General features: G+C 32.0%; 4 protein-coding genes, 1 long non-coding RNA gene and 1 pseudogene across 10 annotated transcripts; 5 read left to right on the top strand and 1 right to left on the bottom strand.

Moving 5' to 3' along the window:
• The first annotated feature begins 21,559 nt into the window (after window positions 1-21,559).
• On the top strand, window positions 21,560-27,456 carry LOC139500417 (uncharacterized; annotated as a pseudogene).
• A 6,782-nt stretch (window positions 27,457-34,238) lies between these two features.
• Window positions 34,239-50,881, top strand: LOC139502278 (protein delta homolog 2-like). The gene is made up of 8 exons (XM_071291709.1): window positions 34,239-34,366; window positions 36,299-36,397; window positions 44,713-44,784; window positions 45,465-45,557; window positions 47,009-47,032; window positions 49,084-49,185; window positions 50,356-50,376; window positions 50,751-50,881. The coding sequence occupies exons 2-8, from the start codon at window positions 36,313-36,315 to the stop codon at window positions 50,807-50,809; spliced, it is 456 nt and encodes a 151-aa protein (XP_071147810.1). The 5' UTR covers window positions 34,239-34,366; window positions 36,299-36,312; the 3' UTR covers window positions 50,810-50,881.
• A 531-nt stretch (window positions 50,882-51,412) lies between these two features.
• On the top strand, window positions 51,413-57,549 carry LOC139502277 (uncharacterized). The gene is made up of 5 exons (XR_011658772.1): window positions 51,413-51,424; window positions 52,559-52,660; window positions 54,252-54,302; window positions 56,695-56,709; window positions 57,447-57,549. It is a non-coding gene; the product is annotated as an uncharacterized lncRNA (long non-coding RNA).
• Window positions 57,550-58,792: 1,243 nt separating this feature from the next.
• LOC139500416 (protein jagged-1a-like) lies at window positions 58,793-67,724 on the top strand. The gene is made up of 8 exons (XM_071289155.1): window positions 58,793-58,823; window positions 59,175-59,183; window positions 60,103-60,207; window positions 60,860-60,871; window positions 61,605-61,682; window positions 64,123-64,295; window positions 65,126-65,242; window positions 67,592-67,724. The coding sequence occupies exons 1-8, from the start codon at window positions 58,793-58,795 to the stop codon at window positions 67,679-67,681; spliced, it is 615 nt and encodes a 204-aa protein (XP_071145256.1). The 3' UTR covers window positions 67,682-67,724.
• A 1,690-nt stretch (window positions 67,725-69,414) lies between these two features.
• On the bottom strand, window positions 69,415-136,566 carry LOC139501495 (polyamine-transporting ATPase 13A3-like). Of its 6 annotated transcripts, none has more exons than XM_071290593.1 (34): window positions 136,453-136,566; window positions 131,359-131,450; window positions 129,970-130,137; window positions 128,594-128,652; window positions 125,326-125,428; window positions 124,362-124,439; window positions 114,448-114,530; window positions 114,006-114,083; window positions 107,647-107,716; window positions 107,097-107,231; window positions 106,078-106,147; window positions 103,823-103,954; window positions 102,769-102,930; window positions 101,555-101,712; window positions 99,789-99,977; window positions 99,023-99,084; window positions 98,292-98,436; window positions 97,555-97,656; window positions 93,186-93,339; window positions 87,487-87,607; window positions 86,832-86,956; window positions 85,754-85,926; window positions 85,321-85,341; window positions 84,570-84,677; window positions 83,906-83,985; window positions 83,007-83,049; window positions 82,586-82,695; window positions 82,292-82,388; window positions 81,526-81,598; window positions 79,850-80,000; window positions 79,015-79,169; window positions 77,407-77,495; window positions 76,764-76,853; window positions 69,415-73,973 (listed from the first exon to the last, which is right to left on the bottom strand). In XM_071290593.1, the coding sequence occupies exons 1-34, from the start codon at window positions 136,457-136,459 to the stop codon at window positions 73,767-73,769; spliced, it is 3,690 nt and encodes a 1,229-aa protein (XP_071146694.1). In that variant the 5' UTR covers window positions 136,460-136,566; the 3' UTR covers window positions 69,415-73,766. The 6 variants fall into 6 exon arrangements, with proteins under 6 accessions (XP_071146694.1, XP_071146696.1, XP_071146695.1 ...); XM_071290595.1 differs by lacking the exon at window positions 124,362-124,439 and adding an exon at window positions 116,888-116,917; XM_071290594.1 differs by lacking the exon at window positions 85,321-85,341.
• On the top strand, window positions 89,029-92,136 carry LOC139501496 (transcription intermediary factor 1-beta-like). The gene is made up of 2 exons (XM_071290600.1): window positions 89,029-89,126; window positions 91,190-92,136. The coding sequence occupies exon 2, from the start codon at window positions 91,197-91,199 to the stop codon at window positions 92,070-92,072; it is 876 nt and encodes a 291-aa protein (XP_071146701.1). The 5' UTR covers window positions 89,029-89,126; window positions 91,190-91,196; the 3' UTR covers window positions 92,073-92,136.
• Window positions 136,567-144,179: the final 7,613 nt, after the last annotated feature.

Genomic DNA, 144,179 nt, shown 5'->3' with positions numbered 1-144,179 from the left:
TGATTCAGCTGAAAATTTTCGAGCAGATAGAAATTTACCTGATGAACAATTTTATTTCCCGTCAGATTTGCTCTAAATGCTTTGGTTTCAGAGATATAAGCCAAAATCTACATTTTACCCTATGTTCTATTTTTAGCAATGGCGGCCATCTTGATTGGTGTGCCGAGTCATCGGACTCATTTTTTAAATTAGATACCCCAATGATGATTGTGGCCAAGTTTGGTGAAATTTGGCCCAGTAGTTTCAGAGGAGAAGATTTTTGTAAAAGTAAACCACGACGACGGACGACGGACGCCAAGTGATGAGAAAAGCTTACTTGGCCCTTCGGGCCAGGTGAGCTAAAAAGGGCCAGAAAACCTGACAGAACGTAGGGAACAAGTTGAAATCGACGGTCATATTCATGACATTTCCAAAGGAACTATTGGCTTAACCTGGTTGTATAGCTAGCTAAAAATCCCACTAGTAACTTATAGCATTATAATGTCATTTTCGTCCTGATAGCATTTAAAAGTTTAAATGTTGCTGTAATCTTGTTCGTTATGAGTTTCATAAAATCAAATTATAATGTCTAAATCTGACAATGGAGGAGGGAAATTGTTGCAAGGTAGATAATTTATAACCGATTACAAAGATAATTTTTTTTTAATCTTTTTCCTTTGATTCTTGTATTCGAATATTACTCCACCCAAAGAAGTATTTTTTGCATTAAAGAAACTAAACACATATACCTGAACGGCTGGAGGGATCCAAAATATAAAGTTATTTTAAAATTTTCTAATAGGGCAAAATGTTAGTCGTCCAAAGCAATTTAACGACGTCATGTTTTACATAGTCTCTTTCAAGTAGACTTACTTTTATATCATTGGACACCACATGTAAACATAAATTCTATTTCGTGATGTTCCCCGAGACTGAGAGTGACTGCGTATGTACGCATCCAAAACAGCCACACGGAATTTTTTCAGCTGAACGAAAGAAGTCGTCAGCAATTACATGCAATGGTGGTTTGATTTTCTTGATAAGGATAGATCCAAATGATCGACTGAAGTTTCTTTGGTTTAACTTCAATGAAACTTATTATTAACGAGACTATGTATTTATGTATCCCTCCCAGCCACACGCTCAATGCGTACATACGCAGTCACTCTCATTTCGCTTTCTCGATTTTGACTATTGATTAGCGGTATACAACTTGTGTCTTTATTTGTAGTCTTTGAATACATCGCACATGTTCCTCGTTAGCGCCACTAATGATCATTCTCAGTGCCTCGAAACATAAATGTGCAATGGGGGGACGGACCCTTAGCGTGATCCGACAGATCATTTTTGAAAATATATATGTTGCAAGATTGGATAATTTATCATAACGCGATCAGTGTCAGATATATAATTGAAAGTTTATAACCGAACAACATATTTAAATTTAATAACAGCCTTAAATGCTTATAAGTGAAAAAGCGCAATTTCTATTGTATTTCAACTTTTTTTCACTAAACAACTAATTTCCCTTTCATGATGTATAGTATGTCAGTAAACACGAATATGACAGATTTAAAGTAAAGAATCTAATTATAGTTCTCTGGGTGTTAACTGAGGGAAATAAATTATTCTGGCATTAGATATTATCATTAAGGTCGGAATGTTACATTGGACACCGCATAACATATGGCTTTCTTATTTGACCATTTGTGGCCGTCAAATATAATTTAGATTCTGACACTGTAGATAAATGGGAGTATGTAATTTTCTACATTAATATCATATTGCAGGGGTGTAGCTTTAAATCTACACACCTGAGACTTAACTTTATGGGTACCCTTTCACCTTTAAGTTTTTGGATATTTTTATAGAAAACAAAATGTTGCGCATACAACTCCAACGACTACGGTACTAAACGAATAAAGAGTAAAATAACAAAAATATCGAACTCCGAAGAAAACTCAAAGGAATGGATAACAACAAATCATATTAACACACTGCAATGTCAACTAATTGAACATTAACTTGATTCGACAATGTAACATGCTTAACAAGATATTTAGTTAGCATATTCGACTTAACAAGCAGACTTGTGACGTTTGGCTTCCAAACAGTGTGGTCTTGAAAATCTTGCCCTGTTTCAATGCTTAATTTTATTGATAAAAACAATTTACTTTAATAAACATAAACCATGTGCACTTTAAATTAGTATCATATTATTAACACATTCGTCTGAACTCGGCCGATTCCTTACCCTCATCTAATCGAAGGAGAGTAGCGGATTCTACCGAGGATTGCCGAATGATTATTAATACTCTAATTACTATTTATAGTATACTGAGTCTGTGAAGTCTGCTGTGTTGTTAAGTGAAGTAGTTGAACGTGATATGTGAAAGTAGATCGGCAAGGAATAGATACTATCTAAATGAATACTGTAGGTTAGTAGTACAACAATGCAAGGGAATAACTACAATGTCTCTGCAGCTGCGAATAATTTGAACTGAAAAGCATATTCACTTAATAGTTTTTCCTTAAAGATGTAAGAATATACTACATATAACCTTAAATCTTAATACCAATTAAAAGTTTAACTGAATTATATTCTCAAATCAACCTGGTGGGTTTCACATGATCCCGTTTCACATGCTCTTTGAAGATTTAAAGAAAGACGCAAAATAAGACGTCTTTGTAAAGTAGAAGATGTTAATATTACAATTAATTGCCCATAAAACCATTATTGGTATTAATCCATGCAGTACCGATAGACTTTATATAAAATCATAATTATTTAACTATGAATTTAAAGTTCCTAGTATTATGTATGACATTGCTGTAATGCACACTCACATATAGAAGTTTTTAACCATATGGACATAAATCATGTGCAATTTAAGCCTTGTATATCATGTAACCTTTTTAAATCTATTTAGATTTTTAAAGTTTATTTAAACACATTATATTTAACCAAAGCAAAATGGATAAGACACAAATATACACATAGCAAACTTGGGTAGTCTTCATCCTCTATAGTACAATAGTTTTATCAATGTAGCATTAAAGTGAGTATGAAATATATTGATCAATTATTGATTGCTTAACGTCAGGTGGCAAATATTTCTTGCATGTTCAGTACGAAAACAAGTTAGCAATCCGGGGTGAGGATTTGTGATATTTTGCCAGCCACTGTAAATTGAGGGTATATGGAATAGGGGCAGAAATTTGACCATGCAACAGGCCACCTACGGACCTATGAACGAGTTGTAATAGGTAGAGATCGTGACACTCTCACTGGCTTAGCTCCAAAATATATGTCCAGTCTTATTGTATCAGCTTCTTCAAACCAAAAATATAATACGAGATTTTCATCCTCAGATAATTTTATTATTCCAAAACCAAATACAGAGTTGTATAAGTGTAGTTTCTCGTACAATGGACCAAAAGTGTGGAATGCTCTTCCTAATTCAATAAAAAAAATCAAAAACAGTATCCGAATTTAAACATAAATTCAAATCTATGTACTTTTAACATTACCATCATATTTTTACTGTAATGCCATATCATAATTGTTTTATTGTATTTTAAATTGAAAATAATCTTTGTTTACCATTATTATATTGATGCATTGTTTATTTGTAATGTAATTATTATTGTATTAAGAGAGCCTTATTGAAAATTGGTGTAATCCAAATGAGTTACTCTCTCTAAATAAAGATATTATTCACATGAAGCATACTAGGATTTAACGTCACCATTCTCTCCGGACGTGGCTGTGTACTTGTACATCCCGCACAGACAAACAATCGTTTTACTCCTAGTCGAAAAACGAACCGTAGTGACCATATTTCTAACTCATATTCATCCTTTGGGCATATGTGATAAAAGTAAACACTCGGGAAATTTCAAAAGTTCGGAACGCTTTTATTAATATATTCTTAATCAGTATCCCTCGAAAGCAAGGTCTGCATTCAATACTAGTACGCTGGAATGTTGGAAGCTATTTGATAAATAAAGCTAGAGGCTCTAAAGAGCCTGTGTCGCTCACCTTGGTGTTTGTCCATATTAAACAAAGGACACAGATGGATTCACGACAAAATTGTGTGTTGGTGTTAGATGGTGATGTGTTTGAAGTTCTTACTTTACCGAACGTTCTTGCTACTTACAATTATCTCTATCTACAATGAACTTGGCCCATTAGTAACAGAGGAAAATATTTTGTAAATTGACTATATAGGGCAATAACTCCTTAAGGAGTCAACTGACAATTTTGGTCATGTTGACCTATTTGTAGATCTGACTCTGCTGAACTTTATTGATGTTTACAGTTTATCTCTATCTATAAAAATATTCAAGATAATAACCAAAAACGGTAAAATTTCTTAAAAAATTACCAATTGAGGGGCAGCAATCCAACAACCAGTTGCCTGATTCGTCTGAATATTTCAGGGCAGATAGATCTTGACTTGATTAACAATTTAACCCAGTCAGATTTGCTCTAAATGGTTTCAGAATTATAAGCCAAAATCTGCATTTTACCCCTATGTTCTATTTTTAGTCATAGCCACCATCTTGGTTGGTTGACCCGGTCACCCCACACATTTTTTAAACTAAATACTCCAATGGTAATTGTGGCCAAGTTTGGTTAAACTTGGTCCAGTAGTTTCAGAGGAGAAGATTTTTGTAAAAGATTACAAAATACTATGCAAAAGATGTAAAAAATGACAATAAAGGGCAATATCTCCTTAAGGGGTCAACTGACCATTTTGGTCATGTTGACTTCTTTGTAAATCTTACTTTGCTGAACATTATCGCTGTTTACAGTTTATCTCTATCCATAATAATATTCAAGATAATAAGCAAAAACTGCAAAATTTCCTTAAAATTACCAATTCAGGGGCAGCAACCAAACAACGGGTTGTCCGATTTGTCTGAAAATTTCAGGGCAGATAGATCTTGACCTAATAGATTATTTTACCCATCCTCAGATTTGCTCTCAAAGCTTTGGTTCTAGAGTAATAAGCCAAATCTACATTTTACCCCTCTGTTCTATTTTAAGCCATGGCGGCCATCTTGGTTGGTTGGCAGGGTTACGCTACACATTTTTTAAACTAGATACCCCAATGATGATTGTGGCCAAGTTTGGATTAATTTGGCCCAGTAGTTTCAGAGGAGAAGATTTTTGTAAAAGATTACTAAGATTTACGAAAAATGGTTAAAAATTGACTATAAAATGGCAAAAACTCCTAAAGGGGTCAACTGACCATTTTGGTCATGTTGACTTATTTGTAAATCTTTCTTTGCTGAACATTATTGCTGTTTACAGTTTATCTCTATCTGTAATAATATTCAAGATAATAACCAAATATAGTAAAATTTCCTTAAAATTACCAATTTAGGTGCAGCAACCCAACAACGGGTTGTCCGATTCATCTGAAAATTTCAGGGCAGATAGATCTTTACCTGATTAACAATTTTACTACTGTCAGATTTGCTTTAAATGCTTTGGTTATGGAGTTATAAGCCAAAATTGCATTTTACCCTCTATGTTCTATTTTTAGCCATGGCGGCCATCTTGGTTGGTTGGCCGGGTCACCGGACATATTTTTTAAACTAGATACCCCAATGATGATTGTGGCCAAGTTTGGTTTAATTTGACCCAGTAGTTTCCGAGGAGAAGATTTTTGTAAAAGTTAACGACGACGGACGCAAATTGATGGGAAAAGCTCACTTGGCCCTTTGGGCCAGGTGAGCTAAAAAAAAGAACCCAAACAGATTAGCCAAATTCAGTTTAGGTCACATTTGCATTAGGGAGTTGGAAACTTTGTTTCTTGGTGATTTCTTAATTTCCGAATTAATGAATTTGAATTTCAGCAAAGATTTCTTTTAAATCATGTCAGTACCGAAGCACTGACTACTGAGTTGGTGAGACCCTCGGGTACAAACTGTACACTAGCACAGTGCTAGATAATGACACATATACTTGATAAATTTTATATATAACAGAACCTTATACTACAACACTGAACTGTATACAAGAAAAGTGATAAAGAAAGAACAATGACGATGATGGTGTCTTTTAAAAAAATACTTTAGGACCAATGATGTTTCCCTCCCAGAGCACCTGAGATCACTCCCAGTTTTTGGTAGGGTTCATGTTGATTAGTCTTTAGTTTTTCTATGTTATGTTGTGTACTATTTTTAGTCTTTTTTTTTCTTTTTTAACCATGGCGTTGTCAGTTTTTTTTCGATCTAGGACCTCTGGTATCTTTCGCCCCTCTTTCGTATGTTCCTGTCTGAAGTAACTTTTGTCATCACCTTGTTCCATCGTCTATTAACATTCATATTTGCATGTACTTCTTTGAAACTACAAGTCAACGCTTTGGCAAAGGAAGTAATTAATCTTGGGACACAGTACGGCCTTCAACAATGAGCAATGTACTTTTTCCGACTGATCACTCTTCTCTTATATTTTAAAGCTAAATCTTTTAAACACAATAGTGATGTCGAAAGACAACTTATGATAAAAAAAAAGGCAAAAGATACCAAAGTGACATTGGTATGCTGATATGGTGACATATATGTACATGGAGATTGAAGAAAGAGAATAACGCACAATGGACAGCTTAAGCGACATAAAACCAAACAAATAAGCCATTCTAAACCTACACGTACTTAGCTCAAATTTGACCGTGTGTGTGGTCATTTGATAACGAAAATTCGTTTCGGATAAACATTAATGTCATATCAATATTTCGGAAGCAAAATTTCACGTCGAATAAGTAAGGAGTGTTGTTTACACATCAATAATCTATCCTATTAACTTTATCTTTCGCGCTCCCTAAAAACCTAAGTGCAAGCCTCGAAAATGTATAAACCTGATTTTACATTCGTCTGTAACAGGTATATTAAGGTTATAAAATTCAGAGACATATTATACACCCGTAAGTGTGTAGTGAACTTGAAACGTTTAAATCCACAACAATTAAAATGTTCATTATACTAGGAATATTTGACATATATGATGTATTTTCATATAAAACATTTCACTACCTCGGGGTACAATAAATTTTCCACGCCATTGCAATGATAACATCTGGTGTTATAATGTAAAAATTTGTGACCGACATGTTATTTAATCAATATCGCTGTATTTCATATTCAAATCACGTTCGAAATATAAAAAAAAAATGAAATTTTATACGTTAAATGTTTGCATATATTTTTAATACCAACATGTCCTGGAATGCGGTCAAATAAACCAAACAAAAGGATTTAAAAAAAATGTCTAATTCATCAGCCAAGTTACAGGATAAAAATTCGCAGTAATCAATGTAAAAAGAAAATCATTCGAAATCCGCTGCAGGTTTCACTGTTGGGCTAAATTTCAGACGCGGTATCAACACATGTATATATCTATATGGTTTTATTCTATATATAACAGTATTATCTTTTAGCCAAATGTTTCAAGTCCACATTGCTGCTACAAGACTGTCAAGATGTGTTATATCAAAATTGTTTATATAAATTTTTATTCAGATATTTAAAAGAAAATAAACTTAGTTACAATTTTTAGATGGAAATTACTTCAGCATGTTCTACCTACAAAGAAACTTTTATGCAGGTGGAAAATTGTAAACAACAGTTCTTGTAATTTTTGAACACAAGAAGAAGATTATGATCACTTCTTTATACTGTGTCCGTATTTAAAACTTTTTTGGAATAAAATAAATGAAGTTTTAAAGAACAGTAAAATAACTTTTAAGATAAAACTAAGACACTAAGTATTTGGATATAAAACTTCTGAAGAATATTTTGACTCTTGATTTTTCGATTTACATAGCCTACTACATATCTGATCAAAAGACAAAAAATGTCAATGTTTTCTCATTTTTTTCACAATAACTTCAATAGAAGAGTATGTTTGAAAATTAAAAGTAATGTTTTAGCTACTATTAGAAAACATATGAATAGTCATATTAAGTGATTAAGTGATATTATTTAATATATGTTTGATGTACAAAATGTAATATGTATTTTACAACTAATCACTACCCTGAGTGATTAGTGGATTGTAACAGGGAACATCAGGAGGAGCTTGGACTCCTGAAGGATATTGTAACAAGCCAATATTTGAAATAAATATTTATTTATTAAAATTATATTTTTCATGCGCACTGCAGTCAGATTTATACATTAATATTACAGACACATTTTTTATAAATTTTATGTCATTATACCCGATTACTTGTTCTAAAGACGATTTTTAAAGAAATAAAATCTTTTGCAGATTAGATCAGATGTCATCAAAACGACTAAATAAAGTAAACGTATAATGCAACACTTTTACGATATGAACAGTTTGACTATTAAATGTGATAAGAATAGGATGATAATTCGTTATGTTGATTGTCGTGTTTCCTATGGTATGAACTTAATAAATTACTATCTTTTCTGTAGTCTATATAATGTTTTAATTTTATATGGAATCTAAATTGGTATGCTTTTACTGCTGGAACATTTAGATGAAAATAAAAATGGTAGTCTTAGTCGCCTTATACGTTATAGTAAGTGTAACGATGTCAAAAACAAGAAAATAAAGGTTCAAATCCCGATGAGGGGAGAATACAAAATTGCTACCGAAATTAGAAGATCTACATGAAAAAATAAAAAAAAATAAAAATGTACGATTTACTGTCAAATAGTTATTACTGGATCAGATAGAAAGCCCTGATACAACTCGCAGACCATTATATGCTTTAATATTTCACAAAAGAAGCAGATGACACGTATACCAAAGGGACAATCAGAAATTTTAAATAAATGAAAACAAACAATTTCATTACGTAATAAATAAAGCCGTAAAACAATGAACGAACTTCAAAGCTCTACATAGAAACGAATAGAGAAAGCACTACACAGAAAAGTAAACACAAAACACTTGGTCTACATAGAAGCGTATAATTGACATAACACTACACAGCTGACACGTACAGACAAAACACTAGTCTACATAGAAGCGTATAATTGACATAACACTACACAGCTGACACGTACAGACAAAACACTAGTCTACATAGAAGCGTATAATTGACGTAACACTACACAGCTGACACGTACAGACAAAACACAGCACAGAAATGTATAGACAAAACATTACAATGAACGTATAATAGATAAAGCACTACACAGCTGAAACGTATAGTCAAAATATTGTACAGAACATCAACTCCATCATCATCGGGTGATCACTGCGACCTATAAAAGGATAACTATGCTTATAGTAAATTTGACCCACGTGTTTAGCAAAGCCGACCCTTATTGACAATGCCCGCCCGAACAGTTCAATATACATACTAGTAAGGTCACTATAGACTAAAATGTATATTTGTAACCTATTGTATATACTGTAGTATACATGTGTATTCTTTTCATCACCTTATGTTTAGGGATGTCAGAACACCCGAGGTAGTTTAACTGTATAATAATAGGTATTATATCAAGAGAAACTATCAATTTCTTTTGTAAAATGTCATTCACCTGCTGATCAAGAGTATAACAAACCCGAAGCTATAACAATCTGAAATATTTCTTCACCAGGGCGTCTCTATTTCAACAAATGTCAGAAGCGAATCGGTGTTTATATATCATTATTAGAATGATTGGAAAATGAGCCGGAGACATGGACGTTTGTATGCAAGGTCAGGGTCCACTTAATCAATTTCGTGCCATGAGCAAAAGTTATTCATTTTATCAATGTCAGATAACCTTGTAGTTTATTTTCGTACCGTCCATGTCCATTGTAGACCTTGAATAGATTTGTTAGATTGAATATATGGTTGTTGACCATCAAACAATGATTGAAAATTCTGGTTATGGGAAAAACCTTCAATTTAAAAATAAAATATGAAAATAACACTTTATACTTGTTTGCATACGAAGCGTTTTTGTAGATTTACCTTCATCAGGAATGCTAAAATGATTTTTTTTATTTATCGAGGATGTTTGAGAAACCGAACAAGTATGCGACACAAAAGTAAAAGGTTAATTTACTTTCAGTGTTGGGCGTGTTTTACATTTGGGTATTCGCAGCCTCTCCACTAAGCACGACAAGCAAATACTAGTCGGCAAGGAGTCAGCACATGGGTCCGGGTAAGGTGACATGTCTTTTAGCAGACTGTTACCCTGTAAACGAGTACTTCAAACATCAGGATCAGGGTGTCTGTCTAGTACAAAGCAGTGTTATAGTCATATAATATTAGCATGTTCTTGTCCTGAATATACATATACATTTATCGCTGGACGTAAAGCAGCTATTCATCATTTTCACATGGATATTAAAGAGAGACGAAAGATACCAACGGATATTAGAAATCGATCTGGTTAACTGTAAAATCATATAAATATTTAGTTCTTCATTATCATTATTATCATAACAAATAAAGAGGCAAACAGCAAGTTACCCTTCCGAAACACCTGATATCACCGACTATTGATTTGGTATCATTCGCCTCTCTTTCATGAGAGTTTGTGAATAAGTTTATAACGTTGGGATTGCAAATTGATTCCTTAATAAGATCATAAATCATCAGTTCCTATTTTTATTACTATCTGTGTATGTAATATTCAACATACGTGTATCTACGAAGTAAGATAAGTAATTATCAAAATCTACTGATATGCTGCAAGATAATAAAATTGAGAATGGAAATGGGGAATGTGGCAAAGAGACAACAACCCGACCATAGAAAAAAAAACAACAGCAGAAGGTCACCAACAGGTCTTTGATGTAGCGAGAAATTCCCGCACCCGGAGGCGTCCTTCAGCTGGCCCCTAAACAAATATATACTAGTTCAGTGATAATAAACGCCATACTAATATCCAAATTGTACAAACGCTACTGAAATAAATTCTATAAAAAGAACAAAGGGTAATGACTATAAATATATACAACACACGCAAGGACCTAAATGAAAATAACCATATATAAATTTATTGCGGCCGATGTGCTTACTAGATGTTCTTTCCTAAGTAGGAACTATTAAATAGCCTTTTTTCAATTGGTCGATTGCTGGTGTGAATAAATTTGTTATTTGTGCTTTTAATCTGAACAGATAAAGACTAACTACGCACAGCAAAATAGGTAAATAAAAAAAAATGCTTCTATGAAAGGAAGTAGACTACCACTTCTTCATTTAGAATCTAGCAATCTAATTAGTACCTTGAGCCACATCTCTTTATTCTTATTTTTTTCTCTCGAAAATTTAGTTGTTTAACATTGGACAACTTTGAGAAATGTATTTATAATGCTTAAGACTACTAGTAAAACAGTGATACTCGATGCACGTCAAGTAATTTTAAGATTCTCTTGTGTATTATCCCTTCATCAAAGACAGTTTCATTCATGCAGGTCTGTTTTATGGAAATTTTTCTTTTTTTTTTTAAATCTGTGATACGAAGTTTATCTGCATCTTTTTCTTGTTATATATTGAAAGTAAGGAAATCAATTTAGCATGTAAATTTTCAAGATAATCAGATTAGCAGATAACTTCATACATGCTATATTCATGGTTTCAAAATAACTTTCTATTAGACGTGTGGTAACCAACGTAAACCAACTTTAAGTGTTAACCACAATTACAAGACGGTATAGCTACCACAATCAAATTGTTCTTTTATTTCGATTTTTTTTTTAGCAAGAACGATAACATGGTCAAAAGTCAAGAGATATGGTTCTACCATGATAACTGTTGTAATGTAGCATAAAGGAAATCTAAGAGCAGATGATAAAATAAAGGAAATCTAAGAGCAGATGATAATTTGAGTTTATCGGAAATAAAAGTTCTTTAGAAGGACGGGTGGTACTGTGATAATTTGGGGTTGATTTGTGATTATGAATTGAAATAACCCTTCAAGTAAAACTATTAATCGCCTTACAACTTTGATTTAATGGTAATTATTGATAAAATTGATTGATCATGAATTGGTTCATGCTTGTGCTTTACGTCCAGTGGCAAATATACATGTTCGGGACAAGAACAAATTAACAATAAATGCAATAGGTAAGTACTGCATTTGAGGCCGTCAAGGAAAACGTAAACTGCCTCTGGAAAATGACAATATATTGGATCGACAGAAATTTCCTCTTGTCACAGGACCCCTTAATGAGTTCTTGCAATGGTTTTTCAACATGCAGACAGCATGGGTTTCTCTCTACAGCAGGGATAGGAATTAACGTTTCCATACTGACCGGACGTGGCTGCGTACTTATACATCCGGAATTGTCTAACGGACGCTTCACTTTGACACGGATTTATTTTACGGAGCATGAGTGAGTCAATTTTGTCTACCTCTTAAAAGCTAATGTGTAAGCTTTGCAACAGGTCAAATAATGACCTCTAAAAATGTCGTCGTGGTGGTTAATTAACTTGCAAAGAGATTTAATCAACCATTTTCTACATTTGAAAAGAATGAAAAGAGATATGGGAGATAGATCAAATTTTTAAAAGTTCAAAGAAGGGCGATCTTAATCGTGACAAAAAAGGAAAGACAATGTTGTTTGCTTGTTCAATGGAACTCAGTTATATATATCTGTGCAGATCAACCATTCATGACATTTTTACCTTTCATGTTTGTTTGTTTTGTTCACGCATCTTTGACAATATAATGGAATTTGTTGCGACTGTCATACCAGTGAGAGGTTTAGCTAGCTATAAAACAAGTTCAATCCACCATTTTCTACATAAGAAAATGCCTATACCAAGTCAGGAAAGTTGTTATCCATTCCTTTGATGTGTTTGAGCTTTCGATTTTGCCATTTGATTAGGGACTGTCCGTTTGAATTTTCCTCGGAGTTCGTTTTTTTGTTGTTGTGATTTTACTTTTTGTTTCACACTCAGACATATTTTTGGTTAACAGAACCCTAGTACATATCAAAATCTCAAACATACACATATACCTTGGGCATAAAAAGATTTTAAAAAATCTGTTTGTATTCTAAAATGAAAAGAAAATAAATCCCGATCCTCATAGTTTTCCGTCTTTTTCCTGTTCGTTTTTTTTTCTTTCTTGTCAAGTAAAATAAACGTGAATCTAGTACAAATTTGCATATTATAGTACATATATGCATTTTAAAGATGTGGGACATGCTAACCTGAAACCCTGTTAACCCTGTAAAAATACAGATTGTATAGAGCATATGTATATAAACATATAATTAATCTGCATTCCACGAATTGTTTGGTCGACATCAGAAGCCTCAATGTGACCACCAACTTTTCTTCATATCATGACATGTATATATATAAATGATACATGTTTATGTTTGTACTGGGTGTCTTTAAATTTATTTTTAACCTCAATTTCAAGACTGTTTAGCGTTCAATTGTTCTCGACTCATTGTAATTAGGCCCAAACAATGAAAAATATGTAAGACAATGTTAGCTACCGCAATAAAAAAATTCTTTTATTTCGAAAAATAGCAAGAACGATTACATGGTCAAAAGTCAAGAGATATGGTTCTACCATGATAACTGTTGTAATGTAGCTTAATGATAATCTGAAAGCAGATAGGAATAAAACTTTCTTTACAGGGACTGCTGGTACTGCGATAATTTGGGGTTTATTTATGATCATGAAGTGAAATAAAACTTTTAAGTAATACTATTATTCGCCTTACAACTTTGATTGTATGGTAATTTATTGATTAGGTTGATTAGTTTATGCTTGCTTTACGTCCAGTGGCAAATATGTCAGGCATGTTCAGGACTAGACCAAATTAACAATAAATACAATAGGTAAGTACTGCATTAGAGGCGGTCAAGGAAAACGTATACTACCTCTGGAAAATGACGGCATGTTGGATCGACAGAAATTTTCTATTGGCTAAGGACCCCTCATTGAGTTGATCCAATGGTTTTCAAACATGCAGACAGCGTGGCTTTCTCTCTTCAGAAGGGATGAGAAATACGTTCCCATTCTTACAAAATGTGGCTGCGTACTTGTACATCCGACATTGTCTAACGGACGCTTCACTTCGACAAGGATTTCCTACCAGTCGGAAACAGACCGAAGTTGCCATATTTCTATACCTCTTTGAACTTTGGGGTTATTGGTTTGATGATTGATTGATGAGTTGATGTTGTTGAAAGTTTAATGTTAAACATGTTATGCATGTGCAATATGGATACTCATAAAACTCTATATGTCAAATACTACACGTACTACAGTGTGAGTCGAATTGTCTGCCACTTGAAAAAGATTGTGCAAGCGTTGCAACAGGTCAAAAATCGACCACTCAAAACGTCGTTGCGATGGTTATTTTACTTGCTGAGAGACTGATACTCCCTGGTCACAAGATATAAATTTTAAAAAGTTCACAGAAGGGCTATCTAAATTGTGACTAAAAAGTCAAGACAATGTTGTTTGCTTGTTCAATGGCATTCAGTTATACACGAAAGACCGAACTTATTCTGTGCAGATCAACCATTCATAACATTTTTACCTTACATGTTTGTTTGGTTTGTTCAAGCATAGTTGTCAATATAATGGAACTTATTCGACTGTCATATAAGTTAGAGGTTTAGCTAGCTATAAAACCAGACTCAATCCACCAATTTCTACACAAGAACATGCCTGTAGCAAGTTAGGACAGTTGTTATCCATTCATTTGATGTGTTTGAGCTTTCGATTTTGTCATTTGATGAGAGAGTTTCCGTTTTGAATTTTCCTCGGAGTTTTTTTGTGATTTTACTTTTTGTTTCACTCAGACACATCTTTGGTTAACAGAACCCTAGTACATATCAACATCTTAAACATTCACATATACCTTGGGCATAAAATAATTTTAAAAAAATCTGTTTGTATTCAAAAATGAAAAGCGAATAAATCCTTCCATTTCCTGTTCGTTTTTTTTTTCAAGTAAAGGGTTAATAAACGTGAATCTAATACAAATTTGCATATATATAATACATATATATGCATTTTAAAACATGTGGGACATGTTTACCTGAAGAAAAAAAATACAGATTGTATAGAGCATATGTATATACACATATAATTAATCTGCATTCCACGAATTGTTTGGTCGACATCAGAAGCCTCAATGTGACCACCAACTTTTCTTCATATCATGACATGTATATATATAAATGATACATGTTTATGTTTGTACTGGGTGTCTTTAAATGTACTCCTTATAAGTCGCATTACATATATTATTTAGTTGTTTATATATATTTAATAGTCGTATTTCAGATCTCCAAAATGTTAGTAGATTATTTATTATTAAGGTATTGGTTTGTTTGTTTACATTGTACAACTAACCGATTTAAAATGTTATAAGTACAAACCTTCAAACAGGAATTATTAAAAATTAGTTAAGAACATTATGAAGTTTTACTTGCAGCTGTAATATATACTAAATGGGTGGTTTTTTTTATATAACAAAACTATGGCATTATATCATACCTTTAAAGGGCGACTGGGAATTTGATTATGGTCCCGGCCTTTGGTCTTCTTCTGACCGGCAATAATACCCTCCCTATGAACGACGTCTGTTCGACTGTGCGGTATGTAGAAATACGCAGCCACGTCATGTCAGAATAACGACGTTGGACCCGATGTCTGGTGTTAATAGAGTGTCATACTCTCTGCACGACAAGAATCATTGCAATAACTCTTTGAGAAGGCCTGATGTAAGTACAAATGTATGTCCCTTATTTAATACACCCTAATTTTCCGATAGCATCTTAACTTTCCCCAAACGTTTATCTGGACCGCCTGAATTACCGGACATACCCATTGTATGTAATGCAAGTTCTTGTCCTGAACATGCGGTAACTATCTGCCACTGGCTTTAAATATCATTTATTTTTCGCCGAACATACAGCTAACGATCAATCATACAGACATTTTTATATCAGCGAGACAACTAGAGTTACTTCCCTTCAGATAAGCGTGTTAACTTTATCTATCAAAATGAAAATACCTTTGTTGGTTTCAAACTCTATACAGAAGTCAGTGCTAGAAAATATGTTATGCTCTTAAAAACATAATATATATGTAAATCGTCATAACTATTATTCTTTTTTTGCATTCGTGCTATTTTATTTTTACTGAATGTATTTTCAAGAACAATCAGAACTCTTGTAAATATTTTGTTGTTTCGATACCAAACTTTCAATCTTTGGTCTTGTGTCAGGGTATAGTAGAATTATTCATGTGGCTATGGTTCATAAATATGGTAACGTAAACTCATCATAGATACTTGGATTAAAATTGTGTATGACAGACACGCGTTTTGTCTACAACAGAATCAATAATGACGCTCGAATTAAAAGGGCCAAATTAAGTCCGAAGTAGAAAAGCAATTGAAACCCAACATTCCATAGGTTTTAAAAAATAAAACTGACGTCACAAATAAACATTATGTACCTATCCATGATGCTTTATCACAAACTATTTACAGGACGGTTGTCACTAGGGGAAAGGTAATTTTGATCCTCCTGACCACATTAGGTAACCCCATTTTCATTTTCAGTCCATGTTGAAAATTCTTCCCACTTCCAAATTGATTTTGTCCACTTCCAGGGTGAAATTTTTCACTTCCCTGTTGAGACAAACGTTTGACATGCCTCGTTCTAGTATGATAAGCACAGTTCTAATTTGACATAGTTTGTAAGTCAGTAATGTCATGTTGAAACTTGTAGGCAAGAAACTGAAGCTGAGAAATGTTCATTGTATCTTTGTTTATCAATGTGGAAATGAGAAAGTTAACTTAATACATAGCACACACTTTGTGAAGGATGTATACTGATTGGCACTGCCGTTCATTAGTACAAATAAACATATATTACTCCTCATTCGTTTTAACATTGCAAATTAATAAAGGCAACAGCTAGTAGTATACTGCTGTTTAATAGTTATGAATCTATTGAGAGAAAACAAATCTTGGTTACAAACTAAAACCGAGGGAAACACATTAACCCTCAACGGGAAAACAACGGAACAACGAAAACAAACGCCAACATACATAGACACGGACGAACATCCGCCATATTCCTGACTTGGACATTTTAGTAAAATAATGAGTCGAACCAGTTTTTATGGATAGCCTTATTTTTTTACATAAATAAGGCCGTTAGTTTTCTCGTTTGAATTGTTTTACGTTGTCTTATCGGGGCCTATTATAGCTGACTATGCGGTATGGGCTTTTCTCATTGTTGAAGGCCGTACGGTGACCTATAGTTGTTAATGTCTGTGTCATTTTGGTCTTTTGTGGATAGTTGTCTCATTGGCAATCATACCACATCTTCTTTTTTATATTAACCAGGAAATTAATGCTGACATTCCCTTACAGCCCCGGTTTTTCGGTGGGTTTCGTCTTTTGTTTTCTGTGTAATATTTTTTTTATGATTATTATTGGCCATGATGCTGTCTGTCTGGTTAAGTTTTTTTTATCCTTATACAGAAACGTTCCCAACAGAGTTATGGAGAAAATGACACATTACGTAAATTGACACGATATAACAAATAATTGCACCAATACGGAAATGTCTTGTCAAAAACTCACTAACGACTACCGTAAGAAAACAGAATAGTATTCAAAAATTTAGGATTCAGTTTTGTTAGTTACGTTTATTTGTATTTTCTTTATTGATTTAGGAGATTTGAACATCGCGTTCGTGAATTCTAAAGTCGCACTCGATCTTACTCCCTATATAGCGCATTCGTGAATTCTAAAGTCGCACTCGATCTTACTCCCTATATAGCGCATGCGGTTCTCTCGATAATAAAGTCGCACTCGATCCTACTCCCTTTATAGCGCATGCGGTTCTCTCGGTTTTAATATTTACTTGATGTTTTAGATTTTAACGAGAGAAATTTATGTATTACTGAAAAATTATTACACCAGTGTTTTCGATATCACAAACTAGTCAAAACATTTACTAAATTTTATCATCGGTATAAGGACATCATTCGTAAATATAGCTCAACATGCAGACTTCTTATACGTTCAGGTATTTCACATCCAATTTTTTATGGAAATATTCTTTATAAAGCACAAAGGTGTCAGTATGCACCTAAAAAACTAACAAAACCTTTGAATAGACTTATTAAGAAGGGATATAATTACGATACTATTGTCAGGTCATTAAAGATTGCATATTTTGGCGTTAAAATTGATTCACTTATAGGGTCTTTGCATGGGAACTAAACACATTTATTCAAAAAACAGTTGTTGGCATGACACGGGTTATGATTTTCTCATATATTTTATGATGGTATGATACTAAACCCCTAACGGGAAGGATTGTGCCTGGTGTTCATATGATGAAATCATAATCTTTCAGTCAGTTTATTTGAAGTCTGGAGCTGGCATGTCAGTTAACTGCTAGTAGTCTGTTGTTATTTATGCATTATTGTCATTTTGTTTATTTTCTTTGGTTACATCTTCTGACATCAGACTCGGACTTCTCTTGAAGTGAATTTTAATGTGCGTATTGTTTTGCGTTTACTTTTCTACGTTGGCTAGAGGTATAGGGGGAGGGTTGAGATCTCACAAACATGTTAAACCCCGCCGCATTTTTGCGCCTGTCCCAAGTCAGGAGCCTATGGCCTTTGTTAGTCTTGTATTATTTTTAATTTTAGTTTCTTGTGTACCATTTGGAAATTAGTATGGCGTTCATTATCACTGAACTAGCATATATTTGTTTAGGGGCCAGCTGAAGGACGCCTCCGGGTGCGGGAATTTCTCGCTACATTGAAGACCTGTTGGTGACCTTATGCTGTTGTTTTTTCTATGGTCAGGTTGTTGTCTCTTTGGCATATTCTCCATTTCCATTCTCAATTTTATTGATGTGTATCATCCTAAGTGTATGTGAACATCGGTAAACTAATGTTACCTCTTGTGTGAAGACTCACTTTGTATCTTCGATTTGAACCGCCATCTGCTTTATAACGAGTTTGAAATAATCGAATCCAATGTTTTAAACTGTATTTATAGTAATAATCAACGTTTTAGTTTGATTTAAATGTTCAAATCCCCAACCATAAACATATATATTTAGCTACCTCTAGGTTTTAACATTTTTAATTAAGTCGCATGTATCCTTTGGCATATTTTGGCACTCCTTAAATAAAAGACCTTAAATCAAATACCTAAAATTGACTAACAAAATATAAAAACTTTGTAAATAAATGCTCGCCATTATACTTCAAAGAAAGAAAAGGTTAGAGAACTGGATCATCTCATCATACGCAAAAAAAGCAATTTAAACAATCAATTTTAAATTTGATCATATATGTATGTGATGTTCGTATGTAAGACTGAAGTTAACAACCGATGTCCATAAGGAGAGTAACATTTTCCTTTACCTAGCATTGTTAAACGTTTCAACAACTTTATAAGTGTCAAAATCAGAACGAACGTGCAGCAGTGCAGGTGAAAAAAATATTTCTTGTATCATGGTCGATCTCACATACGTTTTTTACGCGTTTCAGAGCGCTAACGAGCGTTCAGCAGTAGCGGTTGAGGGTGGCATGGTGAGAAGTATTTGCAGATTACAGAATATATTTGGGTTAGGTTTTTCGGAGTCATCTCCAATGTTGCATGGAGTTTATCTGGTTTATTAAATGAATTAATATTCCATCGCGCAACCCACCTTTTTATTTCGAGAAGAAACTGATCTTGTGATTGAAAGTCGGACTCGTAGGCGCGAAAATATGCGAATTTGATGGTCCCGATTCAAACTTTTCAGATTGTTTTGTAGAAGCATCTGGGCAAGAAAACATTCTTCCGAATTGACAAGACGATCTCTTAGGTCTTTTAGAAGATGGTCTAAAAAATTGTATATACAGTGCGACGTGCCTATAATCCAGAATACCGACAACATCGGATTTCGGCCGATTAATTGACGACCGGTATTTCTTGGTTTCGAAGGAACGATTTCTAAATGTTCGGCTAACTCAACGGCTACGTCTTACAGACAATTGAATGTCGTTTCTCTCGTTTTCATGGACAAACATGTACAATGGACACAATGGCAAGGTTCAACATGTGTGTTTTACAGTGCATATAATTTGCCGTCGACCGTCAGTCATTCCCAAAAAATGGGTACAATTGCAAAATTACAGTGTCACCGGCGTATACCCAGAAATTGCAAGCTTAATATATGTCACTGATATATTTTTCGTGTTCTTAGTGATTAAAATGTATACTGAAATAAAATCATATCCTTTTTTGATGTAAATCGTAAATATATTTGTGTGATTTTAACATTCATAAGACGGAAATCACACCAAATACGCATGTCGCCAAGAAAAATTCCAAATATCGGTGTGAATTGAAAATACTTCATGAATCATCAGAACATATTTATACGATTGCCCAATATGACTTTTAGCAATGTTGATACGTCAAATTTTAAAATGCTGCCTTTAACCTTTGATGCAATGAAATGAAAATTGAAAAAAATCTTCTTTTTCTCTTTTTTTTCGATTGTCGCATATAAGAATCTAAACTACGTAACGCGTATTCTGGAACGTTCTAACCAAGGACAACTCAAATGATGATTATTTTAATGAAAGGACCCATAAAGCTTCTCATTAATCAGTTTTCATAAAGCAACTCAACAGTTTTGTTACAAGTTTCCAAAATAATGTAAATAAAACTAACCTCCGTGACGCAGTTGTTTCAGTTTTAGTGTCGGACGTTTTTATCAGTATCAGCGGCTACTGACACCGCCGGAAGTAATTTTTGTAGCAGACAGCTTTTATTATAAATGATACAGACGAACAACATACAGACATTGAGAATATTTTTATTGTTTTTAGAAAGGTAGGTTAACTTATTTTTTCCCTACTATGTGAGCAACATTAAAACGTATAATAAACGTTATATCAGCCATTTTCTGGGATATAAAATAGTGTACAACACAACTTGTGCAAATACGACGACAATCACAACTTTAACAGCGGTGCATAGGAAAAATTATCAAGAATATTTATAACTTATCAATGTAACGGAGGTTATGCAAATAAACAAAATATTCAAACATGCAAACACGAACATTACAATTAAAGTTCTTGTACATTGTGATAGATACCAAGTCAGTCCATCCATTACCACTAACAAATATAAAAAAGAGGCGTTATTCATAGACGACATCATTGATTTACGTTACGGAGGATAGAAATTTTAGAGAAAAAAAAGTTTTGTTCTTTTATAGGACTTTACTGTTCTTCGATAAGGATTTACTAAGGAAAATATTTAATTCTGTTGTCTTGATAGTCATTTAATTCCAATATTTACATTCATTTATATGTTTGATGTTAGTACGAACTGGAGTTGTCCGTTATGGAGGTTTTAAATGTCGTTACGGAGGATAGAAATTTTCGAAATGAAATCTAGTTGACTCAAAAACTTCATGGTCGAGTATATAGTATGTATGTGAGTGTTTGATGGATTGTGTGCGTGTTCTCTTGCTTGCTTGCTTGCGCATGCGTTTTTATCAATACAATGTTTTTCCATTCTTTTTTTAACATTACAATTATTATCAATACATTATTTCCTTTCTTCTAGAAAATGCCACTGAGTAATACAGAAAGACAGAGACGATATAGAGAGAAACAAAAAGCCAAAAAACCAGTTGCATATCTCAAGAAAGAAGCTCAAAGAAAAAGAGATGCATATATTCCATCGCATTTACTTTCCCCTGATGCTTTAAAGAAAAGGAGAGAAGAACTGTGTAAAAAGTCATAACGTCGTTACAAGAAAGTCAAACGAGTACAAAATGAAACAATCGAAGTTGCAGGACCTTCCACCTCGTCCACACTGATAGTCAAGTTGCCAATCACCAACGTGAAAAAGGGAAAGCAAGTGAGAAAAACATACCGAAGATCGTTAAGAACAGCCTATAGAAAGAATAGTGAACTGTCTGATAAGAATATAGAACTAGAAAGAAAGAATAAAAGGTTACAGAAGAGAATAGAGCGTTTGAATAAAAAGAAACCTTCAATGATGTTAATAACATTAACGGTACCAATTTTTCTGCACCAGATGCGCATTTCGACAATACATGTCTCTTCAGTGATGCTAATCGGAATTATAAACATCTACAGATGTCCAGTATGGATAGTGAGGCGGGCATTTCTGTCAATGAAATGACCCCTAGATCCAAAACTAGAACAGAAGTCAATTCATTGAAACTAGATAGGAAAAGAGTAGCACAAGTAAGAAAAAAACTACTACTTTCCAACACAGTGCTCCATAGCATACAGTCATCAGTTAAACAGAAAAAAAGAAAGGCATTAAATCAATCTGGTCAGGCATAATTTCCAAGTACCGGTGTTCATCAGCCTTGAGTAGATCTCTCGGTATTAACAGAAAGAAGGTTAGTGCTTTGTCAAAAGCAAGGAAAGGCAAAGCTATGTCCGAACAGGTCAAACATATAGTAATAGAGTTCATAGAAAGAGAAGATAACCGTACTACATTGCCCGGCAAGAAAGATACCAAAACAACAAACAAAGAAACCAAACAGAAACATGTTTTTCCGATTATGTAATGAACTTGTACGAAAAGTTCAAACTGGAAAACCCGACAATCCATATATCAAGAACAGTATTTTACAAGTTAAGACCTCCTCATATAATTCTCGCTGACTTTGCAAACCGAAAAACATGTCTGTGTTCGAAACATCAGAATTTGGCTTTGAAAATAAAGGGTCTAAAAAATGGAGGCTTGAGGTGCTCTAAAGATCCTGATATACTCATCAAGGAGTTTCCTACAAATGAAGAGATACTAGAACAGATAAACATGCTTGAATCAACAACAATCAAGTTTACACAGTGGAAAAGAGTTCCCGATGGAACAAAAATGAGGTTTAAAGAAATAGAAGAAACGTTACCGAAAGCAGACTTCTGCGTCAAATTCGATAAAGATCTTGCAGAATTTAGAGATCATGTTGATAGGGTCCATACCCAATACAGTGAACTGAAAAGACTTCGTGAAAATCTTCCAGAAAATGAGGTATTAATATGGATGGATTTTGCAGAAAACTTTGGTTGTGTCTCAGTTGAAGAAGTTCAGTCAGCATATTGGAATGCTGCCATGGTCTCATTACATACTATGGTAGTTTATTATCCCGCGAGTAAAGACAACAGAATACAAAGTTATGTTGCTGCTTCGGATGTATTGTCCCACAATGCTGTAGCTGTCTATACGATCCTTAATCAAATGATAGGAATCCTAACAGAAGAAAATCCAAATTTGAAAAGAATGCATTATCGTAGCGATTCCCCGACGAGTCAGTACAGGAACAAAACTATTTTCCAGTTTATCGCAATGCATGAGGAAGAGTTTGGAATGCCTGCTCGATGGAACTATCTTGAAAGCGGTCATGGCAAGGGGCCATGCGATGGACTCGGTGCAAGTGTCAAGAGAGCAGCCGACAATGCCGTCAATCAAGGTAAGACATCTATTCAGTCTGCCGACGATTTTATGGAATGGGCACGTAGAGCCAGGGAATATGGGAGTAAAGTAAAATACATATTTTACAACCAGGAGGATTATGATATCTCCGAAAAGTTTTTGTCCGAAAGAATAACACCCATTGCAGTCAAAGGAACATTCAAAATACACTATGTCATTGGAAATGGAATAAATGAAGTTTACTCAAGAGTTACATCATGTTATTGCAACAAATGTATGGTTGATATTTCCACTTGCGAAGGATACACACTTCATCGACTTGTAAAGGACATGGGTACCAGTGGTGTTGTAGAAGCTCTAGAAAATTCAGAACACGAGGGAGAGACGGTAGAGGATAGAAATCTAGAAGAAGAAGTAGAAATGAACAGACAAGAGACGGTGACACTAGATAAACTTTCGAAAGATACTTGGCCTATTAGGTTAGATAGAAATAGACATGGTGGAGGTGTGACCATTTATGTGAAAAATAGTCTACATTTTATTATACAGAATGACATATCTGTAAGCAATCTTGAGTTGCTTTGGGTTGAAGTGAGGAATTATAGTAATGAAAAAATTTTAGTTGGTGTTTTATACCGGCCTCCTAACTCTAATTCTAATATATGGGACTTATTTAATGAGTCAGTAGATAAAGCAATTGATTGTGATTTGCCAATTTTCCTTTGTGGTGATTTCAATTGTGATATGATGTCAAACACAAGTAACTCTTTTAAAAAAGTTACTTAACCGTTTAAACTTAGAAAATGTTGTTTGGGAGCCTACCAACTTTACAACCCAAACTGGAACTTGTATTGATTTATGTGTGACTAATCGCAAGAACTTAATTAAATCAGTAACTGTTCTTACACCGATATGCAGTTCTCATTAAGCGTGCAGATTACGAAGGTCTTAAAAACCAGTTGAATGATACTGACTGGGATGATGTTGTTTTTAATTCAAATAATATAAATGATGTTTATATGAACTTTGTCAGAACATTCGAAAGTACTGTAAATAGATATATACCTACTAAAACTATTACAGTAAGACCAAATGATAAACCTTGATATGAACAACTTAATAAGAAACAAGATAAGACATCGTAATAGAATTCACCACAAAGCGAAAACTTCAAATAATCCAGATCACTGGAAAAAATTTAGAGAAATTCGTAATGAAATTATCAGCTTAGTTAGAAAGGCAAAAAAAGATTATAAGTGCAAACTGACATCTCAACTTATTGACAAAAATATTCCTCCTGGTAAATGGTGGCGCATTGCCAAGTCTGTATCAAATTTTACTAAAAATAGAGAGTCCCCCCCCTTTTTTGGAACATGATGGCCAAGTTTTTATTCATCCATTGGACAAATCAGAGATCCTGAACAATCATTTTGCTAATATAGCTAATATTGATACAGAACCAGAAATTCCGGATAATAACGAGCCTCCTCCATGTCATTTAAAAAAAATTGTCATCACTGAGAAAGAAATTTTAGATCAATTAAAAATCTTGAATGTTAACAAACCAGCTGGACCTGACGGTATCATTCCTAGAATTTTAAAAGAGGTTGCTACCTTTATTTCTAAACCATTAACTAAGTTATTTAATATGTCTCTATCAGTTAAACAGGTTCCACTGTTATGGAAAATTGCACATGTTAATCCTATTTTTAAAGGAAAAGGTAGTCCACATTCAGCTCTAAACTATCGTCCAATATCTGTTACTAGTATTGTTTGTAAGATTATGGAAAAAGTTCTATTTAAACATTTATATAACATGTATAATTATATGAGAAGTAACAACCTTTTGTCAAAGTTTCAATCTGGATTTCAGCCAGGTGACTCTACTGTTAATCAGTTAATTGAAATATATCATAAAATTATTAGTAATATGGATAGTGGGAGGGATGTAAGGTTTGTATTTTGTGATGTATCTAGAGCTTTCGATAAAGTTTGGCATACAGGACTTTTATTTAAACTTAAACAATCTGGCATAAATGATCAGCTCTTATCTTGGATAGAAAGCTATCTTTCAGATCGTCAACAAAAGGTCGTTTCAGAAGGTTTTTCGTCAACTCTAAGAAGTATACATGCAGGTGTCCCCCAGGGATCAGTTTTAGGACCCTTTCTGTTTCTTATTTATATAAATGATATAGTTAATGACATTTCTAATGATATTAGACTTTTTGCAGATGACACCTCTTTATTTGTTATAGTAGATGATGATCCTGCTGTAGCAGCTGCTTCTTTGACTGATGACTTGGATGTTATTTCATATTGGGCAAAATCATGGGCTGTTCAATTTAACTCTAAGAAAACTAAAAATATTGTATTTACAAGAAGGGAAAGGGAACACCCACCTGTATTTTTGGGGATAAATGGGGAAGAGGTAGAGAAAATAAATATTCACTGTCATCTTGGGATAACATTTCAGTCATCAGCTTCATGGAACTCACATATTGATATTATTTATAAAAAAGCATGCTCTCGTCTATCTGTGCTTCGTCAAGTTAAGCATTTATTAGATAGGAGTTCACTTATACGTATTTATTATGCTTTTATTAGACCTATATTAGAGTATGGTGATGTTGTATGGGGCAATTGCTCCCAGCACGAGTCTGAACTTCTTGAAAATATTCAGATAGAAGCCGCTAGAATAATTACAGGTTTACGACGTAATTTCTCCAGACAAAAACTTTATATTGAATTAGGTTTAGAAACTCTGGAGAATAGACGTAATAAACATAAGCTTGTACTATTCTATAAAATATTAAATGGGAAGACACCTGCATACTTATATGAGTTAGTCCAGCCATATCTTCCCAGACAAACCCCTTATACTTTGAGGAATGAAAATAACACTTTTCATCCGCTTCTTGCTAGAACTAGCTCTTATTTCAATAGTTTCATTCCTTCCACTATAAGACTTTGGAATAGTCTTCCTTTTAGTTTACTAAAATCCCCAAGTTTGGGTATATTTAGAAGTGGACTGGAAAAGTTTTATAGGACTGATGATACATTTAAACCCTTCAACTATGGGATAAGGAAACTTAATATAAGTCATTGTCAACTCAGAAATAATGCTAGCAACCTAAAATCTCATCTGTTTAATCAATTCTTATCCGAGAACACTTTTTGTGCAAACTGTAATCACCCTGTTGAGGATAACAAACATTTCTTTTTCATTTGCCCTAAGTACAATGATGTAAGACAGATCCTTCTTGATTCCATTAACTCCATTGCTTATAATGTTGATATAAATATTGAATTATTACTTTTTGGAAACAGATTATTTTCATATGATATGAATATTGCTATTTTTAAATCTGTTCATAAATATATCAGTGACACTCAACGTTTTGTTTGAAACTAACTTATTTTTTTTTTCATTTAGTTTTATTTTTTATTTTTTTCCTCCACTTAAACATTAATTCATTTAATCCACTAAGCAAGCTTAGTGTCTCTTTCAAGCCATATATATATATTTCTAATGACTTATAAAGGATATTTGCATGTTTCAAGGTTCTTGAATACATGATGAGTAATTGCCTATATACTTAAATATACTTTGCATTTAGTAACACTGTAAACATATATTTGCTCGTGTGTGCTCATAAGTAGCATGCATGTTCCACTACATGTATATTGCATTATTTTAATACAGTTGTTATAATTGAATTATACCTTGAACATGTAATATGGAGAGAGCTTTTATAGGCTGTGCCTGTTGCTCAATCCTTTTCATATCTTAATGAATAAAATATGTTTAAAATCAAATTAAAGATACTTGGGTTGCAGCAATGTACGAACGAAAATGGTACATTGGACAAGTTGTAGATATTGACGAAAATGACAAAGAAGTTCAAGTAAAATTAATGACAGAGACTGGTCGATATGGCGAGAGCTTCCAATGGCCTAAGGAAGATGATATAATCTGGATCAAACTGGACAACATTTTATGCATTATCTTGTCTCCTCCCAATCCATCAGGAAAGAGGATAAAAATATGGTAAATGATTTTTACTTTTCGGTTACTAGAAATATAAAATTAAGGTGAACATTATTCGGTTTAGGTAAAAAAATATTACTTAGTGATAGTCGTTGAATCGTTACGGAGATTTTGACATGAACAAGTCCATTTGACTAAAAGAAACATATAATTTTATAGAAAACATTTTTTTTAGTTTGTATTGTCAATAATTTGTTTTGAAAAGCTAGCATTAAAGAGTTGAGTGTTACTTTGTATCAGCATTTGAATACCGGTTTGATATTAACCTCCGTAACAAAGATAGGGTGTGGATTTACAAGCATAAAACATTCATACCAGTTATTCAAAACATATATAATGGGGTTTTTCCTGTAAAGGTGTATTATGAAACTAGAATAGTATACAACATAACAATTCATTAGTTTAAATTCATTACTAATTAAGTTGTGAAAACTACTAATTTGAATTAATTTGTAAACACTATTTTAATTTAGACCTTTAAATTGGTATTTGCTTTCAATATATACAGAAGAATGCACATAAATCATTTTGTTATGGTGGTAAATGTAAGCCATTTCACATGAGCCTTGGTTTACATTTTGTGTTTCTCTCTGATGCAATGTTTCCGGTGACTTTATACAACACTAACCTCCGATACGTTCATACCTACCTTGTCTTTGAAAAAATGCTAAAACTTGAAAACCACTTAAATGGTGTAAGTAAAAATTTAAAAATATAGACACAGAAGATAACAGCACTCTCTCGCTGCTCAGTTGAGATTTTTTTTACTGTGTCTACATTCGAATTGTACCCATTTTTGGGGAATGACTGCGGTACGATTTCTTAAATCCTAGCTTGGACGCCTTTGTGTATGCCGGATATATTGGCTGCGCCGTCATACCCTTGTGTCATCATATTTCCAATTTGTACGCCATATTAATCGAGTGTGGAAATAAACAAATCAGCTAGAACCTCGCCTGTTGTTGCTGATGTCCTAACAACCCTAAAAAATCCTCTCTACAAACCTTACTCAAACAGACAACTGTTCTTGAGTGGACACATCGGTTGCTTCATCCCCAATAAAAGCAAAGACATTTGCTTTAATATTACTATCGCGAACGTTACGATTTTGTACGATCTCGGCACACATGGTCAGTATCTTATTTTGTATGTCCGGAGAACTATACCAACACAAAATTGACATATATAAAATGACTTTTTTCTGGAGTATGCCCCTGATGGCAATATTATGACGACCACAAATAATTAATACGTCGATGATCTGGCTAAGTATTTGTCTGTTACGTTCAATGTCATTCTTGCCTTTCGTCTAAAGCAATGAAGTGATTGGTTCTGTCTTAGATTCCTTGATACCGACGAAATGGAGGGAGCATTGATCATTATGAGAATGGGATTTGTTCTTGTTGCTTAATGTAGTTATGGATGTTGAACAGATTGGGCGTGGTAACGAAGGATTTATCACGTATTCTCAATCCCATTCAAAACACAGCGTGCGCAATATAGGGCATCTCTTGAAACAGAACACCTCAATCTGGTACGTTTCTTCAACTAGACACTTGAAAGTTTTCTTTTTATACTGTCAATGTCCCTGAAAGCAACCAATGGCTCATCAATATTCAGCGAAATATGAAAAAGAGGGACGAAAGATACCAGAGGGATAGTCAAACTCATAAATCGAAAATAAACTGAAAACGCCATGGCTAAAAATGAAAAAGACAAACAGACAAACAATAGTATACATGCCACAACATAGAAATTTAAAGAATAAGCAACACGAACCCCTCCAAAAACTAGGGGTATATCAGGTGCTCCGGAAGGAATAGCAGATCATGCTCCACATGTGGCACCCGTCGTGTTGCTCATGTTATAACAAATCCGGTAAATAGTCTAATTCGGTCGGTCACATTCATGAAAGGGATGGGGATTGTAGTTACGACGCAGGGAACATATCCGATATCATTTGTGAAACGGTTATTCCATAACAGTCAAACAACTCGTGATGGCGTCCGTAAAACTTACGGAGGGATTATTTCAACTTCACCATTTGGAACTCTTGGCCTAATAGCTTCCTTGCGAGCAGCAACCCTCTATCAAGAAGATCATGACAGGAAATGCAAGCACGGGAATATCGTATCAATTGGGAGATATATACCCGGTATGCAGGTGCTACTGGAATGTTGCCACTTAGAAATGGAAATTTCACAATTGGAAAGCTGAAATCATCTCTTTTGTCGTAAAGTTTTGTTTTCAACCGACCCTCATTGTTAATTTCCAGATGTTAGTCAAGATCTGAGGCTTCACTGTATCTGTTGTATCCTTTATCTCTAGTTTGATGGGATAGATGCGTTCAACATAGTCACCAAATTTTGAATTATTTAGTGAAAGAACATCATATATACAGCGGAAAGTAGAGTTGAAGGATATTGCTTACTTCTTATCTTTCTTCCTAAGAAGTTCCTGTATGCAGTCAGCCTCATAATAATAAATAAACAAGTTTCGAACTATTATAGACCTATTTACTAAGATAATTCATAAGAAGTCTTTCCATATTGAAACAGAAGATAAAACCCGGGAAAAGTGAGTTTGCAAGCGCTAATTAAAGCCCGATGCCTGTAATTGAGTTTTTCTCAGAACAATATAACGTCAGTGGTTGATTGTCTCTATTCCTAAGATCATTATTTCCTGTCCCTTCGTTTTTGCCATGTGATTATGGACTTTCCGAATTGATTTTCCTGAAGTTGAAGTTCAGTATTTTTGTGATTTTACTTCTTCCTGAGTTTCGTTTTGATATCTTTTCTTTTTTCAACTTTTGTATTTGTGTTTTTCCTTGAAATAATTTGGTGTTTAGTGTGGATCATTTGTAGTTTCTGTTCAGTGTGATACGAAATTATCCAAAACATTATCGGAGGCTTATAATTTGTTACGTCAGACGCACATTTACGTATACATAAATCCGTGAGTCGGGCTCAAATCAAAACAGTTGGAAGGCAAAAACAAAGTCAAAGTTGAAAAGCATTACATTACTCGGATTTCCTTATGATGTAATATATCAACGAGAAACTAAAGCATTAACATTACTTTTTTTTTAATATTAAGCAGTTGGTTTTGACTGGAATGAAATATTTAGAATCTAAGACCTACAATTCGAAGTTTGCTTTGCCAATTGATAGTCAGTATTAAAATCCATACAGCAATTCCGCTCCACGTGACCTGTTTCGTAATGATCCTCTGCTGTACATGCATCATTCGATATTTAAATCCGTAATCCGTCAAACTATCAGTATATCGAATAGGAAAAACTCATTTAATTCATTTCACAAGTTGATTACTCTTGAATCTTTTTGACCTTGTTGATAAATATTCCGTATCAACTTCAAAAATAATACACGATGGTCTTGCAGTGTAGATTCTGGGTACTGACGTTGTTTATCATCTTAATAACGTGTAATACTAGTATTCTTTTACATCCCGTCATTGTGTTATTGTTCTATGATAATTTTCGTTCTTATTCTTCTTTTTTTTTGCTAATGTGCTTTGTCTATGTGCCTTTTGGTGTTTCTTTGATACATTTGAAATGTCGCTGTACTCATACATCCCGGTATTGTGCTATTGTAAAACATTTTTTGTATTATTGTCTTTCATTTTTGCTAATGTGCTTTGTCTTTATGCCTTTTTTTTTAAATATCTTTGATACATATAACATATTATGACGTGGCTCTGTACTTATGAATCTCGTTATTGTACTATGATAACTTTGTATATTCCTGTCTTTAATGTTTGCTAATATGCTTGTTTTTTATGCAATTTTAAATTAAAGTTATTAAGATTATAACACACTGTTGTTTGCTGTATCCCTATCTTGAACTTTTTTAACCTTTTATGTCTGTTTGTTTTGTTCAGACATTGTTGTCATTATAATTAAATTTGATGCTACTGTCATACAAGTGAGAGGTTTAGCTAGATTTAAAACCAGGTTTAAACCACTAATTTCTACATAAGAAATCTCTGTACCAAGTCAGGAATATAACAGATGTTATCCATTCGTTTGGTGTGTTTGAGATTTTGATTTTGCCATGCGATTAGGGACTTTCCTTTGGGAATTTTCCTCGGAGTTCAGTATTTTTGTGAATTTACTTTTTTTGAGATCAAAGAACACGAAAACATTTCTCTCTTGAATTTAGAAATAAACATATCGATCAATTGATTCTTATTGCTGACCAACACATATGGGTAGTTTTGATTTCAGCTCTCTTTCCTGGTTCAGATTAGTCATTACGACAAAATGACTACACGATAGATGTATCCAGTTTCAAATTTGACTGGCAGTGCTCATCCAACGAGTGATCCAACGCAACCAAAATTCATTGATCTGATCCCAAATACCCATACTGTCAGACTATCGAAAAAAAAATTGCTGTTCCCCTTCTTGGTGTTCTTTCTTTCCTGCCAAATTTAAAAACAAGTAATCAAAAAACAGTTTATTAATTAAAACTTCAAATATTGTTTACAATGACTTAAACTTAAAGATTCGCACCGTACGTGTAGTGAAGCAATTTCCTATATTGTACATCCAAAAATATATCTAAAATAAATTTACATTCGTAGTTGATCATCTGAATTTTATCTTACAGTAGCTCCATTTTTGTGTATTCCTAATATGTGTCAAATTTAACTATGCTTAATATAGTACATGCAAATGATTTGTTTTCAGTATTTAGACCTGAACTTAATGTCATTCTTGATAACAGTGTTCTGTAAAAGTTCGACTTAGTCCATCTTGATAAACTTTAACCTGTTTTCTTCTTGTTGTCATTTAACGCTTTTGGAACCAAAGGCAGGAAAACATTGAACTCGAAAAATTCAGAAGGTACAATAGCACCTACATGTATATTTCATGTATTATATGACATGAAAAATTACCATAAATATTGTAACAAATACACATTGACACGGCTTCCTTTGGCTTATTTTTAGACATATACCTCGAATTTGACACAAACGGTCATCTCAGTACCAGAATCAATGACAAACGAGGCGATTTCAATTTTTAAATTATCAATTTCCCCACCTTAGTAGCAATATACCAACTTCACCTGCATATGGTATACCCATTCCCCAACTCATTCGGTATTCAAGAGCTTGAATCTGCTATTGTAAACCATCATCAGTGTCTAAGCAGAAAGTCGATGAACCAGGTGTATGTCAAAGAATATCTCGTCCTTTTTTTCTAAAAAAAAAAGATCATCGTAAGATTTCTATACCTTGTTGATAAATATTCCCGTATCAATATCACAAATAATACACGATTGTCTTGAACCATAGATTCTAGGTACTGACGTTCTTTATCATCTTAATAACGTGTCTTTTTCTTTGTCTTTGTAAATTATTGCTTATTGCTTAACCCTTTAAGTCTATTTTTGGCAATATCCATTTGAAATTATTGGGCTATGGTAGTTTTTTGGTATTCTTGTTTGTCTTTATGCCTGTTTGTTTGTCTTTGATGGCATATTTGCTTGTTTTGATAGTGATTATGATAATAACACAATGCTGACTGCTGTACCCTTTATTGACAATTTTGCCTATTATGTCTGTTTTGATTTGTTCACACATCGTTGTAAATATGATATAATTTGTTGCGACTGTCATACAAGTGAGAGGTTTAGCTAGTTTTAATACTAGGTTCAATTTACTATTCGCTACTTAAAAAAATGACTGCACCAAGTCGGAATATGACAGTTGTTATCTATTCGCTTTGTGTGTTTGAACTTTTGATTTTACCATTTGCTTAGGGACTTTATGTTTAGGACTTTCCTCGTAGTTTGTAGCAATTTGAAAAATCCTTTGGGTTGGCTACTCTGCTTTTTTTTAAATTTTAAGTGTTTACGATTTTAAATATTTCTTGATTCGTGTTCGAGTTCTCCATACCAGTGTCTTAAAATGCGGGAACGTATACATTTCTAACAAAGGTTTGGTGGTGTAATGGTAACCAAAGATGTTTTCGTTACGGCTTTGTGTTTTTCATGCACTCTTTTGGGGGTTATATCATTTGATATCAAACATTCAATTTCTACTGAATATTCTTATCTAGGCTTTTACATACCATGATAAAGTGTTCGTTATCTAAACAGTAAAGGCATATTATAGGGTACTATGCGGTATGCTTGTTGCTCACATTGAAGGCCGTACGGTGACCTATAGTGTTAAATTTTATAAATATACAAATTTCTATATCAGTTGGTCTCTTGTGGAGAGTTGGCTAATTGGTTATCATGACAAATCTTATTTTTATATAGACATATTATTAAAGACATTTTGGCAGTCAGATCCGTCGAGTAGAAATATTTTCAATAAAAATTGAATATGATAAATAAGATTAAGTGATTATGCACTGTGTGTTAGGTGAAATTAAAATAATGCAGAATATGACAGTTGTTTCAAACTTGTTCCGTATGTTGATAGCATTTAATTTTCTTAGTTACTATTGACTTTCTGATTTTGAATTTAACATGGTATTCGGTATCTGTGCTTAAATTTTACAGTAAAAACTTTTTTTCATTTGAACTACTGTTAATTCATTTATTTTCGTGGGTTAAGGAAAACTTGCATTTTCGTTGATTTTGATTTCGTCGTCTTGCTTATCGCAGCCTACACACCCTATAGAAAATCTGTAATTCGTTGAACATTTGAACTTGTGGTTCACCTTTGGCAACGAAAATTGATATCATACGAATTATAATGAATCCACAGTATTTCAACTTTATCAATGATATTCTTTCAAATGAAATACGACTTCTCACGTGAAGTATTAAACTACCTTGGCCTGTTATGGACGCCTTCAGATATCAATAATCACGAACCTAATGTTAACACTGATAAGGCTTTATTAAAGTGCCTCACTGGAATAGGGCGGAATTGTAAGTCTTTACATGTATATTGTAATTCTTTCCATGTATATTGTAAGCCATTGCGCGGTTAATAAATATGGAAGTTATATTTCACTCGTTCCGTTCCGTTGCTTGATGATGTTTGATTTATTTAAGTTTTTAGTGAACTTCAAACTTTTTAATTTACTTTTAGTGTTGGTATTTTTTTTTATTTTTTTTCCCTTAAAAATCAGATTATTTCAATTTGTAAACATTTCAATTTAGCGGCCAATACATTCGCTATAATATAGTTTTTAGGAAAAATGAACTTCCTTGGTGAAGGCCATACGTTTACTTCTACGCCATTTGGTCTCTGATGAAGAGATGTACCAATGGCAATCATACCACATCCTCCTATTCTTATACGGGCAATACCCCTGATATTTATTTCAAATGCACTGTATATCCTGCCTAAGGAAGTTTAAATTATACACTTTTTCATTTTTAAATTACTACATTTTCACAGAGCATACCAAACAAAAGAGATATGATACGTTTCGTACAACTATTGTCAAGGGTTACTATGTTTTCAAGGGTTATGGTTTCAAGTCAGATATAACTCTAAAATTTTCAATTCTTTTTCTTTTAATAATCTTATGCAATTTAAATTTAAGTATCTAGGTCAAATATGTTATCAGTCAATCCAGAATTAGTCTTACCGAATACATTTTGTATAGAACATTGTTTTAAGTTCATACCTTGTAAAATCCTTGAAAATTCTATGCTTTGTGGTTTTCGAATATTATTGAAAATATTGGTTGACCAAACGTCATTTGATTAGCGTATTTTGAGGACACTAAAATGCCACCATAACAAGCTTAACAGAACAGATTATTAGCAGAACCCATGAGATCGTCCCTGTATTTGGTGGCGTTCGTGTAACTCGGTCTGTAGTTTTCTATGGAGTGTTTTGTGAACTTTATCATTTCGTCGTAATCCGCTCTTTTTACCTACCTTTTTTAGTTTGACTTCTATTCCGAGTATTGAATGTTCTCTTGATATCTTTGCTCTTTATGCAAAACTTTATAATACAAAAGAGTGTCAAGATTATATCCATGGTCGATGCCAATGCTGATGGAGTTTTAATTCCCCGCGGGTATCACCACCCAGTAGTCAGCACTTCTGTGCTGACGTGAATTATCATTGATATGGTCATATTTATAAATTAACTGTTTACAAAACATTTGAATTTTTGAAATACTAAGGCTTTTCTACCTCAGGAATAGATTACCTTCGATGTATATGGCAAAATGTTTAGGAATTTTGGTCCTCAATGCTCTTCAACTTTGTAGTTTATTTGGCCTTTTTAACTTTTTTGGATTCGAGCGTCACTGATGAATCTTTTGTAGACGAAACACGCGTCTGGCGTAAATACAAAATTCAATCCTGGTATCTATGATGAGTTTATTTATAGTTTTACCCTTAATGGCTTGCATCACTCCTTCCTTATTCTTGTTTGTACTTCAAGGTTAAGGATTTTTTCGTGCAGTTTTGGACCAGTACACACAGACAAATCTCAATTTCATACCTTTTCCTGTATTCCGTTCAAGAATTACATTTGTTCTTTGTCGTTGGAAACATTCAAATTGAGGGTTTAGTTTCCGGTTTGTAAATACATTTTTACTCATCTTTACTTATAGACAAAAATTTTAATTCAGATTAATTCTGGTAATCCATAAATACTCTTATTTGAACCATGTACAATCTCTCATTATAAATGCAGTACACGTTTTATACTTTACATTAAGTAAACATGTATTAATTTTTTGTTGCTTTTTGTTGATTGTAGACTTATGTCGATTTAACATTAAAATGTAGCATTAAATGCAATGTCGTGTCCGTGATTTTTTTCTTATTGTTCATTATTTGTAATTTTATGTGTATCATTTGCTCTTTACTTAATTACCCATTTTTTTATTACAGAAACTTGAATCAGTATGATAAAGTGTGGTATCGCTCTCTTCGTCATCTTTTGTTCAGTCTTGAACACAGAGTGCGCTAGGACTGCAAGGCACGGGGAAGGTAGCCATTTAAATGTTATGATCATCAGATAGCTAATATGAGGACGAAGTCCCCTATAACAGTAGAAAATTCAATAATAATAAAAAAAAAAATCGGGAAAATTTTCCGAATTTTTCATTGTACTAATGAACTCAAAATCGTTCAATTTTTGTTTTGTCGCGTTTTTTAATTTCCGGATCTGCGCAGAACACATAACTCTACTTCCTTCTTCCGGTCTTTTTGTCGTGAGACTTTGATTAGTCTAGTAAAATATAGGAACTCAAGGAACACAATACCAATATTTCATTTTAAATCACCTTTGTCTTTGGTATAAATAAACGTTACCTGATGCATTGCGTTTCTTTTTTTACATTGAACATCACGTCATAACTTAAATATCGTCACAAGTAAAATCCCTAAGGCATCAACCATTGATTTTTTTTTTTGGGGGGGGGGGGCTATGGGTTTTTTTTTCTGGACAATTTTTTTCGTGACAAGTCGAAAACAATTTTTTTGGCATAATAGTGGCAGCTGAGGGTGAAACAAACAATTTTTTTTTCTCCTCAGAATCGAAAACAAGTTATTTTTTCTCCAAAAAATGGAAACAAACTTTTTTTCCCAAAAAAAAACCATACCCCCCCCCCCCCCCCCCCAGAAAATCAAATGGTTGCTGCCTAACAACAGAACCAAAATCGGAAACGTTACGGTATTTCCGTTTCTTTTTTTAACAAATATTTTACAAAAAAAATAATTTAAACAAACTTCGTCCCCATTCACACGTAATACCTGCCTCATATTAATAAATAAGAGACCAAAATGACACAGAAATTAACAACTATAGGTCACCGTACGACCTTGTACAATGAACAAAGACCATACCGCATAGACCCCAAAATGACGATGTAAAACAATTCAGGTTTACTAGTATATCTATGAATAAGTCGACATTTATTTTAATTAAAAAGTCAGTAGATTCTGAGTGACAACCACTAATCATATGTCGAAGAAAAAGTATAACAAAAATACTGAACTACCAAGTCAAAACAGACAATACCGCAGACAAACAAAATGAGATGAAAACATTGAAAATTATGTATGTTTCCGTTATTATGAATTTTTTTTAATTGTGTTAAAGCAAATTTCGGGAACACTTTGAGTAACTAATAACCCATCATTTTAGTAATACTAAAAACTCCTTCTTGGATGAGTTATGTGCCCTTGATGTGCCAAGTCCAGGTTTTCAGAGCTCTGAGTAAAAAATTGAATTTCCATTAATTTACTCATCTTGTGGCAGATATTTGTGGATTATAATAGTGGTAATGACTTTGTCTCTAGAATCCATAGATTTATTTGCTGGAACCTTATAACTTGAGAAGATATATTGTGTTTTTGTGAGTAACCCGTGAGTTGTTTACATGTTTTCATAATGGCGGTAGACGCTCATAAAGCTCAAATCAAACGACACTTATCTATTCACTTCGGTATTAGTTTCACCAAGGGTATTACACATACTGATGTATTAAATGAACTAAAAACTCTGGTAGACCAAAACGAAATACAAACCATACAAATTACGGAGAAAGAATGTATAGTTACAGTACACGATCAGAACACAAAACATACATTACTCACTCGAGGGATAAACTTGAAAAACCGTTACATCAGAATGGTAGACGTAGAACAGCAAGTTACTAATGTGACTATAAAAGATGCCCCGTGTGAAATGAGTGACGTAACAATATGTGGCCATCTTTCAAAATTTGGTGATGTTGTGCAGGGGTCCCTCCGCAGAGGTCTAATTAAAGATACAAATATCGAGACCGGCACACGCTATGTGCAATTAACAAACTGTATCCCAATTATTCCAACCGCAACCAAATTCGGGAGATTTAGTGTCAGGATGTTCGCAGACAATAACAGGACAGAGTGTCCGTACTGTACGAGAACAGATCATCCTTCTTATCGATGTACAAACAAACCCTCCCGTCAAAATCAAGCGGCACGCAAATGCTATAGATGTAATAGTACCACACACACAATAAAAGATTGTCCCCACTCCGAAAAACTATGTTATCGGTGCGGGAAGGAAGGTCATATACAAAGGGATTGTCAGACTGATGACCAAGAAATGTATGGCGACTATGTACATGACATTCAGGAAGGCAGAGACGCCAATAAAAACGACTCGTTTACCGAGGATAACAACTCAGAAGAATTAATTGTTGAATTAAACAAAACAACTGAAACTGTGTTTGAACAAACAAACGCTACCCTCCCAACCTCTGAAACAGTAATATTTGGTGCATCAAATTGCAGTCGCATTAGAATTGAGGACCCAAGTATTAATAATATAGCGGTATCAGGCACCACCCTTGATCAAATCGATAAACTTGTTTGTCAATCTGACAATATAGTAAATTCTGACTATGTTGCTAATGTGATTTTATCATTAGGGACAAATGACATCAGTAAGCACAGAAGTGACACCGAGCAAATAACAGCAAACCTTACGACATGCATAGATACATTAAAAACCAAATACCCAAATGCACGCATTGGTATCTGTAGCATTCTACCCAGACGAGGTAAGGGCAGCTCTATACAAGCATTAAATACAGCAGCGAAGTCTGTCAATAGCTTTACACAAAAACTTTGTGTAAAAAGTCAAGTGCTAAAATATATTGATCTATGGGACGAATTTGCTCCAAACAAAACACCGTTCCGTGCACTGTTTGACTTGAATGACCCAAGTGGGGTTCATATCAGCAAATCCGGTATAGAATTGATGGAAAATATTTTTGAGGACTTTATAAATTCAAAGTGTGAAGGTGAATATGAAACCCCGAGTAAAAAACGTAATCGAAGTTCAAGTTCCACTCCAGGCTCAAGCGAGAAGCAAGTTACCAAGATGCCAAAATCATGTTAACTAACTATTCATAATATATATAGTACATGATTTTTTTTTTATTGTAGCCAAAATCTAAATTGCTATAATGCATCTGTATAAATCACGTTTGTCATCAATTTTCAAATCAATGCTATTTTTAAACAGTTTGTAAAATTCCTATGTTTATCTTTATTTACATGGACACACGTGGGCTATGTCATGTACTACGACCCTATAATGTAAAATTGATTAATATTTCAATGAATTATTGTAACTTGTGTATGTTCACTAACGTTACTTACACGATGAAACTGCAAATGTGTTGTCAAAAACATGAAAAAGTAGAGTATACAACATGTTTACTTTCAGTTTTGATCGAAGAAAACAAAAATTCCATGATTATTTTTAGTAACCCATGTGGGTTTCGGCCTAGTTCACAAGTTGGAAAAATGAATAAAGTGGTTTACTTAATTATAGTTAAAATAACGGTTACGGGTGTATGCTCACCCCAGTCAACTGTGACGGTGTCATATCTAAGAAAAGAATATTACGATTGTAAATTTGTTGAGACTTTCTATTCATATATTTGTGTATAAATATTTTTTTATATATATATTATATAGAACGTAAAATGAATGAACAAAAGAAAGCATTATTTCACTATATAACTTTGTATTATGTCTATATCTATTGTTAGTTTAAATGTCAATGGTATGGTAGACAATAAAAAACGAAATGCCGTTTTTTATTGGTGTAAAAAGAAAAACATTGATGTAATATGCTTACAAGAAACACATAGCTCTAGCGATGTCGCAACGAAATGGAAAAATGAATGGAAGGGGGAGAGTTTTTGGAATCATGGATCAAGTAATTCAAAAGGGGTAGCTATTCTTTTTTCTGAAAAATTTAAATTTGAAATTACTGAAACCGGCCGGGATAGTATTGGTAGAACAATTTCGGTGCATGTTAAAACCCCAGGTAATAACGGGATTTTTATTTACAATATTTATGCTCCTAATCTGGCGGGTGACAGAAAATCATTTTTTGAAAAAGACATACTTATTGATAACAATAATAGAAATGTCGTTCTTGGAGATTTTAATTGTGCTCTTATTAAAAATTTAGATCGAAAACCAGTGCCTTTACGAGACGACATAGGATCACATGAATTAAAAACTTTTGTTGAACATAATGAGTTAATAGACGTGTGGAGAAAGCAATACCCTAAAGAAAAACAATATACTTTTTGCCGGGGTAATTCAAGGTCACGAATTGATTATATATTTATAAGTAGTGAGCTTCAATATAAATCACAACAGGTAAAATTAGTTTATTTTCCGTTCAGTGACCATGACGGTGTGTTCATGAAATTAAAAACGAATGAACCAGAACGCGGTCCCGGAACGTGGAAAATGAACTCATCAGTTATTCAATCGGATTTATTTAGAAATACGTTCGAAAGCTTTTGGGGGAACTGGAAATTAAAAAAAAATCATTTCGAAAATAATCTAGAATGGTGGGAGGAAACTAAGATAAAGATAAAAAGTATAACTATAGAAGTTGCAAAGCAATTAAACATAACAGAAAAACAAATAAGGGAGTGGGAAAAAAGGTTAGATAATATTACGGGAACCCATCCTACCAATAATGAAAACGAATTAAATAATTTGAAAGTAAAAATTAAAGATTATTATGCCCAAAAAGCCGAGGCAGTCAGAATTAGGTCTAAGGTTAACTGGTACGAGAAAGGCGAAAAATCAACAGGGTACTTCTTTAAACTCGAAAAAAAGAGGGGTGCTGAAAAATTATGGACTAGAATAAAAGGTTCAGACGGAAGGTATAAGGACGATATAGAATCTATTTTAGAAGAACAAGTGTCTTTTTACAAACAATTATTTACATCCGAGGGTTGGGATAGGGATGCTGCAGAAAACCTATTACAAAATATAGATCATAAACTAAGTGAGGAAAATAAAAAAATATGTGAAATGGAAATATCTTTAGATGAAATAAGTAAGGCCGTTAAAATTTTGAAACTTGATAAATCTCCTGGGGAAGACGGAATTGTGAATGAATTTTACAAAACGTATTGGTATTTGATAAGTGACGACTTCGGGGCGGTTATTAAGGAAATTTTTGACAACAATTTGCTCTGTGAATCTCAATACAGAGGTATGATAACGCTTATGTTTAAGTCTGGGGAGAGAGAAGACATAACAAATTGGCGTCCTATAACGCTCTTGAACACGGACTATAAAATTATTTCCAAAGTACTCGCGGAAAGGTTAAAAAATGTATTACCGCAAATAATTGATTTCGATCAAAAAGGGTTTGTCAAAGGGCGCAACATTTTTCAAGGCAATAGATTATTACAAGATGTTATAGATTTTTGTGAATTAGAAGATGAGGAGGGTGCGATATTATTTTTAGATCAACAAAAAGCATTTGATAGGGCGGAATGGGAATGGATCGATTTTTGCTTATTAAAATTTGGGTTTGGGGAAAAATTCAGGAGTTGGGTAAAAATGCTTTTCATTAACGCTAAGACGTGCATTCATACGAATGGGTTTACTTCTAGATTCGTAGGCATAACCCGTTCAATTCGTCAAGGCTGCCCAATAGCCCCGATGTTATATATCCTGCAAGCAGAACCACTTGCAGCATCAATTAGAAACAATCCTAATATAAAAGGAATAAAACTTCCTACTAGAACTGGGGACTTTATTGAAACAAAGCTAAATATGTTTGCTGACGATACTCAACTCTTTAATAAAAGCGAGGAGTCTATCGAAGAAACATTTAAAACTTTAAAACTGTACGAAAATGCTTCGGGGGCTAAAATGAATATGGATAAGACTGTTGGCATGTATTTAGGCAAGTGGCGAAATAAAAAACCAAAATTTAACAAAATTAAATGGTCTAAGCGTCCTGTGAAAGCATTAGGGGTACTACATGGATACGGGGTGGACTTAGATCAAATTTGGTTAGAAAAAATAAATAAAATAAAAAGCTGTATGGAAGTTTGGAAATCAAGAGATCTTACATTTACGGGAAAAGTCTTAATTATTAAATCCTTTGTACTGTCCGTCATTGGATACGAAATTGAAATGAGAGGTATCCCGGATATATACGAAAAACAAATAAATAATATTATATGGTCTTTTATATGGGATGGGAAAACAAACCAAGTCGCTAGAACAGTGTGCTGTTTACCGAAAGAAAAAGGGGGGATAGGAATGATAAACTTAAGGGACTTTATTAAATCAAAACAAGTGAAAAGTATGTACAGTATTGTCAACTCAAAAACACAAAAATGGAATGCAATAGGAAAATACTGGTTAACGTCACTAGACGAAAAATATGATACAGACTTTTTTATATGTTCTTGTTCGGACACTACATGTTTTAAGCAAATACAAATGTCCAAATATTATAAAGAACTTTTAATTTCCTGGACTGACTTACAGAAAATCCAAAAATCGGTCACGAAAGAGGACCTTTTAGAGGAAAATATTTTCGGCAATTGTAAATTGAAGTTCAAGGGACATGCATTATATTATGCAAATTTTGCCTCCAGTGGAATAAAAAAAATTAAAGATATATGGGACTTAAACAATAAATCCTTTAAAACATCCCTTGATATTTTTAACAGTCTTAAAGATAAAAGGAATTGGATTGCACAATATAGCCGCATTAAATCTTCGTTAACACCTCAACAAATTGACGTTTTAAAAACAGACTCTAGTATACATAGTAATTCTGATGGACCTATAAAAATAATAAATTCTTGTCAATTTATAAAAAATGGAGTTGTCGTTGATGCCAAAAAATTATGCCTTAAAGATATTAGATACTTTTATGAGAATAAAACAGCTCCAAATAGTCAGTTGAAGTGGAATTTACATTTTGGGAATGAACTACCATGGGATTACATTTGGGAAACTTTGAATAAGAATTTAGCTAACAGGAAAATTAAACAATTTCAATGGAAGTTACTACATAATATAATTTACACTGAAGAAAGGTTACAAAAAATGAATCGCTCAAACGGGAAGTGTCACTTTTGCAATGAAAAAGAATCACTATTTCATCTTTTTATTTATTGTAAACTGGTGGAAGACGTTTGGCGGGAAATTTTTGAGAAAATAAGGGAATTTTGTTCAAAATTAAATATCCAAAAATTACAAAAATCGGAAACAAGTATAATTTTTGGGGTCATTAATGCAGATGCATCTTATACCCAAATTTTAGATACGGTGCTTTTAATCACGAAATGGGTTATCTGGAAAACTAGAAATATCGCAAAATATCAAAAGAAAGGGATAAGTAAATTGGTGATTTTAAATATGATAAAACATGAAATGCAATTTCTGCTCAAATATTTTAAACCGAATACGAAAATCGAAGCCTTTTCTACTATGTGTGACATTTTTTGTATATAAATATATATTTTGCATGGTCAGGTCAGATCAATGACCTCTTTGATACTGATTGAATAATAATATGTACACTGCTCGCAACTCCCTACATGTAATTTCTGTTGTGTATATATTCATGTATATCATCTAATTGTAACAAGACATGTTGTATCAACAGGTTCATATTATAAACAAATATTTACTCACCATATCTTTGATATTAATCCTTATTGGGAATCAAAATCATTAATCCATTTTTTTTTATGAATGAACTACACATCCCTTTAACAAATCGCACGTGGTAAATGATTACTCGACCAGAAATTTAATGTAATCGAAATTAACATAACAAAAGACTTGATGTACGATAAAATTGAAACTGCTTAATAAATACAGGTAGCCTTTGTGAGAAATAAATGAAGATAAAAAACAAACTTTATTCAAATAATTATATATGGTGAGATGTATAGATATATAGATCGATATTGATTGCAGGTACATGTACATTTGTACAAGGATAGATAATATTTATAAAGGTTGATGTTAATAATTTATAGTGGGAGTTTTTTTTTTCTCATTTGCTTTTCCCCGACAAATGAGACTGTAAAAATTGGGGCCCCCTTAGTTGCTTCCCTGGGCAACTGAGGGTTGATGTAACAGGTGATTGTTAATAAAATATGTTTAATATTAAAAAAAAAAAAAAAAACTCCTTCTTTTAAGGAAATCCTTTTATTGATGTATTTTTATTCATTTTGCAAAAGCTACACACGTCATAGCATGCAGGTTAAATGGTCAACGACTACTTCATATATTTTTTTAATTGAATTTGTAATATTCTATTTGCTGTCAATTGTGTCATAATAGATGCGAAATAGGTTTGTTCATATATAATACAATAGCCACAATGTCATTGATCAAGTTTTTATCAACCATACAAAACGCTATTTCCAAGAGATAGACATGTGATAATCATGTCCATGCGCTGTAAATCTATGTCAGTCTTTTAATGACTCAATGTCGCTTTGTTTTAGCATGTACACATGGAACAAAAAATGTTCATGGCGACTGTGTCTGTGAACCAGATTGGACAGAACCACATTGTGGTAAGTCTCTTAATGTTTTTCGCTACTCTGGTACAAAATAAAAGACTGTTATAGAGTGATAGTATATAAATGAAAAAAATGAAGGGTTAGTGTGCTTTTTTTTTAGTTTAAGACATGGACAATTTGGCGGGAAATTATTCTGGCTAGATTTTTAATATATTTAACATTAACACCTTTTATCTCCCAAAAACAATGGGGAAAAAAACACAGCAATTTTGTCTGCCTCTTTTTCTGTGTGTCCGTCTCTCTGTGTGTATTCATGTTATATTTATGAAAGTTGTATGGCTCTGTGGCATTCAATCATATCAATCAGTCATATTACATAACATAGACTTAAATATATGTGTTAATGTAGAAAAAAAGTCTCATGTGAATTCGTATTTTACTAAAAACAATGAAACACAAAAAGATTGAAATACAAAACCAAAAAAAACTATTATTTAAGAATGAAAAAATGATGAAAATGTATTACTAGTTCAAATAACTCGTCATATATACCAGGACTTAAATTTGTATTATAGTCCACACGCGCGTTTCGTATACAAAAGACTCATCAGTGACGCTCGAATACCAAAAAGCTACGAAGGCCAAATAAAGTATGAAGTTGAAGAGCATTGGAGACAGTTTACAGTGTTTCTAGATATTCATTTATTGATAATAAAGAATTGGTTTTTTTACAGAGAATCCGAAATGCTATCATGGAGGCGAGTTAGATCACCGTCATCATCATTGTAAATGTAGAACAGGTTATATAGGAACACATTGTCAAATATGTAAGCTTTATAAACTCTTTTTATGGAATCGTATATATTTATAAACGTACAAGGCAATTTTCTGGAATGCAGTTAATAAAGAAACTTTGATGCCAAATATCTTTTTAGTTAAATAAATAACACGTATGTGTTTCGATCAGTGGCATTGTTAATAGTCTCAAAACCAAGAAAGAGGGACGAAAGATACCAGACGGACATTTAAACACATAAGATCCAAAATAAACTGACAACGTCATAGCTAAAAGAAAAAAAGAAAAAAGGACAAATAATAGTACACAAGACACATCATAGAAAACCCAAAAAAACTAAGCAACACGAATCACGGCATATATTTGGGGTGATCTCAGGTGCTCCGGAAGGGTAAACAGATTCTGCTCCAGATGTGGCACCCGTCGTGTTGGTAATGATTATAAAAACCTGGTAAATAGTCTCACTTGGAAGGTCACATTTGCGAAAGGAGCACGGGGTTGTAGTTACGACTTAATGAACATATCCGATATCATCTGTGAAACGGTTATTCCATAACGGTCAACCAACTCGTGATGCTGTCTGTAAAATTTACTGAGAGATGAATTCAATTTAACCCTTTGGAACTCTTGGTTAAATAGCTTTCTTGTGAGCAGCAATCCTCAATCAAGGAAATAATGGTAGGAAATAAGCCCGGGAATATCGTACAGATTACCGTAGAGCATATCTCCCTCTATTGCATAGAAGTCTTTACTCTATTTAATGGTTACATTTGATCGCAATAGATTAATATAATCTACACAATTTTATTATGAGATTTAATCTGAAGGTAGATAATCCAGTCATTCCTAACAGCATGATGGTTGTCATTCATATGGAATATTCGATGTGGTATGATTGCCGATGCGATATGACATAGACTAATGACGATGGAGTAAACAAATAAGCGCATTATAGATACAAATATAAACATCTTGTACGCCAGACGCGCGTTTCGTCTGCATAAGATGTATTTATCATGCCCAAATTAAAAAAGTGTTGAAGGCACAACAAAGTACAAAGTTAAAGTCCATGGGAATAAGACTACCAAATATCTACGACCAAGTAAAGTAAAAACCAAACGTATAGCTGCCTTAACGTTCTGAATGATAATAAATTTTAAACTTTTCAATTGAGAAAACTTACGGCTTGATTTAAGCTGGATACAGTATTTAACTACATAACTAACCTTAGTTAAACTTTTTTATAGGAAATTTTGTTATGTGTTAATCCACTGGTTAAGGATGCGCATCTATAACTATTCACATCTTTGTCCTTTGGTAGAAAGTTGTTTGTATGTCCTTACCAAACTATTTTATCTATTTCGATCAAAAGGACAAATTTTGCGAAGGCATTTCACCAATGTGTGACAGTGGCTTATACTTGGATGTTGAAATAATTTCGATTACATTTTATATTTATCATTACTAATTATTTCATTGTAGCTGAATCACAAATAGAAACAAATCGTGAGTAAACAACATACTATATGTCGCTAAAGTCTTACTGTTAGCAATTTAAAAATAAGTTATGAAAAGACAACATAATCGCACCTAAAATTTAATGCTGCTCAATTAGATTACTATTTACACTTTACGATACGGTACAAAGAAATAATTCCATATGTCATCCCGGTTGGTTTTTTTTTTTAATGTTCATTGACTTTTTTTTTAATTTATATTTTTAAAGAACAGTTTTAAACTGTGTTTGGGATGCCTGTGAGACCCTTTTTATAAGAATTTGATTCACACACAAACATATTTGTATGGCCTTTTTTATGGATTCCGCTCAATGGGGTGCTTTTGTCTAAAATAAAGTGTGAGTTGCATAATATTTTACAAAATTGTCAACTTCAATTTGGTCACTATCGTGTATATTCAATCGTCTTTAGCTCAACATACAGAATTTTAAAAGAATCATTGAAAAAACTTTCATTAACACGTCAGTGTTCTATATCCATGGGCTTTCAAAATTTTCTGTATGTCATTTATGACTTAAACTACGTTTTGACACAAATAGTTTTGGCGAACAGAAATCTTTGATATTCCAAAATAGCATACAGCAAGACTTATCGAAAAATAAATTTTAAATATGAAAAAATGGCTAATCTCTATTGTATGTTAAGTTTGCTTCCACAATGTTGTATGTAAACATGAAAATTGTATACGTAGTATCATGGGTTTTTGGGGTCAAATTCATTAACTTTTTTTTTTAATTCTCTGTTAACATATTAAGTTTAAATTTTGTGTAATGTAGAAATGTGAAAGTTTTTATTCCACGGCAATTTACTAAATGTTCCAGTTACCAAACGACATTTTGGAAGCATCAATTTCAGCCTTATGTTTAAAACAGATTTTTGAGATTTTTTGTTCTTGAAAACTTAGTTATTTACTACTTTTTGGAAGCCCAGCGACGATATCAAAATAAGTACAACATTTTAAATTCTATTTCCGACCTTAAAAGTGTGCATTAAAAAATTTACTGTTATTTGTAAAGATATTATGTTCACATTAACGATGATGAAATAAGTGTTACATTTAGAAAGTTTGTCGTAACGTAAAACATACAGCAAAAATAAAGATATGCAAACTTTAATATGTTTTAACACGATACAGACGTTTGCCCATCGAGTTTGCAACGTTGCTATCTTTACTGACGTCATATTTAGAAATTAAAACCAACATAGCAAATATATTGTTTTAACAAAGAAGTCACTGAGTCAATAACATATGTAGATATCAATGTGTATCTCCAGCAGAGACATTTGGTCTATAATTTATTAAAACATTGTTGGTGTATATCTCGACGGGAGATATTGGATACAAGCTGCGTTGTGCATTATGTGTTCTGTGTATTTCAATAGGAACATTGGGTTGACATTGTCAATGTTTAACTCAAATAACCTCACCATAGTTACCAGGACTAAAAAATTATATTTACGACAGACGCGCGTTTCGTCTACAAAAGACTCATCAGTGACGCTCGAATCGAAAAAATGTTTAAAGGCCCAATAAAGTACGAAGTTGAAGAGCATTGAGGACCAAGAGATATGTGGTCTATAATATATCTAGACCTGTTAAGTGTGTAAATCCGAAAGCCTTACAGTCTCAATAACTTGTGTAGACATTGTCAGTGTGACTCTAAACAGGACAAACTAGGTCCAAAACTCATGAAGACGTGTACAGGGCGCCGCAATACGTACTTTGAAAGCCGAAATCAGTGTGGTCAACAATAGACATTGGAAGTATAACATTTGTTGACTTTTGATTGATCCTTTAAAAAAATACTACTGATATATAACTTGGCAGCTGTACATTCGACAGTTTTATGAATATATCTTCTCACAATAATACCATCAATATTATTTATATTGATACTATTGTAAAAACGTTTTATTTTTATTTATTTTATTACGATTATTGTTACTATTTATTATCAATACTACTTTTATCAGTATTGTTATAGAAAAAACAGTGAATACAACTAAATGAATTAATTGGATAATATTTTATATTTACAGCATGTAACTCACATTCCTGTCTTAACGGTGGCCATTGTTACCACGATGGCAGGCAGTTATATTGTGCTTGTCGTATTGGATATACCGGAGTGATATGCGAAAGTAATTTAATTTTTCTATCATTTACCTTTGTTCTATATTTATTTCAAATTATATTTCTTACGGATGGCTATGTGAAATTTTACAAATATAGATATCAGAATAAGAAGATATGGTATTGTTGCCAATGAGACAATCATCCACCTTAAACCAAATGATAGGTATTCGTATTTCTTCAGTATAGTAGCAACAGTAAAACTTTGTTTCATAAAGAAATTCAAAGACATTTATGAATCAATGGTTCTTTTTATAAACCGTGATATTTAATAATCAATATGTGTGTGTGGTTTTTTTTTAAGTCTAAGCTCAAATGATATTTACAGGTTCGTAAACATATATGGTATTCGGGATTATCACTGGTGTTATGGGCTCATATTCCCTGTCAGTGTGTTTAACCATATAAGCTGTTTGGCGAAAGGAATATAGGGCACTAACAGGGAATACGTGCCCATAGCCTCTATGAGGCCCGAATATGAATTATATATTATTGGAGTGTCTTAGTTACAACTTTAATTAAAATTCTTGAGTCGACTAAGATTAATCGTAAGTACACTGAATTGTCATAACTTACGATCTATCTTAGTCGTTAGTTCTTTTGTGAAACCGACTTCAGACCTTTGATTTGTTGACAGAATGTATCACATACATTGTCAAGGTATCTAATCACATTTCAGTGTTAACCCGGATAATTTACTCTAATGTAATTTTGGATGCAACCAACATTTTGAGGGACTATCCATAAGTGACCTTTAGTGTGTGGTGGTATTTTTTAATAAAGATACTTTCAATAAACTAGTTATCACTGGAATCAGAATTGTCTGTTACAGTAGTTTATAATGAAATAAAAATAAAGTGAACTTTTAATATAATAAAAAAAGTTCTATTCCGAAAAATGGGAAACAAAATGCGTAATCTGAACATAAAAAAACCGGATTCAGGCCATGCTTATTTCAATGAAGACATCATACAGACATATTTCGCTATACACCAATATGTCTTTTCTCTAATGATTTATGTATAAGTCTGGATGTTGTATCGCGATGAGGTTTACACACTTACCATCAAAGAAGTATAAGCGGCAATACAAAAAAGATACAAAATGAAAATAGGAAATAATATTTGACATCTGAAATAATCATAACATTTCATACATTTTTTCTTTTCTTTTTTTAGAGCGTCAAGTCGCAACAACAGGTACATATTATTTTTTTTATTGTGAGATGGATCGAATAGTTAATTGAGAGTTGAACATATTATATGAATTGGATTTCTTCATAATTTAGAATATACTTTAGCATGTTAGGGGGAAAGACTATATAGTAATCCTCAAATTTTGTGCAATGTATATGGCAAAATTACGCTTTTCTTGGTCCGTTATTTTCATTTTGATACATTTGCAAGAAACTTTTAAAGGCAATTTCAAAATTGTATTAAAACATTCTTGATAAACTTAAATGCAATTAATATTGATTTAAGGACATATTGTGTGTGCTTTTTGAATTGTAGAATATAATTTTTTTAATTAACTGCTTGTCTAATTGTTATGTGGTTTTTTTTTCATTTTTCAGCTGCAACAGTTGTGATAACAGGTATTTTGTATATGATTCTCACACTAAATCAAACTTAACGTGCAAGTATTTAATTAGGTGTAAACCTATTTGGACGTTTAGATTGCTTTTGATTTACAAACAAAAACTAAGTTGCCCGACGAACCAAAGTTATATTCATTTAAGTTCTGAAGATATGAAGAGCAGTATAATCAATACTTCGAAACAAACATGCGCCAAATCTAGCTACATCCGTATATTACTGTTGGGAAAAAACTTTGTACTTTGAATGATTTTTATTTTTACCAAAACAGTGAGGTTACAGAGAGTTACTTAACAATGATATCTTATTTTAGTTCGGAAAGGGTGTCTTCTGAGCAAGTGACACCCTTGTGCGCGTAACGTTCATAACCCTTATTTAAATATTGGCACTCATACCACATCTTCCTATATATAATTACTGTACATTTAGGTATTTCTATTAAATGAGGTAAGAGGCCTGGGTGATACTGGATTTAAATGTTTTCTCAAAATCTGCATACAAAATTATAAAATCGCATAGAAAACTTGAACGCAAAAGCCATGAAACTTATAGAACTAGTATCGTATAAGTGATGATAATTTTAAAAAAAGTCTAAGAATTGTTGCAGTAATATAAAAATTATATTGGAAATCTTATTTTCCAGAAAAAGACTGTAAGTATAACTTATATTTTTCTGCTGCGTTAAACATTAAGGAGTAAGACACCTATGTTTTACAATGTAGTTTGATTAGTGACGCGTTTTTTACTATTCTAATGCAAAACTAGAAAAGAAATTAATATAAATATTCTTTTGCAATATGCTATATACAATAACCACTTTTGATTGAATGATTGGTTGCTTGTCACGATTTTTACTCTTGAAGTTCAGAGTAATTCGGTACAACGTTATTGCAATCTACGTTTCCACAATATTAAAAAACAAAAAACAAAATTTTACAACGATCTAACTTTAATCGAAAGAATAGTCCTGAAACAATTGAAAACCATTTTTCAGAGAACAATTGACAAGTTTTTCTACTTTAAAAGATCTATGTGATCTAAAAATATTAAAATCTTTTAAAATGTCATTTTCAGTGTCAATTGATAGCTGATTTTCAACCAAATGTGTGTGTTACGACATGTTGCAACTAACAATTTAGTATGTCGATATCTTATACAGTTTTTGAAAAGAAGTGAACATAAGCCAAATCTAAGTAAAGAATATGATCTTGACCTCTGACCATGACCTGATTTTCTTTCCTTTTTTTGGACCAAGGACATCAAATTAAAATATTCTAGGTCTCTATCACTTGTGGTATACCAGTTATAAATGCATATCATTTCTATCAAATGCATAAGTGGGAATAACCCTCGGATAGCTTCGGTCAAAATAAAACATAACATCCTGAGGATATAATAAGCATAGTGGAAAACTATATTTGTCGCTTTCTTTGGCGATTGCGAAGGAGATCTCATAACAAGAAAAACAATTTTCGGGGAGAAAAATTTTACACAAAAAGTATTCGGTTAAACAGCGTCAGTATCAAAAGCGTAAAGACAGTGTGATATTAATACAAAAAACTAACCGATATCTCTTGAAACAAAACTACAGCACTAGAAAAACATTTGGCGGGCTAAAAAAACATTATTCACAATAAAAACAAACGGTCTTTCCACTGAAAAATTGAAATACCTGATTATCTCATTTTGACGTTATGGTTCACCCAATCATGAATTTTGTTTCATATTGAATTACACAAGTTATCTCAGATGAATACAATAGTCTTATCATATTTTTTTTAAAAAGGGTGTGGAAGATCGCCATGCCAACATGGAGGACATTGTTTCTATGACCACAGTGGATATTTCTGTAAATGTCAATCCCAGTATACTGGCTCTCGTTGTGAAGGTATGTGTGTATAAACATAACCTTAATAGTGTTTTACTTTACTACATTGGTTAGAGGTATAGGGGGAGGGTTGAGATCTCACAAACATGTTTAACCCCGCCGCATTTTTGCGCCTGTCCCAAGTCAGGAGCCTCTGGTCTTTGTTAGTCTTGTATTATTTTAATTTTAGTTTCTTGTGTACAATTTGGAAATTAGTATGGCGTTCATTATCACTGGACTAGTATATATTTGTTTAGGGGCCAGCTGAAGGACGCCTCCGGGTGCGGGAATTTCTCGCTACATTGAAGACCTGTTGGTGACCCTCTGCTGTTGTTTTTTATTTGGTCGGGTTGTTGTCTCTTTGACACATTCCCCATTTCCATTCTCAATTTTATTGTTTAGCATCTGTGTGTTTGATACTCTATTATTGACTGTATTTTGCAATACTTTTAGGAATTTTTGGTCTTCAATGCTTTTCAACTTTGTATTTAGGCTTTGCAACTTTTTTTATTCGAACGTTATCACGAAACGCGCGTCTGGCGCAAATACAAAATTTCAATCCTGGTATCTATGACGAGTTTATTCATAGAGTTATGAACAAGGTATATATAATAAACAAACATCATTTGATATCGTTTGACAAATGACCTATTCTGATTTTTGTTTTACATTACATTGGGTTGAAGACAGAACGGACACCTGTCGTTGTGCCCATCGTTGTTCTACTGTCTTTATATTGTTTAAAACATTTACAATTATAACACAACTTCTTAAGAGTTTGAGACTAAATAAAACTCTCACAGAACAATTTATGGACTCACGATTGTGGTTTAGCGTAAATAGATGCAGGAGACACAAGCTATGAAGTATTCCACGCAAAACTAGTTCATATACAATATTTGTTACAGCTGGAGCAAATGTATTGCTATTATGAGTAATACGCTGGAGACTTGTCAAAGTGATACAATCCTATTTTAAAAATAACCTAAAAGATATATACAGTAAATCCAATATCAAAGATCGTTAGCATACATAAACAAAAGAAATGTTTATATAAAACATGTTAAATATAGTGTATGTAGTTTTGTCTGCATATAAAAGATATTCGTAATTATTAAATAACAGATATTGAAATAAGTTTATTCTGAAGGATTATTAGATAAAATGTCATGAAGTTTCAGATAATGCCGGAGATTTTTCAATATATACACTTATTACATTGGTTGCAATGAATTACATTGTACGTTAAATAAAAACCGTGAAATAAACGTGGTTATTTCATTCTCTGACGTCATACAACAATAGGCGTTGTCAAGACGTTGATAACGGCGGATCAAAACAAATTGTGCATAAAAAAAAATATATAGTTCCTTACATGTTTTACATTAATTTTGTTTTAAAAAGCCATTTTCCAATGTAATAAAAAGAATAACTAATTGAAGAATTCAAATATCGAAAAATATTTAACTCGTGACCGAACAGAGTTCGCGCATTAGTGAATTAATGTGTTGTTCGGTCACTCGTTGAATATTTTTCTCTATTTGAATTCTTCGATTAGTTATTCTATAAATCTTACATTCATCGTTTTTATATTATGAAACATTTTTTGCAGTCTTGATTGTACCTACCACAACTACTGCCACCACTACAGTTAAGACTACCAGTGAGTATTCTACATTTTATACCGGCTATATTTACCCTTAATCTCTGGGACTTGTAATTTCAATTGGAATAGCTCATGTTTAATTTACAGAAATGTTGTAAAGGTCTCAAAACTTACTGCCAGGTCCTTATCTTTGACTAGACTAAACTTTGTTGTTATTTTGGTGTGCAAATATTGAAGTGAACAATAACAAATGTCAGTAACTATGAACACAATACGTGTAGGTCGTACAAAGGTTAAATTGATAACCTTTCAGAATAGATTGATCAAGGTTTATGTATACTCAGGACTAGTTCCTTAAAAACATTGAATCAAATGTCATGTTGTAATTTTTCATAGATACCTTTATCGTATGTTAGTTATTCTATCTAAAAGAGGGGCAAAATATACCAGAGGGACAGTCAAACTCATAGATCAAAATAAATTGACAAGGTCATGGCTAAAAATGAAAAAGACAAACAGATAAATAATAGTACACAAGAAGCAACATAGACAACTAAAGACTAAGCAACACGAACCCCACCAAAAGGTTGCGGTGATCTCACCAATTCGAAATTTCTAATGTATAATAATTTTATGTACATTAAAAAATCTAAAGAACTTATTGATAATTTTAAATCTCGGTCTGTTTCTGAAATTAGTTCTAGCATAACTTTTGATTTTTTAACCCTGTATACCACCATTCCCCATGCGAAATTATATGGGTTTTTTTAAATATTTTGAGCGACAAAATTATTTCATATTTCCTCCTGTGACGTTTACATTTTCCGACATCAAACACGCGAAGCAATGAATGAGGTCTTTAAATTTGATAGATGCTTTTTGTGATTTTTTGTTAAATATTTGTTTGTTTTGAAATTGTGACACAGTGATGACTGCTGTACCCATATTTTGACTATTTTACCTATTATGTTTGTTTTGTTCACGCATCGTTATTAATATATTATATTATTTGATGTGACTTTCAAACACGTGAGAGGTTTAGCGCAATAAAGATAATTCAACATTTTCTACATTTTTGAAAATGCCTGTAACAAGTCAGAAATATGACAGTAGTTGTCTATTCGTTTGATGTGTGTATCATTTGATTTTGCCATTGATGAGGGAATTTCCGTTTGGAATTAATCACGGTGTTCAGTATTTTTGTGATTTTACTATTTTCAGAAGATGGATATATATTTCAAATGAGTTATGCTTATTCATTCAATAATATTGTAAAAACGTAATAGGATTGAAATCAATCAAAATTATCAAAACTGGTGTACATAAAAAAAAATTAAGATAAACAAAAACCACATATTAAGAAACTAACTCCGAATAAAGCGACATAAAATTAGGTATAAAATTGAGAATGGAAATGGGGGATGTGCCAAAGAGACAACAACCCGACCATAGAAAAAAAACAACAGCAGAAGGTCACCAACAGGTCTTCAATGTAGCGAGAAATTCCCGCACCCGGAGGCGTCCTTCAACTGGGCATTCTAAATACTAGCTTATTCAATTACACAAGTTTCTAATAGTTCGTAAAAATATTAAATTTGGCTAAGACATAACGCACCGATTATAATAGCTCCTTTCACCAGACCGACCAAATCGAACACACTTTTAATTTGCAAGCTAGATGGAATAGTGTTTAAACATTTTCTTTGCTGAACGTATATAATTGTATGGAATGTATCTCAATAAATATATATGCAACTAGTCAATCGACATATCAATGTTAAGCTAATGTTGTATATCAAGAAAAAAACTGAATTCCATCATTACTATACTAGTATATAGTACCAGCTTTAATTTTAACTTAAGGGGGTTCGCGGGTCTAAATCATTTATATAGGATTTATCTATATTTTTCTATAAATGAACTTTATCTTATAGTTAATAGAAAAATAAAATAAAAAAGTGGGGTCGCCATTCACTTGCTCTCACAATCTGCCTTCGAAAGAAGCATACATTTTTGTAAAGGTGGTTGAAGTAATAGGAGAAATATAGGTAATATCGAAATAAAAAAAGAAATTTATTACAGAAATCGCTCAAATTTTACAATAATTTAGTTTAAGTACAGCTTATATGGAAATTATATTAAAAAATATATGTCACCGATGAGTTAAAAAAGATATTTCAATTTTAAAGCCAAAAAAAGGCATTTTTCCACCAAAGGGAGATAATTTGGAACTTTTTCAATGTTGTATACATTTTAAATGTCATCTGGGGCCAACACGAATTGATTGTTTTGAATGATTTTTGTACCATATGATTAAGTAACAACTACAAAAGGTAATCAATAAAATTTGTAGTGAAAAACAAATGTTTAATTTTTTCTGAATTTTTTATACCCTCGAGCCTCCTTAACAAGCATGGTGTAATTTAATATTATTTTGTTTTCACACTAGGTTCAGCCGTTGACAGTAAGTATACTATAGTAGAAGTATCATAAAAATGGAATATTCGTCAGAAAATAATGTGGTTTGGACTATTAATTGCATTGCATTCAATGCAATAACACATCTGATTGTTTTTAAATTGACCGAGATTCAAAAATAACACAAACATTAGCCATACAGCTGTTGTCTGGTCTATTGTCAGGTTATTGTCTCTTTGACATATTCCCCATTTTTATTCTCAATTTTATTAAATTTGGCTATAAGTTTCAGTTAATAATTCGGACTCTGAGTTCAAAATTTGAAATGGTTCAGAGATTTTTTTGCTTCATAACAGAACCGTAACAGAACCGTTTGTCGACTTGTAGGATCCAAAAGTTATGATAACGTTTTCCTTTAGTTCAAGTGTTTAATAGTGTGCATACAGCTAAATACCATCATCATTAAATGTTTTATTAAATGTATGATTTTTTTTTGTGAAGAATGTGATAGATTGAAGACCATTTTTATTTGCAAAAATTCCAACCTTAGCATATGTACATGAATGTTGCATTGTTCAAGTAAGGTCTAATAAGTATATCAATAATATATACATTTCTCTTTCTTTTTGTCAATTTATAGTTAGTGAATTTTATAACAGTGGAAGATACTTATATAATTTAGATCTGACAAAAGTATTTAATTATAACTTCAATGTTATTGTGAAAGATAGGAATTGTGTGTTTTGCTAATTGCCGTACTTAAAATATACATCTTCTCTTAAGTCTGTGCATTTGGGCCATGTGTTCGTGGAGTGTGTTTACCAAATAAAGCTGATTACTTTTGCTACTGTCCCAGTGGATATGCAGGCAAACATTGTGAACAAGGTAAATATTTTAGTATATATATATAAATGTTGAAAGCAGTTGAAGCCGATTCTTTAGAGCATCTCTAGATTTATCGTTATAATGAACTTTTTAATTACGAGGGATTTGCAACTGAATGTCTATACAAGCTTTTTTTAACTGAGAAAGAATGTCAAGGGCTAGTAACGTCAATGCCAAAAACAAGAAATTTTTAATGGAATGTGTAAAATATATGGCTTTTCAGACGTTTACGAGTTTCATCACGTTATACATAAAACAATTAAATCGCGGTTGTCAACGGTTGTTAACGGGATTCGAAAATCAGATCAATCGTCTCAGGTCAGAAAATGGACGTTTGACAGGTATGAATGGGTACAGATAATTGTAGAACTGGGCATGCCCAAAAAGACAAATATCGGACTAATCAGGCATGCACAAGTCATCAAGTTTTATAAGTTCTGAGCACTATTAGCAAAATGCTGCATACATCGTATTACATGATTAATTTTAGTAAAATCATTGATATTCAATTGCATAATTTTACAACTTCTTGCATGCTTATGCATGGCTTTAATTCAAACACACAATTTTACAACGTCTTGCATGATTATGCATGGCTCTTAAATTAGTTCATGTGCACAGTTTTTACAACTTTTTGCATGATTATGCATGGCTTTAATTCAAGTGCACAGTTCAACAAACTTTGGTAAAACTGCGCATTCCATAATTATAAACGAATGCACAGTTTAACAATTGTATGATGGACCTGGTTGTATTCCTTTACGTGCATCAGCATGCACAGTTTTACAATTATTTGATGATCTAGGCTTCATTGTTTTACATGCATTTATGAACTGTTCGTTTGTATAATATCCTGGGGAATTGTGCATTATGTACAGATCATATGAAAATTGTAAAACAATGCATGCCCAGTTCAACAGACAATTGTACAACTAGGCATGCACAGCTCTACAAAATCTTGTGACAAAACATACCTCAATTGGCAAAATGCAAGATGCAAAATTAAGTATCTGTACAGTAACACTTTGAAATATAATAAAATTAGAAAAGCTCCTGCTTGCGAAATTACAGTCAAATATCTTATATATTTCCGTTTTTAAATTTTAATTTAAAATAAAAGAAAATAAACTGTAAATGTGTTTTTTATTTTTTTAACTTGCATTTTATTAACAATAATTTAGCCGGAAAAATTATTCACTTATAAAAATTATTCACCTAACTAAAAGAAAAGATGTTTTAATGAAATGCATATCATAGAAAAACAAAGAATATGGGGTATGCATCCATGACACAAAATCATTAAATCAGGAATGAGGACCAAGAATAGGTGATGGCACACATATGATAAGTTATCATCAAGAATAAGTACACTATAGCTATAAAAATGCAGGAGAGCATACATTGCACGTGAAAACCTTTCCACGGCCTTCACACATCATAGCGTTTGAAGAAATTACCATTGTTTAACATTCAGTAAAGATCATTAAATCAGCGGTCCTACGCACAAGTAATAATTTTAACAGAATAACACATGTGTGTATGCTTTGCTGTTGATCAACATTATAATTAACATTTTAGGGGAAAGCATAATTAATATTAAATCATTTTATTTTCATTCACTTGTAGAATTAGAAGGTAAGTAAAATGCGAAGAATGTATTCATTTAGAATTCACCATTCGTCATTTAAAAGAGATATTTGATACTTTTACAATACGAAAATCTAAAATCCCAAAAATACTGAATTCCGACAAAAAAATCAAAACGGAAAATCCCTAATCAAATGGCACAATCAAAAGCTCAAACATATCAAACGAATGGATAGCAAATGTCATTTTCTTGACTTGGTACAAGTATTTTGTTAATGGGGAAAAATAGAGATATATCTACTTATTTTGATATAATTCTGTAAATGAATACTCAATACATGAATGCTAGATTCTGCATCACGTAACTGAAAAAAGCAGCACGTAACAAAAACGATCAAAACCGACAGATAAATACAAACACTGTGTGTCAATCATATTTTCATCGAACAAAACAAATCGCAGAACAAACCGAGAGACAAGCTTCTCTGTAGATATCAGTCTCCAAAATTCAGCAATATATTAAGCATTTCATCTCATGTAAAGTGATGCAAACATGATGTATTAAACAGTTTAAGTAACGCAAATGGTCTAGTTAGTTATTATTGTCAAAAGAACATGTATACACGGTGATATAGAGAGTACATATACAGTATCTACTAGTAGAATCAATAAATTGAAAAACAACAAAGACAATATAATTTTGATGCATTTATTTGAAATATCTAAGTATCGTTTTGTATATATAAATTGATGTCATAGCCGTTCATTAATTGTGAGAACGTCTGTGTTTGTGTAAATAATCATTCATATTGTTCGCTGACATGTCTTGTGCAGTTGAAAAGGTAGTTTTTTGTTTAAAATTATAAGCCTGGAATCTTTAATGAATTAATTTACATTTAAAAGAAAATGCTATTTTGTTTAATCAAGAAACTAAGAAGCTGTTTGTATATAGCATGTTTTATTTAAGGTTGCCATAGCAATCCGTGTCTGAATAATGGTCATTGTTACGATGATGGTAACATTTACGTATGCATATGCCAAGATGGATTTGAAGGAACAAATTGTGCAAACGGTATGGCTACTAAAGATATTTAAAGATATTCAATTAACACATAATTTAGTAAACTTGGATGCATAAACAAAAAAAGATGACGGTTTACGTCAGTGACACAACAACAATACATCATTACTAGTGTACAACAATGAACAATATAGAAGCTAATTTGATAAAAAAAAATATATAACCATGGTATAATTTTATGCTTATTTGGAAACTCTTACACATGACCCAATAAAATTACGAAAATAATCATTCAATTTTTAGATATTTCAATCAGAATGTTTCTTGCGTCTACTTTAAATCAAGAACTTACTCTTTTAACTCATCATGAAGAACACTACAGAATTATGAATTGAATTTTGAATCATAATGATAATATTTCAATTGCCTTTAAATATCACACTTCGAACAACTGTTATGTTTAAGGTACTTCAGAATCAGGTACCAGGGAACTATGTTCAACCTGTCAGATATTTGAAAATTTGAAATCATGATCGTGTGTTCATACCGTTTGAAAAACATATTAAATCACTATATATGTATATATTAACTACTCACCTCACATTACGCTGTCAAATCGTGATTTTTTAATCGTATGTTGCAACTTAAGTCATAGATCATCTAAAAAACTGAAAATGAAATCTCTCACCCTTTATTTTTACAGTGACTACAACAGGTATGTTATGGTTTAAGTAGTATTCATGAATTATATCTCAATATCGCATAAGTCATAAAACGATCGAGAGAAAACAAATTCAGGTATATTTGAACCAAATATAGATGTACTTTCTAATTGCATACACGTTTCATGTCATAATAAAATAGTGCAAATTTGATATATTCTGTAGTTTGAATAGCTAGACTGAGTGTAGTAATTGAACGAAAAACAAGTTTTTTTCATAGTCAAAATATTTCTATTATGTTCGCAAAAAATTGCATTGTTATGATTTGTAGTTTTTTAATTGGATGAAATGTAAAATTTCTAATAAAATATGGAACGCTAAGGTTATTTCATGGAGAAGTCCATAAACACTGTCAAAATCAACCAAAAGGAACGAGTGAAAAATCAACTGTCATATTCCTGATTTGGTATAGGCGAAGAAAATTATAGGTTAAACCTAGTTATATCTAGCTAAATTTCCCAGTGGTGTGACAGATATTTATAGTTCCGCTATATTGATAAACTAAAATAACCTTCACAGTCTAAACAAAACAAATTATCACAATAAATACCTAATAACATTAGTACATCTTTGAAAGTTAAATTTTCAAGCTGACGAAAGATAAAAATAGCACTATTTTGTTTATAATGTAAACAAAAAGAGCTGATAATTGTAATTATTTTTTATAAGTTCAAAAGGATATTTTATAAAGTAAAAAAAAAGTATTTGGTTTTTTTTTTGTTTAAGGTCCTACATTTGATCCATTACAATCGTTGACACTTAAGCCAGGACAAACTTTCGGCCCTGACATACCAGCAGCTACAGGTAGGTTTTTGAGGAGTTTTAAGGAGTCAAACCGGCTTATCAAGGCATTGAAAATATAACATTTTAATTTTATAAAATGTTTTTACTACTTCTACAACCATTCCTGCAGATAATGATGTTTTATTGTGCGAGATGTATAAATACACAACTGCATTCATTTTATTAAGTTTGTGAAATAACATATTTGTGTAGAGGTATGGCGTATATAAGACTGGTCGAAACGCCAACTCCAGCTGCTACAGGGCATCCGTTTCAATACAAGTGATAGATGTTGCATGTCTGTGTGATGTTCAAATACTAATACTAATTTTAATCCTAGGAATTTTATTGATGTTAGAGAAGTCCTCTGACCTGTTATGTTAATAAGTGTGTCCTTTTCCCGAGATTGGCATTCTAACAGAGTGTGGATTCGCTAGGCTGGTTGTATGTTTAATCAGGTATTATGTCGCTGTACCAGGTCTCACTCCTTTTAAGAGTACAGTAAAGTGTGCAGTACATATTCCCTCAGTTTGTGGATATTGACATGATATGTACCTTCTTAATCGACTTGCAAACTATGTATGGGCTTTTGCTCATTGTTGAAGGCCGTTTTTATTTTTAGTTAGTCACCGTTTTTTCATTTATGTCTATTATATAGTAATTTTATAAAAATTTACTTTTTGAAACAGTAAGAATAATTCTAAATAATAAGGATGTTCTTATCCCAGGAAGAAAACCCTAGCCGTATTGGGCACAACTTTTTGAAAGCTTTGATCCTCAAAGCTCTTCAACTTTGTACTTTTGTTGGCTTTCGAACTTTTTTCATCAGAGCGTCAGAGTCTTGTGTGGACGAAACACGCGTCTGGCGTTTTAAATTTTAAACCTGGTACCTTTTGTTAGCTATTATTCGAGTGTTTCTCTGTTCTATATGTTCTCCCATTTATTTGTATTGTAGTCCTATCATGTAATGGTTTCATTTTAATGTTCTATTTAACATTGCCATAAAAGCCGGAGGTTTGGCATGTCACAAAACCAGGCTCAACCCGCATTTTTTTTTATTAAAATGTCCTGTACCAAGTCAGGAAAATGGCCATTGTAATATTATAGTTAGTTTCTGTTGTGTCGTAGTTCTCCTCTTATATTTGATGTGTTTCCCTCAGTTTTAGTTTGTAACCCGGATTTGGTTTTTTGGTCAATCGATTTATGAATTTCGAACAGCGGTATACTATTGTTGCCTTTATTAAGCGTGCTGTTCAAACCTGGTTTGTATTTTTAATAAGCCGAGTACAAGTACAAAAGCAGCATTTTTGCAATATGCCCTTATAAATATGTAATTATCCCAAAGAAAATGTTTCAACAGACGGTTTTCTAACTGGTCAGTTTATATTGACATTGAAAGGAGTTTGTATATAATATGGGGTCTTTGCTTTTGAAATAAACACATTTAATCTGAAACCTGTTGTTGGCATGATACGGGTTATGTTCTTCCCGTATATTTTATGATGCTATGATACTTAACCCACAACGTGAGGGATTTTGCTTAATTTTCATATAATGAAGACATGATTTTTCAATCAGTTTAGTTGAGATCTGAAACTGGCATGTCAGTTAACTGCTAGTAGTCCTATGTTAATTTATGTATCATTGTCATTTCGCTTAGTTTCTTTTGTTACCTATTCTGACATCGGACTTGAACATTTCTTAAACCGAGATTAACTGTGCGTATTGCTGTGTGTTTCTTTATTCTACATAAGGAAGAAGTATAGGGGGCGGGTTGAGATTTCACAAAATATGTTAATCCCGCCGAATGTTTGCCATATCCCCAGTCATGAGTCACTTGTCTTTGTTAGTCTAGTACGGGATTTTTAATTTAAGTTCATTTATATATTTTGGAGTTTAGTATGACGTTCATGTTCACTGAACTAGTAAACATTTTTATTAAGGGGTCCACCACCGGATGCGGGATTTCTCGATGCGTTTAAGACCAATTTGTGGCCTTCGACTTTTATCTGCTCTTTGGTCGGGTTGTTGTATCTTTGGTATATTTCACATTTCCATTCTCAATTTGATATCAATTGTCATATCAGAAATAAAGTTTATATAAACAAAAGAAAACGTTTTAAAGTATTCTTAAACACTAAATCGTAATAGCAACGCTCTTGCTATTTACAGACTAATAAACTCGTATCCGTTTTTTCTATCGAAAGGTTGTACAATGTACATACCTTTTAACAATTGAACAAAATGTATTGCAGAACTGTTGTTTTACATTTTATCCATATAACAGTGGTAGTCTGGATATTCCTGTGATGAGTTACTGAGTTTCCAGGGAATGAAAGATCAGCAAACAAATACTAAATGTTAACTTTAAAATTTATTACATTAATACATTCATAGCCATTATTGCTATTTTTACTAAGTTGGTGTCAGATGTTTAAATACCTGCTTTAACTCATTGTAGCGCGCTCTTATGTTGTCTGCAATGAACTTGAACTGATTCTCCTACTTTCATCTGGTCATCGAGTAAATCACGCTAATGCTAGAACATGTCCAAATGGAAAGTCAGAATCAGACGCTATCTTGTTCAAGCATTGCTCGGCAAAACCCTTAAACCAATGGAAAGCTGGTGCTCAGGTAATAGATAACATTCGATTAAAAGTGTAATTCATCGCAAATAAATGATAAACAAGCCTCAGAGGTGAAAGTATAGCTAAAGCCGCTTCCGCAGGCGTCTCTTTTGTTGACCTATTTAACACCGAATTAACATTATTAAAAACTGAATTTCTGACAACTCTCTTATTGCATTTATCAAAATAATGTATGTTCTAAACATTCTTAAGTTGAAAGCATCCATAATGTCTTAGTACGAGATCATTTCACAAAGTAAAATCAATTTTTCCAATGGTTAGGTTTAATTTTACCTTTAATCTGAGGAAGTCCTTTTTTCCACGTTGGTAATTGGTTGACGAAACCTCAAAGATCAGTCACTTATATAATATATGCAGAATAAAGAATGAAAAATAGGGACGAAAGATACCAGAGGGACTGCCAAACTCATTAATTGAAAATAAACTCACAATGCCATGGTTAAGAAATAAAGACAAACAGACAGAATAGTACAGAAGACACAACATAAAAAAGTAAAGACTAAGCAATACTTACCCCACCAAAAGCTGCAAGGGGTGGTCTTAGGTGCTCCGAAAGGGTGAGCAGATCCTACTCCACATTTGGCACCCGTCGTCATATCACTTACAAGTATACATGATTCTCGCTTTGGGTCGACATTTCAAGCACTTACTGAAAGCCTGGTTAAAAGAAATCAAATACCAATGTTAAAGTCAAAAGTATGACTTTGCTCTTTGATCAATAAGAATGCTGTTTTACATTCTATATGAAGTATATTTATTTCGATATACACGATCGTATAATTAAAATAATATATATTATTTTATTTCTTTAATTAGGTTTCTCAGAACTGTGATACTTTGCCAAAATATACTGCTGTTGCACAGTTTCATCATGGAGTAGCTACACTGAACACTGGAGTTTTCATAAAATGTGACGGAAGCGAGCGTTTTGAGGTAAATATATGTTTTTTTTTAAATTTTAATGGACTTCAACCTTTTTGTATTAGTCTTGAAAATCATTATTCAAAAGAAAACATTAGTAAGAATTGTCAAAGGTTATATGTACTCATAATGGGTTTGCCATCCGTACAATCTTTCTGAAATTGCTCTAACAATATTTTGTCAATATAGAGGGAAAATATAAACATTCATCGTGCATTTGAGAGGTTTTACCTCGCTCTAAAAGCAGTTTTAACCGACCCTTGTCTTCGGAAATTGCCTTTGCCAAGTCTGGATATGACAGTTTAAATAACAGAATTACCGAATTTCAAGGAAAACTCAAAACGAAAATTCCTTCAACAATTGGCAGAATCATAAATACATCAAAGTAATAATAAACAACTGTCTTATTCCTAACTTGGTACAGCCATTTCCTTATGTAGAAAATGTTGGATTAAACCTTATGTTTATATATACATGTATCTAAACCTCTCATATTTTGTGACAGTCGCAAAAAAATGAGTGCGAATTTATCACTTTTAATTGCATTCGTCAATTTCGATTGGATGTGGTTGAAAGATATAAATAAATGATTACTATCGAATAATAAATTTGCGTTAAAGTATTGTTGAATGCATAGAAAAATATTTTTGTTTATGGTTGTTTTGTGAAATTTATTATCCTGCTTTAAGGTAGTGGGTCTAAAATAAAATATTGAATCTCAATCAGATTTCAATCAACCACTTAATTCAATACGACTTGTCAATAACAGTGGATTTTATGTCAAGTTACACTATTATATATAAATACAAATAAGACGCGAACATTAATGTGTTTCTTTATCGGCTGAGTCTTTTTAAAATTACATATTCATTCATGCCATGAGCTGGTTAAATTAGTATAACACTAATACTTACTATCACTAAATATATAGATTTTCTAATTTAATATTTATTTTTAACTCTATTGACGCAATGTGTTATTTATAAACATGATCGACTATCCGGAACGGAAACAGTAAGATTTTTACAATCGTTTTAAGAAATGGGAAAGCATAAAAACGAACTTATTTCTGTTGGCCATGATTCTATTACATCAAACGTTATAGTAGCAGTGTTAAACAGATATGTGACGCTGGAAGGGATACACAATATTGAGTGTTCTAATGACGGAATGGTGTATTACAATCATATAACAAACGATCCACATTATAAGTTCACAAAGGTCAAACTTACTAAAGACTCCATGGAAGTTCTACAAAACTTCGATATCGAATGCTTTGATTTTGCTTTGAGTCGTATTGGCGACATAGTATTCTCGCCTCGTTCTGGGCATGAATTAAGAATACGAACGTCCACAGACGATGATCAACGAACTCTGTACTATGCTCCTCCGATGATAGTACTTGCGGTGCACCTAACTAGTGACGACAATCTGATGATTGGTCTTCGGGATAATGGTCCAAAGTATGATCTTACTGAATGTTCAAAGAGACAATTAGCCGTGTTTGATTCTAATTATAAACAAACTCAATCGTTTGAATTTGATAAATCGGGGAACAGACTTTTTACTTACCTCGCTCGAATTGCTACAGATTCTGACGGCATGATATACATCATTAACTGGAAAAATCATAGCCATACTGGAAATATTGTAGGAATAGATAAAACTGGCAATCTTAAATTCAGATACGAGGGTCATCATAGCGTCAACACCGTTTACGATTCATACAACCCGGAAGGTATGGTCATAAGTCCGAGTAATTACGTTATAATTTCGGACGTTGATAATAGTACTCTGCATGTATTAAACGCGATTGGTGACGTCATTGGATTACAAAATACAGAACAATTCGGGATAAAGTTCCCATATAGTTTGAGTATCGATTGTATAGGCAACTTATTAATCGGATGTATAACTGACGAAGAAAATCCAGTTAGCAAATTACATGTGACTAAAATATCAGAAGTATTACTGTGATGATATCTTTTATTTTGGAATAAAATTGTAAAAATCGAGAAAAAATGATTCGTACGCACAAAACTTGTGTTTATTCTGTTCACTACCAGCTGGTATATACCGTTGCTGCTGGAATGTTATCATCAGCTAGTAGAAGTTGCCTCGATACTGACAGAATTTGAGTTGAACAAAGTGTGAGATCTCATGAGATCCTTTTGATTAGAGGTTGAATCAATTCACTTCGTCCATAAAATCATGAACACCTGTAGTGTTTTTTGGTGTGGGTGAAATTCATAAATATTACAGAGATAATTCTCAGTGAAATGTATACAGAATAATATTTTTTTCGATAGTTTTTATTTAAATGTATGAATGGCATATATCAATTTTGATTTTATTTCACAGATGTTTACTCAGACCTGTGATCGAGATTTTAACATTTCTGGAGTGACTTGGCCGGATTCAGACTCGTTTTACACAGTGGAATGGATATGATTGCTGTTTTTTACAATCGAAATATTAAAATTATAATTATTTATTTCACTATTTCGTCTTTTCTTGTATGAAACACTAAATGGTGAAGAATTGTTTCAAGAGACAGTATGTTGTCAAATACAAATTTAAAAAAAAGAATAGAAGTAAAACAAAACAAAACAAACAGGAAAATATTTCTTGAAGAACTTCAACATGTTTTTTTTTAAAAAGTGCAAATTTTTAAGATATGGTTTTTGATTTTACCATACGTTCCACTCATTATGAACATTTCATTTTCTCTTACGATGCTACACCGTCTGTTGACGAAAAATACCATACGGAGTTTACATATAGCCTACAAGTAATTTTACAAAACAATTTTATCATACACGTCCTTCAGTTGCAATTGAAATGTTTTGGTAAAGTAAAAAGTAAAATTATAACAAAACCAATAAAAACTGCAAGGAAAACAAAGCCACAGCTTTATAATAGTACTTTACACCAGTTTTTTACATTTCACCGAATTGTACGATGTGCATTCAACAAAAGTTGTTAAATCTTTGATAATTTATGTCAAACTTTATGTCTTTTTAGACGAAACGCGCGTCTGACGTAAATATCAATTTTTTATCCTGGTATCTATGATGAGTTTATTTGCAACCACTGGGTCGATACCACTGCTGGTGGAGATTTATTTCCCCGAGGGTATCACCAGCCCAGTAGTCAGCACTTCTGTGACTTTGCCTCTTGTCTTTGATTGTCATGTACGATTTTCAATTTTAGTTCATCTGCACAAGAACAAATTTGTTGAGGGGGAAGTTGAAGCAAGCTTCCGGGTGCGGGGTTTTCTCGCTGTATTGAAGACCCATTTGTGGCTTTAGGCTGCTTTTTGCACTTTGGTCGGGTTGGTGTCTCTTTCAAATAATCCCCATTCCCATTCTCAATTTTATCACCACATGACAACCATAAGATAGATGGCTTTCGGTTATATCTGTCATTTAATTGCTTTCTCATTGAAGTTTCCCTATGATTTCCTTTCATTTAAATCTATACAAGACGCACAGGTTATATTTTCATTGTTGACTTTACTAGAAGGAATCAAGTGGACCTTTTTGTTCTATCGATCTGATGACTTATGCCTTTTCGCTTTTTATCATATTTGTTTTTAGTAAATCAAATAAATCAATTGTTCGTGTTTTCGGTTTGAGCTTCATAAACAGAACTTCTTAAGAAGAAAGAAAAGAAGTTAGCAGTATCGTTTCTCTCTAATTTCAGGTAGATAGATCATGTTCTCTCACTAAATAATTCAATATTTGGTGACTAAGTTGAAAGCGTCTATTCCATCGAACTAGAGATAAAGGAATAAACAGATACAGTTAAGTCTGCCTCATATCTTGACTTACATCTAGAAATTGACAATGAGGGTCGGCTGAAAACAAAACTTTACGACAAAAGTGATGATTTCAGATTCGATTTGTGAACTTAATATTTTTCTATGTTTAGTTTTGTGTTCTATTGTTTGTCCTTCTCATTTTTAGCCATGGCGTTGTCCATTTACTTTCTATTTATGAGTTTGAATGTCCCTCTGCTATATTAAGCCCCTCCTTTAACATTTGTCATTTTGTGGCATGTTATAGTTAAAGTTTTTACTTATATGTCATTTGGTCTATGGGGAGAATAGTTCCAATAACAATCATTCCCCTTCCTCTTGTTTGTACATTCAATCGAACAGAAAAAGAAGAAGTCAAAACAAATGCATAAAATATAATTTATTTAATAAGTCAATACCTCTAAAACAACTTGACCCACATTTATACTTAATGCATAGATTTGTATCTAACAACTTTATTAATAAATTAATCTCATAAATAAAATACCACATGAATCATTTCTTAAAATACATTACATAAAATTGCCATGCTCCTCCTTAAGGATGTTTGCTGAGAAAATTTTAAAACTTTTTATACATTTTTGTAACTCCTCTGCATTTTTCTGAGTAATGCACTGAAACGTTTTGCTTAGTAACCTCTTGATTTTTCACAAATTTAAACAAAAACATCTGAAATTATTTCTAACAAATATTTTCAAGTTTTTGTTATTTCTGCTTTGTATGTCACACAGATTTATAATACAGTTCCTCAAAACTTTAATATGAAAAAAACCAGAGACATTTGTCATACAATAAAAATGTTCAATTGCTTGTATGCAAAAATTAGTCATATGGACCTTCCTTTATTTATCCAAAATAAAGATATGTTACAAATTTTCTATTGAAAAAGATTTTAATCGCAAAGTTTCTAGTATTTTCATCAGCAGACATCCTTAAATAGTTGATTAAAAACAAGAAAGTCAGGAAAATTGTTCTTTTCAAGTTACAACATTTATTCACCCTAGAATTTAAACTAATTAACTTCTTGATAGGACTTGTATCACTTTTATAAAAAGTGAAAACTTGCTGTTTTAAGTTTGTTGGCCATGATAAATAATAAAAATTAATCTTATAAATTATGAAAGTTATTTAACCATACCTAAAAAACTTTAAGTATGAAATATGCAATAAACAGCATTAAATTAATTTGTGTCATATAAATAACCATCTTCCAATATCTAATATCATATCAATTTTTATACAACTTGTGTCCATTAAATTGAAATTATTCAAATTTTAAATATAATATCAATTTCAATAGTTCTCTTTTACTTTAATGTAATCATTTACATTTTCTAGGGAGCATTGCACTGAAAATATCTAATTATGTTAAAACATTTTGTAGTTCGCAGAAATCAACAATTTAAACAGACAGCAGGCTATTTGTCCACCATTACAGGACATCACAGCCCTTCTCTTAAAGTTGTGTGGTCATAAGAAGAAATTGTCTGATCATCAAATTTTTGTTCATTGAAATCATAAAAATTACAACACATATATCCCTGTTTACACCAATAAGGTACACTATGTTGTTCATTATCTCCTAAATAAATCAATAAATAAAGTCAAAGTATTGCACAAATGTTAAAAAACAATAAAAAATAACAATTTAAGGTTCAAAATTGTTGGTCAAGTTAACAAAAAACAATTGGAACAGAAAACAACTAATCAACAAAGAAAGGGATTGATTTACACAGAAAAAAAATTTGACAAAGGGTTTCATTTGGTAGAGCCATTGATAGACACATTAGCAAACAATAAAACATTGTAACCATGTTATGAATGAATGAGTATAATACCAAACCACCAATATATGAGCTGTGTCAAGATAGATAGTTGTCAAAGGTACCAGGATTATAATTTAATACCCCAGACGCACGTTTCATCTACATAAGACTCATCAGTGACGCTCAGATCAAAATAGTTATAAAGCCAAACAATTATAAAGTTGAAGAGCATTGAGTACCCAAAATTTCAAAATAAAATTGACTATATGCAAATGAATATCAAAATATCTGTTAACCTTTTTCGGATTGAAAAATTCTCTATAAAGCCAGTATCGGTACGAATATTGAGTTTTTACAAGAACCATCATAACAGACTAAATTTAACTTTTATTTCGTACTTGAATATTCAAAATTTATCAATGAGATATAATTGCACATGTCAACATGCACTTGCATAAATCAATTTCTATCCAACACAGCTTATATCATGAAGTCTAATGATTCTGGATCCGGGTAGACAGACAATCAAGTAAAAACATATATTAAACTTTAGATACAGTCTTGTTTACTGTTCAAACACAAATGATATTGTTCCACTTAACATTTACATACTATTAATCTTTAAATCTACCATACATGTGTACTGATCAGTAGTCAGACCTACTTGATTTAGTAGTCTGATGAATAAAAAGGAAAATCAGACTTAAAAAAATACTTATTCACAGCTGTTTTTAATCACATCAAAATTGAATTTTATGGAAAGAAAAAAATAAGCTTATTCTATTCTCTTTTTGTTTATATCAGCAAATTAATTTTAAAGGAGGTGATAAAATTAAGAAATAAACAAAGATCCAATGACAGCTACAATGATCTTTAAGCCAATTAAACCGATTTTAATAGTTTCATAGTCAGTTTTTTTATGAAGAATTAAATTTAAATGATGTAATGAATTTCTAAGGTTCTGGGATAAATACTATTCTGTATAATTATATAGAGCAACAAAACACCAAACTTATTTGACTAACATGTAAAATTCATTAAAATCCTCCGTTTCACTTATGGTTCACATAAAACAGTTAAATAAGAAGCTCCCAGTTGAAGTTCAATGAGCAAAAATAAAATGATGCTTTGAAATCATTACAATGACAGCATTATGATAAAGCTTTTTGAAAATTTTATGCTATGAATATACAATAAATACTATTGAAAACATATTGAGACATTGATTTTATAATGGAAGACTCATAAGAGTTTGGAATGTAAAATATTCCTTTGGCAGTTCGTGTTTTATACATACATCTTCATAACAAAAAAATTTAAGGAATATCAGGTCAAATCAAGTACAAAGACAAAATGTACAAATAATATTATCATTGGGTTCATTTAAAGTATATCATCATCTTTAAAATATGTCTTAATTTGATCATGGTCTTTGATCTACAGAAAAACTTTTCAAAAAATTATTAAAATTTTCAAGATTAATGATTGCAAATTTCAATTTTCATTATTTCAAAAATAATACTGCATAGGTATCAAAAGCTCAAAATTTGTCTTAGTTTCTGGCAACAAATATAACCCAGAGTTTACATAATTTTAAAAACATTAAATCATACATTCAAACGATTGTACTACAATGACTATAATCTAAAAATAAAATATACATTCAGAAGTCTTGCTGATAATATTTTTTACACATTTGATCAAATTAGACTTGGAAGGTAGAATAAAGTATTACAATTTTTAAATAAGTTTAAATAGATTATAATATATCAAATTTGACAAATATCCTTTCATATTTCAAATTCTATAACATATCAAATATATATTTGACCATAAGAATGTGATCAAAATTTGTATAAAAAAGGATGGTATTGAGTATTTAGATTAGAGTCATCCTTTTAAATAAAATGAATCACTGTACATAAAGTACCCAAACCATAATTCACAACTTGGTTTAATTCAATAGGCTCAGACGTTCTGTTCAAAGAAAATATTATGACTTATGCACAGCCTAATAAATTACTGCAAATTCAGAAATTATTGCAAGGATTTTATATTGCGAAAAATGCAACAGAGTTGTAAACGCAATAATTTAATCTCGCATTTTGAAATCTTTTATATGAATTAAACAGGATTTTTCTTAAAATCTTAAAAATTAAAATCATCTTTAAGTCTTAAATGACAAAATCGCAATAATCTGAATTTACAGTACTTTAAAACACTATAAAACAAAATGTTTCACAACCCTGTTCCTGTAGTAAAACTTCTTTTGACTATTTCAAGGTGTATTTACATTTATCCTTCTTTGGTATATTATTATATTTGTGAAAAAGAAAGTTGACAATTTCATGTTTTATTCATTATAAATATTAAAGCAGATTTTGATTGTTATTTGTATAACTTATTTCTTAAAGCACAATAGGAATACACAATATAGGAAGAAAAACAAATGTTCATCAGTAATATTTTGATGGCAAAATAATGTTTGTAACATCTTATTTTTACTTATTTTAAAAACATACAATTAAAATGCCCTTTTTCAACAAATGGTCCACATGAAGTAAAACAAATAAAATTGATCAATATTAATATCTTATTACTAAATAAGAAAGACATTTTTGTAGTGTGATTCATTCTTATATAAAACTCATTAAAATATTGTATTTTCACCTCTAATACACTACTATAAAACAATTTATAACATTGTCTATGTTTTATACATAAATTAAGTCATTCAAGATGATTAATATTTGTCCCATTAAAATATCAAATTCTTTGATCTGCTATTAATGTCCTCACCCAATGACATTAATGTTTAAATATTTGTAGAAAAATCAGGAAATGTCCCACTGATTGAACTAAATTCGTTAATTCAAAAATAGATTGCTTATAATGTTGTGCTGTTAATTTGCTCAGCAGTGATTAAATCGTAATCTAACCAATCATCTTACTAGTTGATAGAGTTAGAAGTCAAAGCAAGTGCTGGAATATTCTGCATTAAGACATCTTCCTCTTCACTGTAAGTCACCTGACCTATAGGCGGCCAATCAGATAACTCCAATTCTTTTAAAACAGATTTCTGATGAAGAGGGCCTAATTTTTCTGGTTTTATTTTGTGTATGAGTTTTTTGGTTATTTTGTTGTCTGTGATTGCGTACTGAAATAAAATAACAATATATTAATGATAAGTAATAACAAGATCAAAACGAAGTAAGTAGTCAGAGACTTTTAAACACAGTTTTGTTTAAATAAGTAAAACAGACCATCACCCTTAAATCTGGAGGACTAAACCAAAGGTGTGGTTATTTTTTAAAATTGGAATGCAACATAATACTTTATACTTTTGTTTATTTAATTTTAGTTCATTTACTTGTTTTAGATTTTAGTATGGTGTCCACTTTCAATGAACTTGTACACATTTTTATTTAGGGGCAAGCTGAGGCCCATCTTCGGGTGCAGGATTTTCTCACTGTGTTGAAGACCCATTGACTGCTCTTTAGTTTGATTCTTGTCTTTTTGACATATTCCCATTTCCATTCTCAATTTTACCTATAATCAAAGTACTTCTTCTAACACTTATCCAATCAGAAAGCAACATCTGACCAATGTATAAATTCTAAAGTCATGACCAAGATACATGGCCAAGTGTAAAGCAAACATTAGAGGTACTGCAGTAATTTCAATACATGCCTGTCATAATTACTCACTTTCAAATAGAACAAGAAAACATCATAAAAATAACACAGTACTGTAAATTCATAAATTATTGATGTCTTTATTAATGTGAATAATGTAATTGGATGAATATTGCAATAATAAGAACTCACATTCTTATAACTAATTCATATATCTTATTAACACAGATTCATCTATAATCACAATTATTAGTCTCCCATTTGTGTAGATTGTTCAAAAATTGCCACTATACATGCAAGCAATAATTTGAGAATTCAGAATACCCAAGTCTGCTTGTAAAAGCATACAAAAATACCTCATTTAAGGGCAAATAAAAATTGTATATATAAAAAAGCTTGAATCCAACATGGTACAGAGTATAAGCCACATAACATTACCTTTCCATAGTTGTCCAAAAAGTTGTACATTTGTCTGGTTAAAAACCCATGGATGTATGTCTGCATTGTATGGTTCATTATTTTCATAATATCAAAGATAAATATAAGGACATGGTGAAAATATTTCCTTTGTCTGTTTATCATACTGTGCCACTGTGCATAAAGATGTTCAGATAAAGATATCACTTTGGTGAATAGTTTTATACTCAGGGGTCCACTTCCTAAATACAAGTTGATAGGAAGTGCCACTAGAATAGGTCACCTTTTTAAGCTTGAAAATGTGTAAATAGGTCAGGAAAACTATCAGTAATATATGACAAGGTCAAGAAAATTCCAATAACTTCTTTCCGTCTATCATCTTTGATGATGTTTTTCAATTTGGAAAGTTTTTATCAAAACAATTCTCTCTTTTGACAAATTTGTATTCCATTTTTTAACACAAAACCCAAACAATATGGGAAAAGGTAACGTTTTTACCTACGAATTACAGGAAACAGGATACATTTACAAAATCCGAATTATATGGAAACGGTGGGTTAACAGAACCCCAACGGCACCCTCTATCAATTAAGGGGGTTCGCGGGTCTAAATCATTTATATAGGATTTCTCTATATTTTTCTATAAATGAACTTTATCTTATAGTTAATAGAAAAATAAAATAAAAAAATGGGGTCACCGTTCATTTGCGCTCACAATCTGCCTTCGAAAGAAGCATACATCTTTGTAAAAGTGGTTTATTTCTGTTGAACTAATAGGAGAAATAAAGGTAATATCGAAAATAAAAAAAGAAATTTATTACAGAATTCGCTCAAATTTTACAATCATTTAGTTTAAGTACAGCATATATCGAAATTATATTAAAAAATATAGATCACCGATGAGTTAAAAGAAATATTTCAATTTTAAAGCCAACAAATGGCATTTTCCACCAAAGGGAGATAATTTGGAACTTTTTCCATGATGTTTACATTTTTAAAAGTCATCTGGGGCCAACACGAATTAATTGTTTTGAATGTTTTTTGTACCATATGATAAAGTAACAACTACAAAAGGTAATAAATAAAATTTGTAATGAAAAACAAATGTTTAATTTTTTTCTAAAATTGTTATACATTGTACCCTCGAGCCTCCTTAAGTGTTGAAGTGGCCTCCTGAGGTTTTATATTATCAACTTATCTTTAGCTTCTATTAGAACAATGACTTTCACATAATTAGGAGTCTAAAACATATTGAAAAACCTTTAAGTGACAAAGGGCTATCACTGGAAAGTTCAAACGAACTGTGGCAAAAAGGAGAGTGTGGTGAGGTTGTATTACTGTAAATTCAGAAATTATTGTGTACATTTATTATTGATATTTTGTCATTTTAGACTATAATGCCATTTTAATTTTTGCGATATTGAGAAAAATCCTATTTAATTCATATTAAAAAATTCAAACTGTGAATTTAAATTATTGTGATAATAACCCTGTTGCGTTTTTCACAATAAAATAAATTGCAATAATTTCGGGATTTACAGTATTTATTTTAGATCTCAACCCTCCCCTTGTGAATCTGCAATCTGTTGAATATATAAGTTTCCAAAGAAAAGAAAGAAAAAAAATCTGCATCAAACTCCGATTAAGGAATAAATGATATAATCTGAATAGGTGCCACACTGTCTAAGAATACTAAGAGCCATTTGATGGGGTAAGGAAGAGACAAAACATTGTTACTTACAGAGGATCTGTCAACTATATCTCAAGTTATGAACAACTCTGTAGTCAAACAACAAGACTAATAATTCACTTATACCATAAAACAATAACTTTTTCTTTCACCAATAATATTTATTTCAAATGTTTATGTAATGAATTGCTGGTTAACAACTTACCTCAAAGATGCCACATAAAATAAAGTGAATAACAGGAAATAAAAATAGAAACAGTCGGAACATAAAAGGTTTTTCATCCAGAGGCATCACCTATAAAGGAAATAAAATGTCATTTTCATTCTGATTTCGAAAAAGAAATAGAGATGGAAGTTCAATGAATTTTGTATAAGACATAGAAACACCCATATCTGTAAAAATAAACCTTTTCAGTTTCAGTTTTGGTAAGGTTGATTCCAATGTTATGAATTGATTTTAAAATTGATATATTGAAAAATTCATTCTTTAAATGTCAAGATTATCAGCTTCCTAAACCAAATAATTTGCTCTACAATGAAATACAGGTTCTATTTTGAACTACAATTGAAAATGTTATTTCTTTGAATCTTTAATTACAATATTTTCAAAGCTACAGTATATGCATATCTATTATATATGCTGCTCGCTCTTCAGTCTTGTAGAACACCGTAGGCTTTTGTCTTGCACAGTCTTTAAATTTTCCACAAGGAGCACTTTGTTGACAGTTGTTTGTCTTTCATAGTTTTTCAGTTTTTGTAATGGTTGAAATGGTCTCTTTTCATTTTATTAGTTTTTTGGTATATTTGCTTTTTTTTTTACAATGTCTATGAATAATCTTAATACTTACTGAGAAAAAATTCAGTAGTGGTCGTTGTGGTAACAATAGTAGGAATGTTGAGAAGGAAAATAAAAGCATCAACGTTATCAAGTATGGTACTGAAATAGAAATAAATACCAATTTAGTATGGCACTAAAATATATAGATCATAATATGGCTCTTCATAAGACAATAAAATAACCAAGAGTTCAAACACAAAATAATGATTTACTGATCCTTATCATAATTGACTCTTATGTTGAAAGTTTTCAATATATACAGGTAACACATAAACTTAACATTGACCAATGGTTCATCAAATTGACGTACAAGTCAGTTGAATCCTGCCACACAGATTTGAACACCTAACATTAATTCCAATCATAAAAAAATGTATATGTTCAACTATTATAAAACACAATGAAGTCTGTCAACACATTACTAACAACATTATCAAGAAAACATGGAACATTACTATTTTTATATTTTTTATTTGTTTTTCTTTTCATGTTTACTTATTTCTTATATTAGAATGAAAACTTTAAATAATTCTCTCCCAAAATAGAAACAAAATTTCTCTGATATTTGGGGCACAGGACGCTTGCACTTTTTTACCTGTAAAACCAAAGGACATTTGCGCTTCAAATACTATGGACATTTGCGCTTTTAATTTTGATTCACCTGTATTAAATTGACCGGACATTTGTGCTTTTTACCTATAGTCGACTACCTGTAATCTTAATGAGAAGTAATCATTACGTAAATAAATTTAACTTATATTTGTCATTAGTTAGTTCACATTGACACAGTCTTTAACATGGATTTTAAAGTTATAGTGACTAGTAAAGAAAAAAAATGTATATGTCTTGATGGATTTTTATTTCGTTTCGACCAAACTTTAAAAATTGGAGAACTTTCATGGAGATGTACCGTTAAAAATTGTAATGCAGGAATTAAAACGGACAATGTGACTTCTATTATTTTGAGTCAAGAAAAATGATCATAATCATCAACAATGCGACGAAAGAAAAATTGAGCGCCATGAGTGTATGCAAAACGAAAGGCTGCTGACGACCTCACACAGAGACCATAAAAAATCATTCGTGCTGGATTGAAAGATATTGGTGAGGATTTTTTACATCCTAAGGATTTAAAGTCTGTTTCAAAGGCAATGTACAGAGTGAGAAGAAAATCCCAACCGAATTTGCCTAAGTCAAGAGAAGAAGCTCACACTCTCTTTGAAGGTTATCCTGTACAGACCTCAAAATTCGAAAATTTTCTTCAACGACAGAGAAAATGGAATAATCATCTTTACATGTACAACCAATTTAGAATGCTTGTATTATGTTGAAGAAATTTTTATGGATGGAACATTTAAATTTTACCCTTAATTTTTTAAGCAGCTCTATACCATTCATGGATTTAAAAATGGGAACTATATTCATAGATATATAAAAAAAAAAAAAAAAAAGAGCAAATGTCCTATGTAAAAAGCGCAAATGTCTATTTTTAAAAAGCGCAAATGTCCTATGTTTTGAAGCGCAAGTGTCCACAAAAAGAAGCGCAAATGTCCTATGAAAAAGCGCAAACGTCCTGTGCCGGATATTTGACACCCTACAGCAGTTAGGTTTTACTTACAATTAGTATATATAGGTTTCCTGAATGGAGGACCTTGTGAGAAACAGAATGCCACTGTTATATACTGATAGGAGGAGATAAGAAAAATTGTAGTGGTCTCCCATGAGTCAACATTATCTGCATCCTTACTGCCCTTAGACATCACAGATGGATACCTAAGGTTAAAGTAAAATACTGTTCAGTGATAACTTCAAAACAGTTCAGTGACTAATACATCAGAATACAAATGAAAACTTTCTCTAATATTTGTGAAATAAACCAAAAATCTGGAAATAAGTGATATAACTGCATTAAATTCACTAACATCATCAAATCTTTTATGTGAATTTTAAAGCTGTTGAAAGGGAAACAACCAAATAATGTATTTTTCAGAATACTTTTGGAGGTTAGGGGTGGGTTTGGCAACAGCAAACATGTTTATCCCTGCTACATACTGAATGAGCCTGTTCCAAGTCAGGCACATGTATTTGTTGGCTGGTTCATGTCTGTCACATTTGTTTAACATACATTGTATTTTCGTAATTGAGGCTGTTATTTTTTCTCAAATGAATTGTTTCATATTATTCATGTAGGTACCTTTAGTAGCTGACTATACTACATTGGCTTTTCTCATTGTTGAATGCTGTACTGTTGCATATAATTGCTTCCATCCACTTCATTTGAACTTATGTGGATAGTTATTTTTATTTATTTCTTCTACACAGCCATGTAGCATGCAAAGAAGGGTAGTTAGTAAAATTATCTTGAACAAAACTCAAATACTTATTGAAATGGCAATACTATTATCTTTGAATCAGTAAACTATTCTTTGTTTGAATAATCTGACAAAACTTACCACTTTTGAGACTGAAGAAAGAAGAAAGCACTAAGCTGAAACAAAAGTACTAGCAATACTTGTCCAACAATAGAGATCAGGTTAGATAACTCTATCAAACTACTCTGTGGTTGCTGGGCAACCAAATGTCTATAAGCACCAGTATATCCCACTGAAATGTAAACAAAAAATCCTTATATTTGATGTCTAAGGAACTATCAGCTTATGCTCTAATTTCATTTTTTCTTTACATTGTGTCATATCAGGGCTTTTTATAGCTTATTATATGGTGTGGGTTTTGTTCATTGTTGAAGGCCATCTGATTACATATAGTTGCTTACATCTACATCATTTGGTGGTGGTTTGATAGTTGTTTCATTGGAAATCATACCACGACTATTATTTTTTTCGATAACATCTATGGCAAAGTGTTGAATTAATGTAACCATTCTGTTTTTGACACCCTAGCATTATCCTTTCTTTGAAGAATACTTTTATGTAAATAACGCCACCCCATGTCCCCTTCAGTGCAAGTACTGCTGTAAGACTGTTATAACAGTTTTATAAAGACTTACTGAGTACTGCAATAGAGGTAGTAATGACTAGATCTATATATAGAAACTTACTGAGTACTGCAATAGAGGTAGTAATGACTAGATCTATATATAGAAACTTACTGAGTACTGCAATAGAGGTTGTTATGATTAGATCTATATATAGAAACTTACTGAGTACTGCAATAGAGGTAGTAATGACTAGATCTATATATAAGAACTTACTGAGTACTGCAATAGAGGTTGTTATGATTAGATCTATATATAGAAACTTACTGAGTACTGCAATAGAGGTAGTAATGACTAGATCTATATATAGAAACTTACTGAGTACTGCAATAGAGGTTGTTATGATTAAATCTATATATAGAAACTTACTGAGTACTGAAATAGAGGTTGTTATGGTTAGATCTATATATAGAAACTTACTGAGTACTGCAATAGAGGTTGTTATGATTAGATCTATATATAAGAACTTACTGAGTACTGCAATAGAGGTAGTAATGACTAGATCTATATATAGAAACTTACTGAGTACTGAAATAGAGGTTGTTATGGTTAGATCTATATATAGAAACTTACTGAGTACTGCAATAGAGGTAGTAATGACTAGATCTATATATAAGAACTTACTGAGTACTGCAATAGAGGTAGTAATGACTAGATCTATATATAGAAACTTACTGAGTACTGCAATAGAGGTTGTTATGATTAGATCTATATATAAGAACTTACTGAGTACTGCAATAGAGGTAGTAATGACTAGATCTATATATAGAAACTTACTGAGTACTGCAATAGAGGTAGTAATGACTAGATCTATATATAGAAACTTACTGAGTACTGAAATAGAGGTTGTTATGGTTAGATCTATATATAGAAACTTACTGAGTACTGCAATAGAGGTTGTTATGATTAGATCTATATATAGAAACTTACTGAGTACTGAAATAGAGGTTGTTATGGTTAGATCTATATATAGAAACTTACTGAGTACTGCAATAGAGGTTGTTATGATTAGATCTATATATAAGAACTTACTGAGTACTGCAATAGAGGTAGTAATGACTAGATCTATATATAGAAACTTACTGAGTACTGAAATAGAGGTTGTTATGGTTAGATCTATATATAGAAACTTACTGAGTACTGCAATAGAGGTAGTAATGACTAGATCTATATATAGAAACTGCATGTCTGCTAAGTTACAGGAGTACTGCAAGAAAGAAAGAAACTCATTTTTATATACATATGTACTTATTACTCCTGAAGCCCAAAACCCTCTAACCCTGCAAGTGACAGATATAACAAGACATCCTTATAATAAAAATAAAGCTGAAAATTCTAATAATGTCAACATTTCCCTATAGGATATTCAATACTGCAAAATTGTATCTCTGTTAGGAGATTGGTCATTTTCATTATGTGGACCATTAGAATATTTATAAGGAGATTTTTAAGGGTGTTTTCTTTTTTTCTTCAACCAATGGTTTTAGACAGCCCATAGATATCTTCACCCTTTTCTCAAAAATTCAACTTGATAATCAAATGTATGACCTCCACAAAATTCTTGAAATCCCAAGGATTTATTGACGAATGTGTGTATCCTAAATATACATACGTGTGTGCTAGAAGTTAAAGTAAACAAAAAGTAATATAGTTAGTCTAAGAAATAATTCAAATTTTCTTTTGTTTAATTTTTATATTGTTCTTCAAGGTATTTAGATAATTGCAATTATATATGCATCTAAAAATATAACTTGAAAACAATTTCAGTAAGATCTTAAAATGCACAATATAGGTTTATTCTATGCTTAACCGCTGCTTAGGCTTATGAATAAATCTAATTGCATCTTAAATTAAAGGGGTCGGCAATTTAATTTCATAATATTCCACTAGTTGTACTCACATTGTAGAGTATTAAGACAGATATAAACTGGATAAAACTGTATAATGCCATGTACTTAAAACATCCAAATGACGTCGCTAAGGCACATCTTCCTTCCCTGAAACAAGTAAATTGTCATCATTATTTCACCTTTAATAAAGTTTATCTGATCTTTGACTAAATAACTGTGGATGCAAAGACAAAGTCAAGCTATGGAGAAATTAATAAGTTTTCAGTTTCAACATAGAAATAAGAATTAACTACCTTTTCAATAATTTACCAATAATCTTATTTAGTATAAGTGCTGCCACCTACCTCATAACAGTGACAACACATTCTATATTTGGTATGTGTGATGTAAAAGGTGCTGCCACAGATGCCTCAGCTTCAGACAGAGATATTCCAGCATGTGCAGCTTTCAGGGCCTAAAATAGAAAACATTATAGTTGCAGCAAGGCTTTATAATGTTTATCTCACCAAATAACCATCCATTTTTTATGGTAGATCATTTAAACTGTATCTGATATTTTTTAAGTATTAGAGTCATTATAAAATATAACCAATGAAAACATAATATTCGGTTTCCCACTGAAATTTTTTGATCAATCTGTATTGAGATCAAATTTTACTTTTCCACTAATGTAACATCATGGTAAGAATTGTAAAAAATGCACATAGGCCACGAACAAAGGCAATTTGTTTTAATTTAAAAGTCTGTAATTTATTTATTGCTTACCTCACAATCATTGGCTCCATCACCACACATTCCAACCTGGTATCTGTTAAAATATATTAATGTTAACTTCAGCAACAAAGCCAAAAGAACATACGATATCAAAATATTGAAGAATAAATAGGGTGATTGTTTTTTAATTACAGGTAATCAGTCTCCAAAATGGTCTTAAATCCAACAATTCACATAAATTACATTCTACTTTTATGTTTCAAATAAATTATATATATGTCAGTCAATCAATTCCATGACAAACTTTTCACAGAATAACATTCACAAACAGTATTGTTTCATCTAGTCGGATATAAAACTATTTTCTGTAACGATATATAAATGAGAAGTGAGCTTGTATTTCTTATTGATATGTTTTGGAGTAAGAAAAGCTTTAATAAGATGAGCTCATAGAAAAATGGAGGGAAAATATGAACTTCTATTAGTAAGATAGAAGTTGAAGTTTTACTATTTAGGCTGCCTTAAGACCTAATGATATAAGCTAAGCCTGGCATTGAGGTTGAACTTTTTGATGTCCGAAACCCTACTTTTAAAATGAAATGTGCTTAGGTCTTACGATCAAACAATATGGCTTGGTGGGTTATTTAGCCTTAACTCTTTAAACACCTTAAAACATCAGGGTTTGTGCTTAGGTTATAATGATTGAGCATATAGAATGTGTTAGGTTATTATGATGAGGGGTTAACAAATCGTTGAGCTTTAACTATTTAAATGACATATGACCTTACAAAAGATTATTTGAAGAATGTTAAGTTTTTAATTCCATATGTTTTTAAGACCTTGTGATGTGCTCTTTACTATAACTAGCAATTTAGGGTGTGGTAAGAGCTAGTGATGTGTTTTAAAAATTGTGTTGACAGTAAATAAGAATCTTTGAATAAAATACTAACTCAATTTCTTGCATCTTTTCAATAAGTTGACATTTCTGGTCAGGTGACATTCTACAGAAAACAGATCCTTTCACACAAATCTGTAATATATACAAAAGAAATCTCATTTCAACAGTTGGTTGCACAGATTGTCTGACTGATATTCTTGATCAAAATTCTTTTTGAAGAACATTACAGATAAAATGTCCACTACCCTTGTAATACTAGTCAGAAAGAGACATAAACTTCTAAAAAGTCTCAGATAGTTCTGCCAATTGGTTTCTATAAAATTTTCATAAGCCAATATACTTAATTCTACAAATGTATGAAAGGTGATACATATTTTTCCATATCTCATTCTAAACATCAAAATTTCAAATTTGAAATGCCATTCTTGCTGTTAGTTTTGATGAGATTTAGAGGTGGAATCTGATTTTTTTTCCCTGACAAAATTATTCTTTTCTTTTCTAATATTCTGCCAATACATTCCTTTTACGTGACATCATCAGCCATGGTCACCTTTTTGTGTGACTTCACAATAGCAAATTCAGACAATAGCAGAAATAATTTGATGTCATAATTGATGTTTGACCACTGAAGAACTGAGATCACACAAACTATCAAACATAAATCAATTGGTCAAGGAAAGTAATATTGAATTAGAACTAGATAAATAATCACATACCCTTGGTATAAGATCTTTGAAATAATCTGTTATAACTTTCCATGATTTCCCTGTAACAGCAAGGTGAGTTCTCTCCAAATTTTCTCTCATATCTACTGACTGATAACCCTATAATATACATAACACATTTAGGTTACATTTAAATTAGTATGGGAAGGATCGCAAATAGAACATGCATATAACAAGAGACCTTTATCCTGTTGGTGCAACTCCTTTGACTACTATTGGAGTTAATTCAATTGATACATTCTAATTTTGTATTTTTACCGTAATATGTGTTTTCTAATGGATTTTTTGAGAATTTAACATAAGTAAATAAATAAATTGAACATAAGTAAATAAATAAATTGAACATAGGTAAATAAATAAATTGAACATAGGTAAATAAATACTGCTTCAAATTTATGTCAAACACAATCATATGTTCTGTTAATGCCAAAAACTCAAATCTTTTGATCTTTTGATAAACATAACATTTCATATTCACTTTTTTATACCTTTCCATTTTGCTATTTTTATTTTAAATCTGTTATCAAAGAGAAGGTCATTTTAACCACTATCAACATAATAGACAGATTAGGTAAGTAGAAATATATGTCGAATATGAAGATGACTATTTATAACTGAAAATATTTTTCATGCAAACAAAAAATATTAACCAAAAATATTAACAGAAAAAAACCTCATGTAGATTCAGAAATTATGGATATGTTTTTTTAACTGAAAGAAAACAAATAAAAAAATAACTTACTTTGTATATAATTCTGCATTCCTTTAGTAAGAAACCACTTTTATCAGCAACATTATACATGTTATAGTAATAACATTTGAAAAATTTCTTATTAATTCAATGTGGCTGGTCAAATCAACAAACTGGGCCATGCATGGCATAAGTGGGCAGGGACTCAAAATAGTTGTCAAACATGTAATGCATGTTTATGGAAAATATCAGTGTTCTATCACAAGTAGTTCTTATCGAACTGATTTAAGCAGGAAACTTAACAATTGTTGACAGCCTCAATGATGACACCTGTTTCAAAAGTAATGGATAAGACAAGACAAAAATAGATAATGTGTGTACATTAAGTCCATAATGTTTATCTAATAAACTAGAAAAGAAAATTTAATCTTGATTAGAATTAAATCCTTCCTTTCTCAGTCTGAAAATGTAGATCTGTTCTCACCTGAGATTGCCCTTCTGGAATGTTATCCTGAACTGGGTTCTCTACTGGTATCCATTCTATCCTTGCTGGTCCCTGACTGTCTGGTGGATGGGCATCAGCTATAACGACGTCATCACAAGGAGGTATCATACCACATGTCCTAGCTACACTCACAGCGGTCTGCATCATATCACCTGAATTAACAATTTACAACCTGAGTACTTAAATGGTTCATAGTCAATAGATGAAGGAAGATGTGGTATGAATGCCAATGAGACAACTCTTCATCCAAGTGACAATGTATAAAAGTAAACCATTATAGGTCAAGGTACAGCCTTCAACACAGAGCCTTAAGCTTGGTTCACAACGAACAGGCAGCTATAAAGGGCTCGAAAAATTACTATTGTAAAACCATTCAAACAGGAAAACCAACAGTCTAATCTATATAAAATACGAAAAACAAGAAATTCTTATGAACCACATAAACAGACGACAACCACTGAACATCAGATTCCTAACATAGGACAGGTGCACACAATTGCAGCGGGATTAAACGTTTTAATGGTACCAAACCTTCTCCCTTTTCTAAAACAATAGTATAACATCACAACATAGAAAGACACACTATAAAATATCTTCAATATCTATAAATACATACTATAATTGTGTAATGCCCTGATAGGAAAGTGAACTTGTATTTGACAAACAATTCTTATAACTTATTTTCTGACAACATTCACCAATTGAATTGTTTTTTTTCTTAAAAATGTCTGATAATACAATACCAACTATATCAGTAGAAGAGATAGAATGGTACAATTTTTTGGGTGCATCGTACACATGTTGTTTTACGATTGATATTAGTTATCAACAGTAGAGGCTACATATTTCGCCAGTAGAATCAATAAAATATAGGTCACTATAATGGTCCTAGCAAGTTCCTTAAATGCAGTCAGACACCAGAACAATTTCACATTAGAAAACTTATGGATGTTAAAGTGTCTTTTCAGCAGTCTGCTTCCTAAAGAATTTTTGATTCAATTTACATGTACATTCTCCATTATCTGTACATTAAATTATTCTTCTATCTCCAACATACCTGTGATCATAACAGTTCTGATGTTAGCAGCATTTAATATACCAATCACTGGTTTGGTTTCCTGTTTCAGTTTATTCTGCATAAACAGGAGACCAGCAAATGTTAAACTGTGCTCCATTTTATCTCTGACAAAACAAATCAAATTATTTATCAAATTAAGTGAAAGATGTTGGACGATTTCAACAAGGCTTTCTTTTCCCTTCTATTCTATATGTACTCTGATGTACTATTCTACACTATCAAATAAATTGAAAGAAAATTGGTAGTTTAAATGTAAACTAGTATCTAAAATCTGTGAAACTAGAACTTTTGAAAATACTGGCCCAAACTATTCAAAATAAAAGAACTAGTTTCCAATGTGTGCTGCCCTACATGATTTCAGGTACATTAAAAACAAATTTGCACATAAATTATAGAAATTCCCTGATAACTGGTAAAAAATTGAAACATAATTTATCAGATTGCAAAGATTTTAAGTAGGAAAAAAATATGAATGAGAGCTGTTATTATTGGGAACCTGAAAAATGTCTGATATAGTCAAATTATTGGCATTCATAAAAAAATTACAATAAGTTTCATTACCAGTAGTAAATCCAAGCATTCAACCTGTTATTAAATTGATTGCTGTCTCTCCTGATCATGATCTAAATAATACCTTGATATTCTTTGTGCCTGGTGCCAAGATAGTTTAGGGTCTAATTGTCTGTAAGCTAGAGCTATAATTCTGTAGCCTTGCACAGAGTATTGGTGTAATATTTCGTGAAAATTATCAGGAACTACAAAATAAAACATATTCTTCAATTACAGAAAAACCATGAAATAGGGCCAAGAAATATGGACTTGACTACAATAACTTAACATTGGTCACTGATTCATGAAATTAGGTCAAGGTCAGGTGAACACTGTCTGATGGACATATTGACTGTGCAAGGATCCTTTACAACAAAAAAGTTAACCTTTACCATTAGTTGAAATATTTTTGCAGTCACTGAACCATAAAAATAAGGTCATGCAGAATGGAAATATGAGAGAAACTTTGTAACACATGCATATGTATACAAGGTATGAAGCATCCATGTCTTCAACCCTCAGAGATCTTTAGCACTATAGTGTATGATTTTGATAGTACAAGGCAAATATTGAATTATTATGGCAAAACTTTAACATTTAAACTACTATGTCTGTTTTGTTTACGCATTGTTGTCATATAATGAACTTTGATGTGACTGTCATACAAGTGAGAAGTTTAGCAACTATAAAACCAGATCCAATCCACCATTTTCTACATTTGAAAATGTCTGTACAAAGTCAGGAATATGACAGTTGTTGTCTATTTGTTTAATGTGTTTTATCATTTGATTTTGCCATTTGATGAGGGGACTTTCCGTTTTGAATTTTCCTCGGAGTTCAGTATTTTTGTGATTTATTGCTTACACTGATATTTTTAAATCAATCAAATGATAACTTTATAATCAACAAACAAATCAGTAATCAAAGCATTGTCAGTGCTGTGATCCAGCTATTTTTTAGCTATTAGTAGTCAGATTTTTTTCTTTATAAAAGCTTCTGTGAGACCTTTATATAGAGACAAACATTACATCAGGATTAGTGATTTTAGTTCCATAATGTTTTCACTTGTTTAAAAACTTTTCTAATAACTGAGAAACTAAGGGACTGAAAGAAACACACAACACAAGGATGGTTAATTAGAAGTTAGAACATGTAATCTTCGCCATTATTATTTCATTAAAAACAAAAACAAAAATTCAAAAAGTGTGTGAATCAACTTTGATATCAATACACATCATGTACCAAATTTTATTCAAAAACTTACACAAGAATAAGATACTTATAAAATTCTTATCAACTGATCAAATTTGATATATTACTTTTTCACATTAATTAATCAATAGTAATTTATAATAAATTTTGATTTACAAAGGAACTGTATGCAAGTATATATCTAAAAAAAATAGCTGTAGACCAACATTTTCTTCATTTTCAAAAGGACACATAGCATGTCAAAAGTTGGCAGTTGATGATTAATAGGATACAAAAAGTTTCTGTAAGTCGAAAATTTTAAAAATTGTTTCACTTATATGTCTTCAACTTATATTTCTGAACGATCTCAAAAACTGGAGTGATGATATTGATCAAGCATTGCTGCATGAATCAATAAAATGTTATAAAATATCTAGTAAATGACTGCAACAGCTGTATTTGTTAGACTGATGATCAAATTTCACATCGCATCTAATAAGGCTAATAAGCTAACACTGAAAAATATATTAAAAGGTAGGAAATTAGCATTATCTTGTCCCATCAAATTCATTTATCATAGTTAGGTGTATCATGTTTATATATTTCAGAGGAAATATATACATGTATATAGTTTTACAATAAGGTTTTGAAATGAAGGAATATGAACAATGGCTTAAAGGAGTCAAAATGTTTACCTTGAAAAAAAACTGGCATAAGAGGGGGTTCAATTTTTTTAAATTCTAACAGGTTATAAAAAATACCAGAGAGATCAAAGATTATATCTCATATCCATTAGAAAAATTTTATTTTGAAAATTGGAGTGTTCATTCCCACTAGTAGAATATTGCAACAAAAGCTATATTTTAAACTTACTTTCGAAATTCAACGTTCAATCCTTAAAATTTTTTGCTTATAGAAAGTGAGATTTAATTTTCAATGATAATTTTTTCTATTTTTCAATTAAACAATATTCAGCAACTGTGAGTAATGATTCTAAGTCACCCCACCAATCAGATTTAACGTTTTTACAGTGATGTATTTTGCAAACAGAAGATGATGAATATTTTTCTGCTATCTATATTTCAACAACCATAAATATATGCTTCCATGGACATTTTTTTTACATACTTATTTCGCATAGGATTTTTCAATAAAGTGCTGAAAATATGCGAACTTTAATGAAATATTAACTACTTTTGAAAATGTTTGTTAGTTAAACATCAAAGTCAGTAATTCAAAATTTACAAGAAGTTATTTTTTATATTGTTGCCATGGTAACAGATATATCCAAATATAATGGATATTGTTAAATTTTGAGTTTACTTTATAATAATATCAATTTGTTTCTAAGAAAAACAATGAGATAAGGGGAAAATAATCTGAATGGAAACTTTATTTATTTTCTTTAAAAAACTAATCATCTATTTCCTCATAGAAACAGATGTATTTTCCGTAGCAACTAAAGAAAATAATGATTAAATCATAAATTTAGAAAAAAAATTTGGTGATAAACATTGAAATCTAAGTCCATGATATATTGAACCCCCTACTATAGACCTCTAATTTCAAAAATTCTAGCTGTTCTTACCATGGGGTATAATGACCCTGGAGTCAATTTTCCATATGGTATTTTGACCTCAGGTTCACTTTTCAGGGGGTTCAAATACCCTATGACACTAGAACAAAATTCAAATTTGATCTGTAACTCATCATGATCAAACTATATACCAATTTTCAAGTCAATATCTTTAAGCATGACAAAAAATATATTATTTGAGTGAATTTATTAAATCCAAGGACCATAACTCTGCACAAAATTATCAGACCAGAACAAAATTCAAACTTGATCTGTAAGTTGTCATGATAAAACAATACAACAAATATTAGTTCTAATGCAACAACGTTTGTAGTGTTCACTTTGATTGGATAACGTCACTTATTTACATGGCATCAATTGACAATTGATGCTATGGGACGTACGCGCAAGCGCAGACGGCATATGTCAGATTTTAAATACATGTTTTAACGTAATTTTCTGTCAGTTTCATTAAAATGGAAATAACAATATTGTATTTTAAGCTCCAACTGCATCAATTGGGGATTTGATGGTCGCAAATACCCGCTTACTGTCTCCGCTAACGCGTCCCCAGTAAACTTAATTTGCGACCATCAAATCCACAATTGATGCCATCGGAGCTTAAAATACAATACAGTTATCTCCTAAATCAATATCTTCAAGAATGAAGAAAAAAGTGTTGAAAACTCATTTGCTGGACCGACAGATGGACAGACAGCAAAACTAAAGTCCACTTTGACTTCGTCAGTAGAGGACTAAAAAGGGAAATATTGTTTATGTTGCAATTTTTCACAACTCCAAAAATATTTGTTGATATATTAATCATTCTCTTACTTAAAAAAAACCATTGAATAAGAGCTATCTGTACAAAATACATGGTGAAGGTTACTCCAAAGAAAGTTGCAGACATAAACTTTGATATGGTTTATGTTTATTTCTTATAGTAACTTCTAATGACTTTATAGAGTTTAGCGTCTTTGGACATATATAAATAAATGCCACTTTTTATTTACATTTACAGAATCAATATGGGAGCATCAGAATCACAATGTGAACCATGCAGTACACTTAAGAAAGATAGAAATGCTACTAGCTGGTGTATGGACTGTGAGGAGTCATTATGTTCATACTGTGTCTCTAGCCACACATCATTTAAAGGTTTCAAAGATCATCATATCGTTGATATAAAATTCAGGGACTCCTATTCCATGTTAAACATGAAATGTGAAAAACATGGTAAAGAGCTGGAATATTACTGCAGTCAGCATGAAGTAATGTGCTGTCGAGATTGTCTTGCTGATAATCACAAGGCTTGTATGAACACAATATCACTAGAATCTGCTTCTGACAGAGTTCAAGAATCGTGTTTATTTTCTGATTTTATAGATCGCTTGGAACATATTTCTAAAACACATCAAATGATTGCTGATGACAGAGAAAAAGTTGCTACAGAAGTGATAAAAAAAGGAGAGGAAATTAAAAATAAATATCTCTTCATTAGAAATCAAGTTATCAACAAAATAAAACTATTAGAAAAAAAATGCAGTGAAAATGTAAATGATAAAATGGACATCATGACTGCCCAACTGAGGTCTCAGAAATTAGATGCTATCCGTTGTAAAGAAAAGAATGACTTACAATTAAAGGAAGTTCGTTTTATCAGTGACCATGGGTCAAATAAACAAGCCTTCATTATGGTTCATCATATGATTAAGTTCTTACAAGAAAGTGAAAATGAATTACAAACGAAAATGTCAGAACTTAAAAACAAGGACTTCACTTTTAAAATCAAGGACAACATCATAGAGGCTTTCAATCCTTTTGGTGATTTAGCAGTAGAAGAAAGTTCTTGTAAGATAGCCTACAACCATTCTAAAGCACAGCAAGCTCAACGTCCAGTCTGACATGCATTGAAAATAATCAGTTCTGAACATTCTTTTTTTTGCAATAAAAAAATATTTGAACAAATTTGTCGAAATCAAATGACCCGTAACAAGTATAAAACATTGTAACAACTAATAAATGTTTCTGACAATTTAAAAAAAAAAGATTTCACTGAGCAAGTACACATTTTTGTTTTGGGGCCAGCTGAAGCCCACCTCACATTCCCTGTTTCCATTCTCAATTTCATTTCAACAGTTATAATTCAAAATGGTAAAGTTGAAATCATCTTTCTTTAATTTTTGTGCTATTTTCACATTTCTTGATTGGTGTGAGAAAAATATTTCTCCTCACTAGTGAAATATCTGTTCTCGGCAAATGATTAGTCAAAATTTTATTATGACGTCAAAATGTTTTGTTTTCTTCTGAGTTTTCCTGTTGTAATGTCATGAAAAAAGGCGACCATGCCTGATGACGTCACATATAAAGAACACAAGTTTCTGAAAAACTTTGAAAAAGAAGGATATAAATCATCAGACAAACAGATTCAGACACTTTAACTTGTGTATTACGATATCTATCCACTCTTGACAGTTAAATTTTAATTATCTAAAAAGTTCGGCAAGCCTCATGCTTTAAATATTTAAAGTTAACTGTCTCAAGTGGAATCGTAATGCACTGGTTGCAGTGTAGGAATCTTTATATTTAAAATTCAAATAAATGTCATCATGATTAGATTTAAATTAAAATATCCATGATCCAGTTGAAATTGCAATATCCTTTTTATAGATGATAACATATTTATTCCTTAATTGTTGTTGCCTAACAAATGTCCTCTTTTCCTGAATGACTGCAACTTATTACGAAATATCAACTTGCCATGAGCAACATACCAGGTGAATCTCAGTAGTAAATCAGTCAATACAAAATAGATATATAGGAAGATGTGGTATGGCTGCCAATGAGACAACTCGCCATCCACATAACAATTTATAAAAGTAAACAATTATAGGTCAAGGTAAGGCCTTTAACACGGAGCCTTTGCTCACACCAAACAGCAAGCTATAAAGGGCTTCAAAAATTACTAGTGTACCATTCAAAAGGGAAAACCAACAGTCTTATCTATATAAATATACCTGTTTCTGGATCACAAAGGGAAGTAACTTTCTCCGGAGCACCTTTACAATATAGAACCATGTGATCATCGTCAATCTTCCTTGTTATGACACTCATTCGTTGTAGAGACGAAGAAAATGTAAACTGTCGGATGATACCAATCTCATAATCAGACTGAAAATATAAAAGTTTCATTTAATCCAGTCTTCAATAAAAATTACATTAATTCTTCCACTCAAAAGACCCCTTTGAAGCCCTCACCTTTCAGTGCTGTGGATTATTAATTTTCAAAAGCAAATTTTTTTGCATCCAGGAAACAATTTAATTTGTTTAGGGTATTTAATTTCATTGTTTTTAAAAATTCTGCTTATGCCCCTTTTTTAAAATATTTTTTTGTTAAAACATTTAAATTCTTGGTTTACCTGTACACAATATCCAAGAATAATTGTAAAACCAACAGTACTATATATGGAGAACTATGGATTTTGAACATAATAGCCCACTAGGTAACAGTCTGCAGAAAGTCATTTCAACATCCACAGACACATAATTTGTACTTCAGGCCATCTAGTCTTTGCTCTTACTCTAGATCTTAAATGTTGTGCACTTAGCAGTGGAACAGCAAAAAACAATTTAAGTCATCAACTGGAACCAGTATCAAATCTAGGGCCTCTTACACAAAAAAAAACCCTTAAAAGACAAGAATTACATGTTAAGAACATGCAGCATCATCATATTCTCTGATAAACTCAAGTGCATAAAATATATTGATATCAATTACATTTGTTAGTACACCAAGTATAACTGTCCAACATAAAAGGTGGCCCTTTATGTTGTTTTCGTCAAATTTGTGAAATATTGGCCAAATAATTGATTTGCACAAGTGTCATTCAAAAATAATAAGGTTTTGGTTATGTATTGTCCTCTATATTTATTGTGTGCATGTTTGTGCAAAAATATCTGTAATTTCTATATTTTACTGACATGTCTGTCTAACCATGAAAAAGAAAAAAAAATATTATTGCGAAAAATGGGACAGTGCTATAATTGCAAAAATTTGACTTCGCATTTTGAAATTTTTTATATGAAGTAAACTTGATTTTTCACAATAACGCACAAATTTAAATTGCATTTAAGTCCCTAATGACAAAATCGCAATAAAAAATGCACGCAATTATCTGAATTTAAAGTATAAAATAATATGTGATATGAGACAACTATTAATCAGAGACCAATAGTTAAAATGTACATGTATTTTGATTAAACTTTTATTTCTGAAAATTAATGAAATTTAGAATTATATTTGATTTCAGGGTAAATTGATTCAATTGAAAGCTAGTCTCTTTTAAAATCCACAATGCAAATAAAATTGAGAATGGAAATGGGGAATGTGTCAAAGAGACAACAACCCGACCATAGGACAGACAATAGCAGAAGGTCACCAACAGGTCTTCAATGCAGCGAGAAATTCCTGCACCCAGAGGCGTCCTTCAGCTGGCCCCTAAACAATTATATATATACTAGTATAGTGATAATGAACACCATACTAAACTCCAAATTGTACAAAAGAAACTAAAATTAAAAACAAGAATGTGTCCACAGTACACAGATGCCCCACTCGCACTATCATTTTCTATGTTTAGTGGACCGTGAAATTGGAATAAATTCTCTAATTTGGCATTAAAATTAGAATGATCTTATCAAAGGGAACATGTATACTAAGTTTCAAGTTGATTGGACTTCTACTTTATCAAAAACTACCTTGACCAAAAACTTTAAGCTGAAATTTGCACTATCATTTTCTATGTTCAGTGAACTGTAAAATTGGGGTCAAAACTATAATTTGGCATTTAAATTAGAAAGATCATATCATAGGGCACATGTATACTAAGTTTCAAGTTGATTGGACTTCAACTTCATCAAAAACTACCTTGACCAAAAACTTTAACCTGAAGCGGGACAGACGGACGGACGAACGAACGAACAGACAGACAGACAGACAGACAGACAGACAGACAGACAGACAGACAGACAGACAGACAGACGGATGGACGAACAGACGGACGGACGGACGGACGAACGGACGAACGGACGCACAGACCAGAAAACATAATGCCCCTCTACTATTGTAGGTGGGGCATAATAATACAAGACTAACAAAGGTTAGAGGCTCCTGACTTGGGACAGTTATAGCATTTGAATATAAAGTGTGGATATGATATGATTGCAAATGAAATAACTATACACTAGTAAGAGTTAAAATGAAGTGGTATTAGGTTTTTACAGGTCACAGTACAACCTTAAACAATGACACAAAATGTTTATATTAAAAAAACAATACTTTTGATGTTGCAAATTGATTTTCCTAAAATAAAATGAAATTCATTCGTTCCAACTGAAATTAACCATTATCATGGCATTCTGGTATATTCAAGTAGCATTTATCTTATAGATTACATTTAGTACAATGTATAAAAGCTTTCAGCCATGCAATTATATATTTTTTTTGCAACGCATTATCAATTTGTAAAATTTACAAATATTCAAATTATTGAGCTGTTCTACAAATTACTTTTGCATGTTGATATATATAGATTCTACCACTGCATTAAGTGTGATACAATATTAATGCATTTGTGACAGTTAAATATTAAAGGAGTTGGTCCCCTAGGGGCCAATTTTGGCCTAAAATTTCAGGTTCATCTAACGAAAGATTTTGGACACTTTTTAAACACTTTTAAAAGTGTCTATTTCAATTGATTCAATTAGTTTAATTGAAAGATTTTAACTGATTTAGCCATTAAAAACGCTCCGATTCAAGCTTAAATATGAAAAATCTATCAAATATGCAAAAAAACGTCACTTTTCAGATGGTTTTAGTCAAAAATGAATGTGGCCACATCTGTGTTCATCCTCAACCTTTATATATGTTATGAATTGTCATCAAATACAACTTACATTTCAATATTATGAATGAACACGAATGTGGCTACTTTCATTTCAGAAGGAAACCGTCTAAAATTTAACTAAAATGCTAAAATTGTGAAGATTTCAGTAATTCAACATGACTTTATGATGCTAGTACTCGATATATGTGCATTGTATTGTCAAAAACAGCCCATATTTATGTAGCAGAAGCATTCTACTTTCCTGTGAATAGTTAAAAGATTACATTTTCACAATTTTGTAAAACTGCTATATTTTGGGGCCAAAAAGGGGTCTTACTGAACCTACTCCTTTAAAATGCGAGGCTCGGTGGTGGAATCTGCCACTCTAATGATTTTTAATCAATATGCAGGCAAACTTATTGCTTCTTTTCGAATGATCTACAAAAAGATATGTTCTTTCTATGTAATATCATCAGGCATGGTTGCCTTTTTTCATGCCCTGACAAAAGGCAATTCAGAGGAAAGCAAGAAAATTTGATGTCACAATCATAATTTTAACCAATGAAGAACTGAAATCAAACTTTGATTAAATTTTTTTATACAATAGTTGCAGAAAGGGAGAAATTGACGAAGAATTAGAGATATATAAATAAAAGATGTGTTTGCACTTTAAAAATGTTTTCTAGCTTGAAGCTCATTATTCAATGTGTTTTGTGCAAATTGGTGAAAAAGCATATTACAAGCTATTTTTTTACTTTTGTTTATCAAGAAATTGCCATTTCATATAATATTTGTCAATGCAGAAACCTAAGTTTACAACCCTTTTTTAACTGGAGAGGTGCTGAAAAGGCACTTTTTATGAACTGCTATTGAAGGGATACATATTGTTTTGTAAGGATAGTATAAAGTTCAACACACTGAAAATAAATGACATTTTGGTGCTATGCAAAAATGAAATCTAAAATATGTGTAAGGCATATTTCTGAAAGATTAACTGACAACTGTTGGTGTCTAAAATATAAAACTGAAAGATTTATCGATTCAAATAGGCAGTACTGGCCTAAGACCTTGAACTATTTTGAAACTTTAAAAAAGTTCAACTAATCTTATACTGGAATAAGCCAGGTATTTAGTGAACACAATACTAGATATATCTTATGAAAAATGTTGAATGTGAAGATATACACATACTTTAAAGCCAATGCCTTTATCATAACTTCATTCTAGCTAATATGGCAAAGGAAAAGTTAGCATAGTTAATTCAAAATGCTTCTGCAGAGATAAAAGAAGTCAGCAGATTTTAGAAATTAAGTTATGAAATGATTACTTACTTTTTGCTATAAAACATTAAAAAACTAAGATAAATTTCATAAACAATAGTATCCAATAAATATTTCATGCATGATCTTATGTAAATAAAGAATAAATGCCTTCTTACTAATCCAACTAAATTTTTAAATAAAAAAAATCAATAATCCATTTGCATGAAAACATAACAAACCTCTTTAGCGTTAGTCAAGAATGTATCCTTTGTACATGGTTTTACTACAGTTGGCATGATGGTATCAAATTTACTGGTATCTCTACCTGGTTCTTCCAAAATCTACAAAAATAAATGTACTTGTGAAATAAATGAAATGAAATGATAAAGATTTCTTTCATCTCTAATTCAGGCAATGTTAACTATTCTGTTGTTTTTCTTAATTCTTCTGTACTTGTGAAATAATTCTCTGAAAAACAATTCAAAAGCAATCTATATATATATAGGCATAAAAAAATAATTTTCACATGTGCAGATATATATATTCATTAAATAAAATAGTAAAATAAGTAAAAAGTTAACAGTTCCATTCTATCGATTTCATCCTTCCATTGGGACTCTTCAGGATGAAATCGATAGAATGGAACTGTTAACTTTTTACTTATTTTATTATTTTATTTAATGATAAATATATATATATGTACCTTTTACATAATTCTGCTTCATGAGACAATAGTTACTTATTGTTTTCGTATCAGAGAAGATACCATTTGTGTTGTGACTAAATATCCTTGTTTTAAATTCTCCGATGACATGCATGTTTACCTTAAGGATGAACTTAGGTGAAATTAAAAAAAAAAAACAAGAATTTTATATTGATACTATATGTCGGAAGAATATTTACGCATTGCAGTAATAATAAAACCTTCAAGTGTATGTATGTGTTACAATATGACTTATAATAAGAAATAGTTTACCCATTTAGTGGATTCAAACATGATAAGGTCTAAAGGATCACCAGACAATTCCCCATCAATCAATGTTAGAGAATGACAGGTTGCCATACATTGTATTACATGATTTCTCTCTAACTCGGCTGGGTTGTATACCACTCCTATAAACCTGTAAATAATTTAGAAGGACATTCAACTATATAAAATAAAAATTAGAAGATGTGGTACAATTGCCAATGAGACACCTTTCCACTAGAGATCATATGACTTAGATGGAAATTACTAAAGATCACTAAACAGCCTTCAACAATGAACAAAACCCATTTAGTATAGGAAGCTATAAAACACCTCACATTACAAAAATTCATACGAGAAAACAAAAGGCCTGATTTATGTACAAATCAGGAATGTTCCGTTATGTTCTTTTCTGGAAAGACATACAAATATTCCTCATGTTATATTGATATAAAGTAGTTAGGCTTAAAAAAATTCCATTTACATATCAGTATGAAATTTGGCACCAAACAAACTAGATTAAAAAGTTTTGACTATGGTTTCGAAAGTTTTGACTATGGTTTCGAAAGTTTTTCTGGAATCTGGTACAAATCTTTCATAGCTTTATTATTAAAATTCTTAAAGCATGTCTTTATTTATTTAAGGATAAGCTTTATGTTACGTTATAATTATAAGATATTTCTTCTGATGTTATTGCATTTTTTAGGGTGCTGTATATCTTTGACATTTTAAATCATTACCTTTGATCATGAACAGGTAAAACTCCAGACATGTCCAATCCATCTTCTGTAAGTGTTCCTGTCTGAAAGTATAGATAACAATTATGCAAAGAATGTTGTGCTAAGCATACCTTCGCTCATAATTCAAAGTATTAGAAAATCTGAATGGTGTCGGACAGATCCGAAAATTGCACACACATTACAAGTCATCACTGTTAAGGATCTGACCAAATATGTTCATTACCTTTAATAAAGTGTGATTAGAAATGTGAAGTTCATTCAACATATTGAAAAGTTAAGTCTCTGTACACAGGACAAACAACAGTATCTAAGGAATCTAAAAAGCCATAAATGTCACAACTCCTCACTTTCAAGCTGCTGACCAAATATAAAGTCAGTAAGTTTAGCCGTTTCAGAGGAGAGTGTCACGAATACATATGTCCAATCAACAGACAGAACACGATGATTTTTAAGAGTGGCTAAAGAAACAGCTGGTTATGACTGGAACAAAACCTGCATGAAATTATTAATCTCAAGGACTTAAATCACATAAAGTTTTATCTAGATCCATATGTTTCACATTTCCTAACCTAAAAAATGGAAAAAGAAAGGTAACTTCACTGATGTGTCATGGCAATACTCTGTAAAATGTTTCATAACATGTTAATGACATTACTATCACCTTACATATGAAATTCTACCACTGAAGATCCTTCATTTATCTTTTCATTAATACAAAATATAAGACTGTTCAATGTCATATGAACACTATTAATCTAAGTATTACCTTATCAAAACAGAAGAGATCAAGTCTGCCACAGAAATTAATCCTCGGAGGACTAATACAAAATATTCCTGTCTTTTTTAATCTATTTTGAGCATAAACTGTTCCTATCGTCATGGCAGCAGGCAAGGCAGGAGGAACTATCACAGTTATAATGTCTAAGGCACGTAATATTATCTTTGGTATTACAACCTGAAATGTATCATCAAAAAAATCTTATATACATGTATTATTAAAATTCTAATATTGTAGTACATCTTTTACATAAACAGTAATTATCATGATAATTGCATTTTTGAAGTCAATTACCAACAAGAAGGCAATTGTTAAACAATACTGTGAAAGTACTTTTATTCGTGGGGTACCAATTTTCGTGGTTTTTGTGGATGACTTTATCCACGAACTTAGGTGTCAAACGAAATAAAACAACCATTGTCCAAATCAAGACATGAACAGATCACATTCGTTAGGTTTGACTACTGATATGATATGATCTAGAGAATATATTGAATAACGCCAAATCTGAGAATATTTTAATGGCAGTCACAGAACTACAACCGCATGCAGGATTATACCCATTTAATCTTTAATAGCCTTAACTGTACAACTTTTGATCTTTTAATTCTCATAAAGAAATATTTGTGATTGATGAAAGTCAGGTTTTCGGTATTGATATGCTAGTAAGTGTTCATTTTATATCCTCATAGTTCTCGTACATATGGGAAATAATAATTTCATGCTGGGCTTGATTTGATAAGAATTATTTGACAATTCAAGATACGTTTATAGCCTTTGTTAATGTTACTGTTTTCTTTAGGTGACATGTTTATAGCATAGTTAACACCTTTGATGGTCTTTAATCTGTTGATCACTTTATCATGGGTTAATTAGTATAATAACTATGATTTACACGGTCAATGTTTACTTTGCAATTTCCTTCAATCCAGACTATTTGTAACCTTCGTTTCTAAAGGATTTAATTTTTCAAGAATTTTTTTTAGAAAACTAAAATCCACGAATTTAAAAACCCACGAACATGTAAATATTGCTGAAACCACGAAAATTGATACCCACGAATAAAAGCACTTTCACAGTAATACAAAATTAATAATTACAATTTCAGATAATACTGCACACAAAATATGCTATCAAATTTTAAATGCCAGTGTTTATTTTTGCAACAATAAAAACCTTTCAACAATTTCTGAACTGAGTTATTGAAAGTAGGAAGCATCATATATTTTTCTCTCAATATGAGAGGGGGATAGGACCTTTATCGGGACTCCGAGATCTGGTGTTTTTAAGCTCGGGATTTCGGGATTTACCCTTTCGGGATCCGGGAATCCTTTTTTTCGGATTTCGGGACGTCGGGATTTACTTTATTTAAATTCGGGACCTCAGTATTTCATTTTTTTAAGTCCGGGATTTCGGGATCAGGACCCCTCCTATCCCCCCTCATATGATGATTCCCAAGTAGTCAAAATTAACTCATGATAAACTGTATGATTTTTTAAAGTTTTAAACCTCACTTGGTCGTAATCATGGTCAAAATTATCCACCATTAGAAATGATTGGCACAAGAAATAGTGTTTATAAAAGCAAGTTTGTAGTGCAGTGTGAGCCAAGGCACGGTGTTGAAGGTTGTACTTTAAGCTATAATTGTTAGCTTTTTATACATTGTGACTTGGATGGAGAGTTTTCTCATTTGCACTCTACCACATCTTCTAATTTCTACATTACAATTACCTATTCACTATAAAATAACTTACTCCTTTTCTGACTAGGATTACAACACTATATGTCATTCCCATTAAAGCTATAGCACTCAGAAACAACACAAACTTCATGGCATCCTGGTAAAACTTAAATCCTAGAGGTTTAGGGTAAAGAATTCCTCTCACTAACTCTCCTTTGGCAGTTTTAAAACCTACAAAATTAAAACATCCAATATCAATCACTACAATAATAAGATACTGCCACTGGTTATTCAAAGTATCAGTAAACAGAAAGAAGATGTCAAACATATTCAAAATTTGTTCCCACATTACAACTTATTACTGTCAAGCTGCTGACCAAATATGAAGTCATTTTGTGAAGAAAGGTTAAGTAAAATATTTGTTGGATAAACAATGTAATAACATAAGTAACACGACGGGTGCCACATGTGGAGTAGGATCTGTTTACCCTTCTGGAGCACCTGAGATCACCCCTAGTTTTTGTCGGGGTTAGTGTTGCTTAGTCTTTAGTTTTCTATGTTATGTCTTGTGTACTATTATTTGTCTGTTTGTCTTTTTATTTTTTGTGCCATGGCGTTGTCAGTTTTTTTTCAACTTTGAGTTTGACTGTCCCTCTGGTATCTTTTATGACACCGACTCAGACTAGACATTTTCATTTGGGAAAATGATTAAAAGACCCTTTCTATCTTCACTAGATTTTGTTTGTTTAAAAGTACATGTACTTGAACGTGTGTTAACTTTGGTTGTGCAATCCAACTGAGGTAATAACCCTAAGGAATCTATAGATTACTATTATAAAGCATTTGTATCAATATTAGCAATAAATTCATATATGTGCATTGATACTTTCCTAAATCAAGGGTTTAAAAAGAAAATTGTTCACTTCAAAATCCAAATCATTTTGAATAATGCAAATATTAAAGTAGTTTTAGAACAAATTACATCTACATGTATTAACATATGGTTCCAAATTGGGGAAAAAATCTAGGAATCATAAAGCTTGAAAAATAGAAGATATTTTTTTTCTTTCTTATATTTTCAAATGCTTTAAAAAATTGATATTCCATGAATCTATCTGATTCTATTAAAATATATGATAAACAGAATAATACATGGCTAAATCTATATTGCATGCTGTATCACCACTCGACTTATATCAGCCATTGGCCATCGGCCCTCAGGACTGGTATTGATTCCTTGTGGTGTTGCAATACAGATTTTGCCATGTATTATTCTTTAAATATTACCTGTTCTAACAACCACAGCTGTGACTTTGGCATGACCATAATATCTGGTCTGTAAAACTTTGGTCCCAGAAAACAATGTATGACGTTTATGTAGGTCTGCAGAATATACTTCTGAATCCTCTTGATGTGACAACTGTGTTTTAGTGACAGGTACACTTTCTCCTGAAATAATAAAGACAACAGAAACATGTATTTTTATATAAATTGGTTGAATTTGAGATGAACTGTCATAGACCTTACTGCTGGTTGGCATTCTGTGACACTTGACCTAAGATTTACAATATTTTACCTATTTATATCATACATTTATACAATATACAATAAATGTAAAATCCCTTTTGAATTTTTGTGTGGATTTATTATTGAAAACAATTAACAGAAGACAAAAATGTAACACATTATTGTGATTATGAAAGGCAGAATACAAATAATGCTATCAAAATTTATTAAACGAAATTTTTTTGCAAAATCTATCCGTAATGAACAGATATATCATGTTAAGGAGGGGTATTTGCGAAAAATACCAGTCGAGAGAATGTAAAATTTTACGAGCGGTAAGGCGAGGGAAATTCATTCTCAAGACTGGTACATTTTGCAAATACCCATCAAGAACATGCTATATCTGTTTAATTACACCGAATGTTAACGTCCAAAAACGCATTGATGATCGTGACGTTCAGTCGGATAGAGTATTTTTTGGCAAATACCACGGCAGAGAGGGTAAAAAAGGGCACATCCTTTTTGCAAATACCCTGGTGCCTTAAAAAATGAATGATATTCATTTGATAACAGTATTAAATTGGTGAAAAATACACTGGCTATCAACCAATCAAAACCCAGGATTCTTACATAAGGTGTAATTACAATTAAAATATCGCAAAAATGCCAATATCAACAGTATATCTGATAATAATCTATTTCAGTTTGCAGTTTGTATATTTTGAATTCCTTAAAAAAAAAAAAAAAAATTCTCCAGGAAATTAGAGCATGACATAATTTTCACTGTACCATTCTTTTTGTCATACATGTGTATTTAACTTCCCAATTACTATACCTGTAAGCATGCTTTCGTTGACGATACATGTTCCTGCTGTGAGAACTGCATCACAAGTCATAGTACAACCATTATGTGGTATAGATATAAGATCACCAGGAACTAAATGACTAACAGGAACATCCTCATATGCTGTAAATATATAATTTTTTGATAGATTATTGCCTGCTTAACCTCCTCTTTGATTATAATCAATTATCTTGAAAATGGTAACTAGAGCTACAATTGGTAAAAAGTTGGAATTGGGGACCTTTTCCTACTTGAGAATACAGCACACTCATTGAACTAAGTCGATTGCATTTTAATTAACAAAGTTTCCTTTTTATAACATTCTTAGCTAAACAACTTAAAAACAGATGATCTCTCTCACCAGTTGAGTCCCATTTTTTCTAGTGGTATTATACATAGGAACTATGGAAATTTTATGGCTTCACTTACAGTATAGAAATTTGTCTATTGTTGAGACATAAGTCTATGACCTCTAGATTTCTTCTCTATTTCTATTCTTATGTTTGTGGAGTAAGACCCAATAACTTCTTTCATTTAAACAAACTATAATTGTTTTCCTCCAAAATTTTACTTTTCAGGTAAGTCCAAATTTATTCACCTTGGGACTTTTCAATGAAAGGACAAAGTATTTCTGGGTGTCAGTTCAAGAGTCATTTATGGCTCTTATTTCATTTAAAGTACTGTGGATTCATTTTTATTCGTGGTATACCAATTTTCGTGGGTTTCGTGGGTCACAGCAAACCACGAATTTAAGAATTCAACGAAGAATAATTCCGAGAAATGTGTATGGAGTCGGATGTTTATTTCAGGTTATGTTATGCAGTTCTAGTATAGTGTTGACTAGCGGTAAACATTGTAACATAACACATGTTTTTTTATTGAAAGAAGATACAAGTATTTTGATTAAATCTATAATAAATATATCGAATATCAATGATAATTTACTTTTTAAAATTGATTAAAACTGTTCATGGAAAATAACTGCAAGTTGTTAATTACCGTGTCATAGTTTGGTTTACTAGTGATTAAAAATCAATAGGATTAAGTACGGTGATATTGCCCGTAGGTAATATTGTTAGACAGGAACATTTATTTTCACACCTTATACTTATATCACTGTTTATTATATCGTGATTAGGGAAATGAGCTTTTAATCATAAAGTTTTGAATGCCTTATAGAATTCATACAAGAATTTATAAATTGTAAAACAAACAAATAATTAGTTGTCTCTGTCCATTATTGTAATCGAAGTTATCAATGAACACTTTAACCTAGAATGACCAAGCGAGGATTGACAATTCAAAACTTTTTCAATGAATTCCTTCTTTTTTGTTTTGTTTTATTATTGATCAAACCAAGGAGGTTATATGATCTCCTAAATCAAAAAGCAATCCAGGAATTACGTATTTAATTTTTTGTTGTTGTAATCAGCGATCCACGAATTTACATATACCATGAAACGTCTTTTTTTCTCTATCCACGAAAATTGATACCCACGAAAATAAATGAATCCACAATATGTAAAAATTAATCAAAAAAGTATGTTGGTTGTGTGGTACTACTGTAAGTGTTTAATGACCTTGACTGGCTGTTCAGCCTGCACACGGTCGACTTGGTGCCTGAATGCATTTTGGTGAGCGTTTAAATATTTTCTGCAGTCAGTCAGGAACAGGTGGAAGGTGTAATTTTGGTAGGTGGCCATCTTGGTTTTGGTGAGTTATTTTGGTTTGATTTGTTGACTATTTTGATTTTTTCTCGCAGTCTGTACTCCACAATGGGTGCTTTCAGGGCCAGATTGGTAAGCTTGGCAGCCTGCTAACAAGATGACGGAGTACTGGTCAATTAGTCATGGACATAGTAATAACAATGACAGGAAGCATTATCAGGACCAAAGTCGTGAGACAGTGAATTGGAGGTCCATTATTCAACACCTAGGACACAGCCCTCAGAGGTCAGTTGGTATAACACTCCCCCAACCATAATGGGTTTTGAAGTGTATGCTGCAAAGTTATTTACGTAGATAACAAACTTTTACTGTACAGCGTGGATTGGTTTCTGTCATCGAAAGAAGTAAGTTGTTGATACATCTATAAGTAAACCCTCATCTTAGATAGCGGGTAAAGGAGAGCTGACCGAGCCCGTCTATTCAGCTGTTATGACCAAAATGTGACTGAAAGTTGGGGGGTGGTTAAAAGAAGTCCCTTACTACCCCTGCCCCCTCAAAATTAAATGGAACATTCCTTACCTGTTCCACCTCTGCATACACTGATTGTTGATGATGAGAAAGCTACCATATTGTGTAAGGTTATACTTTGCTAAAATAGAGAAATAAACTGTGTAGGTATACTCAGGTAAAATAATCAATGAGTGATGGATTTCTTTTAAAAGAAATTTAAAAGTCTCAGTCAATAAAGCACACAGCAAGAGCTAAATGTATTCATTCAAGGAGACAATAGACTTGACAAAAATTTACCTTGACCAAGATCTAGAGGAGATGACTATGTGGGAATGTTTCATTTGGTTCACAAAAAAAGGTGTATAACAGTTTACAATAATGAATTATTCATAACTAAAATCTGATTTTAAAGTTACATAGAACAAGTTTCTGTTGATTATTATATTGAGGAAATTATTGAACCAATGTATGCATGTATATTGTATACTAAACTATCTGTATCTAAGTTCACTGTGCTTAATATTTTTTTTTACATTTATTACTAATTAACTAATTCATTATGTACAATTAGAATCAGCAATTGTATTTCATCCAGTTATTATTAATCCTAAACTTTCAGGTTTTGATGATAATGACCTTAATAAACATCAACACAGAATCATGGAGCATGTGTCTAGTAAGTGGGATGATGAAAAAATATTAATATTTAGTTTTTTGATTTCAGATTCAGTTTTAAAATACTATCTTCCTTTCTATGTTTGTGAAGTTTTTCAATCCCGATTTTCCATTTTTACTTGCACTGTGCAATTGTAGAAGTTCTAATGAAAGGTTGCATGGCTATAAGCTAAGGTTACTGCATACAGAAATGCTGTCAGCTATTAAGAGTGTTGGAAGACAAATGATTTTCTTTAAAAAAAAAACTATTTCCACATCCAAGTAATTCTTCATTTTTTTATTAAATTTTTATAACTTTCGTTTAAGTGTTCGTAAAGATGCTGAAAAATTTCATTTCTTTTCAGAATTCTGTGAAAATATGTGCACTCTCCAAATGATAATTATTAATTATACAAAATTTCTATTTGTCTTACCCTTTTAGTTTCATACAATGACACAGCTATAGATACCAGTGAAATAAAGGCTATACATGAAGCATATATATAATACGAATCACAACTCCATAATATAATACTACAAATCTGGAAGATGTAAAATGGGTTGATCACCTGAAACAAAGATGAACATGACATTAATTTAAATATGGCAACAAAAACATTAAGACATTGAATATTTTACAGGACTAATAAATTTAACCATTTCAAGCAAATCATTCATTGTTTTTTTTATCATTGGTGTTTTCACTTTTCATATGAATTTTTAAGTTAATTCAAAAATCATTGTGTATTATGGAAAGAATTCTGCTGAAACGAGTGCTATGGGCTGTATTAAACTTGCAATAATGTGAAAGGTTTCTTTTGCATCACTGTGAATTTGAGATGAAGAAAAGCAATAAAAAGCAACAAAAGTGCAAAAACTTTGCTATTTGTGTGTTTTTGCTGTTCGTGTACTGATTTTGTATCATGAATAGATAACCCATTTCCTTTGCTTTTCATATATAAGATATTTTAAATGTGTACTTACTTCTTCCATGAAAAGTTTACCATAAGACTTCACATCTACATCTATAACATTGTCCCCATACACTAATCTCCTACAAAATATAACAAAGTTAATAAATTATAACATTGTCACCATACACTTATCTCCTACAAAATATAACAAAGTTAATAAATTATAACATTGTCACCATACACTTATCTCCTACAAAATATAACAAAGTTAATAAATTATAACATTGTCACCATACACTTATCTCCTACGAAATATAACAAAGTTAATAAATTATAACATTGTCACCATACACTTATCTCCTACAAAATATGACAAAGTTAATAAATTATAACATTGTCACCATACACTTATCTCCTACAAAATATAACAAAGTTAATAAATTATAACATTGTCACCATACACCTATCTCCTACAAAATATAACAAAGTTAATAAATTATAACATTGTCACCATACACCAATCTCCTACAAAATATAACAAAGTTAATAAATTAAAACATTGTCACCATACACCTATCTCCTACAAAATATAACAAAGTTAATAAATTATAACATTATCACCATACACCTATCTCCTACAAAATATAACAAAGTTAATAAATTATAACATTGTCATCATACACCTATCTCCTCCAAAATATAACAAAGTTAATAAATTAAAACATTGTCACCATACACCTATCTCCTACAAAATATAACAAAGTTAATAAATTATAACATTGTCACCATACACTTATCTCCTACAAAATATAACAAAGTTAATAAATTAAAACATTGTCACCATACACCTATCTCCTACAAAATATAACAAAAAGTTAATAAATTATAACATTGTCACCATACACCAATCTCCTACAAAATATAACAAAGTTAATAAATTAAAACATTATCACCATACACCTATCTCCTACAAAATATAACAAAGTTAATAAATTATAACATTGTCACCATACACCTATCTCCTACAAAATATAACAAAGTTAATAAATTATAACATTGTCACCATACACCAATCTCCTACAAAATATAACAAAGTTAATAAATTAAAACATTATCACCATACACCTATCTCCTACAAAATATAACAAAGTTAATAAATTATAACATTGTCACCATACACCTATCTCCTACAAAATATAACAAAGTTAATAAATTATAACATTGTCACCATACACCAATCTCCTACAAAATATAACAAAGTTAATAAATTAAAACATTGTCACCATACACCTATCTCCTACAAAATATAACAAAGTTAATAAATTATAACATTATCACCATACACCTATCTCCTACAAAATATAACAAAGTTAATAAATTATAACATTGTCATCATACACCAATCTCCTACAAAATATAACAAAAAGTTAATAAATTATAACATTGTCACCATACACCTATCTCCTACAAAATATAACAAAGTTAATAAATTATAACATTGTCACCATACACCTATCTCCTACAAAATATAACAAAGTTAATAAATTATAACATTGTCACCATACACCTATCTCCTACAAAATATAACAAAGTTAATAAATTATAACATTGTCACCATACACCTATCTCCTACAAAATATAACAAAGTTAATAAATTATAACATTGTCACCATACACCTATCTCCTACAAAATATAACAAAGTTAATAAATATAACATTGTCACCATACACCTATCTCCTACAAAATATAACAAAGTTAATAAATCATAACATTGTCACCATACACCTATCTCCTACAAAATATAAAAAAGTCAGTAACTTATAACATTGTCACCATACACCAATCTCCTACAAAATATAACAAAGTTAATAAATTATAACATTATCACAATATATCAATCTCCTACAAAATATAAAAAAGTAAATAAATTATAACATTGTCACCATACACCAATCTCCTACAAAATATAACAAAGTTAATAAATTATAACATTGTCACCATACACCTATCTCCTACAAAATATAACAAAGTTAATAAATTATAACATTGTCACCATACACTTATCTCCTACAAAATATAACAAAGTGAATAAATTATAACATTGTCACCATACAAAAGTTAATAAATTATAACATTGTCACCATACACCTATCTCCTACAAAATATAACAAAATTAATAAATTATAACATTGTCACCATACACCAATCTCCTATAAAATATAACAAAGTTAATAAATTATAACATTGTCACCATACACCTATCTCCTACAAAATATAACAAAGTCAGTAACTTATAACATTGTCACCATACACCAATCTCCTACAAAATATCATAAACTATATGCAGGGTTCAGTTTATACAAGTTTCTGGTGTATGGAGGGTTTCATTTTCAATAGTTTACTGTATGAAGACTTAAGTATAGACAATTTTTTTTGAGAATTAAAATAAGACAGTTTTCCTCATTATGTAAGTTTCTGAGTGTTTATATTTCTGCAGGGGTCAGTTTCATAGAGTTTTCCGAGTATCAAAATAAGACTTATTTTTCCTTTATAGAAGCTTAAATTCATAAGGTATTTGAGTAAGGTTTCTAGTTGTTTACAAAGGGGTTCAGTTTTAAAAAGTTTCTGAAGGACCTAAATAAAACAGACTTTTCCATTATAGAAAGTACAATCAAGTCAAGGTTTCTGTTATGTATGCAGGATTCTCTATATATATAGACAAGTTCCCTTTAATAAGTATGTTATTTATGTATTATTGTCATTTTGTTGATTTTCTTTGGTTACATCTTCTGACATCAGACTCGGACTTCTCTTGAACTGAATTTTAATGTGCGTATTGTTATGCGTTTACTTTTCTACATTGGTTAGAGGTATAGGGGGAGGGTTGAGATCTCACAAACAGTTTGTGATATCGAAAACCCTGGTGTAATAATTTTTCAGTAATGCATAAATTTCTCTCGTTAAAATCTAAAACATTGTTACATACACGAGCGAATCGTACAAGTTGAGATATATAAACACCGTAAGATGGTGACAAGGGAACGTCACCATCTAAAAACGGATAATTAACGATAGGAAATGAAAACTCATCCCTTTTATCATAAATTTTAGTATTCAGCTTTCCATTAGCGATATAGATATCAAGATCGAGAAAATGGCAGTGGTCATTGTTAGTATTAGCTTTATTTAAAGTAAGTTCAACAGGATAAAATTCATTAATATACATACTGAAGTCGTCATTATTGAGAGCCAAAATATCATCCAAATATCTAAAAGTATTATTAAATTTGTTTATCAGATGTTGTTTCGATGGGTCTTTGCTTATTTTTGTCATAAATTGTAACTCATAACAAAACAAAAACAGGTCCGCAATAAGTGGTGCACAGTTAGTCCCCATTGGTATTCCGATAATCTGACGATATTCGGAATCCCCAAAAGCGAACAAAAATGTTATCTAGTAAAAATTCAAGGGCATATATACAGGGTTTCCCCTGGGTCAATTATTTTTTTCGCCACCTCTTTCGCCAAAACAATATATTTTTCGCCACTTTATTATTTTTTTCGCCAAGTAACATAAATATATTTTTCTTTTAAAATATTTCTTTTTTTTCCAGCCCCCCCCCCCACAATAAAAGAGGTTTTTACAACAAAACGAAACATTTTATCACTTGGAATTGATCCCTTGTGTAAGGTGTAGTCATTACATTGAAGGGTTACTCTCATGCCAACCGTTTGAATATATTACTTTATAACGACAGTTTTCTTTTCTAAACCATCGTAAACAAGTAAAACTGTGCATGAAACACGTGTGTCACTAAAACGACTTTAAAGTACCCACTCGAATCAATTATCTATATCAAAGTTAAATGATAATGTTCAAAATCAGAGACCTTTCTTGCTTTTGAACCTTTTTCGGCATAACAACAGTTTTTTTTCTGGACTATAATTAAAAGAAGGATCGAGAGGAAGCGTCAAAATTTTGCTTCAAACACGTGCGTCGGAAAGTTGTAATAATAAATCCCTTTTGTGACACGTGACGGACGCTATTTAACCATATCATTTTGTCATATAATACAATTAACACCTTTATTAATTAGTCCTTTGATGTCGATAGCTATAAATGCAATCAGCTGATTATTGATTTTCTGTCAAATCCCTTTAATAACGAGTTCAAGGTGAATTCCGAGTATTGTCTGATCTGGTAAAGTCCGAGAAACCGAAATAAGTAAACAAACAAGATGGTTGAAAATAAATCGTTATATATATTTCTTTCGCCAAATTCTTTCGCCAATGACAAATTTTAATCGCCACAATTATTATTTTTTCGCAAATTGCGAAAATAGCGACCGCCAGCGGAAACCCTGCATATATAGTATCAAAGCATGTCCAATTATCATAGTTTTTTTGTTTATTGCTACTAAAAAATGACCTAAAAGAGTTTGAACATATATATTCACATTCTGAATTTTTGAATGCCCATTTAATTAGGTGTGTGAATTTTTTCCTAATGAGAATGTGAGACAATGTGGTATACAGGGTAGAAAAATCAAAACTTTGAACAGATTCAAAATCACCAATATAAGCATGCAATTTATCAAGTACTTCCAACGAGTTGTTGACACTCCAAAAGTAATTTATTCCACTATTTTCGAAGGCCTTATTTGAACAATTTATTATCAGGTTTTTAATTGTACCAAGTGTGCTGGTAAGAAGAATAGACAATTTAGTAGTTGAACAATGGCTTGAAGACGAAATAAATCTATATTTGTAAGGGGTTTTGTGTAGCTTCGGAAGCCAATACATAGTTGGGACTTTCATTGTATTTGGCTCTGCTTGTAAAGCGGTGGCTAAAAGTTTATGTTTGTTACAGATTTCGTTTTCTGAAAATGGAGTCAGTTGGAATGTTGGTGAATTGGTGATTTCCTTTTTCAGAACCTCAATGTAAAATTTACGTCAAACAGTAATAATATTATTAGCAGCTTTATCAGCCAGGACAAAAACAAATTCCTTGGCTAGTTCTTTTAGTTTATGTTTGATACGAGAAATAGGTTTATTGTGGTTATTGTTTATAGTAAAATGTTCTTTAAAATGTTGAATACGTATATCAACTATCTCATGTATCTTCATTACTGAATTAAAAAAAGAGTCCAAAGATTTTTTGTCAGCTTTTTCCCGTTTTATCCATTTCATACAGTAAGTATGGAGCGAGTCATGGATGATATTACGACACTCATTCAAATTAATAATTGACGGGGGACGATATTTTGGTCCTTTACTGAGGAATGATTTTAACTCTCGGTCTTGAACGATGTTAAGATCTCCTGTTATAACATGGGAAATGGGTCCATAAATATATTCGGAATTACTGCAATTACATGAAGTAGGTGTATTTTCACTGATATTAACATCTTTACACAATTGACTATAATTAAACACAAATTTCCGGGTAGATTTCTTGTAAATATAACAAATAAGAGGTAGCTCAGTATTGTCAAAATATCCAGGAATTTGTTCTTTAACAGAATGGTCGTTAAATATACCTGCAATATTTACAAAATCAAAGCCTTTATTGACATACTTAATTTTAATAAAATGTTTTTTATGATCTTCAGGGCGATCAATTTTGGGAAATAATTTAGAATAACAATATGCCATAATAATTTGAACAATTTCATACTTAGGACTGCTATATGAAATTGTGTTGCAATCCTCCAAAATTTTATTTAACTTATTAACCGGTAACGAACAGAGTTTTGTGAACAGATAATGTCTGCCGTTGTTTTTTGAAATAGAAAATTAGGTCCGAAATATTGGTATGATTGGCCCGAAATTTTCTTTGATTGCGATTTGTTCTGCGACCGTGAGAACGTTTTTTACGAACAGTTTTAGAAACTATGTCCAAAATGTTAACGGAATTGGTTCTAGATATATTACCAATTCCCATGATATTATCATTTAGACTGAGAGGGTAAACTGTCTGTAATTTTTTAATCCAATTTATTTCAATTATTTTCCACAATCGTACAAACTTTGAATGCGATTCACCAGGCTGTTTATTTACTACTTCTAAAGGTTGAACTGCTAAACATTTAAAAGGATGGTTGTGCTTCTTAAGGTGTTAGTAAATGATACTTTTGAATTTATTGGGTCTTTTAAAACGATACAGATGTTCTTGAGTGCCTTTAGATAAATATCGTCCAGTTTCTCCTACGTACTGAATACCACACCCTGGTTTGTTTCATGTGAGTAAATAAATAATACTGTTTGTTTTTCAAGTTATATCAGTTTCAAAATTTAAAGAAAATGTGCGACCATTAAACGTGGACCTTTCCGTATTGTTGGTGGAAAGACAGGGACATGTAAGTCATTTTTTGGCATGACACTTATCGATAGAAGGGTAACCACGATTTTTATTGTTAAAAACTTACTTTTGTTCTTGTTCCTTTGATGTAAATCCCTGGAAATCTTCTGTTATAGAAATGCAGGATACATTGGTAGACAAATCTCTGTAGAAAAAAAGTGAAATTGGTTTAAAAAAAATCAACTTTATAGACTGTACCTGATTTATTAAAGTTTATCTTCCCAAGAAAATCATTCTTTTGTGTCTGTTATCTTTGGTGCTTTTTTCCAAGGTACTTTCAAATTGTTATGTTTCTCTAATTAAATCAAATTATGCACATGCATTTTAATTTTCTTTGAAAACGTGATACTTCCTTACATTTTCTAATGATCCTCATTACAATGAAACCAAAATATTATAAACTTCAAATTGTTAATAACTTTATCTGACTAAATTAAAAGTCTTAAAGTTATCAAATAAACCTTTTTTTTTAGCACATTCCAATTCTAACTTCATACTTGTAAACTTACAATAATTTATTGAAGTTCCTTGCTCCTTGGTCCCATATATATCTGATATGTTGATAATCAAAATATTTCAAATCACTATCACTCTGAAATATGAGTTATATTACATTATAAGCAAGAAGATTGGTATAAAAAGAAATGAGATCACTTAAATGTTCAAACACAAAATAAATGTGTACATATAGGAGTGAATGAATGTATGTGTTAAATTTAAACTTGACCCTCTTTATATTTCATTGCCTTTTTTAATCTAAATTTAAAACATGTAAAATAATACAATATATATTCTATCCTACATAAAAGCAAAGTCGCAGTGCAGTACAGATCCCTTCGTAATCTCACATAATTCAATTGACTATGTTGCCATAATAATGCTTTCAGATGCCTTGGCCTATGACCTTTAACATATCAATTGGAATACATTAACTTATAATTAATATAAATGTGTGGAAGCAACGCTCTCAAAGCAGTGTATTTGTAGGCATTTTTGTCACATTAATGAAAAATATAAATATGGTAACAAATCAAATGGTCAAGAAAGGTTGTAAAGGACTTTTGAATTTACATAGTTTTTGATGGGTTTTTTTTTCAATATATTTGGTAATACATGTACATGTAAGAGTCAATTCAGAAATCATTGTGTATGTTTACTATTACAATAGTTTGTAATGGAAACACATGTGAGTTTAACTATTGTAATAAACACATTGCAAAAGTTTCAGAATTAACAGTATTGGTAATTTCAAATAAGTCATACTGTGACTTGACTGTTCATTTATAGTTTCTGTATAATGTTGGGCTGGTAAATCATTGACTTGTGTATGCTAGGGTTTTTTGGTTGTTTTTTTTTATTTTCAGAAATGTTTTGTGGCACGTCTCATTGCTTTCACAGAGATGATTTATTTGATTTATATGCAATGTTTTATAGTATACAAGATGAATCTAAACTAAAGCAAATCTCCAAAAACCCATATACTATATCTAATAAACTATTAATATACTACTGAATGTACACACAATAGTGCACACACTGAAATGTCTCGCCTTCTTTACTAATCATTGATATTATGTTGATAGTCCTAAGTATAAAGCTTTATTACAACTGTCACATAAACGTTACATTAACCAAGATAACTAAACAAAGACCAATGAACCATGAAAATGAGGTCAAGGTCAGATGAACCATGCCAGGCTGACATGTACAGCTAACAATGTTTCCATAAAACAAATATAGTTGACCTAATACTTATAGTTTAAGAAAAATAGACTAAAACACAAAAACTTAACACTGAGCAATGAACCGTGAAAATGAGGTCAAGGTCAAACAAAACCTGCACGACTAATATATAAATCATAAAATATTTCCATACACTAAATATAGTTGACCTATAGCGTATAGTATCAGATAAAAAGACCAAAACTGAAAAACTTAACTTTGACCACTGAACCATGAAAATGAGGTCAAGGTCAGATGACATCTGTCCGTTAGACATGTTCACCTTACAATCATTCCATACAACAAATATAGTAGACCTATTGCATAAAGTATGAGAAAAACAGACCAAAACACAAAAACTTAACTATAACCACTGAACCATGAAAATGAGGTCAAGGTCAGATGACACCTGCCAGTTGGTCATGTACACCTTACAGTCCTTCCATACACCGAATATACTAGCCCTATTGCTTATAGTATCTGAGATATGGACTTGACCACCAAAACTTAACCTTGTTCACTGAGCCATGAAATGAGGTCGAGGTCAAGTGCAAACTGTCTGATGGGCAAGAGGACCTTGCAAGGTACGCACATAACAAATATAGTTATCCTATTACTTATAATAAGAGAGAACTCAACATTACAAAAAATCTGAACTTTTTTTTCAAGTGGTCACTGAACCATGAAAATGAGGTCAAGGACATTGGACATGTGACTGACGGAAACTTCGTAACATGAGGCATCTATATACAAAGTATGAAGCATCCAGGTCTTCCACCTTCTAAAATATAAAGCTTTTAAGAAGTGAGCTAACACCGCCGCCGCCGCCGCCGCCGCCGGATCACTATCCCTATGTCGAGCTTTCTGCAACAAAAGTTGCAGGCTCGACAAAAACCATTGGGGAGATGATTAAATACATTTTTTGGAGGGTTTTGATAGGTTTAAGACTAACTCCACCACTTAATCAGTAACTGTGGTATACAATGTATTGAAGAAAGAACTTTGAAAAGAAAGCTTAAAAATAAAAATCTTTAAAGCGAAAGAAAGTAAACTACTTCTTTTTCTACTTTTTCTTGGAGACAATTCAAGCAAACGCTTATATACTACATGTATACTAGGTGTTTAATTATTAAATTGAAGGGAATGAAAGCTGATATACTTTGCAGAATGAATTCTAGGAGGGGTTTATAGTTGGAAGACTTGATATAAAAGTAATGTTACCATTACCTGTTTACAGTTAATAGTACTATAGTTGATCTAAAGGAAATAAATTATATAATTGTAGGTTTTTAAATAAAATATGCACTACTAAGAATAATAAAATGAGCAATGATAATAAATGTAACAATCAGATGCTCTGCAGGGCGCAGCTTTATACGACCCCAGAGGTCGAAACCCAGAACAGTTGGGGCAAGTATGGACACTACATTCAAGCTGGATACAGCTCTGAATTTGGATTGTGATTAAATAGTTGACACAGCATAGGTTACTTACACAGAATGAATGTGGTCTAATAAACTTAAAATTATTTCTCAAAAAAAAATTATTTCAAGAAATTTTCTTTTCAATTTCTGAAATCTGAAATGAGAAAAATTTACAGCCCCCAATTTTTTTTCACCTCCCCTTTCCCTTATTCCAAAAATGATCTCAATTCAAATTTCTAATGGAGTTTGCAACAATAACTCATTAAAATACATTACATCATAAAATATTAAAATATAAAATGTCATAGTCATGGTTAAAATTAATATTAATAGTAACTTCTAAAAAAATAAATGGGGAATGTGTCCATGCCCATGCTAGCATATAACGTTAAAAAGGGACATAACTCAAGAAATGTAAAAGTGAAGCTGCCAAAAAATGAACTTAAACTGAGTTTAGAGGTAATAAAGCATTATATATATACACATGTCATTAAATTTAGTTAAGACAAACTTAAAGGGAAATCACACTATTGTTTATACGCATCGCTCTCGGCGCCGCCATAGTGTCGTAACTGTATTATGACGTCGCCGTTTTCGATTCCGCCGTAAAGGTTGCTAATTTATGAAAAAGCGAACGCTCGAAGGGATGTTCCACTAAAGCAGGAGAAATGATAATGGACATATCATATTTTTTACAACTGATATGTTGTACTAGCGAGTTTCTAGATTGTATTGGGGTTTACCTGCGGAATACAAAATAATGGGCAAATACTGCAGAATAAAAGGCAAAAAAAAAGATTGAATGATGAGGTGCTAAAATATAAAGAATAAAAAATATTGGAAACACAAAATAAACATTAATAAATGAATGACCCACTATCCAGACCATTATGATAAAAAGTATCTACCAATACAAAACACATAATCATCATGCATAATCAACACTAAGAACGTTGGAATTTCATAGCATATTCAATGTAACTTAGTACCCTCTCCGACCATTTCTGGATACCGAAGTCGGTGACATATAATTTTTTTTTAATTTTCTGATGGATATGTTCAATATCTAATTGAATTCTAAATTTCCAAAAATATTATGGACTCATCTTGACCTTAAGTGCAAAAATGAAAATGCTACTCGAAATGGACAAAATGTATGGCAAAAAAATAGCCGAAAGTGGTCATGAAATGGCACAACTTTGGCAGCGTATCGCCGCGATGCGGTATGTAGGGTTCAGCGTATATTTTCAGGGGGGGGTACATATAGACCAAGAGTACCAGCATGTTAGCGTATAGCTATCGGAATCTGTAGTTTTCTGTTCAAAAGAGGTTTGTAAATAAGAACAATGAGTTTTCAAAAAGCCAAAAACACTTTTCTCTCATCCCCACACAAACAAATCCCATCAGCATTGACAGTAAAATAAAAGGGGTGTCAATCTGGACACACTGGGACGTTGCGCACGGTGATATTGCGGCACCCTGGCCAAGATTTACAGTAAATGGGAAAACTTTAAAAAAAAAAAGGGACATTTTGTATAAATGAATAAACCTAGTTTTACAGCTAGCTGCATATTTCATTTGTATGCAAGTTGCATCAAATCTCATTAAACTGAATAAAACTAAAAGACACAATAGGTAAAAGTCAGTGACAATAAAAGGAAAAGAGCAGTCAACATAGTGTAACAATTCGACATAGTATATAAAAATATAAATAACTACGTAGGACAACAGGGTAATTTAATAGTCTAACAACCCCTGATAACATACAAAGAGAGAAAAAAAAAAACATACTAGGAAACATATTCAAAAAATCATAACACTATAACTAACTGGTGGGATGTATAAATACCGAGCCTCGTCAAAGAGTAATCATCAAAATACACATAGAAAGAAACAGAGGTGAAGGTAAACCGCAAACATATAATTAAACTCAAAACATTAAAGAGTATGGAAAAGCCTTGGTCTGACAAGCGAAAAACGTCGATAAGACGCACATCAGTAAATAAAAGTTCAAACCATAACCAGGATGGAGTACCACAAACCCTAGTCCAGCCCTGGCCTCAGTGACAACAAAAAAAAAAAAAAGAGTCACTGAGGCCAGGGCTGGACAGTGACAAAAAAAAAAAAAAAAAAAGAGTCACTGAGGCCAGGGCTGGACTACCACAAACCCCACATAAAACTTCTGGGGTGTAAGTATGATGCGTTAATAAAATCACATTTGGTGGTGAATGAGTAGTATAAACGGCCGCGAAGGTTACAAATATGATGTTAATTGTCTTCTAATTGTTGAAATTATAATTCTTAAAATTTTAAATCAAAAGTTACCCACATCTAAAAATAAAGTTACGGACAGTCTGCTTAGTTTCGATAAAAAAGTTACGGACATATTATGCATTTTTTAAAGTTGACCTTGCGCTTTAGTGAACTCTATATTAACAAATTTATGGTAATTGTTAGTCATTTCTTTATTCAATAATCGTATAAATATTTACATTCTGCATGAAAAACGTCGCAAAAGGTACATTTTGTATGAATTAAATATCAACGAGTTTAGAGTCCGCCATCTTGGGCTGTGGGTAACTTAAGTTACCCACAGCCGTTTAAGCACAGTGAACTTACAGTTTTCTTATATCACATGCATGCAACGTCATAACTATTATAGTCTTCTATACTACATGTATAAATAATTCATCAAACATCTCATTTCATATAAGTATTTATCAGGCTCAGCCTGTCGGGTTTTTACAAAGCAGAGTAAAATTCATATGTTCTAGTTCTGAATATGCATTAAACTTGCCACTGGACGTAAATGTGGGAAGTCCTATTTGAAATCGATATTTATTTCACATGTGACGACAGAAATGATCTAAGTGTGACTGTCGTCCATCTTTCCCAAATGTTCCTTTGATATCTAACGCCTCTGAACCCTGAACAGTTGGGGCAAGTTTGGATACAATATTAAAGCTTGATACGGTCTAAATTTGGATTGTGATAAAATTTTTGACATAATATAGGTTTCTGACACAAAATAAATGTGGTCAAAGGTATTAAAAATCTATTGTGCAATACTGTTCAATTGGAAATTTCGTTTTGAGATATTTCGAAAAATTTGCAAAAAAAAAAAATGAAGCGCCACCCCCTCCCCTCTTGGAGTAATTACCACAAAACTCAATCCCAGCCTTCCCTGTGTGGTATGGAACCTTGTAGTACAATTTTAGATAGATCCATAACACAAGTTATTGTAAAATAGTAATTTTAGTAAAATGCTTGGTTGTGGCCCCTCATTCCTGAACGTTTTGAGCAATTACATGTACCCCTTAAATCAATTTCAGCCTTTCATTTGTGATATGGAACCTTGTGGTACAATTCCAGAAAGATTCATTACTTCTCAATATCATATTAGAAATTTATGAAAATCAAAAGGGTATTTACATCAACAGATATAAACAATTTATCAAAGTTGTATGAAAATGGATGAAAGCGACATTGAGGTATGATTGTCCCCCTTTTTTAATGGATAACTCGGAAACGTAAAATCAAAATTTATAAAAAAAAAAGGAAGGGAGCTCACGTCAATAGATATAAATAATTTTTTAAAGTTTTATGCCAATTGGTTAACGCGTTTTTGGGTTAATGTCCGTCATGTTGACGACGGACGAACGGACAGATGTATACCATGATACGTCCCGTAACCGGGCGTATAATAATTCAACACGTACTATACATTTGGCTTTACCAGTCTCCAACAAGAGGAATATTTAACACACACACACACACCTACACACACACACACCACACACACACACACACACACACACACACACACACACACACACATATATTTATGTAGAGATATACACATGTCTCACAGAGTACTGCTAAACTGTAACAAACACATTAATGGTCCGTCTGGTGAAAGAAAATTCCACTCATATAGACAAATGTTTTGTGCTAATGTTCATGTAATATTTGCCACTGAAAGTTTTGCAAAAATCAAGAAAACAATGGTAAAAAAAATAATAAATAGTAATAAAAGTTCAGATGCAGGTTCGAGTTTAGATCACTCAATGTGATCACTGTCGACAGTGATAAGGGATATTGTCGGAGACCGTGACTGAAAAAGACATCCAGTTTTTTTCCTCTTTATTCTTTGGTTCTTTAAACAAAAATAGCCAACATGATATATCAGAGAGTGCTTAAAAAATATTGGCACACCAATTCAATTATTTATTTTCAAATTAACTATCATTTATGAGGGGGGGGGGGGGGGTCAGAGTGGTCCTGAATCCGAAATCCCGGTCTTAAAAACATGAAATCAATTTAAAAAAAAATCCTGACATCCCGAACATCGGAAAAAGAAATCCCGGATCCCGAAAGGGTCAATCCCGAAATCCCGAGCTTAATAACAATTGATCCCAACGTCCCGAAAAAGGTCCTGCCCCCCTCATTAATCAGTATTGGCAAAAATAGGTGCATTTACCACAATGAAAGATAAATGTGATAAAAGAATATACATTCAAACAAAAAGAGGTGCACCAACAGAAAATAGAAACCACATTCCTACTCTTAATTTCATCGGATCTCAAAATTTAAATTCTTACCAGAATTTTTACTCTGTCTAACAGTATAACTCAAGAAGTTTCTAAGTGTAACTCGAGCTTAAACTAGAAATCTTACTTGAAAAAATATTCGAAATCAAAATAAAACTGGAACTCGAACTTAATTTGTGTCGATTATGGAGCGTTGTGTAATAACAGAAATGTTAGCCAATTTTAAATTTCTTCTGAAAACGGTGTCCTTGAGGGCTTTTTTTTAAGTGCCGAGTTTGTGGCTTTTTAAACACGGCATTTCGGGTTTAATCTTCCCGGTGCAATGGACAAGTTAATGAATTTATTCTGTTTCTAGTCTAAATGGAACGTGTTACTTTTCAGCCCAGATACCATCAATCTTCCGAAGTAGAAGATTCTAAATCTGCAAGCCGTAAATTAATTCTTTTTAAAAAATACCTTAAAAAAATATTATTATATAAAAAAAAATATATATATATAATTTTAACCCAATAGTTCCAAGTATTGCAAGAAATGCTGCTATGCTAGCAACGTCGTTCTATAACGTTAAGAGAAAAAGTTAGAATTCCCGCCATAAATTGATAATAAGATTATTTCCACTGTAGCGGATTTAAAACATCGGTGACCCCCCTTTTTTATTAATGCTTTTAAAATCTCCCCTGAAACTGCAACTAATGCAGAAGTTTGAAGGAAAAAACATTAGTAGATTTTTTTTATTTCAAGAAAAATCTATAATAAACGGCAATTAAAAATGGCGGGAAATGTAAAAAGGCCTTAAAAATAAGGAAACTGAGAAAAATAAAGGTGTATAAGATAAAAGTTACAATTGACTGTTTTAGTTAAACCAGTTAAACATCGTTTTTCAATAATTTTGCCTTCTTTTAGCATTTTTGAGCGCTATTTCTATATTACGGTATAACGCAATTCTTTACTTTTTGATGACGTCATATCTCGAAAACAACATCGGTGACCCCAATTTTTTTTTCGCCTAACATATTGAAATAAGTATGATCTGTCTAAACGCAAAATTTCAATGAATTGTTATTAGTAGTTTAAATAGTGTGATTTCCCTTTAAGTTAAGAGAACAGAAACTAAAAAAATCTTCAACATTTCCACTTGTAAAGGGGCATAACCCTAGAATGGTAATCAAAGTGCTTTTAATCACTGAATGCATATATGGTAAAGATTGCTTTTATTTATCAGTTGGTAGTAAAGTGAAAATTACATTGTATATTGTATATAGCATTGATTTAAGTTGATTCAGCTACTATTCTGGACAAAGAAAGATAACTCCAATTTTCAAAGATTTCATAAAGCATTGGTTTTAGGTGATTCAACAACCATTCTAGACAAAGAAAAATAACTCCAATTTATTGTCTTGAAACTACAAAAATGCTTGTATTTGGCCCCTTTTTTGCCCTTTATTCCTAGACTGTTTGCCCCATAACCCTTAAAATATATCCTAACCTTCTACTTATGGTATTAAACATTGTGGAACAATTTCAGAACAATTGAAACACTTTACAAAACTTATTGTCCTGGCACTAGATAAATGTTTGTTTTGGGCCCTTTGGGCCCCTAATTTCTAAACCTTAGGGACCAAAACCCCCAAAATAAATCCCAAGCTTCCTTTAGTGGTTATTAACATTGTGTTAAAATTTTATTGATTTCTATTTACTTATACTAAAGTTATTATCCAGAAACCATCCGTCTTCGGGGGACGCTGACGACGCCGACGTGATACCAATATACGACAGAAAACATTTTTTGCGGTCGTATAAAAATTTATTGTCAGAACAGGGGCTTTTTTAGTTGGTCCGCAGTAAGACAGGGTTTAACTGTCAATGGCGGACGCTATTCCATAGGGTTTAATAATTGACAGTAAAACCATATATGACCCACTAAACAAGTCCCTGTCAATAGATCAGCATGAACATTGTAAATAGTTTAATGAATTATTTCAAGCATTATATTTGGATAGGTATAGGAAGATGTGGTATGAGTGCCAATGAGACAACTCTCCATTCAAATAACAATTTATGAAAGTAAACAATTGGATGTTTATTTTGAATAACCAAAACTAAGTCTGTCTATCAATAAAAATCTGGTAAAAAAAAAGAAAAAAAATTCTGACTATCTGAAAAATACTCCAAAATATTTCCAAAGTTTTGCTCTGGATACTGCCTATTCATCATCAACTTAAATGTTTATTGTGCTTATGAGGGAATGTAGGATGTCTATGTTTCGCTTCTGATGGAAAACAGTATACCTCAACAAATGTGTCTACACTTAATATTCGTATATGCAGATGTCATATAAATATATAAAAGTTAGAGAAAGTACAACTAAAAAGATAGTGTAACTGTTACAGAGACCAATACAGAATATACAAACTAATATGTAGGAGAATATCCATATTATTACAGAAATTTTGATACACAAAGATACACATACAAGATATTGTATATTAGGCATTTGCTAGCAATAATCTTGCTAATTGATATAATTTAGGGTGAAACAAAATGCTCTGAAGTATGTTAGTGAATTAAAAAGCTTGCTGTCACAGAAAAATGTATTTAGTAAAAGAAAAAAAAAGATAAGTTGAAACAAAGTGTTGTTAAATAATGTCGATTAGAGAACAAGGGAGTTAACCCATGCAGTGGATACAATAAAATTTCATTAGAGATCTAGACTACAGTGTTTTTAACCTTAAAACTGGTGAAGGACTGGCTGTCTGAAAATTTATTATATTTAGCTATCCATGAACCAACAGGGCCACCTCCTTTCTAAAATAAATATTTCATTAAGAGTATTATTTGTAATATCTGTATAGATATCGATGGTTCCATTCATGACAGATCTGTTTCTGCATGTGTCTTATTGGAATACATGTCAACACAATGATAGCTACAATGTAGCTTTGATTCCAGTTATACATTATAAAAATCTACAATCTGCCTATATGTCAGGAAGAATATATTGATCTAGGTATAAAGCTTTTCTATCTATGAGAAAAGGCAGCAGAAAAAGAAAAAAAATATAAAAATAAAATTTGAAGGGTAGGTAACTCTTCAGGGTGACAAGATTTTTAAAAACATTCTCTGAACATGCTTTTAGTAAAATATTTAATATACACACAGCTCCTATTTTCAGTCGTAGTTAATCCACAAGGATAAAAGTGATCGTTAAAGATGTTAACAGGGGAGATACAGGGGAGATATGATAAAGTACAAAATAAAAATTGCATTTATAACTTATTATATGAGTAAGTTGGAAGCCTGTTAATTAGTCTTAGTCGTTGGTAGAAAAACTGATGTTTGTCATATTTGGTTTATTTTTCTTTTATATTTTTTAGCTATTTTTTTTCTGTATTTGAACAAAATGTTGAAGTGGTGAACATTTTTTCATGCACAGAGGCCTTTTTATAGCATACTATACTGAAATGGTTTTGTTCATTGTTGAAGACTGTATAAACAGTGCCCTATATTTGTTTACATCCTGGTCCTTGTGATATTTAGTGGATAGTTGTATCCTCTCATTTTGACAATCATACAACATCTTATTTTTATAATCAATTAATTCATAGCGTATCAATGGTGTTTAAACAATTCCATGTATACAGAGTAAACAATTATCCATTATAAAATAATTAAATGTAATTTATTAGTTTACCTGTCTTTTCTCTACCAGTAAGGCTTTGTCACTAGATTCACTTGATTCTGAACTGGTATCATCTGCAGGCAGCACTGGTTGGCTCAACCCAACATCACTTGGTCTGTAATACATGTAATAATAACCATGAAAAAAGCGCTTTGTAAATTTTACAACAAATGATTTTCTAGATTTACCATTTGGGGCTTCACGAGGAGCCCAAGGATGTATAAATACAGAAACTCAAAGAGGAACTATTTGACCAATTGGCCACAATAAAGTATTTGATAGCAGAAAATCCTGACCAATATTTTGCGAAAACTTAATGTGAATATGTATATTTATGTAGGAAAAGACTCATTTTCAATATGTTTTTCTTCAATAATGCCCATATGAAGCTAGCATTATTTAAATCAATGAACACTTATAAGAATAAAAAAAAATCAAAGGATCATATATATGTATATGCCAATCAAATATTTCTATCAGCATTGACATTCAAACTCTAATAGTGAAACATACTTCTGTGTTTAACATTTGTTTTGACTTTTTGACTATCTATGTTCATTTTCATTTCTGAGCTTTGAAGAAGAATTTATTGATAAAATATAAAGTAAAGTATGTCACACTACTATTTATCAATAATTATAAATTATTCATCACAATTTAAGGGTAACAAAAATTTAGATAGATCTGTAAATGAAGAAAGCCAACTAAATACATGTAGATGTTCCTCATATGTTTAACACATTTTTTAAATCAAATTAGAATTCTATAAATAAAAGTAACAATAAAACTTTATGAAAACCAAGTAACACACATGAATCAATCAAGACTGTTTGTTATGAAGATTTATATAATCCCTTTTCCAAATAGCTTTTTGACGACTCTAGCCAGCTGTTACATCATATATTATTCTTAGTCATTAACTATTGAAATTAAATGTCTATCCATTATCGTCTTTATCTAGTTAACTGTCAATACTTGTATTTATATGATTAACCTTTTGTCAGAACAAATAAATAAATATTTACAAAATATAAGGTGAGGGTATTTCTCTCTTAAGTTAATAATTTGCTCTTCAATTTTAAACTTTAAACAAAATTTAAGTCCTTCTGCCAAATGTTACTTTTTAAATTTGGTTTTCAACATGATCGTACAGTTGCAGGATTTATTTTCTTAATCTTTTATACATATTGTTCTGCATACGTGAAAAAATAAGACAGAAATTTTTCCTTTGAAGTAACCAGTGGTCTCGCTAGCCCAAAATAGAAGGCACCGTGCCCTGGGTGCCCTCAGCCGCGCCCTGGGTGCCTTCATCCGCGCCCTTCTGCCCTGACGTCTTTTTCCAAAATTATCTTGTGCCGTTTTGGTAAAATTTTGTTTCATCGATTTCTGATCTCCAAGTTAATTACATATATATGACACCTGTGTGATTGCCCCCAGGTTAATCATGTTATTACAATCAATTACAATGATAAAGACCTCAAAGGTGTTAATAACTAGGTTATTTAATTAGAACAATGTATCTTTTTGTCATACTTTTGATGAATGTGTCAACGAGTGTGTTTAGCTTTGGTCTTAGCTTTGGTCGGCATTATTGATCTCCAAGTCACAATGGAAGAGCGTATATAAATGAAGACTTTCATGACTTTAGAATTGAATTTAAGTCATCAAAATAAAACTATGCCTTTACAGAAATGCCTTCCATCTCAACTTGTTAGCGACAAGCACAGTTTTTAATTAACTCAAACGTGGTGGAAATTGATTTTGGAGTTACTTCCCCTGTTTTAGCTTATTACAAATTTTGCTCTAAAAATATTATCTAGTATCAAAAAAAGGAATAAATGACCAATTGAATATATAATAACATAATAATGTTACCTTAAAGATATTAATTGTCTTTGAACATATTAAAAAATATATATTGCAATTTCTACTTGATAATTATACTTTTAGCAATCCATGTTCTAAACATTGGTAAATTAGTAATGCTCTCAGTTTCAGATCATATGATGTATTAAAAGCTATAATTCCTATAAAGATAAAAAAAAAAAAAAACACACATATTCTTTGATAATGGGTAGAGTGAAGTTAAACTGTAAAATCATAATATGTTGATGAAGATGTACTATATCATTCATAACTACACAAACAATGAAATAAAGACTATAGTTGAAAAGCATCCTTATTTAAAAAAAAAAACATATACAGTAAAAAAAAAAAGAGATTCGTTAACTTGTGATACACACAGAAACGTTGACAAAAAATGAGCAGTGCCTTTTCTTATCATAAAAAGTGCCCTGCCCTCAACTGGCACCCTGCCCCTTTTGATTTCTAGCTAGAGCACTGGTAACTGAACTAGGTTTTATGTATTAGTATATGATCTTATATCTGTAGCTAATAAAATAGCCATTTAGCTTTAAAAACAATGTCCCTGATAACAAATGAGTGAAATTCAGCAGCACCCATATATGTATATGATTCAATTTCATACTTAAAGATCAAGGGTGGTAGACTGTTTTTCTTTCTTGTATTTTTAGAAATTTCTGTTCTTAATTTATGCAGCAATGTTTAAAAGGTTAACCAAGTGAACATGACCAATATGACCTATTTCTCAATGTGATTGATCAAGAAAACAATACTTTTATTTTTGTGAGAAATATGATGAATTCTATCCTAAAAGTTTCAGTAATACAAATGCATTAGATGAAATAAATTTTAATTTTTCTTTCAGTTAAATCTGAAAAAGTAGGCTCTTAAATCACATGGTCAAATCAAATATTTTTGTATATCATATGAATTCATACTATATATAGATATCGGAAGATGTGGTGTGAGTGCCAATGAGACAACTCTCCATCCAAATAACAATTTAAAAAAAGTAAACCATTATAAGTCAATGTAAGGCCTTCAACACGGAGCCTTGGCTCACACCGAACAACAAGCTATAAAGGGCCCCAAAATTACTAGTGTAAAACCATTCAAATGGGAAAACCAACGGTCTAATCTATATAAAAAAACAAGAAACGAGAAACACGTATAAATTACATAAACAAACGACAACTACTGTACATCAGATTCATGACTTAGGACAGGTGCAAACAGTATGTATGCTTTTTCAATGGAAATTGTGACATCCTAGTTCACTCTAAATTGTGACGTCCTAGTTCACTCTAAATTGTGACGTCCTAGTTCACTCTAAATTGTGACGTCATAGTTCACTCTAAATTGTGACGTCATAGTTCACTCTAAATTACATGAACACCTATAAATCAAGGATACTTACATGCCAGCAGCAAAGTTTATTACTTTTATTTCACAGACATGACAATTATGGAAAGCATCCTGAAAAAAAATGGTCAGAAAAAAAGAAAAATAAGTAGCACAAATTTAATTATGGTTTCTAAAAATTTCTATTGATTCTATAATATAATGTATAGCAACAGAATAATTATGACTGATTCTAATATGACGTGCTTCTTTCGCTTTGTAAACAACACCGTGATAAAATTCTCGATATATCTATACTTAGCGCAGACTCCAAGATGTACACAAATGGCTGTTTAAATATGCCTCCCACGTAAATCCACATGTATCGTAACCTATGTGTAAACGGTTGTGGATTTCGCTGTGTTAACAATTACAATTGAATAAAACCCTACAGAACATTTATTCTGATTCTGATGCATAACAAAAAGAATTTACACATTAGAGAACGGAAAAATGGACAAAAACAAAACAAATTAAAATTCCGCGAAATTCCAGTAATGATTTTTGCGCATTAACGTTATTTCAAAACATGACGTCATACGAATGAAAACGTCAAAGCTGAAGGTTTTTCTATTGCGTTTACCTTCTAAACTCGGATACAATTGCATTAAAATAAAGTATTGAGGTAGGTGTTGCTTGTTTTCTGTTCTATTGCAATATTCGCACATTTACTGATTTCAGCAAGTCAACATGGCGGCTCCTTGGTTACAACATGTCAACAGTGAATTTGACGGTAGCTTACGATAAAAAATGCAAATCTAAAATTGCAAATGTTGGGTTTACTGAGAAGTAAAAAAAGTAATCACATTTTTTTCTAGCGGTTAGTTAAGAAATCATTCATGCAGGTTTATTAGATTTGTTTTACATTTATCGAACAGTGGGTAAAATAGAACAGCCACACACACGGTATATTGTCCTATTAGAATCGAAATAATTCATGGAAGCCATAGATTTGTTGTAAATTTACACATGGCCTGGGCCGTGATATTCGTTAATTTTATCCCTCGCTAACGCTCAGGATAAAATACGAATATCACGGCCCAGGCCATGTGTAAATTTCCAACAAATCTATGGCTTCCATGAATTATTTCTTAATTTGACCACAGAGCGGGGTATCTTCCAATTAAAAGGTATATGCAGACGTGCCTCTGGAATGAGTCACACTCTTTAATGTGTTCTATACATGTTTATCAACGGGTGCATTTTTACTGATGTAATATATTAATAGTCATAAACTCACATTGTTGTTAAATAAGACATTTCTAAACAAGTAAATTAAAGAAGGGTATATTTTGACATTTTACAGAATTTTCTGTCATTTAATGGCTGCATAATTTTTATGAAAGTAATGAGAATTCAAAGAAACATATCAAAATTGGACTGTAACAATACCTGTACAAGTATATGATCAGCTGATTGCAAAGAACATTTCTTTTTTCTAAGGTAACATTGAAGTTGTGGTTTCCATGACATCAATAGTAGGATAAATCCACCAGTAAAGAGGACCAAAAAGGGGAACACAATAACTCTCCATTGGCTGTAGCAGTAACCATAGCAAAGCTAAAATAACAATTGCATTTGTTAAAATCACAATGAAGTTCTGAAACTATAGATTACTAAAGTGAAATACATGCATATGTAATGTACAGGCCTTGGTGGTCGAATGGTCTCAGCAGTATATATGACTATTGTATCACTAGCATGTCAACACTGAGGTTATGAATCCCCCATGTGGCAGGTGCATTTGACTTCAATCTTAATTGATTATAAATTTTAGTTTTCCGACAGATTCTGTGGTTCTCTAGATGGGCTTCCTCCATGTATAAAATCTGATTGCCACAAAATAGGCCAATAGTGTAAAAGTAGTGTTACAAACAATCAATCAATATACATATGTTCTGAATCATGTACATTCGTAGCATTCAAGGAAAAAAAGGTCAATTCTTTGAACAAGAGTGCACACACTGAAATGTCTCGCCTTTTTTACTAATCATTGATATTATGTTGATAGTCCTAAGTATAAAGCTTTATTTCAACTGTCACATAAACTTAACATTAACCAAGATAGCTAAACAAAGACCAATGAACCATGAAAATGAGGTCAAGGTCAGATGAACCATGCCAGGCAGACATCTATAGCTAACAATGCTTCCATACAACAAATATAGTTGACCTATTACTTATATATATAGTTTAAGAAAAATAGACCAAAACACAAAAACTTATCACTGTGCAATGAACCATGAAATTGAGGTCATGGTCAAATAAAACCTGCAGGACTGACATATAGATCATAAAATATTTCCACACACCAAATATAGTTGACCTTTGGCATATAGTATTAGATAAAAAGGCCGAAACTCAAAATCTTAACTTTGATCACTGAACCATGAAAATGAGGTCAAGGACATTGGACATGTGACTGACTGAAACTTCGTAACATGAGGCATCTATATATACAAAGTATGAAGCATCCAGGTCTTACATCTACTAAAATATAAAGCTTTAAAGAAGTAAGCTAATGCTGCCGCGGTAGCCGCCGCCAGATCACTATCCCTATGTCGAGCTTTCTGCAACTAAAGTCGCAGGCTCGACAATAAAAAATTTTGAGAAGAAACCTAGGTAAATGTTCATCCCTGCATAAGTTTCAAAACTGCTTTTAAACATGAGATTTCTTTAATTTACTGTAATTGATTTACCGTACATGATATGCAAATGTACCAGGTACGCAAAGCATTATAAATTACATTTTCTAACAGTTAATAGGATTGGTTAACATACCAATTCATCTTCTGTGCCATCATTTATAACTGTCCTATTTGCCAGTAACTGATCAAGTATCAACTGATCACTGCTCCGTCTTCTAGTGTTTCCTATAAAAAAACAAATAACAGATCTTCAGGTTAATTTTGGTTTGAGCTGTTTTAAAGATTTAAGGATTCTTTTTGCAATGAATTTTATATTAATCACTCTATTAACTAGATATCATTGAGATGGGAGCCATCTCTGTGGGCCCCGCTGTGAATAATGTGCATTAAAAAATTGTATCTTTACCATAGGACATGAGTTTGTCAACTGAAATCAAAGTTTTTGACCTTGACCTTTGACCTAGGAAGTTGTAAATAAATTATGACACACCCTTTGGTGTTGGTTTATATACATGTCAAGTATAAACTTTGAAATGATAACGGTTCTCAAGATATAGAGCGGACACGATCTTTACCATAGGACATGGGGTTGTCAACTGAAACCAAAATTTTTGACCGTTAACTTTGCCCTAGGCAGTCGTTCATAAATTATGACACACCCTCTGGTGTTTGTTCATATACATGTCAAGTATAAACTTTAAAATCATAACTGTTCTCAAGATATACATGTAGAGCGGACACGATCTTCACCACAGGACACTGGGTTGTCAACTGAAACCAAAGTTTTTTTTACCTTGACCTTTGACCTAGGAAGTTGTACATACATCATGACACGCCCTCTGGTGGTGGTTAATAAACATGTAAAGTATAAAGTATGAAATCATAATGGTTCTCTAGATTTGGACGGACGGACAGACAGACTGATCACTATAGGGCGACCCGCCTAAAGGCGGAGCCCTAATTATAACTAGAATATAAAAAAGAAGGTGTAGTTTGATATAATTTATAGCCAATAAGATAACTCTCCACAAGAGACCAAATGACACACAAATTAACAGCTATAATGTAGGTCTACTGTACGCCTTTCAACAATTATCAAACCCATACAGCAGTCAGCTATAAAAGGCTGAAAACTAGATACATTTTGTATGTCAGCAGGACCGACTGTGTGAGGGCTGTATAGACAGTCAAGGTCGTTAAACACTTCCATCATCATGTCAGTAAGAGCCACTCTTGCTCATTTTTAAGTGTCTTTGTGGCTTTGTGAGGCAAAGCCACTGATACAAAGTGAGTGAATGTCAATTTTCATAAATTTTGACAACAGCAATTGATACAGGATATATAAAATATATATTCTTGATTAACATATTTTTGTTAAATTCCAAGTACAATCATGACTACCATCAACTATTTATTTTGGTGGGCACTTTCATAAATGATGGGCAACCAATAATTTAAAACACAATTATGACTTGTTTAAAACTACATGTATTTGGACCACAACATGCACAAGAAGATGTTTCTCAAAATTTGTGACTTTTTAACAAAATGTTTGTTTTTACAATTTGACAATCACTAAAATCAATTTCTTATTTTCTTTTTTCAAATTGAAAACTTTTAAACACCTTTATCAATTTGGTTAAAATTCTATTATATCTCAAAATCAAAATGTGGGTTTTTGATAATATCTGGTCTTCATTGGTCTTGAGAATAAGTCTTTTTTCCACTGAGCTAGAAACCTTGCATGTTGCCTAAACACTTTAATTATTTTGACAAATGTGAGTAGATATTACATGTATCTTATCTTAAGTTGTTTAAAAAGATATATGATGGAATGCAAAATGTATATTTAACGATGCTGATTATATATGAAAATGATAAAGTATCGTTTTTGGAATTAGAAATTACCCATTGTTCCCATCTGACTTACAAGCAAATTGTCGCATACTAAATCAATTGTTTACTAATAGCATCAAATCAGTTGTACATGTAATTAGTTGAAATATTTATTTAAATGTATCCCTATTAACATTTTATACCCAATTTAAATTTATCTACAATTGCCAGTACATGTACATGTATAATAATTGTAATGTATTATGAGAAAATGGAAAAGATTTAATAATAAGTTTTAATTGTTTTTATACAGAATTAGTACTCTTTATATTCATGTGTGATCCAAATTTCAATAAAAACAAATGATAGCATTTAAAATAAGATAAAAATTCTTTAAATTGTGAATTCATTGTTGATATTAAATCTTTAATAAACAAAACATACTGTCACGACTGTGCTTAATGAAGCAGGGTTTTTCACTTTGGTCAAGATAGAAAAACTTATTTGAATCTAAATCATTGTAAATTGCCACTTAACAATGACTAAATGATAGAATTTACATTTATTGACATAATTATTAAATATAAAACTAAGAAGATGTGGTATGATTGCCAATGAGACAACTCTCAACCAGAGACCAAATTGCACAGAAATTAATAACTATTGGTCACAGTACGGCTTTCAACCATGAGCAAAGCCCATACTGCATAGACAGCTACATGTATGAATGACCCAGAAATGACAATTTTGATGTAAAACAATTCAAAAAAGACTAACCAGTCAGGGGTGCTACTTAAACAAGTGATTTCATTATCACCTGTTTTAGTGATTTTTTATATTCAGTTATCACATGTCACCTATTTAAGTGATTTTGGTGTTTTCTAGACAAAGGTCAACAATATTAGGTAACCTGCATGGTTGGTTTTCTTTAGAGTTAGAATGATATACTTCAAGGTTATGTCCTGATCTACAAATTATTCCAGTTTTTGCATTTTCAAATAAACTGTAAAAACTGGCAGGCATATTAAGCAAATGACAATTTCTGCATGTAGATAGTTGTTTTTTCAATGGTATTCTGGTCTTTTTACCAATAAAAAAATCAAGCTTGTAGGAAAAATATCCAATAAATGTTATAAACACTTATCGAAGTCATTAAATTTTAACTTCTCAAATTATTTGTTTCAGTGATTTTGAAAAGGTCTGTGCGAAAATTTTAAATATTTCACAGTCAAAATCACTCAAAGAAGTGATTTTTGTTTAAGTACCTTCCCTGGACTGCTAACTGCCAAAATAATGAACTGAGAGATAAAGGTTATGAAGGTAAATGTATGTCAATTAAACCAAACATATTTTAGTCATGTCACTTGAAATAAACAACTTACACTGTCATGACTGTATTGAAGAAGACTTTAATTCACTAAGTCACTATTCAGCTATTTAGAAAATTTGTCCGATATTTTGATGCTAATTAAGCTCAATTTGGTTACTGACATGGCTGACGGTGCTATGTGGGTGCCGTGATGTTAATGATAAACAGTATATCAGCATGATCAGTTCAAACAAAAGGAACAATTTAACAAATGAAGTTAAAATATATGTCTCAGTGTAGATACATGCATCAGTAGTCTCTTGTTTTCATGCAAAGCTTCCGTTATAATGCATGGTTGCTATAAAATTGATTTAAATGACAGGTGACTGTTTATGTAAACAAATCAGGGTCCGTTTGCACCCATTCACGTTCGCACCCACTCATGTTCGCCCCATTTCACTTTTGCACCCTAAATGTTCGCGCCTAATTTTAATTGGTTTTCTGTTTAATAACTATAGCTTTGTAATCAAGTTTTGGCAAGTGTTTTCTTTTTTTTTTTGTCATTGTCTCAAAATAAAGTGAGACAGCATTTTTTTTTTTTGTGTTGAGTAAATCTTAATCATGTTTTTGATAGTCATGATAGTGTATTGTTAAAAAAAAAAAAAAATCCTTTCTAAATAAATTGGGATTCTGTCAACGTTATATTTTGTGTTGAATAACTCTTAATCATGTTTTGGTTAGTGTATTGCTATAATTTTGTTTCATTGACTTGATTCAAAATAAAGTGAGATTCTGAATACGTTTTTTTTTGTGTGTTGAATAAATTTTATCATGTTTTGGTTATAATAGTGTATTACTATATTTTATTGTTTCATATCAAAGGGACCAAGCTGTTAAAAACAATTATCTTTTGTGTTTTTCATTTAAAATCTTGAATGTTTTACTTACACCAAAGCAATTTATAACAACAATCATGATTTTCCAATTATTCAACTGGAATTTGAATTAAAATTTGGCGCGAACGGACCTTGGATGCGAACCTGCGAGGTGCGAACGTATAGGGTGCGAAAGTGTATTGGGTGCGAACATACCTGATACCTATGTAAACATGGTTAATGGTATACAATGTCATGGTCAGGGTTTCCCCTGGGTCACTTATTTTTTTCGCCACCTCTTTTGCCAAAACAATATATTTTTCGCCACTTTCTTATTTTTTTCGCCAAGTAACATAAATATATTTTTCGTTTAAAATTTACCTTTTTTTCTACCCGTGCGTCGCAAAGTGGTAAATAAATTATGTATGTGACATTTACCGGAAGCTATTTAACCATATCATTTTGTCAAACAATTCAATCAACACCTTTATTAATTAGTCCTTTGTTGTCGATAGGTATAAAATGCAATCAGCTGATTATTGATTTTCTGTCCAAATCTTAATGAGGTCAAGGTGAATTCCTAGTATTGTATGATCGAGTAAAGTCCGAGAAACTCGAAAAAAGTAAATAAACAAGATGGAGGAAAATAAATCGTTATATATATATTTCTGTCGCCAAATTCTTTCGCCAATGACGAATTTTAATCGCCACAATTATTATTTTTTTGCAAATTGCGAAAATGGCGACCGCCAGCGGAAACCCTGGTCATGGTATATACATTTTTAACTCACAGTAACATGCGAACTCAACTTGTTTAAAACTGAAACCCTTTGGGAGGTATCACATGCTTCATTTCAGTAGTCTAAGGTCAGTTCAACATGTAAGAGTTTGTGATCAAAGATAGTCAATGGGTTCAACAGTTTTACTGTTCAAATCTATTTTAAACTATTGGTCCTAGATAATGACACAATTTATTGTTTTAACGAAAATGGATAAACCCGAAAAGACAAATGCTAGGTAGTCTCAACATCTACTTTTTGTATTTAGTATGAAAAGTTATTCTCATACTCACTCTCATACAGTTTTTGGGAGATCAAAAATAATCCCCCTTTTTAAATTAAATTGTTCGAGATAAATCAAACACTTTCATAATTATGAACCTAACTTATGGTTAATTACACAAAATTAGTGGTTAAACGATCCTTACTGTTCATTTCAAGGTATTGTTGGTGTCATTCTCCTAATATTCCAGTCAGAAGAATTGTTTCGTCGGACTTGCAAACGTCAACAGCTAAGTTGGAGTATTACCCGGAACTAAAAATACATTGATAAGTCCAAAGGTATTCCGTAAAAGTCTGGGAACTATTACCTCCCTTTTAAAAAAAACCAAATCAAAGTACTGAAGTACTGTACATTAGGTGACCGCAAGTGGTCACAAGCACTTGTCTCAGAAAATAAAAATCACATTTCTATACCTGAAATTGAGAGAAATATTTTTTTCTGTGACAAATTCGTGTGTGGATGATGAAAAATTTACAGGGAATTCGTAGTCTGTAGATCTTGCCTTGGCTCTATACAGCCTATCTTTTTTGTGTTGGATCTTCTGTCACCAACCCGGTACCTATCTAGGAACTGTGACAGTTCCTAGATAGGTAGATGTATCTGGATTTCTGTTCCCTCGTCTTTTAGTCTTAAGTTTGATGTTGTTTTAAGTCGCATTTCTTGAATCTTTTTTTTTGCGTAGCCCAGATTTGACTTCAAACCGTACAGTTTTCTTGTTTTTCAGAGTATCACAGCACATTCAAAGTTGGTATAAAAACATTTTATCAGTGTTACAATCTTTTGTAGTATTCCGGAGAATATACGGATTGTCCAAAGAGTCTCTCTTTGTAAACTGTGGAAAGCTTTCTTGAAATCGATAAAGATGATATATAGAGGTGTCTTCCATTTTATACTTTGCTCAATGGTGTTCTTTAAAAGAGCAAATATCTGATCAATACATCCCATCCCCTTTCTTAACCCGGCTTGTTCCTGTCTCAAACTGTCATCCAGTTCAGAGTCTATTCTGTTTAACAGTAATCTGCAAAACACTTAACTGGGGATTGAGAGTAACGCTTTTCCTCTCCAGTTGTCACAATTCTAAAGATCACCTTTCTTGGTTAGTATAATTATAAGACCTTTTGCCCAGTCTTCTGGGATTTTATTTTCCTCAATATGTCTTTGAAGAGACCATGTAGGGTGACTGTTGCTGTGTTGATGTCAGCTTTCAGTAGTTCAGCTTGAAATCCATATATGCCTGCTGCCCGGCTTTCACGATTTCATGGATTTAATTGCCTTTGATACATCTTCTTTAGATGTTGGGGCAGTGCTTATGTCTAGATCTTCAAGTTGGAGTTATCCCAACTATTGTTTATTGCTACTCTTTCGGAAGCCAATGATCTTTTGTGATTTGATACACCTCTTTGATGTCCCCCCCCCCCCACCCCATCTCTTTTCTATGGAATTGTCTTCAGTTTGATCAAGACCCTTTATTGCTCGAAATCTATTTCTAATATGAATTTCTTGACATTGATGATCGTTCTCTCAGGTTTGTTATTGTCCTGTATCTTTTTCAGCTTCAGTTGGAGTTTAGCTACAACTATATGATAGTTGCAGTTCACATCTGCTCGGGACTGCTCCTCTTAATGCTCGGGTATCGAGCAATGGTCGTCTCCATGCATTTGCAATTGCTGTATATATGATGATGTGGTCAATCTGATTTTTGTCCCTGTTGTGTGGAGAATTCCATGTTATTTTATGTATGTCTTTATGCTTAAATAGGGTTCCTCCAATTACTAATCCATTAGTTGAACACATATTTGCAAGTCTCTCTCCATTCACATTCATTACTCCATGGCCTTCTTTGCCATAGCTCTTTCATGTTCTGTATTTACTACCCAATTTTTTATCATTTTGGTCTCGTATAATGAGATATTGTGGTGTTTTTCTACTTTGAGCCTGAAGAGCTTCATAATAAGCGTCTTTAATTTATTCTTCCGCATCGCGCATATACGAGAAGCACTGAATAATTAATGTCTTGGTATAGCTAGAATTAAAGCGAGCTCTGATCAATCGCTCGTTTACATGTTCCCATTCTATCAAGCTCTTTGTACATTCCTTCTTCATAATGATTGCAACTCCTTCTGTATGTTGGCTGTCATTTCTGCCTGAGTATAATTGTGATGGTATGATCCTGTGTGATTATTTTTCCTGACTCTGTCCACCTGCATTCACTGATGCCTAATTTTCCTATGGAACCTTTCTATCTCTCTTATGGCAATTGCGCAGTTTTTGTGACCTTGAACATAGTTTTCACATTTTACGCGCCAATCTGAATGGTCTTTTTTTGGATCATCCGTGAGATTTCGGTTCCTGTCCAAAGCCTCCCGAGTTGGGCTTTCTCCATGCACAATCATATTGCCACCTGTGCAGCCCGTCGTCCCATGGATACATGATGTTTGTTGATTTCTGTAATAAGCGTTTGTTTTATAAGATGAGGTTATTAGCATCACGCTTAACCCCCAACCTGGAGGATCAGGGGTTTTATAATTGAGGTTTCCGTTCTCTAGATCAGTTGCCTTGCAGGGCTGATGAGCGGTGATCTACCTAGTTTGTGTAGAGCTATCTCTCATATACAGGTTGTCTTAACTGGCTTACAACCCGTACCTGGCTGATTATTTACCCATAGCTGGGGTCAGGTTGATGAATGTTAGAGCATATCGACACATCGGTGGGCCTACACACTGCACCTCTCGTTTCCTTGCTACTCCAAGATCCTCTGCAGTTTAGCCTAGGATACTAAACCATAGTTACCGTTGGCTGTCGCTGAGAGGCACTGTAGAGGTCTTAAACATGTTGAGGCTTTGTACTGGCTAAACAGACTGACCCGCTCGGCGTTCGGTATCACATAAACGTGGTCTAGGGAGCGGCAGAGTAGAGTATTCGACTCCCCTGCTCTAGACGCATATCCAATTAATGTGGTAACACTACCACAAGCACCATGAAGCCATTTAAAACCAAGACACTTCGACATTTTGTTTTGACAATTATTTGATAATGAATGATGGATGAGGATGATGAGGAGGAGGAGGATCTCATATGGAAAGTTTTTCCATTGTCATTTCATGGCCTTTTATAGCTGACTAAGCAGTTTGGGCTTTGTTCATTGTTGAAGGCCGTACGGTGACCTATAGTTGTTAATTTATGTACCATTTGGTCTCGTATGGAGAGTTTATCCATTGGCAGTCACACCACATCTACTATTTTATATTTACCGAAATTTGTAGGTCCCCAGAGGCAACCATACATGTACTCGGCAACTGTTTCGTATGGCAAGCCGATCTGGAATTTAGTATACCAGTGTCAGAACATAATTTTCTTAACTCTGTTGGCGATAGCCACGTGGTTAAATATTCTGCATTGCCCCTATCAGAGCTTTGCAAGTATTTATTCATATCAATATTAAATTTCAGGAAAAAATCAAAACTAATCAATGTCACATTCATTTAGTATTTTAGAGATAAAGAACAATATTGTAGTAAACAAATGTCCTTACAATCACTGTGTATCATCGCCACCGGAAATTGGGTACTAACGAAGCGGAGAGAAATAGAAAAAAAAGTAAACAAGTTAAGAATTCATTCAATTTAAAGCATTTCCACTCATTTGATGAGGGTGCCGCTTAAGAAATGATTTTCTGATATATAATTCTTTAAATTATTAGGCCAATAAGTACAAAATTAATACAAGATTTTGAGTAATACTCCAAAACTTGCCGCTTAGTACCGGAAAATTTCGAGGTCGATCATCCTCTGTCGCCCCATTCTCAAGATATTGAACTGTTTTTCATTATTTTTCCAGACACGTTTTTAGATTATTAGAGTGTGGCATCATATTTACTGAAATTTGTTGTCAAAAAGATGTATTTTAAAGAATATAGACCATAAAAAATAAAGTCTAGGGTACGGCAACTTGCTCGTGTTGACAAATTTACTGTATGGCAACTTGTTTTCAACTGTATGGCAACTTGCTAATTTTAGAATAGTTATTTACCGTCCTTTCAAAGAAAATAAAGTATAAAGTTCAAATATCTAAGGTTGAAGGTGGGGGAGGGGGGGTGGTGGTACCCTTTTATGTTAAACTGTTTTTGTCCTTTTCAAGGTTTTAATTTGTTTAAAACTGTTTTTTGACTGATAAATTTTAAAAACTGTTCACTGTTTTCGACCCACTGTCTGTAATCTGTTTTGTTAAAATTTGCAATGTTGTTAACTGTTTATTTGAAATTAAGATTTCTGTTATCTGTTACTTAATGCTTAAAGTGTTTACTGTTTTTGACATTATTTTCTCTGTTAACTGATCTTAACTGTTATTTACAAGAATCACATTAAAATCTGCTGTCCATCTCTTTCTTTACGTTGTTTCCGCTTAGGAGTGACATAAAGAGCTTATATGTAACTGTACAGGTCTTTAAAAAATCTTTGAGTATAGTAAATCCTTGATAAAATTGAGAATGGAAATGAGGAAAATGTCAAAGAAACAGAAGCCCGACCAAATAGAAGAAACAACCCAACGCAACGAGAAAATTGTGCACTAGGGTGGGGTGTCAATTCACAGATAGGAAAAAAACTTAGAATTGACACTCATAATTTTTAAACACACTCTTTCCCTTTCTTCCTAATAAATAAGGCTTACTATTTGAGTTATGCATGTGTATATTTATGGAAAGAGAATCGTCCATAGATTTGATTTCCAATAGTAATTATAATGGTGAAATATATATATTTTTTTAACCATGGGAACATGCAAAATGGGGGTTGAACATGTCACAAAGATCTCAAAAATTTGGTCCAAAGGAAAATTTCAATCAATAAGAGTGATACCTTTCCTGAAACCATAGACATATATCTATCAAAAGGTAAAAAAAATCATATGCATTTCTGCTGTTTTTTTCCATAAAATTGAAAAGATCGAGCGTCAAATCTTTGTTGAAAAACAATACAAAATTTCTATATCTATGGCGGTACGGATAGGAACGTATCCATGACGTTCAAACTGAAAAAATGGCTTATAAAACATGCTAAAAACAATCTAAGTGTTCATATAAAATCCACTAGGAAGGCTATATTATTATTCAACTATCTAAAAATCAATTCAATTGTACAAAAACTTTCATATTTAGAAAATTCACCATGGCTATAATGCGAAACTAAACTTGTAACTGTGTATTGATATACCTGAAGCTGTCTCCTAAGTGAGCAATCATTTAACTACAAAAAGGGGGTAGAAGTTCAATGTTTGTTTCTTGAAACATATAAATGAACCAAAATTTAAAAAATGAAATGAATACAATATAAAAAAGAAGATGTGGTATGATTGCCAATGAAACTATCCACAAAAGACCAAAATTACACAGACATTAACAACTATAGGTCACCGTACGGCCTTCAACAATGAGCAAAGCCCATACCGCATAGTCAGCTATAATTGGCCCCGATAAGACAAAGTAAAACAATTCAAACGAGAAAACTAACGGCCTTATTTATGTAAGAAAGACTATACAAATGTAGCAAAGGTTACGGACTCAAGTTGGGTCATGCAGGTGCAACAAATGCGGCAGTGTTAAACATGTTTAGGGATATCTCATGCCCCTCTTTACACGTCTAACCAATGTAGTTATATCTGCCTTCTATTTGTAATCCAAAACGTTAAAAGAAAGACCACTAATTATCCAGCTAAAACTCTGGTCAGTCCTATGATGAAAATAATTCAGATGTATATGGAATGTTTGATAAGTTATATTGACCCAGAGTACCTGGACGGAATTGTGAAAAATTAATTACCTTTTTCAATTTGCAATTCGTAAAATAACTGAACAGTGTGGCCTGGTAGAAGAGGCCGAAAATGAGGACTTGGTTCTCAAATGGATGTAAAATTTGCTAGTCTAAGACTTTAGAAATGTAAAGATTGACCAAGGTTTTTTTATATCAGATCAGAGTTCTTAATTGGGACTTGGAGATGAAAGAGCGCTTCAACTTGTGACACCTTACATGTTTTTTTTCTGATTTATACACTGGTTTTGATGATTTAAAATAAAAATCAGTAAACCTTCGTAATTCCTTTTAATAAAATCATGTAAGCAATGAGTCGTATGAATACCCTGACTGAGATGTAACCATAATTTATAAGAGCCCCCGCCATAAAAAAAAATGTTCGCGCCCTATAGTATTCACTCATTCTATCTGTTTGTTACACTTTCCTACGTCATGACGATAACCCAAGTGTGCTACGACTGATGACATAAAACATTTACTAAACATATACATAACCAGAAGAAGCATCCCTTTTGCTGTTTGAAGCATTTTCGATTATTCATGACATAGTCCTTTTTCTTGGAGTCAATCACTCCGTCTGCTTTTCCATCCGTTCAACTGTCTGTCCATGTGTCAATAAAAAAAATATGGTACTTGCGTGTGTCTTCTGAAAATTAGTCAGCTTTATAAAAGATTCCTTAGTTAGCTTGGCATTTCTGCGACTTTGTACAGTGGTTTTCAAACTTTTGAATACATTGAAGATATGCACTTCCCCTTTTCATTGCTTTTGGGTTCGTTTGGAAAAAAGGGTAAATTAAAGTTGCTGTTAACTCTGATCAGCATTTAAAATTTGTTGTTAACTGTTTTTGCCAAAATCGAGGTGTTGTTAACATGTTAACGGACCCCCTCCTCCTATCTAATTATGCATTAGATAAAATGCATTAGATAGAAACACCATTTGCTTGACAGCATTTTTAGATGTATACAAATTATATATTTTAAAAAAGAAACTGACAAGAAAATTAATTCGAAATGCAATTCACGATTTGTTTCTCCTTACTTTCGATGACAACAAAGTATTTTCTTAATTTTGTCTGTCCGAATTGACGATCCTGTGGTTCGGTGGTTGTCGTTGCTTCATCTCTATCTTATTTGTTGTTTTCATAAATTGTTTTGTTACACTGTATATGAGTTAGGCCGTTAGTTTTCTTGTTGAGTCCTTCCACATTTTTCTGTCGGTGCCTGTTATAGCCGACTATAAGGTACGAGTTTTCGTTGTTGAAGGCCGTACGATAGCATATAATTGCTTGCATACACTTTATTTTATCCTGATGGATAGTTATCTTATTTGCTATCATACCACATCTCCACTGTTTTTATCTAAAAAAAAAGTTAGCACCAACAAAAGATGAATGGACGGTTTATTTTATTGAACTTACACAATTTCAACCTAACAACCAATAAGACAACAGTCGTTAGTAGTATAACGATATATAAATGTATTTAGGATAATGTGGTTGAAAAAAACCTTTTTGTACAAAATCGAAAAGCGGTCCGCAACGAGGCCTTCGGAACTGAATAAACGGCATATATTTAATAATATTTGATAAGTAAGACATTTTGTATATTTGTAAGCCTGTAAAGCTTTGATATCAACACAATATCGTCACTTGATATTATCTAAACAGCAATTAATTTCCTCTTAAAATTATAATATATTGCAAGACGCCGTACAGACAAAAGTTGTTATTTTGCAATTCGCCGTACAACGTCCTGCAATTCGCCGTACAACAAACAAACAATGTTTTTGTCCATATTCTTTAAAAAACATGTTTTTGACAACAAATTTCAGTAAATATGATGCCACACTATAATAATCTAAAAACGTGCCTGGAAAAATAATGAAAAACAGTTCAATATCTTGAGAATGGGGCGACAGAGGATGATCGACCTCGAAACTTTCCGGTACTAAGCGGCAAGTTTTGGAGTATTACTCAAAATCTTGTATTAATTTTGTACTTATCGGCCTAATAATTTAAAGAATTATATATAAGAAAATCATTTCTTAAGCGGCACCCTCATCACA

The sequence above is a fragment of the Mytilus edulis genome, chromosome 13, assembly GCF_963676685.1.
Source record: "Mytilus edulis chromosome 13, xbMytEdul2.2, whole genome shotgun sequence".
Classification (NCBI taxonomy): Eukaryota; Metazoa; Mollusca; class Bivalvia; order Mytilida; family Mytilidae; genus Mytilus; species Mytilus edulis.
This window is presented reverse-complemented; position numbering and strand designations above follow the sequence as displayed.

Excerpts from the sequence above, each read along its gene's own strand:
- LOC139502278 (XM_071291709.1), top strand. The coding sequence starts at position 36,313 with ATGATAAAGTGTGGTATCGCTCTCTTCGTCATCTTTTGTTCAGTCTTG. Across the intron at positions 44,785-45,464 it reads TTGGACAGAACCACATTGTG|AGAATCCGAAATGCTATCAT; the intron begins GTAAGTCTCTTA and ends GTTTTTTTACAG. Across the intron at positions 45,558-47,008 it reads AGGAACACATTGTCAAATAT|CTGAATCACAAATAGAAACA; the intron begins GTAAGCTTTATA and ends ATTTCATTGTAG.
- LOC139500416 (XM_071289155.1), top strand. The coding sequence starts at position 58,793 with ATGCATATCATAGAAAAACAAAGAATATGGG. Across the intron at positions 64,296-65,125 it reads AATGGAAAGCTGGTGCTCAG|GTTTCTCAGAACTGTGATAC; the intron begins GTAATAGATAAC and ends TTCTTTAATTAG. Across the intron at positions 65,243-67,591 it reads ACGGAAGCGAGCGTTTTGAG|ATGTTTACTCAGACCTGTGA; the intron begins GTAAATATATGT and ends TTTATTTCACAG.
- LOC139501496 (XM_071290600.1), top strand. The coding sequence starts at position 91,197 with ATGGGAGCATCAGAATCACAATGTGAACCATGCAGTACACTTAAGAAA.
- LOC139501495 (XM_071290593.1), bottom strand. Across the intron at positions 125,429-128,593 it reads ATAAACTTTGCTGCTGGCAT|ACCAAGTGATGTTGGGTTGA; the intron begins GTAAGTATCCTT and ends CATGTATTACAG. Across the intron at positions 80,001-81,525 it reads TACCTCTATTGCAGTACTCA|TGGGATATACTGGTGCTTAT; the intron begins GTAAGTTTCTAT and ends TTTACATTTCAG.